Source organism: Prionailurus viverrinus, chromosome B1 (genome assembly GCF_022837055.1).
Source record: "Prionailurus viverrinus isolate Anna chromosome B1, UM_Priviv_1.0, whole genome shotgun sequence".
NCBI classification, from domain to species: Eukaryota; Metazoa; Chordata; class Mammalia; order Carnivora; family Felidae; genus Prionailurus; species Prionailurus viverrinus.
The window spans coordinates 187,277,212-187,421,390 of NC_062564.1; the positions used below are offsets into that span (position 1 = coordinate 187,277,212).

A 144,179-nucleotide genomic window follows, 5' to 3' on the forward strand; every position below is an offset into this window, starting at 1 on the left:
CCTGTGGCTTTGTTTTTCATGCTTCCCCCACGGGCACCATCATCTTAAAACACGGTTTGATACTTTGTGGTTCTTCTTACATTTGCAAGCTCATGGTATCTTGTCAGTTTCCACGCAACCTATGGGATGTCTTGTTTCTTAACAGAGAAAGTCTTTGCAGACTTTTGGCTTAAGTGACTTTTGTGGCCAGCACAATGGAAACAAAAACTGTTTTCGGCACTTAGTGCTTCTGGTCTCTTTCGAGGTAGAGCCAGGTCAGGACCAGTATGAGGCTGGTTTTACTTTTCTTCAGGTAAACAGAGAAGCCAACAGACACGTGGCGTCCCTGCAGCTTAGACGATGATTCTGTGTGTGCTCTCATAGAAAGTCGGCTTAATGTTAAGACTTCAAAAGAAAGTGCTCTGCTTTGTTTCTAGATTTTTTTTTTTAAGATGAGGAAGCCAGGCAAAGTGCAAACTTACACATCTACTATAATGTTGTTTGATGTTAAATTGAGTGTGAAGTATTTGTATGTGAATATAAAGTATCATCATTGAGTACTTTATATGTCAAGCACTGGGCTCATATACACCTCATTCAACCCTAACAGCAACCATCAAAAATGGGCATTTAGGCTGCCATTTTCATTGTTTAGAATGTGAGGTCAGATAGTTTAGGTACCTCACTTGGGGTCACCCAGATAGATAGATTCTAAGTGACAGATCTGCACTGACTGACCCCCAAGATCATGTTCTCAGAGAATGGGATCACGTTTCCAAACCAAATCAGTGACAACATTCAATAATGAAGTTTGAACCATCGGCAAAATACTACAGATTTAGAGTTGGAAGTTTCCTTCACTCAATTTATTTAAGAAATACATTCAGAGGGGCACCTGGGTGGCTCGGTCAGTTTAGTGTCTGACTTCAGCTCAGGTCATGATCTCACGGCTAATGAGTTCGAGCCCCGTGTTGGGCTTGGCACTGGCAGCTCAGAGCCTGGATCCTGCTTCGGATTTTGTGTCTCCCTCTTTGTTTCTCTCTGTCCCTCCCCTGCTTGTGTGTGCACTCTCTCTAAAATAAATAAACTAAAAAAAAAAAAACAAAAAACAAAAAAAAAACTAAAAAAAGAAAAGAAATATATTCAGAGAATACCTAATCCTATCCTATCTTTTGATAGAAAATATACCTAGGAAGTTGAAGGGGCTTTGTCCACGGGCAAACAAACACACTTAGACATCAGGTTGCTCCACACGTACTCCCCAGTGGTTTGTCTGTGTGGTTAATGGTTCTTTTGAGAAGATAAGTTAAACATGCAGGATTTTTTTTTTAACAGAAGTGTAGTAATCTTTGAAACGTTGTAATATTATAGGAAGATTCTTTTCTCTTTCTCCTTCTATGCATTTTAGACTTTTTTATTGAAGTATAATGCGAATACTGAAAAGTGTGTACATCGTAGGTGTTCAGCTCTACAAATGTTCGCTAACTGAACATACCCACATAAACAGCACTGACAGCAAGAAATAAACCATGGCCAGCTTTCTGGAGCCCCTCCCCACAGCCCACGTCCCCAGCTCCCCACCACTGCCAAAGGCAACCTCTGTCCAGACTTCCAAGTGCGTAAATTAGGCTTATCTCTTTCTGTACTTATTTCTATAAAGAATAGAATAAGGTATGCGCTTTTTTGGTGTGTCCAACCCCTTTTGCTTCACGTGATGTTTCTGGGATTTATGTACATTTTGATGTGTCACAGAAGTTCATTCTTTTTCATCGATGTGCTTGACTATACTCTTGAAGCGTAAGAGTCCCAACAACCTTAATATTGTAAGTGGAATTAAGAAGTTTATGGAACATTAATATCATTTCAATGGCTTTCCCCCCCCAGAACATTATCATCCCTCGTTCCATTTGGTTCAATCTAAAACACAGGAACAATACAATCTAAATACATCAACAGACAAAGGGAAAGTAGTAAATAAATCTAAATAATAAACCTAAAACACAATGACAGAGCGGTCACCTTAGCGGTGGTGATGCAAGGTACATCCCAGCAACCCACTCTCGTCCTGCGTTTTTATGCGATAGTCAACCTCAGGTAATATAATAGAGAGGACAAAGAACACCGTCTGAAAATACCCACAGGAGAGCACCGAGTTGTAGTTCCCACTTAGTAGCTTTGTATAGCTGTGCAAAAGGTTAGACGTGGCCTATTTTTAGGTGCCCTACGTGGAAGTGGGTCCACTAAGATAGATGGTGGAAAGTTAACACCTTAGGAGCTGTCAGAGATTTTTGCTTTGAAAAGAGGTAGCAAAAGAATCCTTTCTGATCATCTGCTCGGGGCAAAGGACAACCCAGTCTCCTTAAAGCGCAAGGAAGCTTTTGGCTTGTTTAAAAGGCAAACTCTTGCAAACTGCCTTTTGGAGATTAATCCATAGGCATGCAAATGAAGCTTTCCTATGTTAGCTTTCTTATGGTTTCTTTGCTCTTGGTGCAGGAAAATGGGACCGTTAAGTATGTCGTGCTAGTGAGTACTCTTTGGACATCCAGCATTGTATGAAAATAGCTGGTGGTTTATCAAGGCTTTGTCCTCACCGAGGTTTATCATTTACCTGGTCTTACTTTGCTTACTCCATTGTCACTAGGGCTCTCTCTCCAAATTTCCTATTAGGGAATTTAGTGTGCCTGTGGATGCTCACTCAGCCCTAAAGGAGGATCTCTGGCTGGGTGGCATCAGATGACTCTGAAGCATAGATCTTCCTCCTCCTGTTAAACTGGGTTGTACGTACAAAGAAAACAGCTGACTGGGAGACATTATTAACTCCCAAGGATACATCAACCAACCTGTGATACAGCCTTGGTTTAGTACATTTGCTAATAATGCCATAATAGAACATTTTAGGCGCACGGCCTCTTCTCTTTCCAAACCCTGCCGTAATATCTCAGGTAATTTCCCTCAAATTAAAAAGGGGTAAGGTCTCCTTTGACCAAATATAATGAATCCTTCATTTAAGCTGGGCAAGGGGGAGTGCAGTGGTGGGGGAGCATTCCAGGATTAGGAGGCAAGAGGGTTACTCTAAGTTTTTATTTCCCTGGACGCTGTAGACCTTATTCCTCTTTACAAAACCCTAAGTTCGGGATCCTTCCTCTTTTCCAAATCCTCTCTCTCCTGGTAATGTCTTTTAATCCCTGTTGTAAAACCAAATTGCATGTTAGTATGTCAAATGGCATCTCTATGCGGGCATAGTCAATAGTCGCTATCACGCGAGGTGTGTGGTTTTCATTTTTATTGTGCGAGTAGGAACTTGGTCTCACACACGACTTAGGCCACTTAATAGCATTAATGACAAACAAGATGAAAACTTGCCGTTTCTCTGGGGCAACTGCTGGGCTTTGTAAGAAACTCAGGCCTGTAGAAGCCAGATTTCGCATAGTCAGTATGTGTGAAAGTAGTATATTCCTTTTCTAGAATGGTTAGGAAGTTAAATACCTATATTGCAAGGGAAGCGATGAAGCTGTGCTCTTTCAACAAAGTTGAAAACCAGCTTCCTACTCTACTTTGCACACGCTTTCTGAATTCTTGCCTTTGTGCAGTGAAACATTTGGATTTACTCTGTGCGAAGAGGTCTTTCCAGGTTGCCTGTCTCTGCCTCTGTCAAGGCAGGCGTATCCTTGCGTCTGAGAGGTGGCAGGGATCTGAGATGTGTTTGAATCTGGCCATCTCCTTTGAGCGAGGCTCAGAGACATTAAGTGAACTGCCCAAAGCTGAACTGTGGGCTAGTGACACAGCTGAGTGAGGACCCATGTTCTTCCATCATCCCTTTCCTTCCATCTTGGACTGAATCAAGATCCACAAAGTTCCTCTACCTCTACTTCTCGGATAGACTTGAGCCAAATGTAATCCCTTTAAAAAAAAAAAAAAATATATATATATATATATATATTAATTTGAGTATAGTTGACACACAATGTTACATTAGTTTCACGTGTGCAACACAGTGATTCGACAAGTTTAAATATTATGCTATGCTCATCACAAGCGTAGCTACCATCTGTCACCATCCAAGGCTACTATAATACCATCGACTATATTCCTTTTGCTGTGCCTTTTATTCCCGTGACTACAAATCTCATGAACTTGGCCTTGGTTCCAGCCTCATTACCCCTTTTCCCACGAAAATTCTTAATAGTCAAAATAATGATCACCCAAGTGTGGGAAGAGTGATTTGCAGGAAAGGCCCATGAAACTGTGAAAACACTAACTCCAAGGGGCTAATAGTAAGAGCCTTCATTCCTGTGAGGATAGTGAGCCTTCCTGGGGAAAGAGAATGGGTCAACCTCTCCTCCGGGATACTTGGAGGGTCCAGAAGGAGCTTCCTGCCCAAGAAAAGCGCTGCACCACATGAGAGCCTGCACAGTGGCGACACATTTGGGAACAGGTGGCGTCCCAGAAGTTCACTTGCAAGTCACTGGTTTGAAACTTGGACGGCATTTTCCTCATCCTGTCCACTTCAGTTGTCTTGGGAAGAAGTCACGTCTACATCAACTCTTCCCAAACCTGCCAGGACGGCCCCTTCCTGTTCCCAGGTGCTAAAATCTCTTCCTGAGAAATCTTCTTAATAGTTTATAGTCACACCATTCTGAAGACATTTACTAGTCTTTTTCTTGGTATGTGCTTCTGAACTCTGTTAGATGCTAGAAAGGAAGGAAAAATATGGCTAACAAATAGATGCTTTTGTATAAGTAACTGAAATCTCCTTTACCCTACCAAGAATAATTACAGTTTTGAACGGAGAGTTTGTTAAACTGAACTGATGAAATTTCAAATCGAGAAACAAAGTGAAAATGCCAGGGGGATCTTGGGGCCAGGGGTTTGGGCCCACCTCTGAGGCAAGCTACTAAGACTTGATAGCTTTCCTCAACCTATAGCTCAGGGCTCAGAGGGTTTCTCAGAATGCTGAGGAGTAACTGCTCCCAGTTACTCAGGAGGCTTTCTTCTGAGTGGAGTGTGGGCTACACTCGGTACGATAGACAGAAATGGCTTCCTTGTAAACAGGTGATGAATATTTGAGACTTCCGTTGGATGCCAGGGGCCATTTCTGTTTGCTGCATTCCCTGTACGTTAAGAGGGCACAGCTATATGCCTGAACCTCTAGATTTCCTTGAAAAAGGAATACTTTCTATTTTGAATACAAAAGTTATACATGTTCATCACAGAAAATTTAAAAATTACAGAAAAACATACACACACGGAAAGAAAATTAAAAAGGACTTATAATATCATCAGCCACTATTAACACCTTGCCATATGTTCTCCCAGTCCTTTCTTCTTTTCTTTGAGTAGATACATTGGCATGTAAATTTGTTTTGACTATAGTCTTTTCAAACGTAATTTTAAACCTTAGTGTATTTTGAACATTTTCTTACTTGCCATTAAATGTATTTTGCAATAGATTTTAATGTTAGCGTTGAATATACATATATAATGAATATATAAACATATGAATATATATATGAATATATATGTGTATATACACAGACACACACACATATAAAATGCTTTATAATTTATTTAACTAGACTATTACTATCACTCATTTACCTAGCCTTCAAGTTTTCAAGTATTTTATTTGTGTATATTCATATACAAATAATATAGTATTGGGTCTCCTCACACCAAAAATCTTTGCACACATCCCCTTGTTGTGCCCTTAAGATGAATTCCTTAAGATGAATTTCCAGAAGTAGAATTTCTGGGTTTATGGGGATGCCTGTTTTTAACACTTTTGATACGTATTGCCTACTTGTCCTCTAGAAACACTTGTACCCATTTGTAATCCTACCAGTAGTATTTGACATCTATTTTTGATTGAGCTGCTAAATGCAGAGGTCAATCTTAGTGAAGTGTTCTTCTTGGTTAAGAAAGTTTTCTCAAAAATCCTGTGTCTGTTGGGGCTAGCAAATATAAGGTAAGATTTTATTTAAGTCATCATAAAATTCAGCTTAGACCTGAAGCTAATTGCTTCTTAAGATAGGAATTTATTCCCTTTCTGCCTTCCCACATTTTCAGGATAGATATTAGCTCTGCTGGAATTAAATTCAAATATCAAAGCACTGGAAAAATCTACAACAGAAACAAAAGCAAAATCACCAAACCTTCCTGAGACTTAGTGATGGGAGTTAAAGAAAGAGAGAGAGAGAAAGGAAGGAAGGAAGGAAAATAAAGGAGGGAGGGAGGAAAGAGAAAGAAGGAAAGAAAGAAGGAAAGAAAGAAAACTCTTCACCTATTTCATGCTTCCATTTTGAGACTAATTGAAAAATACAATTTACTTTACTAAAGTCAAGAAAAGTTAAGCTCATTAGGACCCAAGCTCTAGAAAAAAGTACCAGGCAGAACTATTCGACGAAGAGTTTTTTTTTTTCAATTTAGTAATTTGTGTACCTCAGTTTTCTCAGGCCCTTCACTAAGTTCCTTAGGGAATAAAAATATCTTCTTCAGTGAACTATTACATTACTGAGGTTTAGTGGCTCTTTATATTTTTCAATAGTGCCAAATTTAATAAAATACAATGTGCTTTATTTTCAATTTCAGTAAAAAAAAATATTGCTAAATAATCCTATGGAGCATTTCTTATTTATATAACCAATAACTCCCTGCATTATAGATGCATTAACTTGAAATAATTAAGGTAAATGAAAATGTCTGTAGATGCACAAATACGGCAGAATTAAATATCAGACAAAAGCAGATTTTAACCATCCTTTTATTATTTCTTATCTTCACACCTAATAAGCATACTTTTTACTTTATGTTTAGCTTAGTCCAACTGACTGACTGCAGCCCAAATTAATTTTCACTTTTTTTTTTTTTTTTTGGCTTTAATGTGAAAAACGGCAGGAGCAGATTCTGAGGTCTGTGTTAAAATACAGGCTGACTCAGTTGCACAGAACTGTTCTGCAGAAGGTTTTATTGGGGATAAAAGTTGTGTTGCCAAGGTTGTCTATTGCCTTCAGTTTATTTTAAAAAATAAACAAATGAATTCAAGGAAGCATTAAAGCCATGCAGTGACTTTTCTTCTGTTTGTTTCCCCCAAGGTGCTTTGTTCACACTGACATCATCATGGCAGAACAAAGTAAGATTTGATTTGAGAGTGTTTGTGGGCTAGAGGTGTTTGATATACCCTGCTCTGCCACCAACTTTGGTGCCCTGCGTGGCCCCAGCTTCAAACATGTCCCAGAGGCTCAGAGCATGTGCTCAGAAACTGACATGGGGTATCAGAATCAATCAGCCCCTCTAGGAATTAAAAGCAAGCAATTGAATGCCTGTTAGCAATGATTAACTTTAAAAACATTAGCAATTCTGGGCAGATCCCTTTCCTTTTCTGGAAGAATGCTCTAGGCAGGCAGCATTCCCAGGAATGTTAGTTTCCAGCTATGTAGACACTCTCTCGGATATAAAGTTACCTCCGGGGTCTTTGCTGGTGTTTTAACTTGGGAATGAATATTATTCTTATGTATGAAACTTCAGTCCTTCCTAGAAGGGTTTTCAGAGATCTATATGCCATTTTCAGCTGCTCTCTAAACCCTTGCTTTTTTTCTTTTTATATTTTTTCTCAGTTATAAAATGAGTACAAGATAATCTTTATTGAGTAGCTTTGAGGACCAAAATTGATTGAAATATGCTATATAAAATGCTGATCTTAATGTCAAGCTCATGTCAGCCCTGCTATATATATTTTCTTTTCCAGGTTTCTTTTTAAGTTTCAGCCTTTAATTTGTCCTCACATCTCTATTTAAGTTTATAAAAAAACAATGGGACAAAGATATTTTATACTAGTAGCTCTTTACTTCTGAGTTCTCACCTATTTGCAATAATGATGTTAAAACAAATTGTCTTTGCTGCTGTCTACTTGGGTGTTTGAGTTTGATTGTGTTTATTTAGTTTTGAAGTGATAATTGTCTGAAGCGGAGAGGGTGGGAAAAGCCTATAGTTTGGGGCAGTGGTGGGGAAATGTTACATGCTTTGTGTAATATTTTTGTTACGGAATGGAATTATCTCGAAGGTTTATTTTCTCTCTTGTTATCAACTGAGGCTAGATCTCTTGCCTTCGCTAATGTTGGAGTCTTGGGAAACGTTAACAGAGCTAGTGAGGGGAGAAATTCCACTGGGGTGGAATCTAGGTTCTGTGAAGATATGGAACATTATGGGCTCTCAACAGATGTTAATAAATACCTCTTTCTATTGTTGGGACAAAGTGGGGTTGATTTGGGTGTGAATTGTAATGGTTAGTGGAAGGACCTTGTACCTAAAAAGGGTGTGTTTTGAGGAGAAGAGGAATCCTGGTATTGGGCAAAGTTGCATTGTTTTTTTTTTTTCATAACAAATTATTTTTCATTTTTAAGGGCTGTCATCCCCCTAAAATTGTCACCTCCCTTGTGTCCATGTCCTCTGCCTTCTTGGTAGTCCTTACAATACGTTGCTGTGGACACAGTCAGATTTCAATAGATCCTTGCTGATTGAAAACAAACATTTGGAAATCTTAGAGGCAGAGCTGATGGAGAGGTATGAGGGCCGCAGGGAGAGAGGAAGAGAAAAACAGTCAAGACAGAGAAAGAATTAAATATAGACACTGCCTGGGAAGCCAGAAAAGAGCTAAGTTGGTGAGGAACTAACAGTTTATGTTCTCCTGAGAAAAGAAAAAAACTGGACAGAAGAGAATTTTTAAAATCTGCAGAGCTAATTAACCAAATTATAAGACCTCTCAAATATCCCTCTCGTTCGAGTTGTAACTTTGAGGTTAAAAAAAAATAATAATAGTGAAAGTTACTCTAATTTGTCCCAAGAATCAATTTAAGTTTGGAATTGTCCCGTCATAGAAACTTGAGGGGAAATATGCCCTGTGCTGTAGCTTATAAATCACGTCAGTGTTTTGACTCTTAACTCCCCCTCATTGTGATGGTGAAGGGAGAAGAAAATGTATATAAAAACCACTGTAGTTTTAGTGAGTGTGCTGATTGGATTAAGAAAAAGTAGAATTAGGTGGTAAGAAAACAAGTAAGAAAACCCCAATACCACACTGTGGGCAGGTCACAATATCAAAAACAATCATACAAAATGTTCCAGTGCAGAGAACTTCTTTAAAATGTGTGAACAGAATTTAAAAAAATATATGTATACACATTTATATGCTTATAAAGATATGCATGATGGATGCCTAACCTTTGATAAAGACAGTTAAGAGTATCAGAAAAAAATCACCACGGGGATCACCTGATAATAATTAATAAACATCAACTCTTATTGGTCAACTGACCACTCTTATTTCACAGTTGGCTGTGTTGAGGGTAGAGCCAATGACCTTTGCCCTGAATTTTAATAATTTACTGCAGTTTTACATTAAATCAGAATATAATTGGGAAGAAAATTAGTGTTTCTTTGTGGGGAGTGCAGAGTAATGCCACTAATTGCATGTATAAAAGCCTTCCCGAGGTTGTATTTTCCTGTTCTTTCTTGATTTAGGAAATTAAAACTACAGTAATTTTCCGCTATTTGTAAGAGGGAAAATGTGCCGGTGAAATGTACTCAGCTAACTTAAAATGTCAAAGCTCTGGGCCATCTTTTTATGTCCAGTAATGACAAACTGTCAATTTCATCACATTTTTCAGGAATTTACTGGCAACTTGTTGCAGATATCAGAGTAGAAAAATACCTTATAACATGTGTGGTCTGAAAGAAGAGACAGTTTGATTTTTGTTTGTTTGATTTGTCTTCCTTTCACCTTTAATATCGGTGCCACTTTACAGTTAAAATGTGTCAGGGAGAATCACCATTTTTTTTTTCTTTAGAAAGAGATGGACAAGAGAGAACCCATTAAATTAACCTTAGTGGAACAGGAGATTAAATTAATAGTGCTTTAAAATTATTTTTAGATACCTGGGGGATTTTTTTTTCCAGAGAAGTTATTATCAAGTAAAAGAATTGAACTGATTTTAAAGTATATTGGGTTGAAAATTTTATTAAAAACATATGTATTCACAAATTTAGATACACATGTACATTTCCCTGGAACTTGGAAGGGTTAAATCAGACCACTGTAGTGTTATGGGAAGTGTTTCTTGGCGATCCCCAGTGACTTGAGTTTGTTATGTATTCAATATGTATGTCATCATAAAACAGTGCACCTGCATTAGCCTTCATTGTCTCAGGGTAGAGGCTGGAAAAAAAAAATTAAAAAGCTCAAGAAATGAATATTTCTGCTAATAGCGTGTCAGTATTTTTCCCTTACTCCACGGACATTCTTGGTCTCAAATGCAAACTGCACAGCTCAGGCACTTGGGTTGGAATCCAGTGTTTATTCAAAAAGGCACCCTAAGGCGGCTGGGGTGGAAATGGTACACGTATGAAAAAAAAGGCAGCCGGGAAACTCAGCTGATCTGAGCACAGCGGCAGCAACTGTATTTACTAACACTTGTTTTGTGGGAGCCTATGAGAGAAATGGAAATAATTAGAAAGGACCTGAAAGGGTGGTATTTTGTTCGTTGTTCTCCTTATAAGGAGCAAAGCAAATTGCAGTAACACTTTGTGAGCTGGTGTTCCCTACCGCCACGGGGACAGCAGATTCCTGGGTAGAGGAGTTTGTTTATACCTTAACAAATACAGACTATTTTGTTGATTAAACAAGCAAAAAAAAAAAAAATGCCTGCCCCATTCTCTGCTTTCAAACACTTCCCCCAATTAGAAAATGTCTCATAAAAATGCATCATGTGATAAGCTCTTGCTTTAGTCCCAAACCGAGCTGGAGTCCACTGGAGGTCTTAGTATTTGAATCCTTGGGGAGTGCACATTTTAGCTAAGAGTATAGTTACTCTGTGATGAAACAGGGAGCTTTGCCACTTGCTTGTTTTGGAAGGAAAATAAATTAAAAAAAGATTGCAGGGGATTTTAGTTATTATATGGCCAGGACTCCGTTTAGAGTCTGTGGCATTCAAAGCTGGCTTTAATCACAGCATGATGCTTGAAGCCTCCAAAAGTCCAAGTGTTTCCTTTCTTTCTTTCTTCTTTCCGTTTTTTTTTTTTTTTTTTAAGCGTTACTTCACTGAGGCAGAAGGCTGCCTTTGAGTGACGTCACGAGTTTGAGCAGCAAGCTGCACAGGAGAAGGGAGGCTGGGTGAGTGACAGCCCAGCCTACTTTTTAATAGCTTTGTCATGTGACTGGGGACTGTAGTAAGACAGGTGCCTTCAGTTCACTCTCAGTAAGGGGCTGGTTGCCTGCATGAGTGTGTGCTCTGTGTCACTGTGGATTGGAGTTGAAAAAGCTTGACTGGCGTCATTCAGGAGCTGGATGGCGTGGGACATGTGCAACCAGGACTCTGTATGGAGTGACATCGAGGTGAGCTGGGGCTGGGCTCGGCACTGCAGCCAGGACTGAAGCTTCCCTCCCGATGCAATTATTCCTGTAACGGGGGGGGGGGGGGGGGGGGGGGGAGGGCTTGGACAAGGAGAGGAGGCAGGAAAGTATCCCGGGCAGGAGCTTTTGGAAGGGAATCTCAATCTTATCTTAACTCCAATAACTTTGCTATTTTAAGGTGGCTCTGAGATGCCTTGAGCAAATCAAAGCTTAGCTGCTGTCACCCATATCTGTTGCAGTTGGAAACTCTTTCCATGTGCCTTTGGCTCTGTTTCTACTCATATGCAATATTTATGCTCTAAGATATTGATATGAATCAGAAGCTGAAGTCTTTCCAGTGGTGTTTAGTGGCCCGGTTGGAAAAATGCCATTTCTATTTATAATAAGATGAAGATAAAAATATTAAAATGGATGTGCTCAAATATAGTCAGTTTTGACTCTAGTCCGGATTTTTTTTTTCTCTTTTTCCCCTCTCTCTCTGTTCATCAGACAGAGAACTCACAAAATCCTAAATAATCCTGCTAGGCTATTTTAGATTGCTTTCCCCACAGCACCACAAAACAAGGGAGCTGATCCCTTTAAAACAGCTATATGTGGTTGAAAGATCTGGTCAGCAAATAAAAAACTATGTACATACGCCTTACGATGCAAGGTTTTGCATTAGCGTCGGTGGCAGGGAAGCCAATGGTTAAATCTCTCTGTACCACGGAGAGCTGCCTGAAGCCGGAGAGAGGAGTTTATGCAGGGCTGTGTGTGGGGCTGCTCGCTGCTTGTGTAAAAATAGACGGCAATACATCAATTCCACAGTCTCTCCTGGCCACAATTCATACAGGGGGAGAAAAGCAAGCCGTTTCCTCATAATCTCTGGAGCCTACAGTGACTAGCGGGGGGAAGGAGGGCCGCGGCATGTTTGCATTCAACACAATGGAATGTTCTCGGAAAGTTTGGGCAACTTGGGAAAGAAGCGAAACTTTCTGCGGACTGCAGCGAGATGTAGCCCAATTGCATTGCACGGGGGACCGGAGCAGCTAACAATGACTCCGGCAGAGGACTGCTAGGGCTCCCTCTGGGCAGCCGAGGGCACGTAGGGTGAGGGGGAGGATCGAGAGCCACACGTGATTTGATTAAATAAGATGTCCATGTGGTGTGGCGATACACATCTAAAGTGAAAATAATTTGGCCGGGCTGTCCGCGAATGCATTTCTCCTATCTAGCGAGGCATGCCCTGGCTGCTTAACTCTTTACCGGGTTTGCACATGTTGGCTCGGGTTGCCCTCTCCTGCCTTGGCAGCTGGTACTTGCCGATCCTGACTGTCCTTATCTTGTTGTGATTTCTCGGTAAGGTGGACTGGATAGGGCTAATTCATACGTGCTGTCGCTATTAGGAGTCAGGGTTCTAAGTGGCTTCAAAGTCCCAAGTGTCTTGGAGCAGCCGGAGCGTCCTGTGGCTGGCTGGCTGGCTGGCTGGCTGGCTGGCAGTGTGGGTCTCTCAGCTGCTGTAGTTTCATTTTTCCATCACGCATTATTCTGGATGCTGTTGGGAGTTGATCTGGAAATATGGAGGATTTCTTTTCATCACTGGAATTCCTGGAGTCGTTTTCAAGTCAGCGTCCGGACCGTTTAGAACAGTGGCCCTTTTATGTTCTTCTGAAGGAGGTGAGTTCCCGGGCTCAGCGTCCAGCCGTGGATTGAGTTGTCGGCGGAGACTGGCCAGTCGCCTCTCTGTTGCACTGGAGGCAGCGAGCTTCGAGAAGCCGTGCCTTGGCGGCCGCAGCTCTGGGAACCACCTCGGCCAGCCTAACGTGTTACGAGCAGCAGGTAGCATAGGCAGTTTTCATTTTTGGAATCATTAATGTTTGCTGTCATCCTAAAACGTATTATGCCCTTTTGCACGTAATGACAGGACAGCACAGTGGTTCATAAAGGCCTATATCGCTGTAGCTACTCAGAGTCCCCAGTGTTTTACAGTTTAATGAAGGTGATGTACAATAAGGTTACCAAGATTGATAGAGACAGTTCACATGACATACCCTCCACTAAGACTGTCATTCTTTACTGCCTGCCCCCCCTCCCCCCGCCCGCCCTACTCCCTTTTCCCTGTCCTCACTAATTTTTTTCTAAGAAGTAAGAATTCTTTTTTCCTTAATATAATTAATGTGGCCAAGTCCACTCTTTCTTTTCTCTCTCTTTAAAATTTACCATCAATGGCACAAAAACCTCCAAAAGGTTAATGGAGAATTATACTTAATTATGATGATTCATTATCATCAGTGCAGTTAAGCTAATTTATTGTCTGCTCCTTAACTAAGGGAAAAGTCTGTTGGGGTGAAAAAACGTACAATAATTAGCCTTTTGTGTTTAGTGACTGCTTTATCCTCTTAAATCTTATTATAAAATTAAGGCTACGGTTGTGAAATAGCTGTCATAGTTGCAAAGAGGCAGGAGAGTGTGTCTCTGTAACTGCAAGAAAGACACCTGTTACAGATGTATAGGGAAGCAGTAAATATCAGCATGTCAGATGAGGACAGTTACAGGGCTCGGACTGTTAAGTCTGGCAGCATCCAAAGGCCAAATACAAGTTAATAACAGGGACACCTGCTATCACTAATGTGTTTTAGATTATCGGGATAACGCCCCATTCAGAAACACTGATTTTGCTAGCATGTCCACATTGGCCAGAGCACACGCACATTTCCGACCACAACGTAAGAGCAAAAATGGGACGGAAAGAGAAAAGGGAGGAAAGGAATGCGTGAATGACAGCGTAGTAAAATGCCAGAAACCGATCTGGTCTTTTTAATGGTTTTTCAGAAGGCACTTAAAAATGCACGTACCTGCAAGGGTGAAGGGTGTTGAGCCAGCCATGCTTAGAGAAGGCAGTTGAGGGGAGAGACAGCAAGAAGTTGTTCGCCAGTCGATGGGACACGCCGGCATTCCGAAGCTTGGCTTCTACGTTATGTTCTCCACGACAGGAACTTAAGCCAGATGGACACCTCCTGTGTTTTCCACCTTCATTTTATTTTTTGTTGCTGTTTCTGTTGTTCATGCTGCTTCTTTCTTGTTTAAGGACTGTCCCTCAATGAAGCCCTGGTGGGTTTTGCACCATTGAAAAAGTTACCCTTGTCTCTGAATCGATCATGTTGGGGAAGAGTTAACACTGTGTGTTTGTACCTGGAGGATAAGCAGCGTGGGCCAGTATGGAGACTGGGAAGTGTTACGCCCATAACAGAACGCGAACATTGTACCAGCACAAAATCTCCGCGGCCCAGCCTCCGCCTGCTTATAAACCTAGTCAAGTATACCGATCTGCAACTTTGGGCTAACTCGGATAATAAAAAATGGAACGACCGATAAAATGATAAGGAAAGAGTTCAGGTGGAGAGGATTGCCCTTTCTTTTCGCGTTACCGTCGTGGCTGCAGTCTGGGATCTGACTGGGGCCTGGTGGTCTTAGGGAAGAATCACAGTCATCTTCAGGCTGCCCCCGGCCTCCCCTTACCAACTGCTGACTCCATTACCCAGTACCTTCTTCTCAGCGTGGTGCTTACGATCGTGCTGCTGCATATGACCCGTGTAATGTAGCCTGCCAGGGATGACAGGGGTGCTCGAGGAAAAAAAAAAAAAAAATCTGCATAAAACTTCTTTGATTCAAAACCTAAATGTCAGGCAGAATCTTGAGCTTCAGGCCCAACCGCTGCCTGGATGTGAACAACTCCACGGCATCTCTCCTGACCTTGGAAGGCAGGGCCGTGAGGGTGCCACTTCAGCCTGCGCACCTGCTCTGATTTAGACACCTTGGCTTGCAGGTGGATAAAGTCCTTCTGGCTCTGGTATCACCGGAGCCCTGCAGTAGGAAACTTCTGCAGGGTTCTGCACAGTATGCCGTGAGGAAATCAGCAGTCAGATTGCCGATTGGAGGTGAGAAGACCACCTCTCTGATAACGGGGGGGCCACTTCCTTCAAAAAGCCACAGTGTGGGACAATGAAAAGACCACCTACTCCGTGCAAGGAAGTGAATGACTCTTCCAGTCTGACATAGCCTTGCTGACAGGCAGCCCAGCCACAGTATGGGCTATTTTCAACCTCTCGCTGTGTTGAAGTCGTTGCAAAACTCCGAAGGAAAATAGTTTCTTTTGAATTCACTCAGAGAGTAGGTGAGGAATACATAAATGATGAGAAAAAATACGGTTGTGGGGCACTATAGGGGTTTTTCCTTCGTAGATGTCAAGCGATCCCACTCACATGCACTCCCTCCACACTTGACTTGCAAGTTAAACGTTGTAAAAGATGCAAAGATCATACAGAAAAACTAGGACTTTTGTCGTTATCTCAAGGAACTTGCTTTTGACCTGTTCAAGATGAAGTGCTGTGGCTCATGAAGAGTCAAGTTGCGAGATTTAAATAATAATTCAAGAGAACCATAGACAAGTTAGAGGACTTGCATCATTAGTTGCTAAATGAATTATGTGGATTATAATGGTCAAAGGGAACGTGAATGGAGAAAGTTTTCCTAGTAGAGCTCTTATGCTGCTAGTTTTCATTCAACAATTGTTTATTTTGTTTTTATTACGTGTGATGGCGATTCCAAGGTAAAATCAAATTTGTATCCTTCCCTCAAAGAGATTATACTCTCAGGGTAGAGTAGACTTTTGCGTAGAGGTAACTCTATGCAACTGAAAAAGTTGAAACTCGTTCAGTGCTAACCATCAAAAAAGTCCAAATCCAGTTGATTTCTTTTCTTTTTTAACTTGATTTCTAACTGGAAGAATCAGAGAGGGCTTCACGGAAACATGGCATTTACCATGAATTTGGAGGTAGAATCTTGGGTGGAATGGATCAGGCAAAGTATCCATTGAGAGCAAAGTCAGGAAAAGAATTTAGGATGTTTTTTCCCTGGTGGCTAAAACCCTGGAAACCAGCTTTGGTGGTGTGGTTGAATTAACCAGGCTTAATTCCTATCACATGCTATTGCAGTTTAATAAATTCCTGCAGTTAATGAAAGCTTTTTTTCCCCCCTGCCTCCTGCAGTGTGCTGCTCTGGTTGGTGAAGACCAGCCTCTTTGCCCAGATCTTCCTGAACTTGACCTTTCTGAACTAGACGTGAACGACTTGGATACAGACAGCTTTCTGGGTGGACTCAAGTGGTGCAGTGACCAATCAGAAATAATATCCAATCAGTACAACAATGAGCCTTCAAACATATTTGAGGTAAGGGCATCATCCCTTGGCGAAAATTAATTTCTCATTGAACGTGGCTTGGGCCATCATATCATTACTGGCCTGAAAGCGTATCGGCTTCTCACTTTGCTGTCATCAAAAGGCTTCTTATCACAGGTAGGCCCTTCCTCTTTCGTGGAAGAACAGTGTTTGGCAAATGAGTGGACTCGCTGTTGTTGTTTTGAGATCTGGGGGGGCTAAGGGCCCCTAACAGAGCGCATTACTCTGTGTCGAAATACTAAGGGGTTGTGAAAGCTTTCCGGACAAAGAAGAACAAGAGTCTAAACCTGTTTGTTCCTGTCTATTTCCCACAGAAAAGTGCCTAATGTAAATTAATGCGAAATGTAAAAGAATGCATTTTTTTTTTTTATCCAGGAGATTAGACGTCTGCCTTTATTTGTCTCACAAAGTTAGTGGGTAGTTATTATTATTGTCATTTTTTTAAAATTTTTTTTTCAACGTTTTTATTTATTTTTGGGACAGAGAGAGACAGAGCATGAACGGGGGAGGGGCAGAGAGAGAGGGAGACACAGAATCGGAAACAGGCTCCAGGCTCCAAGCCATCAGCCCAGAGCCCGACGCGGGGCTCGAACTCACGGACCGCGAGATGGTGACCTGGCTGAAGTCGGACGCTTAACCGACTGCGCCACCCAGGCGCCCCAGTTATTGTCATTTTTTTGATCAGACCTCTGATTTCTCTACAGTATAGAAATGTCTAAGCCCAGCTATTCTAATATTTACTTACAAATTAGTAAAAATTCGCTTACCTTTCAATAGGGAAAATTACCTCCTAGGCTCCAGACTCTTATTATAAGCCTACCCTGTAATAAGGAATGTTAATCTACTCCTATTAAAGTGTTACTTTGAAAAAAGAAGTTCTTTCTTACAAGATCAGCACTCATTTACTTAAGAAGAAATGGTTTCTTAGAGGGACAAACATTGAGCAGTCTGGCAAATGAACTGAATAAAGGTTGTTGAGTCAACTAGTTTTCAATATCACCACTACCAGCACCCCCATCATTGTCTAACATCTTCTCCCTGATATGTGCCAGGCCCCATGCGAAGCACTTTAAATGTCTTTTGTATCCCACCAGCAGAACCATTCCTTAAACTTCAGGGTATTTGGTTGAGATCTCAAGTCATTAAGAAAGCCAATTTTACAATATTTATTGAGTTTTTCCAGCACCCAGCGCATAAAAAGCGCCGAATAAATGTTTATTGAGTCATTAAGAAAACCAATTTTACAATATTTACTGAGTTTTTTTTTTCCAGCACCCCAGCACACAGAAGGTGTTGAATAAATGTGGGTCGACTGATAAATGACCGGTGACTATAGTAATGTTAATAACAGTAATAGCGATAACAGCAATGGCCAAGCTTTTGAGACACCTGTGCTATGTATGTGTCATCTCGCATATCCCTAAAACAACGTATTTTTTAGGTACCATGAGTACCGTTCCCATTTTCCGTCGAGTCTCAGAGAGGTGAAGTGAGTCTCAGACTCCGAGTCTCAGAGAGGTGAAGTGATTTTCCCCAAATCACACAGTTGAGAAATAAAGACCAGGGATCTGAACCCCAAATTGATGTGATGTCCAAGGCCATATCAGTGATAAAAATAGAGTACCAGTGAGGTGGGGTGACAACCATCCTTCACAAAGACATATCAAGCTGCTGCTTTGCTGAATATATTTAAAAATAGAACAGACTCGTTCCTTTCAGTGTTGGTTGACATGGGAGCAGGAATAGTTGGGGAGCCAAAGTGGCTGTAGGTTCCGTCCATGGCTAAGAGTTTCTAATATGTCTGAACAGAGTCTTGGATGAGAACTTAAGATGGGGGAGTCCGGGCTGGGGAGAAGAGGCACTGAAGGTCTGCGGTTAGTTCTATTTCCCAGGCTTCTCAGCCGGGTCTTTGAAAGTTCATGTGAGGACTTGGCTAGTTAGAACTGGTAAATTGAACATTCCTCATTCAGTACACTTGTCAGGCGACAGGCCCGTTTTAAGTCATGCTGCATTAAATAAACAGTACTTTAAAAAATGTCCATCTCTATAGACCTCTTATCTAAAAATCGGTATTCCATTTTGGGTGATTGCCATGCATTTTGTAGGTGATGGCCAGGGAATAACTAAAAGGTGGGGGTGGGGGGCATGGCGTGGGAGTCAGTGCCTCCCCGGTGAGCTAGTTTCAAAAAAAATCCCTTCCCCATGACCTTGTGTCCCCATATTTCATGTTGTGGCACCTGCACGAGGCATTTCTCATCGGTACCTTGAGGAGACTTGGTTCAGCAACTGGTTATATATAGGTGCTTTAATCTACACGAAGACACCTCTTTTGGTTCTGTGTATAACTTTCTACCACTGATAGAATTGTTTTCAATGCTCTAAAACACAGGGTTCATTTAATTTAATTTCTCATTAGCTCATTTTAAACCAGTGACTCTCAACCGAAAGCAATTTTGCCCCCCAAGGGACGTTTAGCAGTGTCTGGAGATGTGTTTGATTTTTTTTTTTTTTAGGACCGAAGGCAGGAGGACGCTCCTGGCGTTTCGTGGGTAGAGACCACACACAGGACAGCTTCCCACAATAAGGAGCTGTTTGGCCCCAGAGGATAATAGTGCTGAGGTTGAGAAACCCTAAAAAAAAAAAAAAAAAAAAGTCACTGAAATTCCCTTTTGTAAAACACTAAAGATGAACTGGTCAGGTTTCAGAGAGACTACATAGTTAAGACACAGGATATGAAGGATCAGAAGCTGGGGCGCCAGGGTGGCTCAGTCCGTTAAGTGTCCAACTTCAGCTCAGGTCGCCACCTCGCGGTTTATGGGTTCGAGCCCTGCATCGGGCTCTGTGCTGACAGTGCAGGGCCTGGAGCTTGCTTCAGATTTTGGGTCTCCCTCTCTGCACCTCCCCCACGCGTGCTCTCTCTCTCTCTCTCCACCCCCCCCCCCCCCGTCTCTCTCTCTCTCAAAACTAAAATAAACATTCAAAAAAATATGTAAAAACAATCAGAAGCCATATAAAATTGTGGAGATGCCCAGGGCCTCGGGACTGAGATGTCAGGAATTCTGTCAGTGACAGCAGAAGTGACCATTTAGATAACTGTAACCGTTTTCTCTGATGTCACAAAACTCATTCTTCTCTGTCTGTGCAAAGGGTAAGGCCGTATGTGGCAATACTGTGACCCAGGGCCGCGGCTTCCTGAGCATTTGCATACAGCCAGCATGCCTCTACTCTTTGCCCTCTAGTGTTAAACTCAGACATCTTTTCTATAACAGGGGGAGGAAAAAGTGTGTGCGGAGTACAGGTGGAATTCAAAAATTGTGTCTTCCCCTGGGCGGTTGGTCCATGCACAACACGGTAACCCTTGAACGGCCACGGCTTTGTGTAGCTTCCTGCGGCTCCCCGAAGCCCTTCCCGGAGCCTGTGCCTTTAAGCCTCTCCCCGCGGACTTTACCCCGGGCTCACTTTCTTCCAGTTCTCAAAGCCCTGCCTCATCACATTTGTGAAGTCCTTGTACTTGAGCAAGCCAAACAGTCACGGTTTCCGCCACCTCTGATGTACCAATACGAAGCATTATCTACCTCAGATTCCCAGAATAAAATAAGGCACCAGGAGTGAAACACTTTCCCTGGCTCAAGCAGCACGTGGAAACTGACCACAGGGTTTCTGAATTCTAATCAAAGCAGAAAGCAAGGGGTGTTTAGCGATACGGATGGGATCCGGGTGGCTTGCAGATCGTGTAGCAGAATGTTAAAACCCCACGAGTGCGTAGAAATTCCTTCCTTTGGCCTCTTCCGTGCGTTCGGATCTAAGTTTAATTTTTATCGGACTTTAGAAGAAGAGAAGAATGGCATTGAATGTCACGGTTTGGGGAGGAGTGAATTCCTCCGTGAGAGCCGGCGGGGGGGGGGGGGGGGGGGGGGGGAGGGGCAACGCGCAGTTGTCCATGTCGATTGAGAAATTGGACACACAAACAGCCGTCTCTGCTTGCACAACCTCTGTCGGAGGTGTAAATGCAGGTGACCAGGTATTATTCAGAGGCCACTTAGAAGAAAACAGGACACAGGCGTTTGTAGGTGCGGCCTCCTGTGAATCTAATCCATGTGTCAGGAAAACAGGATGCTGTCTCTGGACCGGTTGGTAGCAAGATTTATGTTTCAGAACATTGCAACATAACTTCCTTCCCTCTCTTGCCTTTGTGCATTGTTTGGAGGAGGCGAATAAAGGAGTACTTTTACAGCATGGCATGGTGTAAGGATGGGTGGCACAGGATTAGTTTAAACAGCGCATTGGCCCTTCTGGGTCACCGTGGGCCACCTTGTCCCTGCTTTATTTGAATATCTGCTTTCAGTGCCTCCTTGATACAACTGAATGAGCATCTTTCATTCATTAGTCTCTTACTTCTGAATGCAGCTACTTGGAGTTCTTTACAACACGGCAAGGGAGAATGTAGTTGTCTCTAGGTCATTACTCATAATATGTTCTGAGGCCTGCCTTTGCGAATGGGCAGAGAAGGGCTCACAGCTGCACCCAGCATTCATGTCAGGTGATTACGGGGACTCCGCGTAAGGTCTGACACTGTGGACTTTTGTGGGAGTCAAACTGGGGGTAGTTTCCTGCTATCTGTTCCTAAGGTATCCTATCATGCTAACAAGGGAATTATGATTGGAGGCTTTGGAGGATGCTTAATTATTCTGGTGAGGATGTAAATGATTTTATATTTCTTCTTGTGACTTTCAATTGTATTCTTTTTGTCTCTAAAATGGGCACATACTATGTACTTACGAAAGAGTTAAAAAATAAAAAGCAATCAAAATTTGGCTCTTCAAGTGATCGTGAGCATTTTAGAAGCAGGGGACTTGCTTGTCTTGTTCCCTGAAGCTTTTCTAGATGTTTTGTTAGCAAACATCAGAAAGTAAGTACTGAAAATATTTTACAAGATAATGAATGAACGGACCATCATACATTTATTGATGGCGTGAACTGCCTTAGGTCATGTGAAGATTACATACAAAGCAGAAAGGATCTGTTTTCCTAAAGGACCTCAAGCCTGATTTGGGATGTCAAGTGAAGAAATGCGGAGCAATTAGCAAACAATGAAAGACTGCATACACATATGTATGTATGTATGTATGTATATGTTTAAGTTTAGCAATTAGATAACGTAAGACTGTATATTCATGTATATGTGTGCATGTATATTTAAGTACATGGGGTTACATATTAATATTATATTATATATTCTATATATGTGTGTGTGCATATATACGTGCTGTGTGTGTGTGTGTGTGTGTGTGTGTGTGTGTGTATCCATCCTAGCTGAGGAGGGAAGCAGAAAGAATAACTTCACCATGGCTAATCAGAGAATAAGAGTGAAGTGTTTTCGTACAGGGGGTATGACAGTGAGGAGTGTGATTCCCCCAAAGTAAAAATATATACTGATAGGAACGTAGGAGGAGGAGGAGTAGGTTTGGATTTAGGGTGGGTACAAAATTATGACCGTCCACGGGACCCCGGTTGGGAATGTTTAGGGTTTACATAGTAGGGATTGGGGTGCCATGAAGATTTCTAGCGGGAGAGCCCTATAATGGAGATGGGATTTAAGCGTGTTCATTCTGATAATCGTAAGAGCTGTGGACGAGCAGAAAGTAGAAGAAATTGGACCGCAGGGCTTGCTGCATTTCCGACACCATGCAATGCAGGTGCAGCGAAGGGACAAGGTGACAGCAGAGGGGATGGTGTCCAGGGAACAAAGACTTGAAGCACCTTGAAGGAAAATTCCATCAGCCCTGATGAATATGAGTTAGGTTAGAGAGGGAAGTGGCAAAGAATGCTAACTCAAAAATACTCCAAAGGGAACCAGAACTCCACGGAGAGCTTCCTGGTTACGTTTCTACTCACCTTTAGGAGCCGAAGTACCTTCTTCGGACTTGTGAGTCATTTTACAAAGGGGTTCCCCATCTCTCTGCTGCCTCAGGGGCAGAACATATTTAACCCTATCCACAAATTTATGTGGTGTCTGCTTTTTTTCACTTGTCTCCTTGGAGGAAATTCTGCAGCCTTCCATGGTAATGAATTCCTGCTCCTGACTGTGCCTGTGGTCAGACAGACTTTTCTATGAATGGCAAACCTCTTGGAATTTTAACACAACGACAGAGAAAAAATATGAAAAAATATGCGTCAGAGCACCCTCACCTTAATTTAATCATCAGGAGAATAAATTTCCCTTTGTTATTTGGAGACGCTAAATTAGTTTACAATAATCACTTCTTTGAGATTTCTGGGATTTCCATTTGCAATCAATAAATGTTTGTCATTTGAATGAAATTTACAGCCCCCAACCAGATTTTTGCCACACTTGGCAATGACACTTAACGGAGAACATCAACTTCAAGGAAGAAAAATAATAGCCGTTTAAGTGGGGAGATAATTGGCTGTAACATAAGAACATTGAAAAATGTTGAAACTCATGGAGACTTATGGAGTATTTTAAAAATTTATGTTGTACTTATCTTTGCCTTTGTAATCTACCACAAAAATTCCAAATTCTGGGTATAAATCAGTTAGATGTTCATCTTGGAGAGTCACAAATCAGGAAGCAACAATCTGACCCAGCCTGTGTGCTGCTTTGTTTTCAACCTCTACTGTCGGCTTATCTTGAGGGAGACTAAAGAGTGTTGTTGTTGTGTGTGTGTGTGTGTGTGTGGTCATCTACCCACCTCAGTTAGAGACTATTTTAGACTTCTTTGCCTTGATAACATCTGCCTTATCTTGGGAACATCTGGTTTATCACCGTATTTCCTCCCTGCCATTATGCTGACCGCTGGAAAAATAGGGCTCAGGAGTCCTGACCCACACGGTGATGTCTAACTGGCATCACCCCCCACTAGTAAATGGCAAGTCGCTTGCAGGTGCTGGTTACATGACCATCTTTCACCATCACTAACTCTCCTGGTGCCTGCTTTTGCTAATGTAAGTTGTGGTTACAGGAGACGAGGTCGGCGGCTGTTTTTCATGGAAGTCGATCCAGTCCTTAGCCATTTGCAACTTGGAAAGTGAGAATCTATATGTTTAATTAGGCACAATGATTGCAGAATGTACCATTTTGTGTTTTTTTGAGTAGAGACCAATTATTTCATGCCGGATACTCTAGGTGTTCTCAGATGTGGGTGAGCCATTTTATGGGCATAGCTTAGGTTTCCCCCATCTTTTGGATTCATTTAAGTGGATAATTTAACTAAAAATGACTCTGCCCAGATTTCTTTGGGGCCAGAAAAGTGGAGACCCACATTCACAAGGAGGTAAACCTAGAGAGGAATCAGGAAAAAGTGGCTCATGGCCTCTTAGATTTACTTGAAGGATATTAGTGTTGGTTAAAGTAATCAAGATTCGGGGTGCTGGATTGGACAAACTGGCTATTTGTGTAGCCACGGTGTGTGCTTGTATAGTAACCTTACCCATATGTTGTGTCTATTTGTCCATGTCCCCCTGTCTGTATGTGATATCGTGGAGACACAGCCCAGCAGATGGCTCACCTCTGAATGAGATCAACACACAAAGCAGATAAAAAGATGAACTTTAAAGCTCATGTTGTTAAACAGAGAGCCAAATTGTTCTTCTACTGTTCCCTACCCTAGACTTCACGTTTTTAACAAGGTTAATTTGTCCCTATGATTACATGCCTATTCTTTTAGCAGTGAAAACTTTTATTGTGGGTTTTATAAAGTGAATTACCTGTAATGTAAAACAATTTTGTAAGGACCATTTTTTTCTTTCCCTTTCTTTTCTTTCTTTTCTTTCTTTCTTTCTTTCTTTCTTTCTTTCTTTCTCTCTTTCTTTCTCTCTCTTTCTTTTTCTTTTCTTTTTTCTTTCTTTCTTTCTTTCTTTCTTTCTTTTTCTTTTCTTTCTTTCTTTCTTTCTCTATTTCTTTCTCTCTCTCTTTCTTTTTCTTTTCTTTTTTCTTTCTTTCTTTCTTTCTTTCTTTCTTTCTTTCTTTCTTTTTCTTTTCTTTCTTTCTTTCTTTCTTTCTCTATTTCTTTCTTTCTCTCTCTCTTTCTTTTTCTTTTCTTTTTTCTTTCTTTCTTTCTTTCTTTTTCTTTTCTTTCTTTCTTTCTTTCTTTCTCTTTTCTCTTTCTCTCTCTCTCTCTCTCTCTCTCTCTTTCTTTCTCTCTCTCTCTCTTCCCACCTGTGAGGCTACTTCCAAGATTGTGTGCTCTGAAGTATAGTTTTGAAAGCAGAGCAGGATACCAAATTTTCCTGTAGCCTGCCACAGATGCTGGCTTACAAGTAGCTAGGATGAGAGGTAGGGAAGGGGGAAGAGAGATACACAATGAAATACACGCTCTTATTCTTGGCAAGGGCAAAATTTTATGAAGATAAATGGCTTCTTATCCGTTAGGCCGTTTGTCCCAAAACAATGATGGGAGATACTTTTGTGCCTTTTCTGTTCCAAAGTGATAGAATAATTTGCATAGTCTGAGATTCTAAACACCATTACCTTGTAGACCTGCCCATCTCTATTACTACTGCGAGTTATTCATTCAGGGTTTGCAGCCAAATGGGTTAATGAGTTACCAGATCTTGCGTAAAATGACTTGGCCTGACTTTGAAGCAACTACTTTTTGCTTTCTTTTTTTTTTTTTTTGGCCAGTCTTGTGATTGGTGTTAATTCGCTCTAGAGACCAAGCCTCCTATAGAATCTTTCTTGTCCCCCCCACCCCCCAGAAGTATCTTCCTTAAATACTCTCCCTGTAACCATTTTCATTCTTTCCCAAACATGTGCTTGAAGGCAGTCAGTGCAAGGGGCTGCAAGCAGGCTGATAGGGCAGGGAGGAGGGAGGAAACTCGGTAGCCAAATCCTTGGTGGCTGATGCCTTTCCTTGTGCCAAATCAGCACCATTTCTCGGAGCCCTGTCTGCAGCACAACTGAGTTTAGAGTGAGTTCCTTGGTGTTCCTCACGCAAAATGCAGAGCTGGAGCTCTGAACTTTGAAGGAAAGCCTCAGAGCTATTTGCAAAGTGCTGGTGCTTAGTGAATACTAAATTACATTTAGGAAATCGTCTACTGCTACCCGTTATACTTCATTTTTATTCTTGACACAGACACCTAAATCAGAGAACAGTAACATTTCAGAGATTATGGAAGCAGTTTGGGTATGTTCCAACACTATAATAGGATCAGAATTTTAAGGCCTTTTGTATTATTACCAATAGTCACTTAGTTTCTGCTGCAGTGTACTTTGTGGGGAATTACAGCTTTTACTAAAAAGATTAAAATGCTATTATGCAAATGATTGCAGTATGTTATTATGTTTACAAATTAACATCCATGGCTCAACACACAAATTAACTAACTATTCTATCTATGTTATTAAGGATTTAATAAAGTAACTGTTAATAAAAATGGGTAGCTTGGAACACTTAATAGGAAACAATCGTGATTTAACACAGAACTCGAGCGTGGTGTTTAATGTTCTAGGTGATATAATGGTAAAATAAAGTTGAGCAAAGCACACAGAAGAACCAGGACCGTGTGAAACGCAGAGCTCCTTGTCTGAGATGCTGACGACCATGAACTAAGTAGCTGCAGGCTACAACGTACAGTGGGCAGCATATCAATAAATCTAAGCAAAGCACACAAGGCATCTTCTATTAATAAATAGTTCATTGAAATGATAATTGCCCTCCATTACATGTGTGATATGTTCCGTACACGCAGAGAATACTTACATTATTCTAAGATGGAGCTCAGAGCAAATGTTGATGTGGCGAGTGGGATTTCGCTGCAGAATATCACCGTGTGATAAAAGAGGAGAAGGCCAGGTTCAGACCAAGATGGCTTTACAAACAGGCTGCAAATTGCTATTCCTGGCTGTTCATAAGAGATCATAAAAGCAAGGAGATAAGAACCGCCAAGGTCCCTGAGAAATGAACGTATGTGATTATGTTATCTTGTGGGTTGGCTTTCCTAGACAGACCGACACCACCACTTTCGTCCAACGGGAAAAGGAGAGAGAGAGAGAGAGAGAGAGAGAGAGAGAGAGAGAGAGAGAGAGAGATGCCGATTCTGGATGGCAAACTTTGTTAGATTGGGGAAGTTCCAAAGCACTGTAATTAAAATGTTTCCAAAGAGACCCAGGATTCCCATCACCGAATCCTTTGCTGGATCTCAAAACAAGAGCGAGAAGTGTTACCCAACACTAAGCAAACAAACAAACAACGAGGACACAAAAGAGTCACTAGACAATCCTGGAACAACTTGCTTTCGATCTCAAATGTTGGGGACTTACTTTTCTTAGCAGCGAGATAAAAATGTTGAAGACTCCTACGTAAACAGCAGCCTTTTTAGGCCAACCTGAAAATATATAATTATGTAACAAATCAACAATTACCTTTCCAAGTCTACCTACCGAGGGCAACTAACCTGAGCTTCTGAGCGGGAATATCTGGGTATACTTAAGAAACACGAGCAGATGGGGCGCCTGGGTGGCTCAGTCGGTTAAGCGGCCGACTTCGGCCCAGGTCATGATCTCACGTCCGTGAGTTCGAGCCCCGCGTCGGGCTCTGTGCTGACAGCTCGGAGCCTGGAGCCTGTTTCAGATTCTGTGTCTCCCTCTCTCTCTGACCCTCCCGCATTCATGCTCTGTCTCTCTCTGTCTCAAAAATAAATAAATGTTAAAAAAAAAATTAAAAAAAAAAAAAAAGAAACACGAGCAGGGAAAGCAACCACAAACTTGGTCAAGGTTTGGTGTCCTTGCGTGCAATACAAGCAATTTGTTTTGTTCTGAGTCCCACCTCTGTTGGAAAAACTCCTTATGCAAATGTTTGATATCTAGCTCCAGCAAGGCGCCTGGTTCCTTCATTTCCTTCCACATTCGGATAAATTGTGTTGTTCTTCACTCTTCCAAATTTGTCCTTATGGAAGCAAACGCTTGCAAATTGGTTGAAGCTCGCCGAGGGGAAAGAGAGGGAGGGAGGGGAGCGGGAGGAAGAGGGAAAAACCTGACCCCAAACAGTTGCCGGGGACAGCTTCTGGTTTGATGGTTTGTGGCCTTGTCCGGTTCCCAGGCACCTGATCGGGAAAGTGGTACAGTCCTGTTATGCAGGCATTCTGGAACGCCTGCCAACATTCACCTGACATGACCAAGGTTTAAAGTACTTGCTGCAACTTGAGGGAGCGTAGTGGAAACGTGTGCCTGTGTGTGTGCATACACATTTACATTTCTCTTCTTTTCTTTTTTAGAGGAAAACACAAAGCGATAACTCGCCATAGAAGGGTGGTAAAATAATTAGTCCAGCAGACAAATGCCTTGGCCCATGTTTAAACAGAGCTTTAAGGACACAGTGTTCTCAACAGTCACATATCTAAATACAAACCAGTGTCAGCTGCCATGCAGACCAGAATGTAATAGCCCGTTCTCACATAGGTCATCGCCAATCCATTTTGGTCGCAGTCACACTGCACATCTGTTTCTGCATGCTGCAGCTTCTTAAGGCAGCATTTAGACTTCGTAAGGACACAAACAACCAAGCTATAAATTCCCACTGCTGGAGTTATTTTGAATAAGTGTATACTGTTTCATATTTATAATGGTGAGGCTTCCTAATATTCACAGTGAATATATAACACCGATCAGTTCAACAAGCATGAAATTGTATGTTGTCAACTTGTCACATAAATAGAGTCCTATTCAGGCTTGCGATAATGTTGAACTAACATTTTTTTCCCCCGCGATCGTCGAGAGGGTCACAAAAAAGTAGGGAGGTAGCACTTCCTTTGGGTAGATAAACAGTCAGGGCCATTGTAAAGTTGATATTCACGATGATGGGTCCCTTTTCTTCCCTCCCTCCAAAGCACTTGTTTTTCTTGGGTGAATGCTAATTGGCTAATCTGGTGTGTTTCTTCTGCCATCCAATGGTATCATTTGCAGCCAGTGCTAGAAAGCTTTTTTTGGGTTGTGTATGTGTGAGTAGCTTTTTTTGTGCTCCTTTAAAACAATTTTTTTTTTCCTATTCTTGGAGCGCAAATCAGCGCTAATTGTCATGAAATTCTCTAGCTCTACTCTGGCAAGCTTTCTTGTTGTCTCTGCACCTCTGTTAACTCTTAATTCAGTACCAGATCCCTGGTGAAAGCTGGGCATTTGGGGTGAACTCTCCTGGTCTGGAGGATTTAGAGAGATGGAGAAAAGAAATTACTGAATCCAAATTGCAACTTACTGAAAGGAGAGGAGGAGGCAGATGAAGTGTCCTCACCAGGAGCTAGGGAGAAATGGCAGGTGCCACTTTCCACAGCGACTGGTATTTCTGCACCAGAGGCGAGAGTAGAAACTGACGTCGAGTACTTTCTCACTTTTGAGAAATTCTTAGGCGTGTTCCGTCCTCCTCGTCTTCCTCAAACGGCCCGAAGACAGCAAGTGTCACAGTGTGTCTCTGCAGGTGTGGTGGTTTATCCCATCAATTGCTAACTCAACACCTCAGGGCAGTGCATTAGAAGACAGCTGTTAGGGAGGATTGTTATCCCCACCGGTCTTTTCATCCCGTATCGCTTGTGATACAGGTGGTCACATTTTCTCAGATGGTTTCCAGCTTTTGCGTATTGTCGCATTGCTTCGTGCTTCTCGATTTTAAAAGTTCTCCTAGGGGCGCCTGGGTGGCGCAGTCGGTTAAGCGTCCGACTTCAGCCAGGTCACGATCTCGCGGTCCGGGAGTTCGAGCCCCGCGTCAGGCTCTGGGCTGATGGCTCAGAGCCTGGAGCCTGTTTCTGATTCTGTGTCTCCCTCTCTCTACCCCTCCCCCATTCATGCTCTGTCTCTCTCTGTCCCAAAAATAAATAAACGTTGAAAAAAAGAATTAAAAAAAAAAAGTTATTCTATTACTTGTTTACCCATCCATATCCAAAAATAATTATCGTCGCCCACCATCATCGCCAATTTCTGGAAAGGCAGTGGTTTAGAGTCAACACAGTCCGTGGCCTCAGGAAGCTCACGGTTAGTGATAAAGACAAGTTGTTCAAATCAAGTGAGATAAGCTGTGTGATAGAGACAGCAAAGCAGGAACTTTCTCTGCCTGCTTATTACCCTGGTCATCGCTAATACATCAGTTCTACCCTTCTCTGAATTGGCACACTTACCATTTTCAGAAAGGCCTTCACCTTGAAGCGGGATTTTTCTGGAGAGCAGCTCTCCTAGTCACTGGGGCCATCCATTCCAAACCGAGAGCCTGGGCATAGGGTCCAACAAGTGCAGGGCAGTGGAACAGAATATTTGAAAATGGGAGACCTGAGCTTTCTGGTTTTCTACACATAGCGTATCAAGGAAAACAGCAGTTTGCTCCTTGGAATTGCTGAGGGAGGACAAGAGGAAGCCAACCTCAGGGAGGAACGCAGAGCTGCCAGCAGAAAGTTCTTTAACCCAAGTGCAAGGCTGACGTGATTAGAATGTTGTGCCCCTGGCAAAGTATATGGGGCTCCTTTGGAGGAAAACCATTTTGCACCATTTTAGGCCTAGTGACCTTTCTCTCTGAGAATGATATTTCTGTCCAGCCAGAAGGGCTGGCACGCTTTTGCCTATATGTGACACCCTGCATATGTGACTTTTCTGTCTCTTGGAGCCCTCTTCTCATTGACTCATGGGATAATCCTACACGGGGACTGTCTTGTTGCACACGAAGAATGTAGACCTACCCTCTTCTTCTTCTCTGTTGAGGTACCAAGCATTGTACCTCTACTGAGCTATGCTCAATATTTCCTGTAATACCTCAGTTTAAATCTCTTCTCCCCAGTCTTTTCTCAGAGGCTTATTTCTGCTTTGGAATAGTGCTTACGTAGGGAGAATTAGGTGCCTCTATTATAGGAACGCCCTTGGTTTTTCCACAGGCTCTTGGCCTAAGGACGTTAGCTTCCCTGGGTGCCATTTCATTTGTTCAGATGTGAAGTTGGAGTGTCTCATTTCCAGCCACAGTTCTCCTGGCTGCCCAGGGATTCCGGCCAACTCAGATTCTGTCCAGAAATGTTCTCATGTCAGGATCCTCTCGTGTCTTGCCAACACATGCTTAGCGGGGACACCCTGCTCTCCTCTGAGCTGCATCTATCAGCCTGGTTTTTTTGTTTTTGGTTTTGGTTTTTGTTTTGTGTTTTTCAGGTAGTGCTGCCTGATGGGCGGGCTCACCTCCTGTTCCTGCCGGAGAGGAGTCTAGGCGAATGCCTGAGCATTTGAGTGCAGTGATGCTGCATGGGATGAGTGACTTCTCTCTCCTGCTGGTCCCCAATTCCAGGGCTCTGCGTGCAGCAGATTTGAGAGTTACATTAGGTCACAGTGCCACTTTCTAGCTCCTTTAATCCTGTCACCCGGCAATCCCACCGACGTGGCCGAGGTGGCTGTCCCTGTCCTAAAGGAATGTATGTCAGTTTCTCCTGGGACAAATCTAGTCTTGCTGCTTTGCAATATTTGTTCCAACAAATATTTTGACAAAGTTTTGTCCAAGTTTGTCAAAGTTTTGACAATGTTTTGACAAAGACATTCTGTCTGCACAGAACCAAAGAATTCTCTGTGTTTAGATGCATTTGGAGGTAACTGTTCTTGGCAGATAACTGAGTCTGGTCACCCACATCGCGTGGTCCATGTCCCATCTAATTTGTCTTCGAATGGCAAAAGGTTTCTTCTCTGAGTCAGCCAAAGGCATGATACCCTCCGACAGTCCTGGGTGACCTCCCTGCTGCTTTTGTGACACAACACAACAAAACAAAACAAAACAAAACAAAACAAAACACTGATCCCACTTTTTCCCTCTCATTGCTGGTTCATTTTTATTTCCAGCTCCATGTTTCATAGCTGGAAGGGAAGATATATGTTCCACAGATAGGATGCATTTTTACTTAATCATGGTGGTTATTTTTATAATTCATATTAGGAGACCTCATTTCTTCGGCCGTTATTAACTTAGTATTATTAATTGTCCGAAACATAGCTGAGAAGCACACCATTTGTAAAACTGTCTCGGAGAAGCCAAACTGGAGGCAGAAAAATCATACCCTCACACTGAATGCATTTTCTTCCCGGATAAGCTTCTCCAGCCCTCCCTTACCACTTGCTTCCTTTTGTTTTACTTACAATTTAAACCAATCTGGTTATCTGTTTTCCAAGCGCATGGGAGATTAGAAGAAATGATTTAGAAGGTTAATGAGCTGGTAGAGGCAAGGAGATCATAGCAGGAAGTGGGCCCTGACCAAAAGAGATGAGACAAAAAATTACCAAAAAAGGAGCCACGCACTCAAAATAGGACTGGGTTTGGGGGCACGTAGCCCCGTTTTTCTTGGGGCTGTATTTCCAAAGAGCTCCCTGTGGACCTTTAGCAGTATCACCCAATGCTACAAAAATCAAATCTCGCAATTTTTAAGATGGGAGAAGTCCGAAAACGATTTTGAGCTCTTTCCGTTCAATGCTTTAAGAACAAGTTGGGTGCTTAAGTAAGTCAGCCTCTCGTTTCATCTGCACAAGTGTCTGTGTGGATTAATGCCTGACGAGGAGGATAAATGAGGCGTATATACAAACACACATGCACATTTTTGGATCTGAAAGATTTTCATGGAGTTTTGACGTCATTCTGTAAGACTTTCCCATGTAACAGCACTAAATGAGACAATGCTCCATGAAATGCTGAACTTCATTGTATGATCTGTCAGATCACTTCCTCCCTTAAAAAATGCAGCTGTTAAAATTTCCTCTGATAAAGAGGCTGCTGACTTTTTTTCTTCTCTTGTCAATACTAAAGCTCTTTGGCTACGGGGCCATTAGTCAAGACAAATACAGCTCAGCAGAGTTATTCTTAAATCAGTAATTCCCCACCTTACTTTAGAATGAAATTACCTATACTTTTCCCCTTTCTGGCTCTCTTCCCCAGTCCCCAAATAAGCCAGCGCCACAATAATGCATAATTCACGCGTGTATATTCATTTGGGGCACACTAAATTGTAATATCAGTGCTCTAAGTCATTCCCCCTTCTTTCTCATTTTGTCCGGAGACCCTTATAAATAAACCACCCACCTCAGGGCTTGCAGAATAATCACTAAAATGTGCTATTTGGTTTTGGAGAAAGGATTTCCGCTAAGGTTCGGGACTGAGTTCCCTAGATCTAATTTCTGTCTAGAAACCCAAGAAATGCTCTGACTGTGACTTCTTTATCCAAACTCTCTGGCCCAGAGAGGGCCACCTCTCACCTGAAGGGAGAGAATGGACAGCTTGGATTTCGCCACATGGGCCCTGAGCTTTGGTTAGGCCGCGACCCCTCATTACTATTCAAACTTTGGCAATTTCAAAGGCTGCTGTCCCCCCTGACTTCTGTAAGCAGCCGGGCTCCCCTGGTACTTTTTCATGCCTTAGCCTTTAGACGAAGGCATTTGTGTCTCCCTTCATGTCCCTTTCAGGAGTAATTCTTCCCGTGTTCAATTTTTCCCTTTCTCCTTATGGCTGTCGTAATAGCCCCTGATACAGTCAGGCAGCAATGACCCTGTCCATCATTCACCTGCAAGCTATTCTTGAACTAGCGGATGGTCCCTGAGTGACCAGATTACTTGTGCCAGTGGTGGGTCTTTCCACCCGACCTTTCATCCGGTGGCATAAGAGCCGGCTCCAGGCCGTGCGCAAGGCTGGCCGCCCCGCCATGTCAGTGCCCTCCGTGGAGGGAGCGGTGGGAAGGAGAGCGTCAATGCAAATTAATCGCGGAGGCAGGGATAGAGCACGGTGTGTAGCTGGGGTTACCAGAAATGACATCTGTCCTCCTCGGAGTGACAGTGGAAATACGTCTCAAGGAGTGAGCGGCCAAAGGAGATTTTCCATAGACACAATTGGCATAAACTGCCTTAGAACAAAGCGCTATTCAAAAGGCTGTGTGTTTGCCTTGGTCTGTGTTCAACCGGAGCCTTTACCGGGCAAAGGATAAACTATTAAGTCCCTACATTTAGGAAGGGGATTCGTGGCCCTTCTTGGGCACCGAGTGAGTTTTCACTGCCACACGTGCAAAGGCGCGTCTTTTCCTTTCGTGCGGGCCTTCGAATGTTGTGGCTGCGGCCGTTTAGATGTCAGCTTCCTGGCGGCATCCCTCAAGCTCTATGATGCACTTCACGAGGCAAAGGATGTGCCTCAAGTCGGCGCCTCATCGCCTTGCCAGGGCCCGGCACCAAGCCAGGCACGTAAGGGACTCGATCTCCGATGTCTGTCGATGGTTGGATTTACAGTGGCTCTACCCAAATCAGGGAGCGAGGGAGAGAATAAAACGACCTTCCCAGCCATTCAGAGCAGTCATGCTAAAAATAAGACGTGCCAAAGATCTGAGAGCGTGTTCTCTAAGAGGTGGTTTGTAAGCAGAGCCAACAGCGACAACAGTATGTTGCGTGCCTGCCCGAGAGGCTGCGAACTTACCTTCTAATTCGCTTGCTGCCCCGATGAAGACATCTGGGTGGTTTTAATGGCAGTCGGGGAGACACGTGGCTGCCTTAAGCCGGTGCACGTTGGCACATGAAGGCGCCCTTACACGTTTTACGATGGGTGTTGAGTGTTCACTCCTCTCGCCTACAGGACAGGGAGTATTTCTCATACTCCATGAAGAGCTACAGAACTGGTAGCTTTTCGAGGATCCAGAGCATCGGGGTAATTCTGCTACCCTACAAGGACCCGAATGTTACCTGGGAGCTCCCTTAGGTACGCGGCAGCCGGTTCCCAGCACGCTGTTCCCATCACTGTGCCCCTATTTCCTGGTCTGTTCTAACTCTCTTAAGAGATCCGGGCATCAGATTTCCGCAAATATTTTGTTGTTGCTGTAGTGTCCTTGTCAAAAATCACAACGGAAGGAAGGCCCCTCTCTCGGAAAAGTGATTGCGTGATTGTACAGGTTGATCGTGCCGTATCTGCCTGGCAGTTACCTGACTTCTTGGAAGAATCAAACACAAAGGCTAGAAAGAAAGGGCGGGATGGGGAAGGATGACCGATTGCCGCAGGCTTTTGGGCTTTTCAGAAGGCATGAATGTTTTTGGCCCCGCTTTCGCTTATGGGCTGGGATCATTGAAGCCAGGGTGCAAAAATAGCAAAGAGGATCCGCTAACCTGAATTTCTTAGTAGATTTTGTAGAGCAGTTGAATTCATGGTCATTTTTGCTAGTTTAGCAAAGACCTTGGCGAGTTGTCTTTGTTCGAAGGGGATGGTTTGATCAGTCCGGGACTTTAGGCTGATTCATGTGTTATAATTCAGTATGCTATTATACAGGACACTCCCATCCAGGGAATGATTTTATTCGTTCTTAAATCGATCCGTTTATCAACTGTTTAAAGAGCACCAACGATGCACCAGATTTGCAGTCAGGTACTCAAAATACAAAGACGTATGTACCGTGTACATAATCCTTCAGATGTAGGAGTTGGTGGACCGGAGAAGAAGACAGACTTAACTAATTAGAAGATAGCGGGGTGAATTCTGTGGTCAAGTTGTGGCAATGAAGTGCCACAAATACACAAAGAGAGCGTAAAAATGTCTGCTAAAACAGAGAGGAGAATTGATAAGGGTTGGTAGATTATAGGGTCGTGAGACTTGATTACATCAGACATTAAACATTCCTGTTGATTTATAAAATGTAGTAAATTGCATTTCTCCTCAGGGGGAAACCAGAACGGTCAGGAAAAAGGAGGCGCACAGTAGGCTTTTCCTGACCTTTCCAGTAAGGCCAGTCTACATGGTGCTTGGCAGTCCGACAGCTCGTTAGATTTTAACAAAAGCAACAGAACTAAGTAAGAATTCCTCAGTCAAGCACCCCGGGTACTATCTCTGAGAGCAAATGTGACATAGAGAATGAGAAATGAATTAAATAGTCAGCTACAGCAAGCCAAACTTAAAAAAAGCCCTGAAATGACCAAAAATGGAAACATATTACAGTTATCTGCATTCACAGTACAGAACAAGTTTGGTCGTATTTAAGATAATTCTCTAGTGCCTGCTATTTTTAGCCCAAGGGTAAGCTCCTCTAAGAGTCTTTCAGAATTGCATCCCTTTAACCTGGCCTAACAAACTAAGCCAATAAGCTGTCTGATTTTCCTCGTCCATCCGGGAGGAAGAGAGATAGCTAAAACAAACCATTTGCGGGGAAAATGTTTGGCCTATCTTGTATTAAGAGCTTTTTTTCATATAGATTTTTAAAACATCCCAATATTAAGTGTTGCCTGTCAGAGACCAAAATGTCAAGCTTTGCTGTTTTGAAATTGTAGGCTCATGGTTATAAAAAGAGGATTTTATAGGCCTAGTCTAATGGAAATAAACATTACTCCATTACCTTCGGTAAAACCAAATCTTTACAGTTCAAGCTATCATTATTAGTGTCTACGAGAAGAAAGAAACGTTTCCAGGGGGTTTATTTATTTTTTTTAGGCAAAGGAAGACCGGCGAGCTGTACCACAGCAAATGAAAGTTTTCTTAAAGCTTTCCCCTCAGTGACTTTGCAGTGTGTAATTTAAAAGCAGAGAGCAAAGAAAATGCAGTTTTAAAACACTAGGCTGGCTATTCCTGGCATCTTTCTTTCCTACATATTAAGAGCCCTTTGTAAAACCATTGCTCTTGTCTGTTCTTGTCCGTCTGTCTCTATACAGTATACGTAAACGGCTTTATCAGCTCTTGATTGTGCACACTTTCTCCTTAGTGCGTGCTTCTGCGTGTGTGTGTGTGTGTGTGTGTGTGTGTGTGTGTGTGTTTGTGTGTGAGCTGTCCCTGTTTCAATCGTATGACCATATTAGGCGGACGCTTGAAATGTCTTCTTTTCTACTTGGTTCACCAGAAACAATGCTGCTAATCCTCAAAGTTTACAATTGTTCCAAGGTTAACCAGTTTCCTGAAATTCAGAAGACTGAATCTGTCAGTTCAGTATGGAGTAGATTTTAGCCACAGACGCTCCCTGTCAAGCAGTCAATTGCCAGATATTTATTGTGCTCATATATTATATACGGTGTTACGCCAGGTATGATGGGGAATAGAAGGGGCTTTAGAGCAGGACCTCAGTCCTCCAGGAGACTTGTCACCAACTTGCAGAAATAAGATAGCCATGCCCACAGAGTGGCAGTCAGAAAAGTTTAGGACATTTAGAGATATCCCACCATGTCCCAGACACATGCCTAGGCTCCTCTCTGACGCATGATTCTACCTTCCTTACCAGCCTGTTGGTTAGCATTTCATTGGGCCCCCGGTAAGTTCCCCAATCACTACCTTTGGTTATGCCTGGATTCTGTCTTCCTGCAGATTAGGAATTTAGGAGTTAGTATTTAACCAGAACTCAGATTTCCTGGTTCCCATCACATCTCTTGCGGGGGGGGGGGGGGGGGTGGTGGTGGGTGGGAAGCGTCAGGAGGATGGAATTGCTCTCTTCTGTGAGCGAGCCTCGGAAACACTGGCCACTTGCACGGGCATCTCCCAGAATATGTGTGCTTTATCCAAATGCCCTATTGACTGTTAAATGATCAGAGGGTGCCAATTTCTGCAGAGGAGCGGGTGGGATATGGGCATCCATCGCCCCACAGCGGAGTCTGCTGCCAGTGAGGTGTTTTGTGCTTTGCAAGCTTGTTCCTGATCTTTACTCCCCTTTAAGACCGGCTGTTAATCTTTAGCACAGGCTGACTCTGCAACACGGTGCACACCAGGTTGCTTAACTTCTTGTTTGTGTGCTCCCAGGGATCAGAAACCAGTCTGCTGTTTTTTCCCCCAGACCACATAGGGTCACTGCCTCTGTCTCTCTGTCCTTTGTTCTCCATGTTTGGTCGGTTGCTGAAGACTTCCTCCTGGGTCTTAGGTGAATGTTCACCATCTTCCTCCATCAATTCTTTTTATCTTTCACTAACTCATACTTAAGCGAGCTCAGCCTCCTTTACTGCCTCCCTCTTCCCTCGGTCATCCTGAACATATCATACTCCACACACACCATACTTAATTATGAAAGGGACCATTATTTTTCAGCCTCTGCTGTGTGCCTAGGCTTTGCCAAAAACTATAGTACTTGTAAAAGGGGTTTGGGGATCATCGTTGGGGATGCACGACTTCATGAGGAGATAAAGCCCACGCATGTGACACAATCAGACAGTGGGTGAAAGGTGGATTGTCACTCAACAAATCTCTATTCCAGGCACCGTGTGGCACAGAAGAGTCAGCGATTTTGCTCCTGCCTTCAGTTTCCATTAAAAAGTAACTGTCCCATGAGGAGATGTGATCATTGGCATGATATTGGCAAACTACACTAAGAGTTTTAGAGGTGGGAAGAGATCCATAAGACCAGTGGGGCAAGTGGGAAGTCGGGCTGGTGGAAAAATAGATCTTCAAGATGGAGAGAGATTTCTGTCGGCAAAGAGGAAAGGAAAAGACAGTTGACCCTGAGCAACATGGGTTTGAGCTGCATGGATCCACTTACACGTGGATTTTTTCAATAAATGTCTACATAATACTGTAAACATATTTTCTCTTCTTTATGATTTTCTTAATCACATTTTCTTTAATTTACCTTATTGTAAGAGTACAGTGACTACATTTTACATGCAAAATATGTGCCCATCGACCGTTTATGTTATCGGTTAGGCTTCTGGCCAGCAGGAAGGAATTAGTAGTTAAGTTTGGAGCAGGGCAAAAGTTATACCCAGGGTTTTGATGGCGGGGGGCATCATTGCCCCTAACTCCACATTGTTTAAGGGTCAAAGGTCATCTCATTACTTACATAATACTTATTCGGCACCTGCTACGGGCCAGGATTCATGTTAGGTGTTGGCATAACTGGATAGGGTAGAGATGATGTTATGAGCAAAGTCAGTAGTGAGAAGAACCCCAAAGGTGATCGGGAAATAAGGACCCATCTAACTGGGCAGAAGAGAAAGTGATACAAGTGAATGGAATCTTAGAATTATACTCAATGAATATGAGACAGTTTTAGTCTAGCCCTAGGGACACTGAGGCCCAGGCATGTTAAGTAGGTTGCATAACGGACCTCAGCCTGACGTCAGGACGAGCAGGGAGAAGACAGACTATAGGGTTTGTTGTCACGGAAGAAGGGTTATCTTGGACGGAGATTGCAGGCAGGAGCCCAGTGAGCAGGCTGTTGTGGTTTTCGAGCTTGAAGCAATAGGACTGAATTAGGGGGTGACGGTGGGGTGAGCGGAAGGGCTGGATGTGGGCGACGTTGTGAAGAAGAATCGATACAGATCTTTATCACATGAAGTGATAGGTTCAATGTTGCGGTGAGAGAAAAGGAAGCGAAAATGACTGGTTTCGAGCCTGTGTGATTTAGAGGATGTGGGGTCAGTTAAGGAAAATAAGAGAATCAGAGGAGGATCCGGTTGAGGGAAGGAGCTAAGAGGAAAGATCTGGAATGCGATGTGCGTAGATTGTAAATGGGGTAGCTGCTGTTGGGGGTCTATGAACGAAATATAGTGACTGAGCTGGAGAGCAGTCACGGAAGTCTTTCAGAGGGGAGCTGTCTTGAAGAAAATGTTCGTTTGGCAGACACAGTGGATGGGGGAGTTGAGGGTTCCCCTCTGTCGGATGTATTACGCATTCTTCACTTTCACTCTGAGGTCGATAATTTGCCAGACTTCTTGCCAATAGTAATAGTAACTTTGGGTGTCTTTGTGTGCCAGACCCTGGGACTAAACAGTTTTCCACGGCGTTTTAATGTGAAAAACCTTAGTTTTCTAAAGTTTAATGTAATAAATTAAAAATAAATGATCTCACCTGATTTTCTTAATCACCATGTTGGGTTGGAGGGTGTACCTCATTTTACGGGTCCGAAAGTAAGGCTCAGAGAAGTAACTTGCCTAGGGCCACGTTACAAAAAGGAACCAGGAGGACTGGGATTGCCCAACTCCAAAACTTAAAATTTGAACCACTCGCTTACACTGCCTCTGACTTAATACCTCTATCGCCAGGCACTAAGCTTCTCATCCCCTCCCACTCCCAAGCCTTTTTCAAATTTTCCAAATGCCTGGAATTATTTCTGTCCTCTTGTTTTCAATCCTGCTGAATTTTAAAATCGCAGGAACCTCTCAAATTCAGGAAGTGTTCCCTGATTAATTCCACCTCTACCTAAACAGCTAACAGAGCCCAGACCTGATCTTGCTGGAGCAGATTTCATGTTATTTAGCCGAGAGATCAGCATGAAGCCATGCTGCCACAGACTGGTCAGCAGATCGCAGTTCGTGCCCTGCTGCCCATGGATCCGTAGATGTTTCCATTTGCAGAGAATTGCTCTTGAAAGCACATATTAAAATCGTAAGGCCAGTAACTATTTGTGATGTTCTTTGCTCCCAGCGTGCATGCTTTTGATACTTGTTGACTGATTAACCATGATTTTTTTGGCATTTGATTGAGAAGGAAGGCAATTCTGAAGTATTGATAATGCATCCTAACCTTGGCCTTAAAGTCCTTTATTGAACTCTTGGGCATGTCTTCGTAAAGTAGATTTGGTAGAATATACCTGCAAGATAAGTCTCCCGAAAGACAAGTTTCGTGGAGAATATAACTCTTTTAAAATGCAACTGAAACTAGGCATATTCCCCCAAATAAACCATTTCTTACAAATTGCACTTAGCTCTGATCATTCTCCTTCCCTTAGCAGGCACCAAATCATCTTGCAATTGTGGCTGTGTAGTTTTTTTTCTTAACATTTTGGCTTTCTGTTGCTCTTGGCTTAAGGTGTGAAACCACACCTTATTCATCTTTTTCTTAAATGCAACACCTCGCACATACGTAATAGAAACCAACAAATACATGCCGTGGGGTTACGTGTTATTACTGAGGTACGTATTATTACCTCAGTTAAGTTATAAGTAGGGATGATGATTTTTTAATTCCTTTTGGTTCCTGTGTTCTGCTAGCCATTCTTTAGTACCTAGTTCAAAATTCTGGACACAAAGGGTACTCCATATCGAATGAATGAATGAATGAGTGAATGAGTGGCATTTAACTCGTGATCTCCTAAACCATCCTGGAAATGTTTTTAGGAGACTGGGAAGATTACCTGCGTAATAAGATCCTCTAAGCAGTTGCCGGGCTGGGTCTGGTGAGTGTATCAAAATTTTGGTTAGGCCAACGAGTCCATTTCAGCTTGTTTTATTCACTGTTTCGAATAATACAAGTTTTTGTGCATTGATGTTTAAGATAAAGCGGTGCCCATTGTGCATTTCTGGTTATGTTTACAAAACAGTGTTTTATTGCCATCTAAACAGGAGAGGGCCCGCAACCAGCCCCATTGCAGCACCCTGAGGAAACACTGTTACATGTACTTGCCCTTCGTTTGAAATATGTTGTATTTAAAGGTCATGGTGTTCTGGGCTGGTGGCAAATTATTGATTGGGGTATCATGGTAACAGCTCTACCGCTGTTGGATGGAGATAAATCTCCAAGAGCACAACTGGTTTCACCAGTCGCATTATTGTTTTTCCCGGGAGCCTGGTCATCCCGTGGAGGCGAAGAATGGTCAGCAGGTGAGTATTACCAGGCAGAGTACGAACCAGTGGTACCCAGTGCCCTCCAAGCATCACCGTTTGTGTTCTGCCCTTTCTCTTGTCCTGCATCAATCTTTTTTTTTTTACCCCCTTTTTAGAATCCCTTAGCTTTTTAGAATTTTTCTGTTGCCCTGCTCACTTTTTTTTCTTCTTTAAGTCATACTTTCATCTACTTTTGGAAGGAATATGAGGACACAATACCATTCCATCTAATCCCCCCTCCATCTTGAGTTTAATGGTGCTTCCTCTGATACTATCCAAAGATTCTTAATTGTCTAATAGAAAGCCTTTTATCAGGTGCCCATTCTTCTGGAATTTTCTGTGCTATTTGAATACCCCCCATTGACCAGGATGTAGTGAAGCTCTTTGCTCCCCTTGGTATTTTATTTTAGATGATTTAAATGTTTTAAATATTTTAAGTGTTTTAGTTCTTTTAATGTTCTTCCTCATTTTCTGAACACATCTTTTCTCTTTCCTTTGTTGGAAGATCTTAAGGGTGCCTCTTCCTTACCCTTTCGGAATGCCAGCAGACTAGAGCTAACTGGACAAGCCAAAGATCACATCTGAAATAGCCCACCAGTGACTCCGTGTTGATTGTGTTGGCATCATCTCTGCCCTGAGCGTTGTCTTGGTCTGACTTTGGGACGGGCATTTGAAGCAATATCACTCTTCCCTAATTAAGAGGCAACCCAAGGAAGAATGGATTATGGAACGATGCTTGAGCAGGCTCCTAATATAACTTTATTCCCTGGGAAGTCTAGGAAATCCAGGAGAGTGGATAATTCATGAATACTTGGAGTGGGCTGGCATTAAAAGTCGTTACGGTCATACTTTAATTTATATTTATAACTATGTTTATTTATATCATATAAATCTACACTTTTATGTTACCTTAATTTATATTTATAATTATCTTATGAAGCATAGGTATACATTTATACGTTAAGTCTATATATAATTTATGTTTATATAATTATTTATTTAAATGCCTTAACTTAATGTTTATAATTCAACTCACGGAGTCAGCCCACGTGCGCGCAGTAATTCTCCCTGCCTTTCACAAAGACTACAAGGCAGGTGTTTTGAGGTGTGGCACTCACTCTCAGGATTAAGAGGTTTGACAACCCACAAGCTAGCAATGGCCAAGGTGAGAGTTGACTCTTCCGGGCTCTTTTGATTTTAACGTATTATCACTCCATGGCATCCTCCATGTGTGCAAAAAGAGTGACACGAACTTACAAAAGCCAAATGAGAGTCGTATCCCCACGTCACAGTGAAGACAAGAAATCAGAGGGCCTTGCCTAAGCTCCTGGACATAGGCAATCCAAGAGAACATAAAGGCACAGCAAGATGTTTTAAGAGGTGGAGGGGTACCTGGGTGGCTCAGCCGGTTAAGCGTCCAACTTCAGCTCACGTCATGATCTCGCAGTTCATGGGTTCGAGCCCCACGTCGGGCTCTGTGCCGGATTCTCCAGATTCTGGAGCTCCGGATTCTCCAGCTCCTCCAGATTCTGTGTCTCCCTCTCTCTCTGCACCTCCCCCTTCTCTCTCAGAAATGAATAAACATTTTTAAAAGGTCTTTAAAAACAGATGTTTAGGAGGCGGAGCCCTGGAGTTAGACAGGCCTGGGTTTTATATTTAGCTTCACCGCTTACTTGCAGTGGGGCCATGGAAATGTTTACTCGACTTCTCTGAGTCTCAGTTTCTTCTTTCACATAACAGTGTCTGCCTCATAGGGTTATTCATTCATTTAGCAAAGATTTACGGATCACTTACATGTGAAAAATCTGATAGACACTGGGGATTCAGTAGTGAATGAAGGGGTAAAAGAAATCCTGCCTTCCTAGAAATCCTGCTAGTGGGTTGTTGTTAGAATTAAATGAGATAATACATTGAAAGTGATTTGCACGGTGCCTGGAACATGGTGGGTATGCAATAAATGTTTTTTTGGAAATAAGAATAAAAGGTCTATAAACAGCTGTAGATGATGATACTTGCCTTTATCCATAAGTATATCTATAAAGATAAAAAAAATGTAATATTAATAAGACCTTTTCTTTTCTAAGAATCAGTCTATTCCCAGGGAAACCATTCTAAACAATATATTTAACTATAGTAGTTGGGATTTATAATTTAAAGTGCTTTGGTTGCAAACAACAGAATTCAAACCAACCAACCAAACAAACAAAAAGGGATCAAGTCTGTTTTCCTTACATAGAAAAGCAGAAGAATATCCATGGAGGCCAAGCGAGGGTATTGAACTAGGAGCAGCACTACAAGAAGGTTCCAGTCACAATTCAGATTTCAGTAGGTTTCTCCTGGGTTCTGTGCCAGCCCCTGGGTAGGGAGCAGAGAGTGGGGCTTTTGCTTTCTGGCTCTTTTAAGTTGGTTTTGTGTGTTTGTTTGTTTATCTTATCTACTTATGCATTTATTTAGAGGAGGAGGGGCAGAGAAAGAGGGAGAGAGAATCCCAAGCAGGTTCCACGGTGTCCTCCTGGAGCCTGACAGGAGGGCTTGAACCCATGAACCGTGAGATCATAATCATAGCCAAAACCAAGTGGCTTAACCGACTGAGCCACCCAGGTGTCTCCCCCCTCCCTGCTTTTTTTTTTTTTTTTTCAAGTTTGCTTTCTGGCTCTTGGCTTGTACCTAACGGTGGAGGGATAATGTGTAAAGGAAATGTTCGTGCTGTTACAAGCAGTCAAGAAACAACACATGAAAGCTATAGGGTCTTCATAGTAGTTAGAGGATCTTATCATCAGCATGTTTTTGACATTTAGAAAACAAATGGGGCTCTTGTTCCCCAATAAGCAGTGGGAGTTCCACCACCCTTGGTGTCCTCTGGGATTCCAGTCATTGAAAATAATGCTGATCTTTTCATTATTAGTGCCTTTAAAATTTAAATGTAGATAAACACACACTAAATTGCTTTTATGAAACCTTACCTCTGACATTATTTACCAAAGGTGAGCTCTCCCTCTTATGGTCTGTGCATCGCGTTGACATTTGGAACCGTGCACTCATTGCCTTTTCTGGTGATTGAACAATTCTAGAAACAGGTATGGAGCATCACTGATCAGCATCTTCTATGAGTCTAGCGGTATGCTGGCTCTGGGAACGTGGGAGGATGTGTTACACTGCACTTTGTAATTGCATATATTTGCTATCCCTGAGAATTCACTGGTATGTCTCTGCCAAGAAACGTGAGTCTTTCCATTAAGAAAAATTCCAAATAATATATGGAGAAATAATGTCAGGGAAGGGCACAGTTCAACGCTTCTACATAATCGGTAGTCAATAAGTGGCAATTTGTAGGAGCATTCAATACCCCAGACTTCCTGGATAGCTCTGTAAAACCAAAAGTGTCCTTGGGCACAAAACTGTAAGAGAATTCTAGGCAAGATTCAGATTTCGGGAGGGTGTGTCCAACAGCATTCCCCTGGGCTCTGTGCCAGCCCCTCGGCGATGTAGGGCAAGTGGGGCTTCGGAAGTGGCTTCTTCGTGTGTATCCAGTGGGTACCTTGAATCCAGTGTCAAGGCCGTGAGGGAGGGGCCATGTTTCTTCTTATTCACCATGGTACCCTTCACTGAGCACGGTTCCTAGCACATGGTATGCACCTAAGAAATATTTGTTGAAGAAATGACCAAATTGGGAAGCTCTAGACAGAGGCCAAAGGGAAATGAGTAAGCTCCTTGCTTGAGTGGCTATCATTAGTGCATAATTTTCAAAAGCAATCCTAGAACGGGCAAGATGTTTAATCTCTGTCATGAAATGTAACCTTTGGAGGGAAGACAAGCATCCACAGTGTGACTCCTCAGAGTGCCCTGCAGCTTTGAGCACGGCCCGGACCTCTCTCTCATGTGGCTGATGAGAGCCAACACGCAAAGGCATTTTGTATGTTAAAGTGAACCACATTTAGTCAATGATGTTTGCGATGACTAATGAGTCCTGGCTAAGCAGAAGCCGGGAAGCAGAGGCCTACACTACAGAAAATATCAACACAGAGGATCCTTGCTCAGAATACCGGTTGCAAAAGTTCAGCGCGTAGCATTTTCAACAAACCGCTCTGTGATTTTCTTTACAGTTGTCATGGCGAATTCTAGAAAGGCGGCAAGCTTTATTATGCATTGTGTGAGCCATTTGGGCGGAGGGGAGGAGGGGTCAGGGGCTATACATTTTTGTTGTTGTTTTGTATTATAACTCTGGCAACAAGTTTGCATATCTTGTGCTTTATTTTGGTGCAGGGCGGGAGAACCTGGTGTTAGTTATGTATGAGATGGTTTCCCTGACATGATGCTGGGGTAATCCCTGCTTATGACTGTTGAATATCTGCTACAATATGTCAGGTCTGGAGACACTCTGGGTTTTTCTGTGTGTAAGTTATATTGTTTTGTTTCGATGCAACGCATCTCCTTATCCACCTCTTTGCTTGCCTAATCCCATATTATCATCTGAGTGTTCCCTTCTCTATCACTTCTCTTAGAATCTCTCTCTCTGGTGTCCCGAGGGATCTAGGTGTCTACACTAAGTGCCCTGTAGCAACTGTACTTTCCCCACCGATTTCTCAGTCTATCTGTTTCTAATCTATTCTGCCTCTCCCTCTGGACAGGAATCTCGTTGACGGTCTGGGCTGTGACTTCCACTAACACAGTCCCATTATTTAGTGCGGTGTCTGATATACAGTAAATCCTTAGTAAGTATATGTTGAATGGATAAGGAGTTAAATAAATCTGAAATTATTTTTGGAGTACATTATACCAAGGAATAATGCTAGGTACTTGGAGAGCCATCAAGCATAAGTAGGTCCTTGCCTGTCCTAAAGGAGCTTCCAGTGAATTCAACCAATCTTGTATATTGGACAAATGCTCTTTGAATGCCTCCTATTTTCCAGGTCAGCATCTATGTGAAAGTAAAGATGGGTATTTTAAAGGGTAACTAATATTGAGTGTTCTCTGTCTTGAGTGCTGAGTGGCAGGTTCAAATAAGACAATGATAAGTGAAGTGTGGCATACGGAAAGAGATTATGAAGCTGGTAAAATATTTGAACTTATTTTATTCTGAAATAAGGCCTTTCTTTCTCTTCCTTCCCTGTTTTTCATCATAGCCATTCATTCATTCATTCATTCATCTGGGACTTACTCAGTGTATGCTGTGTTAGATACTCAGAATATAAAAATAAATGGCATATCTGTCCCCAGGAAACACACACAGGTAAACATTTTTTGAAGACGAGCCCTGCCTTTGAACCAAACATTTTAGTACAGTGCATCTTAATAGTATTAAGACACGTCTTTATTACTGACATTCAGAAAATGAACTAAAACGTATAAATGATGGCAAACGTGTATTGCCATTTTTATACTGATGGTAAATGCCAATATGTGAGGCTTTCTATATGGCATTGATAAACTTCTATTATATAGCTACCATCAAAGAAATCATGCTTCCCTCCCCCCCATTGTGGCTTCCTATTTTAATTTTAGATCATTCCTAACTTGTAAATAAAATAAAACTCCTGCATTTGAATTAAAGATAAGTAGACTGATAAAAATAACTGAATACAAATAAGCTCATCTTTGTGGGACAAGGGCATCTTGGTTTGAGTTTTTATTTCTTCTTTCAAGTTATGTTCCTATGCTAAACCTGTGGGATTATTTGACTCTAAGACCTCTCTGTCAGGCCGGGTGAGCTGAGAGGCCTTCAGAAATGTGTTTGTGCTGCCAGTAATTGGATAGGTCCATAATCAGTTTTTGTGTGAAGTCTAGATGTGCCCGTGATACGCCTTCATTGTCCAGGTCAGAGGGGAAAGCCTGGATGTGTTCATACGCCAGAATGTTAGGAGAGGTCTGTTTTATAATGGTCGTCGAAGGGATTTCCATGACCAAAATAATGTATGCTGTGGTAACCTTTTGCTAAAAATTCTGTGCCTTGATAAGCAATCCCTTGCCTAGATTCCTGGCGACATGAGTTAAAACTAAAAATGATTCTCCCTTCTCAGAACTAACCCCGAGTATCCAAATGGCTTATCTGACACTTCTCATACATACAAGCCTTGGGAGATAGTGCTTTTTTCCTTGTCCTATCTCACTTCCTCGACTAGATTATAAACTCACGGAGGAGGGCAAAAATAACATTTAACAATAATTACTATCTATCAGAAGCCTCAATGGGCCAGGTAGCATTCTGTGTGCTTTACGTGTGTTAATCCATTTCATCTTGACACCAACCTCGGGGCAGGTGTTTTATAATTGTCTTCATTACCCATGGGGAACTGAGTCCCAGCGTTCAGTAGCTTGCCACGGATCCTCAACCCTAGCGAGTGGCAGGGCCAGGATCCCCGCCCACGCAGAGTGATCCTGGACCCTCGTCCACGTCACCGCACGGCTTTGCGAGACGTCTCTTGCCTTACTGAACGATGACTCAGGTATGGAAGGGGCTCCGCAAATATGGAATGATCGATTTACCAAATAGTTTCCCAAGTGTGTTCATTATTCTAATAATCCTGTGACCCATTGTAAGAGAGCACATCAAATATCACTATCACTACCCTAGTGTAAATCTTGCTTTTGTGCAGAATCTTCTGTGCCACCTCTGTTTCTTACGTGTCTCCCACTCGAAGAGATGTTTCAGAGAGTGCCTTCCACTAAACTTCTGGACTTAACGTTTAATCAACCTGTCAAGTTTTCAGTAGTTAGAAGTTTTGATTATGGCTTTGCTTTCTATGGCCAAAACGTTCTTCTAATGTAGAAAACCAATACCCTACGTGCTGAATGCTTAAACGAAAAGTTCTTTTCTCTAAATTTTTTTTAAATTTATTTATTTTGAGAGAGAGAGAGAAAGAGAGAGAGAGTGCCCAAGACGGGGAGGGGCAGAGGGAAAGGGGGAGAGAGAGAGAGAGAGAGAGAGAGAGAGAGATTCCCAAGCAGGCTCCAATGCAGGGCTCGAACTGGCAAACCAGGAGATCATGATCTGAGTTGAGGTCGGATGTTTAACTGACTGAGCCACCCAGGCAGCCCTCCCCCCCAAAAACTTCTTCACAGATAGGTGCCTTGTACAAAAAGGAAAACCTGTGAAAATAGGTTTATCATAGCTCCATCATACAATCAGAAATAACTTTTCCTGTAATTACTTCATGGAGATCATCCTGTTAACCTGCAAACACCGCAACGCACTGTAAATTCCCCGAGGACAGTGACAATGTAGTTGAAAGTTGAAAGTTGAAGTAATTGGTCCACAAATGGCTCATGGGCAATGCATACACACTTGCATATCTCCGTCATAGATCTTGTACGTCTCTACTTCACTTCATCAGATAAAGGCCGACGAAAATGTGCTTATGAAAAGATGAAAACTGGGCTTTATATGATAAGCATAAAATGTGGTATGATGTGCTAAGACACTTTAAAAGAGTTAATTTAGTGTGCTTACAGAATATTTAACGGGACAGGAAAAGTCAAACGGGATCTTAAGCCCCACTTAGGATTTTTTTGAGGAAATGAAATGGGAAAAGCATTTTATATCAGAGATAACTTAATGAGGAGGTGCAAAAACGGAGGAAAAAACAAATCAGAGGAGAGAGTGAATCCAATGCCAACGGGAAATACCGTAAGGATGACCGCGGGAAGTCAAAGTCAGGGCTGTAAGGAGAGCGGGAGGGGGTTCTGATCACATCTCCTCATCTTCTGGGTTCCTTCGAAAAGACAGAAACTTTAGACGAAATCTCCAGTATAGTAAATCTTGTTAACTAACATAATAATGTTTAAAACCTTTTAGAGGCATGCTATTTAAATTTTTTTTTTCAACGTTTATTTATTTTTGAGACAGAGAGAGACAGAGCATGAACAGGGGAGGGTCAGAGAAAGAGGGAGACACAGAATCGGAAACAGGCTCCAGGCTCCGAGCCATCAGCCCAGAGCCCGACGCAGGGCTCAAACTCACAGACCGCGAGATCGTGACCTGGCTGAAGTCGGACGCTTAACCGACTACGCCACCCAGGCGCCCCTAGAGGCATGCTATTTAAACAAAACCTATGTCTGGACTAGTTCTGGCCTGAGGACCTCCAGTTTGCAACCTGAGCTAGAAGGAGTGAAATGACAGAAGGATGTAAGTCTTGATTCAAAACGTGATGGCATGCCTTTCCAGTGGGGACTAGTTGTCATTAAACAGATCTTCCCCCCTGCCTCGTACAAGATGAGGGCCAGTAATAAAGAAAATGTGCTGAGTTGAAGAAAACTGGAGTCTTGGTACTCAAACTGTGGTCGTGGACCAGCGGCGTGAACATCATCTGGGAGGTTGTTAGACACTGAGAGTCTCAGGCTCTGTGAATCAGACTCTGCATTTTACCGACATCTTCCGGTGATTCGTACGCACATTATTGTCTGAGAAGCACCAGATATCGGACTTAATGGTAGCTCCTGTAAGACAGATCATACCCCAAGAGTCTGAGCAGAGAGCCAAATTTCCCAGAACCTTTAGAGTTACTAGTGGAACATGGAACCGAAAAAGTTCACTCTTACTAAAGCTTGAATGGAGCAGTTAATATGGTAATGCTGACATAGTTAGTAATGCTTTCAAAGCGTTAAGTTCTGTACGAGCATTTGGCGAGCCAATACAGGTCTCGACACAGGTAGTGCATTTATTTGGTAACCAGTAAATTACCTTCCATCGTCAGTAAATGTTGAATCTTGGACAGCTGATAGGACCCTTTGCTGTCACGTGTGTTTTCAATATTGTGCTCGGCTTCAAGTATGAATTGAATAGAGTGACCTTTTGATACTGTATGAAATTGACTGCATTTCCTAAGATTCTGTGGTTTCAGTCACCATGAATTTTTTATCTTGGGCCGTTGCATGGGCCCCAGCTTAACGACCTCTCGTTATTGGTTCTGATAATGCAGTCGGCACCTGTACAGCCCGTTGTTACTAGTCTGTGTGAGAGCACGTGTGCGTGTGCGTTCCCAGTCAGAACTTCATGTCAAGTGTAGGGACAATATGTGGTTTTCCCAAATCAAATCTAATCACTCCGTGGACTGCAAAATGTGAACGATTTTGGGTCCGGTGATGGAAATTGTGTTCTAGGGTGCTAGCTGGGTCCTGAATTTGCGAGATGGATAAGTCAATTAGTGGTTCCTCAGTTTATTAGCAACTTAATTGTCAGAATGTAATGGAAACTTCTGAACTGCAACAACTCATTAGAGGCAGTGAAACATGTGACTTTCTTTTTCTAGAAGACTATTCAGTGAAGTGTGTTTTTTTTTCCCCAAAGAGATCTTGAAAATAAAATTAACAATTAAGTTTAAATGTACACCTGTGAAGGTATGAAGCGTTTTGAATTCTGCTACTGGAAAAACGCTCTGGAAAAGTTATGGGTACTGAAGAGAGGGAAATCTGGCTTCAAATTTCCAGTCTGTTTGGTATAGAATCTTAGGTGAGTTTCTTTTCTTTCTTTAAACAAATTTTTTTTTCCTCCAAATTTTTATTTAAATTCTAGGTTTAGGTGAGTTTCTTAACTTCCTTAATCCTCAGCCTCTCTATCTGCATAAAGGTGACATTGTAGATATTTCAAAGGAGTGTAATGCAGATAAAAGGAAGGAGGACGTGCAAAGTGTTTAAAAACACCCTAGCCCACAGCAAGAACTCAAAGACGACTATTTTTTTGTCAACCTAAATATTTTTCTTCACTTGCCCTTTATCCCCAAATCAGTTGGATTTTAGAGCAGCCTTCTTCTTTCAAGATTAAAGATGTAATCATTAAAAAGCACATAGCCATTGTATTATCTATCAGAAAGAAAGCTGTATCTCCCTGTCATGCTTAATACTTGAGAGAAATTGACAGTTTCTGCCAAAAAAAAAAGAGTTTACTTTTTAGTTCCCTGGTAGATTATGGTTTGATTTTATTTGGCCTTTATGGCAATAATACTCTCACGATCAGTGTCACAGAAGCTCAAAGAAAAATCTTGCTTCTCCTCTAATGTCTCATTATAGCTGTAGCCCCCAACGATCTTGGCAACGTTTAAGAATAAAGAGGAGTTGAAGAGTTGCGTGTGGTGATAAAAACGTTAGTTCACATTACAAAGAGAGTAATTATTTTCTGGAGCCCGCAGCCCCAATGAGGAATAGAACATGAGAAGAGTATTTTGTTTGTAACTCTAAGTGATGATGCAATTATGGATTATTCCACTCTTTTTCTAATTCCCATTTCTTTGGTGTTCATGCTTCTTTTCCATCTGTATTTTTATTTTTTAGTCTATTTTTCCTTCATTCAGCATTGAAATAATTATGTTGTGTTATCTACCAGTCACTGCTGGGCAGCTAGGATGCCGTAAGCATCATGAGGACAGGGACTGCGTCAGTTAGAACCACTTTGTGTTCCTGAAACACCTGAGAGCCAAAAACCTATCTTGGAAATCTACAAATGAATAAAAGAAGAAAAGAATGAATAAAGCCAAATAAAACATGGCCATTGACTTGAAACAGCTTAGATATGTATTGAGGCCTTCTTTCCTTTTTTTTTTTTTTTTAAGATATTATAAGGAATTTAAGTAAAATGTCTGCTGCATTTACTGAGGACTCTATTTTGCCTAATCATATTTTTAAGTAAAATGAATTGTTCTTCTGCCTTGTCATCTCCAAACAGATAAACTGTGCTTTTTCATATATATCTTCTGTTGATATTTCCTATGACTCAGTGGCATTTGTTTTTGTGTGTTTGTTTCTTGTTTTGTTTTGTCTTGTTTTAACGATATTTTTGTCCTAGGTCAGCTCTTCCGACTGAAGGCAATACGTGTAGGGTTTTATAAGTTACTAAACCCAACTTGTTAGGTAAGGAGGAAGGCTATTTAATCAGGAGTAAACGTTGTAAATGGCTTATCTTAGGTAATAAATTCTTATTATATAAGGTTTCTTTGGATTTCCTTGTTGGTTTTGCTCTTTTATTCAGGATAGCATTTTGAAAATGATTCTTGAAAAGGAACATCATTGGGGAGTCTGGGTGGCTCAGTTGGTTAAGCATCCAAATCTTGATTTTGGCTCGGGTCGTGATCTCACTAACCATGATATCAAGCTCTGCATCGGGCTCTGCACTGACAGCACAGAGCCCGCTTGGGATTCTCTCTCTCCCTCTGTTTCTACCCCTCCCTTGATCGTGTGCATGCGCTCTCTCAAAATAAATAAATAAATAAATAAATAAATAAATAAATAAATAAAAGGAAAATCGTTAGAAAAATATCAGGAAATACTTATGTAGTATTTCATGGTGCCCATCACGCCCAGTACGTTACTTCTTACCACACTGTTGTAGGGCAGCTATCTTTGCTGTCCGGTTGATGGCACTGGGGACACAAAGCCCAAATGCCTCTCTAAGAATATAGGTTAGTAAGGGGCAGGTTTAGAACGTGAATCTGGTCTTGGGAGACCACAGCTCTTAAGATTTTGACTACTACTTTGGAAACTGTCACAGGGGACATGCCATCAATAGCAACAGCAGCAACTTGAGAGGCCTTGGATTCATGTTTCAGAAATATTGAACTACCGAATGCTCTTTCAGGGGCAGACTGAACAGCAATTAATGCTGTAATGGCACAGAACTATTTCTCTGTCAGTTGCTAAAGCCTGGTGTTTTCCTCTTATGCCTGGAGGTGAAAGGATCTACTTCAGGGCCGCCCTTAGCTGCTACCATCAGATCTTTACCTCCGAACAGATTGCAGTTGGCTGACTTCATCCCGACAAACAGACCTGGAAAGTTTGTTTACAACCATTGATGTCACCTGGGGCAGAGAGGACTCCCTGAGGGGAGCATCCCTGTGGTTCCTCCTTTCCTTCCACACGTTGCTGTGGAGTCTCAGGCAAACTGTCATCGTTCTTATATAGGATGTTATCGTCTGTTTGATCTTGTGGGGTGATTTGAGGGAGAAATACATCCAAGTGAAGGATTCAACCATAAAAGGGTAGTACAGATTCAGTAAATATTGTTTGATTGACTTAATCTGACATGCATGTATCTTTAGCATTACATTTTTATCTAATGCTTCCTCAAAGCACATAGGTATTATGCTATGTTTACTTCTGGTAACCTTAGGGGATAGATAGCCATGGCAGATTTCATGGCTGCCAGTTTACAGATGAGGAAATTAAGGCCTAATAAAACCAGATTCTAAGCCAGGGCCCCAAAGTTGAGTAGACCTGGACTGACCTTGGTTAATTACATAGTCACACGTGAGCTTCTTCTCTTGTCCCTTTTATCACACACCATACACGTTTTACAGTTTTATATTTGTATGTTACAGATACAAAAATGCTCATTGTAAAAAGATTAGGAAAAAATTCAATTAAGGTCATCTCAAGTCACAGTTCCTTATAATACTTTGGAGTTTATTCTTTCAAATGGCTTCCAGTATGCATGCCTAGGTCATGGGCTGAACAAGTGCTCCTGGCTAACTTTCTTGATTGATTTAATGCTATTTAATGGGTATGTTTCACTTTTATGACATACATCTATGCCATCATTTTCATGGATGTAGAGTGTCATGGTGTGGCTTCTACTGGACGTCTTCTTCCTTTAAGCTCAAGCTTTCGTAGCCTGACTAGCCTATGGTCATAGTAGGTAGGGTCTTGGTTGGTAGGTGTCCCTGCCATCTGCCAAAGAGATCTGTTTGAGGGACTTATAAGTACTGAAGGAAGCATTGGAGAAAGATACTGATAGGCACAAATGGAGGGGTTCAAAGGTCGAAGCTCCCGGCTACAAGAGGGTAATTGAGGCAAGAATTGGGGCCCAGGAAAGAAAGCCTTCATAGTAAAGAGGACTGCCTTGATATGTACCAGCTGAAGATGGAACATACAGAGTCTAACATTTTATGATAGAAGACACGGGTTTCAGGTGTCTCAATGTGAGACAGCTGGTCTACCCTGATGGGAAAGCTGTCTCAGCTTTAGCCCATAAGATAGATCATGGCAAATATAGTCACCTTCCCTCAAAGACTCTACCATTCACTCTTTTATAGGAGTAATTCTCAGTCCTTGTTGCCATTAGAGTCCCACCAGGGGAGCTTCTAAAAATACTAAGTCCGTCCTCCAAAGAGACTGATTTAATTGCTCTGGGCTAGGGGTGGGAGTGGAGGGCAAGCAGAAATAAATTTTTTGAATGCTCACCTAAGTTTAATATGTAGCCAAAACTGAGACTCGTGGCTTTATAGGCATCTTCCGCTTGGTATAAAAGATGGTCAGCAGGAAACTTTTCTTTGCGTGAAGTTTTTGTACTAAGAAACTATATTTTCAACAATTTAGGGATTTAAGTGTTTCTAAGTTATTCCACCCCTTTTCTAAGAAAAATATCTGTGCTCTGCTTCCCTAAATAAATCAGATTTTTAAAAAATATTTGACTTTCCATAAATAAAAGTGGACTTTGTATTGTTTTATCCGTTTATTTCTTCCTCACAGTTGTTTATTTTGTTTACAGTAATTTATTTTGTCAATCATCTGCCTTTCCTGTTAGAATAAAGCTCTGTGAGGGCAGGAAGTTTTAGCTGTTTTGTTCATTGCTAGATCAGTGTCATGAATGCCTAGTGCACAGTAGGTACTCAACAAACATTGAATGTTTTTTGATAACAGTTTGATGTGCAAATCATGATTCCTTTTTTTTTTAAGTTTATTTATTTTGAGAGAGAAATGGATCGCACAAGCTGGGGAGAGGCAGAGAGAGAGGGAGAGAGAGAGAATCCCAAGCAGGCTCCGTGCTGTCAGTGCAGAGCCTGATGTGGGGCTTGAACTCATGAACTGTAAGATCATGACCTGAGCCAAAGTCAAGAGCCACACGCTTAACTGACTGAGCCACCCAGGTGCCCCTCATGCTTCCTATTTTCAAGAAGGTTATGCACAAACACACAAGAAGGTTAGGCACAAATGCACATGATTCCTATTTTCAAGAACGTTACACACAAACATGGAACTTTGTTACAGTCCAGGATTTCTAGAGAGGTCTGCACTGGGAACTTCCCATGTGCAATATTCTAAACAGCGTAGAGGCCTAAAGAAGAAAAATGTCAACTGTAAGAGAAAGATTCTTTGCTAGTATTTCCTCTTATTCTCCAGGGAAGCAACATGGCATAGTAGAAAGACTAGGGAGCCCATAGGCCCCAAACAAATGCAGATTTAGATCAGTTCCGAATTGACCTTGAGAAAGTCTGTTTAACACTTTATTTATCTGTCTTCTCATCTCCAAAAAATCATACAGTTGGATGAGTTGACTTTTTGGCTCTCCCTCTTCAGTATTTCAGTGACTACATCCTATCATTATGTGAGCCTATTGTTAAATGACTTTTTTCTCCTTTTATTGTCCTGTAACTCTTGAATTTTTATCCAGTTTGGTTTGTACTTCCTTTGTCATTTTCGCGTTGTTACAGGCACCTGTGCTTCCTTAATCCAGTGATCAAGGTCACTTTAATAAATGTCCCCTTGTGTGTTATTAGCCACTTAGTCTAACTGGGTGTCATTATGCTACCCTACTGTGTGTGTTCACCACATATGCATGCAAATCGCTGAGAATCATGAGTGATTCTGCATCAAGAACTGACTCAGTATAAAGTATTTAAAGATTCCTCACGAAGGGTATACTCATTCTGGTATTAAGAGAAGCTCAGTTTCTAAATCCTAGGAGATTGCAGCCTTACTCAGATGCTTTGGAAACCTAGACCCGTGTGGAATACTTAGATACAAAGTCCTTGAGACTGCTCATATTGTATTCGTTTGGCAAGTATTTACTGACAACCCACTATTCTGTTCAGAACACTTTAGTAGGAAATGGAAGTTGCTCAAGGAGTCGAAGACCCAATCCCGGGCTCCAAATGGCTCCTATTCTCTTGGGGGAAGGGCCCTGCACGGCACAGAGGATTACCAGGAAGCACACTGATTTCCTTCACCCTAGATGTCCCCACAGAGAGGACAGCCTTGCCTCTGAATAGCTCCTAACCACCTTGAGACAATTTTCTCTCATTTTAATGCCATTGCCAGATTATTGCAAGTAATCAGATCATTTGATGTCGCCTGAATCTTGGCGTCCCCAACCTTAATGTACCATGTACGTCCAGGTGCCAGGGATCTGCAGCTGCGTGGTTTGCACCCATCTTGGGGTGCTAAGCCTTCATGAGCCAATAGCATTGGCCTGTGTAATAATACCTTCTAAGCACTTCTCTGGGACAGGAAATACACTATCGTATAGAGAATTTATTGGTTGTAATGGGAAATTCTTACAAAATGTCTTACAGAGTCAGCCTAAAAAACATGCTTATGCCCAGGGTTAATATAATCTGCTAATTTGCCACAATAAAATTTTATGTGTCGTTTATAGGATAGGCCTTCTTCTGACATCCTGGTGCCGCTGTTCTGATTGATCAGTGCTCGTGTGTAATGTTTGTTAAATATTTTCAAGATCACTTCCCTCCCACTTATACCAATATGTAAACTCTGAAAATGTTAATGTCTTCCTCACTGCAAGGTCTCAGCTCAGGACTTTTATACTTTTCCTTTCTCTGCCTAGAACATTCTATTACGGCTTGCTACTTCAAATGCTATCATCTTGTCTGTCTCTGTGTATATATCAGTATATATATATAAACATTATTGGATGTATATATTTTGCTATCAAGTACGCATACACACATATTCTATTCTTATGTTATGTTTTGTGTATATATATGCAAAATGTATTATTATGTTATATAATAACATAATAATTGTATGAAATTATATATTATTATATGTACTCTGTATGTTATAGAGTACATATATTATATACCCTCTATGTTATAGAGTACTATATTATATACTCTATATTATTTCTCTCTATATGTGTATGTATACATTGCCTATCTATTTATCTATCTTTGGACAGGGCTCATTTGTTTATTATCTGCCTTCCTGCCTCCACCAAAGTAAAACGTAGGTTCCTAGAAAACAGATTATAGCATATAGTAGGCACTCAATAAATAGGTATAAGTAATCAAAATATATGTACATAAATATAATATAGGTCTGCATGTGTGTACGTGAATGGTGGATGCATCCAATGAGGATATCATGGTTCAGCCTGGTATGGATTTCAGGTGATCAGTCCATGTGATATACACGCAAACAGCCAGTGATTATGTCAAACTGCATCTGTTAACTCCAACATATCAGCCTTAACAAGTGACTGGTAGACAGTGACCTTTACACCAGTTGTAAGGATTTTTGAGCATTCTGAGCATTCTGAGGCCACGCTTAAAACCTCTATATTGTGTAGGCTTATTGTGTAGAATGGTCTTCCCTTTTCCCTTCATTTGTTCGTATCCTGTGCCAACTCAGTCCACTTTCAATGTTCTCTCCCTTATAGTATTTTCCCAGTAAATCCATTTTTGTGTATCACTTATTTTGAACTCAACCTAGTGTATAAGGACTATAATAATGACAATGATAGTCCTTGCTATCTACCAGGCACTGTGCTACATGATTTTCATGGATTGGTTCAAAATAAGCCCTCAACTGAGGTCTTATTATTATAACGCCCTTCTCCGACATGAAATCTGAGACACAGAGACGTTAAGTAACTTACTGAAGGTTACGCACCTTGTAAGTGATGAACTCAGGATCCAAACATAAGCAGTCTAACTTCAGAGTCTATATTTTGCCTCACCGCCTCTGTCATAATAACATAAAACTTGTATAAGGCTTTTATGCACTTCTTGAGCTGTAAAAAATCTTAAGAAGTCTAGAAGTGTTTCAGAACTCTGTGAAACTATATAGAAGAAAACCCTCAAGAACCAGTTAGCATGTAGTCTATGTAATCAAAGAGACTACAAAACCAAAATGAACTTTATGATAATGATGATGGTAAGAATATGTTGAAGAAAGAGGAGAATGATTGGCAATAAAAAGAGTGAAATGCCATCGGACTAATCAAAAAGAAATTCCGGGAGTAAATAACCAGTAAGTTATAATCAACAAGGAAGCATTGACTATAAAACATCTGGGCACATAATGTAAGATATTGGAGATAAGAATTCACATAGAGTAAATAAAACTATGTTATTAATGACTATTAAGAGCTGCTAGAGTTGCCTGTGTTAGTAGGGATAAGTCTAGCGCACATGGAGTCATAAATTCCAGTCATAAATTGATCTATACACTACTCAACGGCCACAAAACAGAAAATTACCCAGATCTGCATGATTCGGAAACTCTTGGGGTGCTTATCAAAACTGCAGAATCCTGGACTGTTCCTCCGGGATAACGTTCTCAACTGGGGGCAGTTTTGCCTCCTGGCAAATGTTTGACAATATCTGGAGACGTTTTTGATTATTTTGATAATTAGAGAGATGCTACTGGCATCTAATAGGTAGAGGACAGGGCTGCGGTGAAACATCCTGAAATGCACAGGACAGCCTGTAACAATAAATCATCTGGCTCATAATGTCAAGAGTGTCAACGTCGAGAAATCCTGATCTAGAGGTTTTGATGTAGTGGTTTGTGATGAGACCTAGGAATCTGTATGTCTATCTGGGGATCCGTGTTATTCTTACAAAGGCTTTAGGAGCTTGAAGATAGATAGGCTTTGAGGTAGGGATAGGATATGAAGAAATGAAGGGAAATGGAAAGAACATTTTAATAGAAGGATGGATCCCACCCAGTAGGACTGAAGATATAAGCTCCATGGAACACTGGGCCAGCAATAAATACTGAGAAGCAATCTCAAAGCCAGATCCTCTTTCTACATGGAAGGCCGTCAGGGGATGTAATTGCGGTTCCCCACCTTAGTTCTTATCTGTTGATAATTAACTCATTTTGTATCCTCTAATATGAATGTAGATTAGACTAGCGCATGCCCACTCTCATTTTTGTTCCATCAATTCAGTCATAAAATTCCAACATATAAAGAAAGGGAGTGAGAACAAGGTTTTATCAGATATACCTAGTTTGATAGCCAACCCTACCTCTTATCAGCTGCATGAATTTAGGGCCACCAATAGGGTCGATGGGGGGTTTAAATGAAATAGTATGTACGGGGAAATTAACTCCGCACTGGGCACATAGGAAGCACTCAGCAAAAGTCAGTTGCCACTCATAGTATTTTTTTTTATTAAAATAAAATGTAATGGTAGTAGTATTTATGAAACTATTTAAATGAACAGAAAAAAATGTGAAGTTGAGGCTTAAGATGATGACCGGTATCTTATATCAATCTTAGCAACTGATTATTTTGTACTCTGTTTTGATCTAAGAGGATTGAGAAAATCCTGCTTCATAGAAACGAGTATTTGTAAATGGCTCCAGGTTTTAAGCTGCTCACCCTCACTTCTCAAGGTATTTTTTTTTTTAAATCCTGAGACCAACATAAAGTGATTCAGCATGGCAAGTTAATGCAGTGGTGGTCTCCGCTGTGTTTATGATAGGAGAAATAACACATTTGAGTGTGCATGTCGCTTTCTAAAAACTAATTATATTGCTATATGAGCTCAATTATATAAATACATAAATATAGCATATAGTACAGCGTTTATTATCAGTCCTTATAGCACTTGCACTAACATCCACAGCTCCATGGACTACAGTTCCAAAAAGCCTCTGGCCACTATATATTCCCACTTTGTCGATGAGTGTGTTATACAGTAAGGAATAAAGAAGCTCTCCCTAGTCCAGATAGATTCCATCCATTGTTTTCTCTTGATTAGTGAGCCTGATGCTTCTGCATGGACAGATAGTAAGTTGGTCTGGCATGATTTTCTCTTCACAAACCATCTTGGCTCTTTGGAAATTTTGCAAATTAATTCCTTGATGATCCGTTCCAGGATCCTCCCAAACACCAGAGTTGGGGTGAATTAATCTCTCTGTTTACAAGACCTATCCCCACCTCTTCCTTTACAAAAAGTGTCCATTATTTTGACTCATACAATTTCAGTACTTTGGGGCTTAATTCAGAATCCGCCCCTCTGTAGTTCTGTTCAAATTTCCTTATCTCCCACTAAGAAAATATTGGCTGTTTGGCCTATCAGTTGATGTGTGAGAATGAATGCAAGCTAATTTTAAATTATAGCCAAAGATGAACACCGTTTAATTAGATGGAGGTGGGAAAAGGTGGGAATTATGAACAACAATGACAACAACAACAACAAGAAAATGAAAAGTCACATTATATTTTTAGGATTGGTTCAACATTTTCTTTGTGATGCTTATTCATTTTCAATAAGCATCTACTATATGCCAAGTGCCTTAGTAGTGATCAGACAGGTCTCACGGTGCTTCTACTTTAGATAGACTAGGAACACGGTAAGTCAGTAAAATATATTGAGTTGAGTTATAGAAGAAAGTGTCAAAAGGAAAAATAAATTAAGGTAATGGATAGAACGTGCTCGGAGTAGTTGGAAAGGTCCAACTGAGAAAGTGACTTTTGGGTAAATGAAGGGATGAAGGGGCAAGTCTGTGGCCATCTGGTAGAAGAGCCTTCTAGTAAGAGGAAATGGCAGGGGCAGAGGCCTTGGAGCAGGAGAATGCCTGGCATTTCTGTAGAGTAGTACTAAGATCAGAGTCGTTGGAGAGGATTGAGACAGATAAATGGGGGCATTGACAGGGTCAGATGATGTAGGTCTAATATAGGGCAATCAACCATACATCTCAGACTCTGATAGTCTGGGTTAATACCCCAGTGATTGAGTATTTACATGCTCAAGAGTGTTCTGGCTTGGGTGCTCAATTACGTGGTGATCCTAGGCTACTAGGTCACTCTTAGGATTTTAACTTTTAGAGACAAAGAGAAGCCTTGGAGGGCCACATCCAAAGGGGGGCAGGCATGACTTAGATTTTATCAGGATCACTTCATCTTCTGGGGCTCCAGGGCGGCTCAGTTAAGCAGTGACTCTTGATTTCAGCTCAGGTCATGATCTCACGATTGGTGAGATCAAGCATCGTGTCAGGCTCTGTGCTGTCAGTGAATTGGGAATCTCTCTCTCTCTTTCTCTCTCTGCCCCTCCCCCTCTTGCACATTCACAGGTGCACAGGCTCTCTCTCTCCCTCTCTCTCTCAAAATAAATAAATCAATATTTTTTTAGAAAAGGGATCCCTTTGTCTTCTGTGCTGATAATGGGCTATTGGGATGGGGAGGCAAGAGGCAAGGGTGAAAACAGCGGAGCCAGTTGGGAACCTACCAGATTATTGTTTGGGCATGTGCACCGCAGCCAGAATTGAGTCATTTCACTTGAGGCTGTGTAACTAGTTAGTGGTGCAGAAGGGACTTGGGTCAATTGTCTTGACTTTCACTCCGGTGCCCTTTACACAGAGCCCTGTTTCTTCAACCTGAGAACAAATTGAGTGCCGGACTAGATCTTTACAGGCCCGTTAAGCCTCCTGTGTGGTAGTACCACGTGGTTGCTTCCTCTTCATGTGGTGAGAAATGGACATGAAACATCTTCCTTCCCCCCTTCCAAATGATAGCTCATTTTGAAGCCTCAACCAAGATTTTCTTAAGCCTTTCTCTTGAACATCTGTATTTCCACCTTGGGCTCATGTAACCTCTTCAGAATAATGAATTCCACATGTTGGGGGCATGCTTATTAACTCATGGATGTGTGCTAAAAGCTGATAGGTTGGATGGAGCCTAATACCGATGTGAACACACATTATTTGGCTGCTTAAATAGGATCATAAATGTTAACAAAAACGAACTAGACTCCCACAGGTGTAAACATATCTATGGAGGGAAATCTTCAGTTTTGCTTATATTTATTTTCATTTGGTTCTCGTTTTATTTTTACAGGAACTGTCTTCAGTTTTTGATCATTGCTTCCCTCAGTTATAGTGGATAACCGGGAGGAAGAGTACATGTGCTGATTACACACATATGTAGTCAACTGCAATGGAATATAGGAGAATACACTTAAGAGATTGAAATGCACATCTACATGGATTCTGTTTTAAATATGTGTACTTGAGATGCAAACTTTTGTGTGTTTGTGTTGGGGGCATGGTATCTATAGGCACATTTACATACATGGTATTCTTTTTTAAATTATTTTCTTAATGTTTATTTATTTTTGGGAGACAGAGACAGAGTACAAGCAGGGGAGGGGCAGAGAGAGAAGGAGACACAGAATCCGAAGCAGGCTCCAGGCTCGGAGCTGTCAGCACAGAGCCTGACGCGGGGCTCGAACCCACGAAGTGCATGATCAATGACCTGGTCTGAAGTCGGACGCTTCACCAACTGAGCCACCCAGGCGCCCCTACATACATGATATTTTAAGTAGCCTATATGTCCATGGAGAGTTACCCAAACAGTGAAATTAAAATTTGTGTTCTTTCTATTAACCATTGTATCAGTACAACTTTAAATTCCAGCAACTTTGGCATCCAACAGAGCAAATACAGTGTCACATAATGTGCTTATCTTATCTCTTATGGGAATAAAATAGGGGAATAAGCAAATTCTCAGGGAGTATGTTAGAAATGAATAGATACAAAAGTATAAAAGAGAAAGAGTTGTTTGAGAGTGACTATTCAAAATATTAACCTCTCCAGCAGAGGCTCAGACCCCTCAGAGCGGATGCATACAACAAACCATCAGTGACGTGGATCTGTCCTGATTAAAATGCTTTAAAGGAAAAAAAAAGCCAATAACCTCAAAGTCTAATTCAGTAGTCTAAGTCTGAATTGTTATTTTTTATTTCATTTCAAAAAAGAAGAAATTATTTTTAAAATTTTAGTTCAGCTTCTTGCAAATCTTGAATCAAACTTTATACATTGAAACCAAAAATTATACATGTAAAAGGTTTTTTTTTTTGTCTTTTTGTGCCTGAAACAGAAGTACAGAACTTTATGTATGAAGATCCAGGAAAGGGACTCCTATGATCAATTGTATTTCTTATTTGAACCCCTGAATCTATCCTAAAAGTCACTTTTTCATTTATTTACTTCAACTCCCAGTTGGGGTCTAGTGGGACAAATAATCCAAGATAGTGGATAATCCAAAAATGTCATTTATATTTGGCCTCAGAATGCATTACCAGATGTTACTCTAGCAGATTTCCCTTCCTAATTAGGCCTCACTTAAAGGAGGAGTTAATTTTGTCTTCATTAGCTGCTTCCAAATCAGCGGGATGGGGCAAGGAGGAAGCCCAAGGCATGCTGGGTATTTGGGAGGAAGCTGGCCCAGTGCTAAAAGTCGGTGGTAGATCGTGCTCAAAGAATGAAATTCAAATATGGGCAATCAAGACGATGGGCATATACACTGGAGATGTTTGTTGAGCACCTTCTTGAAGAATTCTCAGGCTTTTATCAATTCTTTTTGTCTCCCTATTAACCATGAGTGCGGAAAAAATTCTGTAATAGGAATTAGGCAGATAATGACCTAAAATTTTATATAGAAAAAAAAAAAATAGAGGCTCAGAGAGGTTAAGTGACCCCTCACATAGATTGATCTCGGAGTAAACAGTACCTAAGATACTGAAACTGATTAATGAATGATAAGGAGACCCCACTGTTTCCTTCTTATTGATGATTTGAATAATGAGGAGGCAAGAATTCTCCTGGCCTAATTCGCATTAAGAGAGCTAAGATAATGAAGCTGTGATTAAATGGCTATTAAACTATTTTTATCAAACAGAGATCAAGCGAGTGTGAGAATCTGGGGACGCAGAGTATAATTGCAATTCTACAAGATGTGGAAAAAATTACTATCATAAGCAGGGCATGGTCCTTCCATAATAGCCTGCATTTAAAAATCTTTGGGATACCACATGCAGTTTTCGCTTCGCAGTTCTCCCTTCAGGTGTCGGTGAGCATCTCAGAGTCCCTCATTTCCTCCTTCATTTAGTAGATTTAGTCACTCTCTCCGCACCCGGGCAAGCTGAATGCATGTCTGCCCCACCATGTGTAATCAGTTGGAAGATCCTTTTGCCAACTGCTCACAAGGGAAGCAGGCCCAGATATGACGTACTGGATCCCAAACTGCAGTCTCGAGGTGACTTTGAGCACTTGAAGGAGCAGGATCGACCTTCCTTTAACTGTACCCTTTGAACGAGTTCACACTTAGTGCGGGTCAAATGGGGACCCAGCAGTCCCAACCAGCGATCGTAATGAAACTTCTGGTTTGATGGAGTGTGTTGAACTGTCATTTGTTGGTGACGAACGCTTCGGAATTGTTGAACATTCTAAATGTTGGGTTGTTAGTATATGTGTACGCCTGTCATCTGTCACTGGAAATTCTTTACAACTTGAGTGAGTTTTTGTTGATGAGGCATCTTTACTCCTGGAGCTCCCTTAGAGAGTGAGTGTCACAGTCACACAGACCTTTGTTCAGGCCGGAAGAATAGCACCAGACTTGCGGAAGGAGAGCCCAAGGGTGCCACCCACCATGGGAAGAGCTGCCTGATAGGTACAGAGCCCCCCTGCGGAAATGCCCATCGGCCTGGGCTCTTTCCTTCCTTTCTCTATCTCTCTGCTACCACCTGCAAGACGGAGCTCAGCTGTGTAGTTGTAGATCGCTACGGAACTGGTGACCCACTCTCTGCTTTTCTTTTCTTAACTTATATGGAGCTCATAAGTGTATTTTTGTAGGAATGGTAATTTCAAGCGATTAGAAAGCAGTAGCAGAGCAGAGTCTTTGAAGGGATATCTTGTAAAGTCACTTTACAACCTGATGTATTTCCATGCCCCGTCACCTGTGAACAGGCATGTGTTAGGAGGCCAGTGTGCTTCATCTGCAATGACTTTGATTTATTTGCTCTGTAAATTGGGACCGAAGCGATAATGGGAAGTGACATTAATTGTTTACCAGAATCCTTTTTGTCACATCCATTGCCTTCTCTGGAGTGTGTGACTGTTGAAACTCATGCTAAACTAATTGATATTGCCACAGTGAGGAGCAATGTCCACTCACCTTTATATACAGGAGTATGTGTTGAGCTTCAAAACGAAAATGTCATCAATAAATATTTTAATTTTCCCCCCGGTCTTCTATGATTAGACAAAACATGGAGAATTTGAAATAATAACATTTTCTTCTTCCATAATTCAAGAACAACTTGATTAAATGGTCTCCGAGCACCTGTCTGAGTCACCCACATTCAGGGATGGTAATAAAGAGGTTTAATAATCATTTCTGATGAACACGGATTAAATAACGATTACAGTCCATACTGGTTGACTACCAGCCTGCCCTAGCTACCTACCCCAACACGCGCACACACACACACACACACACACACACTGCCAATCTTCCGTCCCACAACCCTCCCTCCCATTGTGGTTCCAGTAGAGAGAATTTAAATGGCTGTGGTTTAATCAGATCTTGTAAATTAATTATGACATTATCAGGCTCCACTATTTCTGCCATTGTTTTTGATGTACATTCACCCGGGCTTTATTAAAGAAATTGGAGAAAACTAGTTAATTTAAGTGTTCTTTGTCATTCTGACTTGATTGGAATTATTGTAGTTTGTTTACACGAGGGATGGAACTAAGGCGCTATTGTATTATGTGATTGAAAGCAAATAGAGGCTTGTAGTGTTGCTGGAAAGCCAAACACAAAATTTAAATCGGGGTAAACAAAATTACTCACTTATTGGTAAACATTCTTAACTCTTTTTCTTGAGCTATTTTTGAACGCCATTGAAATAAGCCTTTCTGAAAATTGGGATACCTGGAAAAGAAGCCCAGTTCACTGAGTTGCGTGTGTGTGTGTGTGCTTGAGATATCTTCAAAGATTGTTTTTATTAGATAATATGCATACATTTACATTAATGTAAGTCTCGTGATTTTAGATGATTTAAAATAATATATATTTCATTTAAATATGACTTCTATTTAGGACAGATTAATAACCCGAATTTGGTTTTTTGTATGTGGGGGAATCTAAATTAAAAGAGGAGAGATTGGAATCTTTGGACACTAGGTTATGACCCTGGACAGAAAATAAGTGACAATCATTTCAGTATCTTTATTATTCAGATTACATGGACAGATCCAGAAGAATGGAGGCTGGGGGATATGCTCACTGATGTTTTGTTATTAAATCAAGCAATTTGTTTTTGAAGAATCGGTCAGTTTTGGAAGAAGTGGTGCCATTTTGGAGTTAACATTTTACCCCTCTGATTAGGATTTACCTCCTGCATTGGAGTCTTCAAACTCAGAGACTTGTCATTCTACCCCGTGTGCCCAAAACCACTTGACTCATAGCGTTAAGTCCAGGAGCATTCGAGAGATACATTATGCAAATGTAAGAAATGCTAGTGAAATCCACCGTGAGGACAAATGGCTCTTTTTGGGCCCTGGAATCCAAAAGAGAAAGAAGTCTGTAGTTTTATTCCTGGATGGGGGACTCCTCAGTAATGAAGGAAAACAATTTTTATGTGAAAATAGAATGTATACGTGATAAAGGCCTGCCTAATTTCTCTAGTAATACAATTTGATTTTCTGATTAGCTATCTTATTCTGTGATTCTTGTAATTTTGTCAGGTCAATTAACTGGAGTTGAGTGCTCGAGAGAAAGGACGTGTGGGCACTGCTGGCTTCATTAGATGTCAGTAGCTTAGGTGCCTTTTGTAATAGAATCTGTGTGGGATAATTTAGCCGATATTGTTAATGTCATAGCATACAGAACTTAAAAAAAAAAAGATTTATGAAGCAGGTCAAATTGGACAAACAATGTGATGTGCTATCAGAAGGGGGAAAAAGTGGGGCGCCTGGGTGGCTCAGTCGGTTGAGCGTCCGACTTCAGCTCAGGTCACGATCTCGCGGTCCGTGAGTTCGAGCCCCGCGTCGGGCTCTGGGCTGATGGCTCGGAGCCTGGAGCCTGCTTCCGATTCTGTGTCTCCCTCTCTCTCTGCCCCTCCCCCGTTCATGCTCTGTCTCTCTCTGTCTCCAAAATAAATAAACGTTAAAAAAAAATTAAAAAAAAAAAAAAGAAGGGGGGAAAAGTGATCTACACAACATACATTCTAGGTACTAAATGCAGATCAAGGAATTATTCAGCAAGGAAGCAATGACGATACCGTGTGCCAGCACTGGCCCTGGTTGCCCAGGCGCATGGGGTATAACACATTTTCCTCTAAACAAGGTGTATAAGCCCCAACTTGGGAGATCTTGAAAGTTTTTGTGCAGAGTCCTGAAATAAATATCATCTTTTATAATGCATTATTTACACATTCTTCCCTTGCACTGGAAGGTTTATGAGGGCAAAGGTTGGTCTTTCTCTTTTTACCTCTAACACCAGGCATGGCCCTGGTATTGTAGGTGTGCAGATGTTTATGGAATGAATACCTGAAGCTTAACTCTCCAAGGGTGTGTCGATGGGCATGATTGTGGGAGTTGGAGAAACGAGTTAGGATATGTTTTCAGGAGCCCCCATTCAGAGTAATGTTGCACTAGACTAGTACCCCAGCCGCAAGAAATGAATGCATTTGAGAGACGTTACAAAGCAAGACTCTACTTAATGACTGACCAGATAAAGAAGACTCGGGGTAGTTTGAGTCTGCAGAACTGTTACCCAAACTCAGGAAGTCAAGGGAAACAGCAGTTTGGTTGTGAAAGGGCCTGAGTTTGGGTTTTGAAGGATGAGGGAGCCATTATCAGGTAGAAATGTCCAGCGGGCAGTGGTAGATTTATGACTAATGTTGGGAGAGATGTCAGGGAGGGAAATAAATGGCTGTGGAGTGTTCAGTGATGAGATTATAATTGAAACCATGAAAGTGTATAGTTCCTCTTGGTATCGTTTCAGTTTCTGGTGCTGTTCAAACTGAGGGTTATCTAAACATTTTGCCTGTACAGGAGATTGAAACACTGCATCCGCAGATGAAATAGATGATGGTTAAAATGCTCTCAAGTTCTAGAGATTCTCTAGACCTTCTCCTTTGGTTAGGGAAACAAGACATAAACATGGGGAAAGTGCGAGCAAGACGGAGTCATACCCAGTCGTGATAAGCACTGATGCTATAAATTGCTAAATTGGACAGCTCAACAATCAAAGACTGGCACCGAGAGGTATCAGTTAATTGTCGGATTCAGACCCAAAGTGAATTTGGAGTTTGAGGAAGACAGGATCTTTTGTATTCCGGCATGAGCCTTCAAAATTTCACGAATAGTTTCCTCATTTGGATAAACATGATCCGCCTATGCTGATTGATGGCGTTACCTATCGCCCAACGTCAGCTCATCACGACGTCTGTTTTTCCGTTTTTGCAGAAGATAGATGAAGAGAACGAGGCGAACTTGCTAGCAGTCCTCACAGAGACACTGGACAGTCTCCCTGTGGATGAAGACGGATTGCCCTCATTTGATGCGCTGACAGATGGAGATGTGACCACTGAGAATGAGGCTAGTCCTTCCTCCATGCCTGACGGCACCCCTCCGCCTCAGGAGGCAGAAGAGACGTCTCTAGTAAGAACCCTTCCTAGTGTTTAACGGGAATTGGAGTTGCCTCTGGCTACCCGCTGCGTGGGTATGACGTAGTACCAATAAGGTTTGGGTTTTTAATTTAGACTGATGCCAAAATAATTCCCGAGCACACTCGGAGCTGCAAATTCTTGTGATTTTGTGTTTAAGAATGTTGGTCGTTAACAGTCTTCGCATAGGCTTACGGAAGTTTGTTTTTAACTGTCTATGGCTGTGGATGTGTGTGTGTATTGTTATTTCTTAGCAATTTATGTTCGTGGTAGAAACTTAGAAGACGTAGACGACCCGAAATGAATGCACCAAAAATTCACCCTGTGATTTCAAATAATCTCTAATATGAAAAAGGTTGAAATCTCCTCTTGTTTTAAGATCTGTCATCATATTTATGAATTTTAGATATGCATAACTGTTAGTGTTATACATGACTTTACTGTTTGGAGATGTTCTAATTCATTAAGAGATTTCTTATGGTTGGATATTTGGTCTTTGTCCTGTTTTTTCACCATCATAAATTATGTAATAATCGACATATCTGTAGTTTTATTCTTATGCCTGTGATTCTAGAAATAAAAGGTAGAAAAAGGGATATGCAATATTTTAAGGTTTTAGATCCATAATTCTTATGAAGATTGAAAAATAATAGCACATTTGCAACCTAAGTTCCCTAAATTTATGGTAGGCAATGAAGAGTGAATTTGTTGGCAATGAAGAGTAAATTTTCTTTTCGATGCAGTGCTTGACCAGAATTTTATTAGTTCTAAGACACAGTTTACCTTCTCATCTATGGTAGCCATTTGTCATTTGCCATAAATCTGATGTAAGACCACACTATGTAAATTATGGAATGCTGTTCTCCAAACTTTAATAATGTTCCTTGGCATGCCATTTAGAGGTTGTTTCTCTCCCATCTCTAAGTTTTTTAAATGTGGAAAGCACTCCATGTAAACATATGGAGACTCTATTCGTATGCCTGTGCATTTTGAGTTTTCTGGTTTAGAAGAAACTGTCTCATAAGTAATTGTTACCTGGCCCCCAACACACACACACACACACACACACACACACACACACACACCCCGTTTCTCCATTTCTCTGATTGCTTTACATTGATATCAGATGATTTGCATCCGCATAACTGATTCGACTAGGAGGAGTTGTTGATTCAGGGTCATCCTGCCTGTCCAAGCAGGGAGGTCCCAGCAAGCCAGCAAGTCAAATGAAGAAACAGGGGTCAAGAAAGAGTAAATGACAGGGCGACTGGGTGGCTCAGTCGGTTTAAGCATCTGACTCCATTTCAGCTCAGGTCATGGTCTCATGGCTTTGTGAGATCGAGCCCCGTGTTGGGCTCTGCGCTGATAATGCGGAGACTGCTTGAGATTCTCTCTCTTCCTCTCTCTCTGTCCCTCCCCTGCTGATGTACACGTGTGCACACACAATCTCTCTAACAATGAATAAATAAACTCCAGAAAAAAAGAGAGAGTAAATGCTTTGCGTGAACCAGAATCACATCTCCCGACTCTATCTACTTACAAATCTTTTTCAGTGATAGCCACACTTTCATCACAAATATTTGAATCAGTAAAGTTAAAATGGATTGTGAAATATCCTTCAAAGCGTTGCGGAATATTGTATATATTTTTTCACTTGATGCATTTGGGTTATTGAGGGGACAGAATACATAGATTCTGTCCCCAGTCCCCAGTCCCCTGTTCCTCATTTAGCAAGGCAGCATTTCTCATCTAGTAGGTATTTAGAAACCCTTTCAGGAAGATCCTTTTGCCTGATTTTATCTTTAAAAAAAAGTCAAAGTAGACAACACTTAGTCTCAAATGTAGGGAAAGGACATACTTTCACAGTTGGTAGTGTAATGCCAAATTTTTCTTTTTCGAAATATGTTTCCTTTAGCACTATTGTGCCGAGGTGTGAATATAATTAGAGAGTGATGGAATTAATGTTTATAATTAAAATTAATTAATTTTAAGTTTAAAATTTCAGTAGCTTATTCAGATGCTTAAAAGATGCATAACTTCTCTTGCTTTTCCCCTTGATATGTTTCTAGCTTAAGAAGCTCTTACTGGCACCAGCCAATACTCAGCTAAGTTATAATGAATGCAGTGGTCTCAGTACCCAGAACCATGCAAACCATAATCACAGGATCAGAACAAACCCTGCAGTCGTTAAGGTACGATGTGAACTTTGTAATATAGGAGGGAAACTAACAAAGGATTTTGCTTGAAGCTGTAAAACAAAGGATAGGTTTATTTCTACGTATTCAGTTGGGATCCCGCAGTTGCTTTCTAACTGTGAAACTATACGAAATGGGTTTCCAAAAGCAGCGCTCCAGCTACTTTAAACTAGAAAGAGTTCATTTATGCTTTGTCTTCGGATGATTGGAATGGAAGTTCCACCGTCTGTTACTCCTTGCCCACTGTATTAATACGTGCGGCAATGTGGGTTACAATAAAATTTGCTGATAGGCTGGTATTATCTAGGAGTGACTTTAAGATGCAGGACTGCCGTTTTGCCAGCTGTCTAACCTGAGAAAGACTGTTCTGGAATCACCGCAAAAGATCTGTCTCTGCCATTAATTGGATAGAAGGCTGGCAATGACATAATTCGGTTAGCGGGCTGTATTAAACAATGTTTGTCTTGCCATTCACTGTGAGTGAAAACGGAGCGTTAAGGGGTACTTAAGAGAATTGTGAATACGGGGCTCCAGCAATCAGTGGCAAATTAAGGTTTAAACCAGCTTATTTTTTTTTATTCACAGTAAAGGCGCTATAGGGTCTTGTTAGTTACATGTTGCTGAGTAGGAACATTGAAATGTAGGAGAAATGAAATAAAAAGCTGCCTAAATGTCATTTAGGAATTTTAAATGTAATTTTCTTTCCTTGTTCTGCAAACAATTATTCACAGCTCATAGATCTAGTACACTTAGACTGAACACTTCATTGAAAATCTCATCTCTTCAGAAAACCTATATCCATTCTGATAAGGTTCAGTTCACTAATTTTAGCTTTTTCTTTATGCCTCGTTTTTAAGACCGAGAATTCATGGAGCAATAAAGCGAGGAGCATTTGTCAACAGCAAAAGCCACAAAGACGTCCCTGCTCGGAGCTGCTCAAGTATCTGACCACAAATGATGACCCACCTCATATCAAACCCACAGAGAACAGGAACAGTAGCAGAGACAAATGCACCTCCAAAAAGAAGTCCCACACACAGTCGCAGTCTCAACATTTACAAGGTAGGCTGGGGACCCAAACACAGGCTGCCAGGGAGGGAGCCGAAGGCAAACCCGGCCTGCACCGGGCTGCGATGCCCCCACTTTGGGCTTTCGCTCCGCGGCCGTCTCTCTGGAAAGAGGATTCAGCACTTGGGGAGAGATTAAGCAAAATAAAAAAAATCTTTCCTTGGACACAGGTTGAACATGTCCTCTTTGGCTGATATGCGGCCGAATTCATAATCACCAAAAGGCACCTGAAATGTGAACTGGACGGGGAGGGGGGGGGGCGGGCGTGTAAAGGGAATAGCTACCTCGGACAAGGTTTATGTGAAATCTGAATTGCTGAGATAATTGAAATTCTGAGCAAGCTGGGCTAGCCAATATTAAAAAGATTTTATTTTTTCCCCCTTCTAATAATGGCAAAAATGAGGCATTGTTGATTTGCTGTATATACCTTAAGAAATAATACATAATAATGTATGCAGCCTCTCCTGATTATTAAGTGTATTCTTTCCTTTCTTTCTTTTTTTTTTTTTTTAAGACCACATGTTACACTCATAGATTTTATTTTGTAAATAATGATTTGGAAATTCCTGGAATTTATTTTCATTTGCTTTCTATTAAAAAATATGGCCGAGAGCAAACTAAGCATCTGGGGTGATTTTTATTATTCCCATACATTGCTGGAAGGCCGATGCTTCTGAGGCAGATCAGGGTGATTTGGGGAAAACCTGCCTTGGCCGAGATATAATTTTCTTTCTTTTTGGCTCTTCCCTCACAAAAGTCCTGTCTGAGAAGCTTATGAAAGTTGCTGTTGCTTTAAAATATCCCAGCTTCCACATTTGCCCTACCTTTAACCTTATAGTGGAAGCAGGCATATTGTAAAATAGCCATTACAAACACCCACTTCTTTTTTTCCCCTTTTGTTTCCTCAACTTCCCCTTCCAGCTGCAGAGTGGTAGTCCCTGATCCCTGTTTTGAACCATGATTATTTCATACAGGTATGCCGTTGCTGCTGCTTTTAATAAGTATTTTCTTTCCAGTGTTTTGAATTTCCCTCTCTCATCCCTACGTCCCCATAAACCTTCTCTTTCAGAGTTTGAAATTGGCTTTCAATGAGGTTTTCCCTGGTGGTTATCTCAAAATCACTTGGCCATCCTTTTCTGTCGGTTCAGGGAAAGAGATTTCTTGAAATGGGCCAAGCTGTTTTGCAGCTCACCTTGCCCTGATTGGCCCCTCACACGCATGCGCGGGAACAGTTTCGCTACGAGCAGAACCCGCGGCGCTTTGGGACGCAGTGGTGTGGAGAGAGCCTCAGGGGAAGGGGGCGCAGCTGGGCTTGCTCTAGTGAGGGGATGAAAAATTCACTGGGCTGCTCTCCCCCTGGTCCTAGTGTGTCCTAGTCATGAGTTCAGCGTTTTTGGAGCTGAATTTAGAGTCCTAAGCCGGCTGAAACCCTGTAGTGCGTGAAGCCAGACAAGCAGCACATGTTCTAAACATGGTTTTGTGTTTTTTTTGTTTTGTTTTTTGTTTTGTTTTAGTTCGTTAATTTATTTTGAGAGAAACAGAGACAGCGCCAGTGCAGGAGGGACAGAGAGAGAGAGAGGGAGAGAGGGAGAATCCCAAGCAGACTCTGCACTGTCAGCACAGAGCCCCCGGCGGGGCTTGAACCACCAACCATGAGCCTGACCTGAGCTGAAACCAAGAGTTCAGTGCTTAACCGACTGAGCCACCCAGCCATCCCTAAACATCTTTTTAATTTTTACATTCTTAAGACTTTATTTGGCTCTTTTGGATTTTGAGAGTTTGGGGGTTCTTGGTTTGTTTGTTTTTTAAATCCATTTACTACTAATATTACTGTAACCTCTTACAAAACCATGACAGTGAGGCGTTAACGTGGCCTGTGGAGGATATATTCCTTAGAGACCTGCTTTGTATGGGTATTTATTTATTTAGTTATTTAGTTATTTATTTTTATTTATTTATTAAAAAATTTTTTTTAAACATTTATTTATTTATTTATTTATTTAAAAAATTTTTTTTCAATGTTTATTTATTTTTGGGACAGAGAGAGACAGAGCATGAACGGGGGAGGGGCAGAGAGAGAGGGAGACACAGAATCAGAAACAGGCTCCAGGCTCTGAGCCATCAGCCCAGAGCCCGACGCGGGGCTCGAACTCACGGACCGCGAGATCGTGACCTGGCTGAAGTCGGATGCTTAACCAACTGCACCACCCAGGCGCCCCTAAACATTTATTTATTTTTGCGACAGAGAGAGACAAAGCATGAATGGGGGAGGGTCAGAGAGAGAGGGAGACACAGAATCTGAAACAGGCTCCAGGCTCTGAGCTGTCAGCACAGAGCCCGATGCGGGGCTCGAACTCACAGACTGTGAGATCATGACCTGAGCTGAAGTCGGCCGCTTAACTGACTGAGCCACCCAGGTGCCCCTGTATGGGTTTTTAAAAAAGATATTTTGTCTGTGGCAAAGCATAAAATGTTTATCCCAGAACAAGGCCTGTTAACAAAACACAAAAAACAAAAACGAGTGACCAAAAAACCCGCAAAATTCCTGAAGTTATCAAAAGCCTAAAACAAAAAATAAAATGGTTGGCTGTGGATAACCAACAGGAAATAAATGCTCAGCTTCAGGACTTACTTAAATTATTATTCAAACCGAAAAAAAGTATATTCACAATTAGAGACAATAACCAAGGGTCTACGTGGTCCAAAATACCATGATCTGAAGGAAAAAGATGCATTCTTGCCCTCAAGGATCTTAGAGGCCCTGGTCTATCAGTCATTGGAATGGTGTGGATTAAACTCCCAGGAAACCATATCAATACTCCCCTAGTGGTAGTTTTTGTGACCGTGGGCATATTCAGGAATCATGGTATCATGATCACCTATACCCAACTATCAGAATGTTAGGAATCTTCCTTTGAGCATTTCAGGTAGCCTACCCTACACTTTGAAAACTGGAATTTCAAAGACCAATTTTCAATGTCTATTTATTGTGTGACCTATAGCACACAGTTCCTATCTGGTGACATTTTCCATGGAACCTGTATGCGTGATCCTAATTATTAGTTGAACACTGAAAAAGTTGGTAAATTTCTTTCACGAGTGTGCTCTTTTGGAAAGGCTCGTTATATCAGACATACTAAAACAATTAATGTAAAACCCAGTTCATTTATCTGTATATATAAAAGCCGATCAATCAATGTACCTAATTTGTAGAAGGCAGCATGAACTTCATATTTCTGGATGCACACTGGATAGATGATAAACCATTCAATTGTTTAAAAACCAAATCTAAATCGACAAATTAAATATGTAAATACTATTTATCCAAGTAAAGTATGTAATTTCAGCCTAATTTGGACATAAATAATATTTTCACATTTCAAAGGACCTTAATTACTGGGGTTGATTAATTTACTTTAATATCTATCGAATGCAATTCCTTTCGGTAATAGGAAAAAGGAAACATATTCTGGGCTGACTCTGCCAGGAACTAGTTTTATGGCCCTTCGAAATATCATTTCATATCGTTAGACCTCAGGTTTTTCATCTCTAAAATAAGAGTTTGTTCTAGAGACCTTTTTATTTTCAAGTCTAGGATTTTCATTATGTAAATGACTACCTCTTGACCTTTTGAAAGTAGTTATGTTAATGAGAAGAAATTGACATAAACTTACTTACATATAAATATATCTTTATAGATAAGCACATATATGCATAATATGTGGATGTATATCCCAAGTGCGTTTCTCATCATGTTTTCCCCTCCTTCTGTTCAAAATACAAGACTGCCAAGGAGAAGCAATTGAAATTTTGGAGTGAGAATATTCTTACTCCACCCCTCCTAATTAGGAAATGCCACCTGTAGGAGGTAAGATTTAGGAAGCATAAAAGGAAGTAAATGAGCTCTCTCTTTGCAAGTCTGTTGATCTCTCCACTGATAAATGCAGTATTTTACTTCCGTAGTCTGTAAGATTTGGGGATCTAAACCTCTTTTAAACCATCTGGGTCAATGTCCACAATTTGTCATAATCTCTCAATTAATTTTCAGTAAATGGAACGGTTATTGCTTGAGCTTTGGCCTCATAGATATAACCTATTCTCAGGGCTAGATATAAAATTATACATTTTAGGAGAAAAATCAACTGAATATTCATAACGTTCTGTTGTCTGATAGTTATTCTGCTGTTTTCTTGTCTAAACAAACCGTGTACTGTATTCCAAATTAAAATAGAAAACATTATTTCTCTCTGATGGTATGATGCAAAATTTGTATCCTTAACTGAGATGCTACATTTTGGGGAAAATTCTGGTTTTTGTATGTGGTTTTGAATGATAGTTTACTGATGCAAATGTTGTTTGGAATTTGTTTTAGCATAATGGACTGTTGTCTGACTTTGATCCAATATTCAGGGATTTCCGTACTTTAGTTTTCCAGTTTCCAGTTTCCAACCTGATTGTAGTAAAAAAAAAAATCTAAAAAAACCCCTCAATATTTCATAATTAGTTTCCTTTTCTTTCCTTTAGCCAAACCAACAACTTTATCTCTTCCTCTGACCCCAGAGTCACCAAAGTAAGTATTAAGAAATGTAACCATTTTCAGAAAGGGAAGGGGGTTCTAATACATTTGGCTACAGCAACTCCATTTCAGTTTGTTTTTATAAATGTGCCATATCTTCCAGTGACCCCAAGGGTTCCCCATTTGAGAACAAGACTATTGAACGAACCTTAAGTGTGGAACTCTCTGGAACTGCAGGTGAGCCTTATATATCACTTGGAACCGTGTGTAGTTATGTGTGTGTGTGTGTATGAAATATGTGTTAAATGATAGCGTGTATTCTCTATGTGATTAATGAAATTAACAAATAGTACAAACAACATTGGATAAGAAGTTACCTATAAATATTTTCATTTCTTCTTCTTTTTTTTTAAAGAAGACATTTTTTGTGTGTGTCAGACTGGGGCCAGATCCTCTGATGTGTATTATTGCTTTGGATCCTTGAATAACCCTATTTCAGATTGAGACCCCAAAACTTGAACAGGAGGAATTAAAAAAAAAATCTAATGTTTTATTTATTTTTGAGAAAGAGAGAGAGAGAGAGAGAGAGTGTGTGTGTGTGAGGGGGGGAGGGGCAGATAAAGGGATACACAAAATGGGAAGAAGGCTCCAGGCTCTGAGCTCAGTACAGAGCCCGACGCAGGGCTCGAACTCGGAACTGCGAGATCGTGACCTGAGCCGAAGTCCAACGCTTAACCGACTGAACCACCCAGGCGCCCCAAACATGAGGAATTTTTGACTGGTTTCACAACAACCTCATGAAGATAGTGGTAGTTTTCCCATCTTTAAGATGAGGAAATAAGGTTCAGAAATGTTAAGTAACTTGCCCAAGATCACAGAGCTAGAAAACAGGGAGCAAAGTTCTGAACCCAAGGAGCAAAGTGATCATATCGATGTTTTAATTGAAATATTTTCTCACTCGCCATTGTACTTAACAATATGATCTCTCCTATATATGTTACCATCTTTATATCTTTTCAGCAAAGGAGAAAAATAAAAATCTGCCCATTCACCAAAACGAAATGTATTCCCATATCCTCAAACAAGAGTGATTTTCTTTACCGTTTGGACTTCTGGACTCATTTAGTGAGTCTTACTTTATATACTGAAGAGGAAGGAGCCTTAAAAACTTGGAGTAACCCCTAAGTAACTTAATCATCCAGGGACTTCCTAGGAAGACTTCTAAGTTGGTTACAAAAAGTGCCTTTGCGGGGCGCCTGGGTGGCGCAGTCGGTTAAGTGTCTGACTTCAGCCAGGTCACGATCTCGTGGTCCGTGAGTTCGAGCCCCGTGTCGGGCTCTGGGCTGATGGCTCAGAGCCTGGAGCCTGTTTCCGATTCTGTGTCTCCCTCTCTCTCTGCCCCTCCCCCGTTCATGCTCTGTCTCTCTCTGTCCCAAGGATAAATAAACGTTGAAAAAAAAAATTAAAAAAAAAAAAAGTGCCTTTGCACTGAGTGCTTTATGTGGAGGTACTTAAATTACACCAGAGGGTGAATCTTAGGCTTGTCTGAGTAAGAAGTTCCTTGGCTCTGGCCCTTGCTGATAAGGGTAAAGGAACAGTAACTTAAACAAGATTCCTTTAACCAGGCACTATAGTTAGTGCCTATATGCACCATGGTCATTGTTGCTAAGTTTAATTTTGCACTTTGAGTTTGCTAAATTACCTCCTTACGAAAAAGGTCTTTCGCATGATCGCATGATTTGGTCAAGCAGTAGATTAGTTGAATTCATGGTATTTCTATATATTTTATGTGTGTATGTGTGTGTATACAGACATATACATATGCAAATGTAAACATATCTTTATATGCCTACATACATATACGCGCACAGAGATTTGCTTAAAAGCATATGCTTTACATCATTCCTTAAATAAATTATAATTACTCCTATAAGTAGCTTTTATGTGTGTGTATCATACGCAGCAGAGACCTTCTTATCTGACCATTTAGAATGAGTATTTGGTGGGTCTGTTGAAAAAGTTGATTAAAGTATACAGCTTTGTCATTTTACTTTTGCCTAAATCATATAAAGAAACATTCAAGTATCAAATTTTCTGTATAAGAAACAGAAACCTTTGCTTTCAACTTTAATGTCCTAACTGTCAATCCATTCATCTTTCTGGCACAAACTGCACTAATAATGTATCATAGATGGTATATACTGTTCATTTCTTGATTTTTAAAGGAAAAGAATTAAAGATATTTGTGTTGTAGCCTGAGAGCAAAATCATCCTAGATTTTTATGATTTTCACATAATTAAATAATAATAATCATTTCCCATGTTTTCCCAGTATTTTCAATACCACCTGTCTACAACTTATTTGACAACTCTTCTTTTAGTGGGATACCTTTATTGGTTCTTCTGATGGAAACTATTTTTCGTATATGTCATTCAATTTTGTAATATTTTATTATCTTACATAATTCCAGTTACCACTATAATAGACATCACCTTGTTTGGGAAATACTACTGTGGATCATGATAAGAACTCAGTTGAATCTGTTAAATATGAGTGTGCAGAATGTTGTAAAAGGCAGTTACTTTGTTCCAAAGAGGATTCAGAAAGCTTCCACCGTGTATACCCGCACCCAGGTTTCTGTTAAAACATTTTTATTGTATTATGTATTATATTATGAATAATTTAATCTTCTTGTAAAAATGTCAAAAATATAAACTAGTAGAAAAGTTAGTTGTAATTCTAAGATGTACAGTTATCCATAGTATTTTTTCCCTATGGATAATTTTATACATTGTATTTATACCATAGTCATTTTGTATATATAATTTTGCATCCTGACTTTTCAGTTAGCATTTTAATAGGAAATTTTCATATCTTCACCGGCCTTTTACTATCAGGCTTTTAATGGGTTGTATGACATTAGTTTTAGTAAGTACGTCAAAATTTGTTTCATCATACTCCTATTATAAATTTTGGTTGTTTTAAAGTGTTACTGTTTTGAAATGGCACTGCATTAGAAATGTTTGCTCATAATTTATTTTTTTTTTTACTGAAGTATAGTTGACATGTAATGTTATACTAGTTTCAGGTATATAACATAGTAATTCAACACTTCTATATATTATGCAGTGCTCACCGGGATAAGTGTAGTTACTGTTTGTGAACATACAAGTTTATTGCAATATTATTGATTAATTCCCTATGCTGTACTTTTCATCCCCATGACATATTTATAACTGGAAGTTTGTACCTCTTAATCCCCTTCACCTATTTTGCCCATCCCCGCCCCCCCCCCCCCCCCCGCCTTCTCTCCCCTCTGGTAACCACCAGTTTGTTCTCTGTATTTGTGAATCTGTTTCTGGCTTTTGTTTGTTCGTTTTTTGTTTTGTTTTGTTTTTTAGATCCCACATATAAGTGAAATCATATGGGATTTGTCTTTCTCTGTCTGACTTATTTCGCTTAGCATAAGACTCTAGATCCATCCATGCTTTCAGAAATGGCAAGACTGTATTCTTTTTTATAGCTGAGTAATATTCCATTTTATATGTATACTATATCTTCTTTATTCATCTATTGCTTTTATATCTTGGCTACTATAAATAATGCTGTAATAAATGTAGGGATGCATATATCTTTTCTGATTAGTGTTTTCATTTTTGTTGAGTAAATACCCAACAGTGGAATTACTGGGTTAGATGGTATTTCTATTTTTAATTTTTTGAGAAACCCCCATATCATTTTCTATACTGGCTGCACCAACTTACATTCCCACCAGAAGTTACGAGTGTTCCTTTCTTTCAGCATTCTTACCAACTCTTGTTATTTCTTGTCTTTTGATACAAGTCGTTCTGACAGGTATAAGGTGATATCTCACCATGGTTTTAATGTTCATTTTCCTGATGATTTAGTGATGTTACGCATCTTTTCATGTTTCCGTTGGCCATCTGTATGTCTTCTTTGGTAAAATGTCTGTTCAGGTCTTCTGCCCATTTTAATTGGATTATTTGTGGGCTTTGTTGGTTCTGTTCATAAATTTAATCTTATTGTCTCAAAACAAATTCTTAGTAGTTTTTAATAATGAATATAAAGATATAATATCTTAGGGCCTTCTTGTATAGATTGCCACACTGCTTTCCAAAAGAAGTGCTTTCATTTATCACCCTATGGATATCCTTCCATGGATATACTTGCTTTATTACATCCTTCCTGGCATTGGGTATCTTTTTTTTTTTTAATTTTTTAAATGTTTATTTATTTTTGAGACAGAGAGAGACAGAGCATGAACAGGGGAGGGTCAGAGAGAGAGGGACACACAGAATCCGAAGCAGGCTCCAGGCTCTGAGCTGTCAGCGCAGAGCCCGAGGCGGGGCTCAAACTCATGGACTGTGAGATCATGACCTGAGCTGAAGTCGGAGGCTTAACCGACTGAGCCACCCAGGTGCCCCTAGGTATCTTTGTCTTTGAAGTGTTTTGCTCGCGTGTGTATATGAGAATATCACTTTCATTGCATTCCTTCTATTAGTGAGATTATGGTGTTACAAAAAAAAAGCACTTCTTTTTTCTTCTTGCAAAAGTTTTAGCATTTTTCTTCTTGAGAGGAACCTAACTTTAAATAATTTAATTATCATTATGAAAGTTTAGTAGCCCACGCTATTGAGAGAAAAGTAGCGATTTATAGAAGATACATTTTTTTTTTTTTTACATATTTAGAATCCTTAAAAATATACACAGTGGATTTATTTCTGTCAGTGAATCAGAATTTGTCTGACTGGTTTAAATCCTTTCTTCTTGGTGCTTTGAAAGATTATTGGGTACAATGAAAATCAGTTTACCACCATTTTTAATACCTGCTCAATGCTTGCAATATGATAGGTCTTAGTGGATGTACAGCAAATATAAAGCCTAGAGACTGATCCCTACAAAGCATGAAGCATTGTACTTGGCCTGCTCAATAGTCTTGTGTTTAAGATGTGAGCTTATCCTTCGGATTCCGTGTCTCCCTCTCTGTCTGCCCCTCCCCCGCTCATGCTCTGTCTCTGTGTCTCAAAAATAAATAAACATTAAAAAAAAAAAAAGATATGGGCTTATAGTCTGTTGGGGAAATAACACACATGGGACAAGCAGGATGAAGGCGAAATATTTATTACCTCTCATGTTTTGTTATCTTCTAAGAAAGGTGGGCCCAGGGGGTGGTTTTTAGTTTCTTGAGCATGGTAGTTTTAAGTGTAAAGATGCAAATTAGAGAAAGTGAGGTGGGGTCAAATTGCATTACATACTAGAAAGAATTTACAGCTCCAGGAAAACAAGGGACTGAGGAGAAACTTGCAGCAGTCAGAAGGAGGTTAGGAAGAGAAGTTTGGAACTTGACCGGAGAAGGATGTGAGGAAGTTTTTTTGTTTTTTTTTTTTGGATAGAGATATTGTGGGTTTGAAGCGCTCTGCCGTATGTGATGGTTATGATCTCCATCTCCTGAAACAATCTCTAGTAAAACTTCTTGCATAGTAGTGTTTGGAGGATGTGATACACACTGATTGCAGCTCAGGAGAATCACCAAAGGGAGAAAAGAAGTTATCAAGTCACTTTGCTTCAAGTTAAATACAATGACTGCGCAGAGGATTGAAAAGGATTACAAAGACGGTTCAAGGACCAAAGGAAGCATTGAGGTGATATCATTAGCCAAGGACCCAGGCGATCCATGGAAAGGAGTGTGGAAGGAACCCTGCTCTCTGTAGGCAAAACTGACTGGGGGAGCCTTAGGGAGAGGAATATTTGTATCAGACTTGAACTGCCCAGGGGACTAAGGGGAGAAGATATTGACGGAGCAGAAGCAAGAAGGCAGGAAATCAAAGAGATGTTTTAGTAACACTGAACTTGGCATGGGCAGTGACATCAGTAAGGAACTGCAAGACAGGCCATGCGCTTTTCCCCCTTCGTCTTTTAATTGCTAAAACGCTTTTCTCTCTCCTTAATCTTTTCTGGGTCTGAGTTTCCTTAATGTTAAAATCATACTTATAATCCCCCAATCGAATTACTGTCTGACTTAAAGGACTAAAATATAGGTTGGAAAAATAAAATTGCCAGCATTCAACCATTTTTGACATCCTAAAATGGCAATTTTGTGTGCGTCCAACCAGAATTTTAAAACTTTATAAGCAGCAAAGCTCCAAATAAAAGTAGTCTACTATGATTTTCTGAAAACAGGCAGCATAGCTTAGTGAAGTTATGCAAAACCTTGGCTCTGACATTGGATAAACCCAAGTTCAAATTCTGGATCTACCATCTAGCAATATGGCCTTTGGTCATTTTAATTAACTTCTGTAAGGCTCAGGATCCTAATGCACCAAAGGAAGATAATGACAGCACCAGTATCTCATTGGGTCTCTCTGAGGATTGAGATAAAATGTGAAAAAAGGTTTACTCCAGTGCCAGCATATATAAGTATTCAATAAATATAAGGTATTTAATTACTGATTCTGCCTTAATTTTATCTGCCGAGGTGTCTGTACCCTGTCGCTCATCTTTTCAACTTGTGATATCTTCACCTGTTCCCTTTCATTGGCCTTCATGTTGTTTTCTCCTTGGCACACTCATATGAAGTTACATATTCTCTTTGTGGCAAAATCCCTCTAATTCTCTAATATGAAATTCAGCATATGCCATTTTTGGTATGGGTATGGATTTACCAAGTCAAGGAAGAACAATCTCCTCCCTGATACTCTGTCAATAATAGCTACTTCTATTATTCCTACACATTCTGGAGATTAGCCACTCCCTAGTAAGCATGTGCTATATACTATCTTTTTGATTCTCTGGCCATTTCATGGTTGAGGAAAAACCTATATGTTGACACTGGCTTCGTGGTGGACCCTGGGTTCAAAGCATGTCTGTCCAACTAGAGATGATGTCTCCTTCCTGAAGCGTGAATTTTAAAGATAGTAGTCAACATGTGTTATGTTAAATAGGTTTCATTTCACTTGCCAAGTGTCATTGATTGGTATTGGCTGCCAGGAGCATTGTGTTGAGGAGGATTCCAAGGCCAAGTCTGTATTCAGTGAAAATGTCATGACCAATTAGTGATGTCTGCCGTTGGTGCAGCAAGGGGGTGGACAGGGTGGAAACATTCATGTTGTTGATTTGTTGATCTTTGGTCTACAGGCTTAATCCATTTCGTTATGGCCAAGGAAATGGATCAAGCTGTTGCCCAGGACCTTCTGGTGTCTCCTTTTTCTTTACTTTCTCAAATTTTAGGGACATGTTCCAAACATTTACGTGCAGATGTAAAGAGTCAACAAAATTCTGAGACCTCCAGAAAAATCCCTCTGCCCCATCTGCAGAGTCTTTGGGAAACAGGAGGGATGAGACAGGAAGTTTGCTTTATTAGGTATTGCCAGCTGGTCTGACTTTGTGATTGTCCTAAACTAGCTCATTTTGGCTGATAAAAAAAAAAAAAACCGCTTCTTTTTTACAGGTGTAAAAACTAATTTGATTTCAAAATAGCTGTTAGTAAAACAAGATGAGAGGAGAGAATGCTCTTTTGGCAGAAGGCATTTAAATCTATTGCATATGGAGATTTTCAGAGTGCTAGACTTTTTGTTTCTGAAATGGAAATGGCAAGGCAATGTCAGCTCAACTGGATGATGGCTTCAGCCAGAAGACATAAAAGGAATTTGGTTAGGGACCAAAGTGGCTGACCCCCAGGTTTCACATGTATGTATGTGTACATGTACACGTGAACTGGTTTTAAAATTATTTCTGTGGAAGTAATAAAAAGCAAGATGGCTATTTTATAACTAATTAGGGGGAAGGGGAAGAAGAAAATAATCAGCAGTTTCATCACCCTAACGCACTAGGTCTTAGCAATATTTTCCTCCATTGGTATTGCAGTTTCCTCGTGGTTTTGATGATAGAGGACAAGTGTTTGGTGTCATTTGTTTTTCACTGTATGTTTTCCCTTGGCTTAAATTGGCCAACATCCAAACTGAACTTTGGTGGACTTGTTCTTAAAAGAACCCACTCATTAACCTATCAGTTTGTCATTTCTTATTCTTTTATGTAGTTTTATTTTTTTTTTAATTTTTATTTATTTTTTGAGAACAGAGAGAGACAGAGTGTGAGTGGGGGAGGGGCAGAGAGAGAGAGGGGGGACACAGGATCCGAAGCAGGTTCCAGGCTCCGAGCTGTCAGCACAGAGCCCGATGTGGGGCTTGAACTCACGAACCGCGAGATCATGACCTGAGCCGAAGTCGGAGGCTTAACTGACTGAGCCACCCAGGTGCCCCTAGGTAGAGTTTTATATTGCCATTTTTGGACTTCCCATTTAAAAATCTGTTTTGCTGGACAGAATATTGACAGAGAGCATAGATTTGCTGTACGCTTTTGGTATATACTTCTTTTGTATGTGACTTATCTTTGGGGAAATGAACCAAAGCCAAATATGAGCAGTAGTTGGTAGTTTTCAAAGGAAAACCATAGCATGAGAGAACTGGAAAGTGATTTTGACAGGTCATATAATCCTTTACTGAGCCTGAAGACTCCAAGAAAGAGAGACCCCACAAATTCTCTTTACAGCCCATTCCAGTGTTTGGCACCTCTTACTGTCAGGGGTTTCCTCCATATTTCAACCCCATTCTTCATTTTCTTTTTTTGATCTCATTCTTCTTGACCCAACATCTGGAATGATCATTCCTTTGTTATCTTTTCAGGAAATAATACTATCCAAATTTCTTTTAAGCCAAGAATAACACAGTGATTTCCTCTCCCACATCAGCTTGTGGGGGGAGTTGGTGATCGACGTTCCCAGAAACGTCACCCCCTCACCCCCACCCTCATCCCTACTCCTGCCCCAGCTCTGTGGGAAAGTGCAAGGGGAACCAATTAGTATCTCCATCTTCCATGAGCAAGAGTTGGGGAGTTAGGCACATGTCCTAGGAATGTTCTGAAGGCTTTCCGTGAGGCCGGTTTGTTCTCCGGGAATCAGGGGTGATGTAGGAAATACTGAAAAAGCAGCAAAGTCAGGAGCACTGGCCCTCAGACCAGCCGGGGTTGATGGCAGCCAGAGTACTGGGCAGAGTACTGCACAGGGGATGTTCCCCTGTGCAAGCATTAACACTTCCGTGGCTGGCTCCTCTGGGGCTCCGGTGAGTTCCGGGAAGTTGGGGGTGGGTGAGACCACAGGAGCAACTCCTTTAACGAAATATTCTCACTGGCAGAGCAGTCGCAGTTCATATTGAGTGTCAGCCCTTCCTATAATCTCCAGATTCTTGAGGCATAGATTGTATGGGTAGGAGGAGCCACACGCCTCTCTGCCCAGTCCTTCTTTTTTTCCGGGAAGGCTTGAAGCAAATGAGAACCTCACCTTCCCACTGTTTGTCCTTAAGAAATATCCGAATCGACATGTGGCCTAAGGGAAATCCCACCGTCAAAGAAACTGCGAGGCAAGGCACAGATACAGCGTTAGGTTCTGCAAAATACTGTAAACTATTCAAAAACAAAAAACAAGAAGCAAAACCCTGCTGAAGTCACTGCGTAGACAGTGGAACAACGCAAAACACAGAGGAGTCACCGTTTATCAGAGTCATGCAATTAAACAAACAAACCCAAGAGAGAACTCCTCAAAGAAAATCGTTTTATAGCCCATAATGAAAAACGAAACAAAACTTGTCTCTGACTTTTTTTTTTTTTTTAAATAAAAGGGCTGTTTAAAAAGATGACTGTGGAGTGTGCACCACTTTTCCCAGACTTGCTTTGCAGAAGTGCCTAAGTGTGAGTGATGCAGAGGTACTTGTTTATTATAGAACACATTTCAATGCAGTAATCATAAATATTGCTAAGGTTGTGCTCTGTTGAAATATGACCTACATACTCTTGATTGTTTGTGTTACGTGATTTGTCTGACACCCATTACATTCCGGGTAATAGCAGCCATTTGTTGCTCTGCACAGCAGGCTCTTTTGACAAAAGAAAATAGGCAGTAATAAAAAAGCTATAGTCTGAATTACATTCTGCACAGTGCTGCACTGCTGAGAGTTTGTGCAAGTGTGTTAGCAATGCTCTGAACTGCCTCTTGTCAGCCTTCAGCCTGTAATGGCCATCTGTCCTCACATAAATCTGTCAAAACCTGCTAAGTTCAAGAGAGAGCATGGAATATACCTTGTACTGTCAACACCGAAATGTACACATTCCCCGGAAAATCAACACACAGGAAATAATCCGGAGGTTATGGGAGGCATTAGCCCTGTTGATTTAAGCTTGTGGGGTGAAATTGAGAGTCTGGCCATTAGAGGGAAGATGAGCAAAGGTAGTGGCATTAAGGAATTGAGTATTGACTGCACTCCTCCCGCAGGGGACAGAGTTCTGGGTGGGGAAATGGGAGAAATCCAATTAGTTCAGGTGCGGCAAGGGGTCTCTGTCCTATCAGCGGCTCTTGAAAGTTTGACACTATTTTATATATATAAGTATATACAGTGCTTCTCACGCTTCTGTTTTGCTTTGTTTTGCTTTAGGTCTCAACTATATCTGGAAATAGATTTTCACTTAGGCACTGGTGGTTGCATCCTTGAGATTTCCCAGTCTTGCTTGGAGGTATTCTCTGAATAAAGATATTTCAGTAAACAGTACAAAAGTTTAGGGAATTATCTGAGTTGTTTTCCCTTACCCACCTACTCACTAATCCTGAAATAACTTCCATCCATGAAGCAGGTATTACTTTTTTTTTTTTTTTTTTAACAAGCAGTGCCCACAGAAATTTCCACCCCTCATATTCTCCCTCGTGGGGTCTGTTTGGTTATCTCGGAGTGTTTCCGGAAATCTTACGCACATATGCAAGAACATACACTTACTTCAAGTTTTAGGGAATTGCCCGTTTATTAAAAGGAACCGTGAAGTCCCTAAAATGCCAGCATCCTGGTGTCTTACCCAGCACAGAGTACAAGCCCAGTGAATGTCTGCTCCACCCCCATAGGCCCTCCAAAATGTGCAGAAGGGAAAAGACTATGTTTTTAACTCAAAAAACAAACAAAAACAAAAACAAAAAAACTCAAGCAAACAAACAAACTACCATCAGGGTGTCGCCACTCCCCAGAGCAACTTGAGAATCAGTTATTTAAGTGATAATGAGCTTAGGTACTAGGACAAGGGTTTCGAATGTTCAAGACTAAAAAGAATTTCTATATTTAAAATCCCTAGATAGCTGAGCTATTTTTAGAACTAGTCTCTCTTTAATAGTGGCCTAATTTGGTGTTTCTGAAGTTTAGGGTTTCTTTTTATAAGTCTAGAATGTCAGTCAAAATACATACACCTGAGAACAAGGCAATGTGCTACTTAGACATGACAGGACAGAGGCTCTCCATTTGCGGCCCATGAACCACCTCATTAAAAATGTTTGACCAGCTTCCCAAGGTATTCTTGAGCCACTGAAATATAAGACCCGCGACTAAAGGAGAATCTAGAAAAATTTTTCTAAAAAAAGTACAAGAATTTTTGCACAAATAAGCCCAAGCAACATTCTACTGAGAGCATATAATCTATTTGGAAAGACAAGATAAACTATACATTCAAAAAAGAGATGAGCAAGAATATAGAGCATTATCTGATAAGTATCAAACGAGTGATCCTGGCAATAAATTATTAGGAATGTAACAACTACTCTAATTTGGGAACCACGAGAAGATTTATGGAATTGGATTTTAGGATGTCGAAAGTCATTTCCCCTATTCAAAGGCTATGTCATTTGCAATATTTGACTTTTATTGGCTGAGCAAAGAGAGATTACTCATCATTATTTCTTTGGGCATCTTAGCCTCCTGTGAGAAGTATCTGAGAATTTATCGTTTCTTTGGAGGAGCATTAGTATCTTTAAATTTGTTGTAATGGTAACTGAAGATAGCACGTGGTAGAAATGAGTGTTAGAAACGGGGCAGTGCGAAAGGTAAAGGAAACAAGGGGGAAAAAGAGAGAGAAAGATTGAATACATAGGAATCTCTTAGAGCGAGTAAGAGGCATACCTGTCCATGAAAGAGGGGACAAAAGGAGAGTGTGCCTCAGTGACATGGAGGTTTCATTGTATAATATGCCGCCTCCCTATTACCTTCAAATGAAGAGTACGGAAGGCATGTGGGGGTGCCTGCTAATCAAGGGAGCTTTTCTGGGACTCTGCTGGGTCCCTTCTCTGTGTTTGTATTCCCCTGTCTTTCTGAATTTCTCTGGGATGGATTTCCAAAGTCACATTACTTTGCATTTTTGTAGCCTTTCTCCCCTCATTTAGAAAGCTTTAGCCGTACAGAATAAAAATTGCCAAATAGTGGTGTCAAATATTTTATTATACAGGAAATATTAATTTCTTCCAGATTTTTATTGCAAAGTAGGAAAAAGAGGCAGTATCTTCCTGTTCATACCAAAATTGCATGTGGCTTTCTGTGACCTACTTGGTCGTGTGTGTGTGTGTGTGTGTGTGTGTGTATTTTTTTCCCTTTTCTCCAGCCAAGTCAGGTTTTTCTGCCATTTCCTTGAAATGTGCAGTTGCCTTAAGTCTAACCCCAGACTTGTTAGCAGACTTGAACTCTGCTGAACAGCGTTCACCCATCCTCCCGAATAGAAAATGGATTGTAAACTCAAATGTTCCCTTGTAAGCGTAAAGTCATTTGAACCCTAGCGTGCCCTTCTTCAAAGTTCCTTGGACTCTGGAGCCATTTCCCAATTATCCTTCCTCGGTGTGAAGGGATGAGTAGAACTTTCTCGGGGGTGAAACATAGTGGAGGCAACTACAGCTCACAGACTCTCCCACCATGGCCATCTGATGGCATTTTCTGCTCTTCTGTAGAAAAGGACGAAAGACACCAACCGATGGGGTGTCTCTGGTCTCCCTTTATTTTATTATTATTTTTTTTAATTAGTTGGTTGCCGGAGTTTGGGTCCGTTTCAGTCCTTCAGCCTCCTAACCCGCCCCAATGTTGTGCTCTAAATAAAATGGTCCACTAGCACTGCAATATTTAGTGTTCCTGTTCATTTAGGTTTCTGTTGCAGAACCATATTTTAGACAGAATGTATTAGTTATGCTTACAAGAAAGTATTATACCTACATTAGCCATGGTTTACTAAGTTAATGAACTGTGGAGACAAAAGAATCATTGCCGTCAAGTTGCACAGTTGTCTGGTTCCCTGCTTTCGTCTGTCGTGTTTTACTGGACTTCCTTTGAAGTTGTCTGTGTTCTTCCCACCCTGCCCCACATTTGCTGTCATCCCATCTTTTTTTTTTTTTTTTTTAAGTTGCCGAGTTCTGGGGCTCCTTGGGTAGTGATCCTCGATTAGGGAAATTTTTCTGAGCCACTTGTGTGCTCCTCAGAATTCCTTGCAGACAAAGGCTACCAAAGCTATTCTGTGATCCCCCTGGGCCGTGCTGTGTTAATGTTCCATAAGGCAGACGCACGGTGCCCTTGGAAATGCGAGCTTGGGTAATGCCTGGTGCCCGTGGAGGCCGGTAGGGAGGCGTTCGAGTTTTCTGGGAAGCCAGGTCTGTTAGCATTGGCATTTAAAACACAAAATATCACAGATTTCACTGCCGCCTGCCAGTAGTGAAATCTGTCTTTTCTTGGTGACAGGGGCTTACAGGGAGAGAGGTACTTTTTCAGGTCTTGCATGAATTTCGTGTACCTTCTTTCTCGCCATTGTCTGAAGCCCTGGAGAAGTTAGGAACACTTGTCCTGGCATTTAACCACATGATCTCCATCTCTTGTCTCTCTCCCCACCCCCCTCCTTCTTTTTCCCATAGGCCTAACTCCGCCCACTACTCCTCCTCACAAAGCCAACCAAGATAACCCTTTCAGGACTTCTCCAAAGCTGAAGTCCTCTTGCAAGACTGTGGGACCTCCTCCATCAAAGAAGCCCAGGTACAGTGAGCCTCCTGGCACCCAAGGCAATAACTCCACCAAGAAGGGGCCCGAGCAGTCTGAGTTGTACGCACAACTCAGCAAGACCTCCGTGCTCACCAGTGGACACGAGGAAAGGAAGGCCAAGCGGCCCAGCCTACGGCTGTTTGGTGACCATGACTATTGTCAGTCGATTAATTCCAAAACGGAAATACTCATTAATATATCACAGGAGCTCCAAGACTCTAGACAACTAGAATATAAAGATGCCCCCTCCGATTGGCAGGGGCAGATTTGTTCTTCCACAGATTCAGACCAGTGCTACCTGAGAGAGACTCCGGGGGCGGGCAAGCAGGTCTCTCCTTGCAGCACCAGAAAACAGCTCCAAGACCAGGAAATCCGAGCCGAGCTGAACAAGCACTTCGGTCATCCCAGTCAAGCTGTTTTTGACGACGAAGCAGACAAGACCAGTGAACTGAGGGACAGTGATTTCAGTAATGAACAATTCTCCAAACTACCTATGTTTATAAATTCAGGACTAGCCATGGATGGCCTGTTTGATGACAGTGAAGATGAAAGTGATAAACTGAACTACCCTTGGGATGGCACACAATCCTATTCGTTGTTCGATGTGTCGCCTTCTTGCTCCTCTTTTAACTCTCCGTGTAGAGATTCCGTGTCACCACCCAAATCCTTATTTTCTCAAAGACCCCAAAGGATGCGCTCTCGTTCAAGGTCCTTTTCTCGACACAGGTCGTGTTCCCGATCACCATATTCCAGGTCAAGATCAAGGTCCCCAGGCAGTAGATCCTCTTCAAGGTAACCTTGTCATCACCCACCCCAGAGCGTCAGGTCCAAAAAACAGACAAACCAACCAACCAACCAAAAAAAAAACCAAAAAAAACCAAAAAACAAAAACCAAAACACGCACTCGCAACCCACAGGCAGCCGGGCCCCTCAACACCGCATCCCCAGTGCCTCTGGAACTAACGAGGATGTTGTCACACAGACAGTCCTCCTCATCTTAAATCTGTCAGCCTTGAGCACAGTGGCTTGAGCCAGTCGGATCACAGAGAGCAATTTGTAAGAAACCTACTTGCTCCCCTAACTTTTTCCATTACCTGGAGGGTTGCCCTGTGCCAGTACAGTTGAGATCCACGCGAGATAAAGCTGACATTGTACCAGACTGGCGCTCGGCGTTAGCATCAATAAGAGAGGCTGGGAAAGCACACATCACTCCCCAGACCTCTAAGCTGACTACACCATCACAAACCGCCACCGGGAAATCTCACCAGTAGCTAGGAAGAAAAAGCCGCTCTCTGTCACACGGTGTTGCGGGGGCTATTCTGTCGTGCCAGTAAACCGGGGTGAAGCGGCGGTTGCAAATGCCCTCTCTGTTTTTCCTCTCGCTCCCAGATCTTGCTACTACTATGAGTCGAGCCACTGCAGACACCGCGCGCACCGAAATTCTCCTCTGTGCGCAAGATCACGTTCCGGGTCGCCCTACAGCCGGAGGCCCAGGTGAGGGTGCCTGTCATTTTCCTTCTGCTCCTCTCACCCCCTCCTCTAGATGACGCGCTGTTAGCTCGAACCCTGCCCCCTCCCCCGATCATGATTCGTTTTGCTTGGGTAAATGGAGGCGGTTGATGGTTGACTTAATGATGAAGTTATGTTTCTCAGGTATGACAGCTACGAGGAATATCAGCACGAAAGGCTGAAGAGGGAAGAATACCGCAAAGAGTATGAGAAGCGGGAGTCTGAAAGGGCCAAACAAAGGGAGAGGCAGAGGCAGAAGGCAATTGTAAGCAGCTGGGAGCTCGCTTTCATTTTAAGGGAGGGTTTCTCTTCCCTTCCCTTCCCTTCCCTTCCACCTGTTTTTGTTTGTTTGTTTGTTTGTTTTTTTGTAGACTAGAAAATAAACTAAAGCGAAGGCTTTGTTAGAATATGCAACATTCAGCCTGTTGACTTTGAAACAGCGGTGGGTCCCCCATCCAATCCCTCTTGACGCAGATTATTGGGAAGCAACATGGTAAATGAGCGTAGGTTCCTATTCAGACTTCACGTTCCTCATTCATCTTGAAGCTCGTTGCTGTTCTCTACTTTTGTTTTCCAAAATGGAGGGGGCAGGGATTTATTCAGTCAAAGACTGGTTCCATCGGGTCAGAAGATGGGTTTTTCTTACCGTCCTCTGCGGCTTTTGTGAGTGGAAGATGAGGCAGTGCCCGTGTTTGGTTTTTTAGTTTTTGTCTTTTCTGCATACGTTAGAATTGGATCGTGTGGGAAGGGACCGGGTTCAAGTTAGATTTAAAGGAGGTGGTAGATGAAGATTTGCTAAAAAGTCATCATTTCTTACTTGTGCTGGGTCAGCATCTAACCGGGTAGTTGACCCATCCACATTTCTTATGAGCTACTTTGCAGTAACCCATTATGTATTTCGTCACCACGTACTGCAAGGCATCGCATCTCCTTGACATACAGACATCACTGACACTTCGATGTAAAGATCTAGGCTATGTTGAACTTGTTGGTTCTCTGCAGGTCACTACTTCTCAGCACCTGCTCGCAAGTAGGTAGATTTTACCCCAGCTCCCTCCTATTGCTTTTCAACCCAGAACTTAGAAGGCGAAAGCCAGTGGCCCCAGTTGTCAGTCTTGCCCATGGCAGACATTCCTAATCAATTATGGAACTCTTCCCACTGAGCCCGCGGGGAAACTTTGGGTCTCTCCCAACTCAGGGCTTCAGGGAGCCTTGAGTAATCAATCAGAAGTGGCATTGCTTTCGTCCGCCGTGGCTGCCTGTCTGTGCTTCGTTGTTCCTGAGAGTCATTTCAGTTAGATCAGCTGTCCCAGGTCTTGCATATAAGGGAACCAAGGTTTAGGGAAATGACTTTCAACTGTAAAGGTGAGATTTATATTGTACCTTTAAGAAAACCTACAACCATCAACAAAATCTTGAAAAAACTACCTAAAAGAACTGACGAATGGGGTCAAAATCAAGCACTGGCCAACAGTTATCAACCAGAGGGAAAAGGTTAACTGAGAGGCTTGTTAATAGCAGGCACTCGAGGAAAAAGAAGGGAGAAGTAATTGAATACTTAGGCTAAAGGTCTAGAGTGTTTGCTGTCATTTAACGTTGAAGCTACCTAAGACTGAATCAAAAGTCTTGTGCAAATTACAACACCTTTGCTCATTTTTCTCAACTTTCAAATGAGCTGTGATATTAAGAGCTGCCAGAGTGTCATTCGCTAACACTTAAAGAAGACTAATGAAAATTAAAAATTCAATTTTTCTAATTTTGCTGTATTTAATTAATAGCCTGTTCAATAATTATAATAACTCACATTTATATAATGCCATAGAGTTTACAAAGCCTTTTGGTATGGCACATTACAGTGAATCTTTACAAAAGAGAATCATGTTGAGCAAGCGTGTAGGAAAAGAGTTATTTCAGTGTTTGCAAATCCATATTTTGTAAAATCCTTCATGTTTCTTCCCAAAAGTATCACAGCGAAGAGAACGATTAACTGTTTCATCGTGCGTTTGTGCAAAATACACCACTATGACCAAAGCTGTGCAGATAAATGTGGCTAAATGGCATGTGTTTCTTTTTTTCCTTCCGAAGATAATTTAGTGCCAGATACTTAATGAGAGTGCATAAAGGAGAGAGGGGTCTTTTCATTAGTTTGGCTCTTTCCAAAATATCAATTGGTGTGGCTGGTCTACATTCCACAGTTACGCCTGTGCCAAAAGCAACCTTGAGGTCACTAGCCCCAGACTGAAAGCAGATACCCTCTGCCTTCTCTTTGTGTCCCCAATGTTGACCAGTTCTTTAGTTAATTCTTTGAGTAAGACAGTCTTTATCAGTTATCTCTGAAAGATGGCTTATATAGTAAAAATATCAAGTTGGCTTACACTGAGTCATTATAAATTAACTAGACATCTGGCTTTGAGATTTTTTTTTGTTTTTGTTTTGGAAAAGGAGATTGGAAAAAAAAACTAGGACATAGGGATTATTTACTCTGTAATCAGCGAACTATAGATAATGAGAGCTGAATATAAAGATTTGGGACTAACTCGTAAATTCACCCCCTCTTGGACAATGACATGCTGTTTCTGCTTCACATAAGCGAGAACTCGTGATCCTTTATGTGATAAACATTTGCTAGTTGCTTAGGATATAGAATCAGGTAAGACCTGGTCCACACATCCAGAGAGCTTCAAGTCTCCCGGCAGATAAAGATATGCAAACGAGCAATAAGGTATGTTCAGTGCTATGGCAGAAGGTAACCTAAGGTACTGGTGGCAAATGGGTGGACACCTAGACCTGAGAATGAGGGAGGGCATTCCTGGAGAGGGTGAGATTGATCTGAAATCGAAAGAGAAGGAAGGCAAAGGTTTTCTACACCTGTGCTTTCCAATATGGCAGCCACTCGCCACACTGAATTAAGATGCACTATAAATGTGATTGGCTGTTGAAGATTTAGTTCAAAAGAAGAGGGTAAAATGCCTGATTAATACTTTTCATATCAATGGCAAATTGAAATGATAATGTTTTGGACATATTGAGCTAAACAAAATACATTATTAAAACTAAATTTTCTGTTTCTTTTTGCTTTTTAACATGTGCCTCCTAGAAAATTTAAGCTTGCATAAGCTGCATTATGTTTTTAGTGGGCACTGCTGTTCTAGGCAGAAGCTATAGGTCACAGTAAGTCCCTAGACAAGAGCAAGGTATGCTGAGAAACTGCTAGTCATTTAACCAGAACACTGGGGAACAGAATCGGTACTGGAGGGCTCGATGGAAGCGAGATCCTTAAAGTGTCCTGTAAGACATGACAAAGATTGTGAAGGCTATCTTGAAGGCATAGTGGAATTTCTTAATGAGTTTACCATAGGAAGATTTTCTGATTGCTTTCCTTCATCAAGATGATTTACTTTCTTGTGCCACAGTGCATTTGCAAAATGTATTTTAATGGACTTGGGCACAGAGATACATGTGATGAGCTTTGACTCATTTGACTGGATCAGCTTGAGAGTTCATTCGTGAAACAGCTAAAGGAACTAGGGCAGTCCTCTTAACTTGGTTGGGTAGGTGATTTCCATTCATATTTTTGAGAAACCCTTGACGTAATGAATAAGTAGTAAATTTTGTTTAGAATATCTAGGGCGCAATGTTGGGTTATCTATTAATTCAGATCAATCATATAATTAGAGGACTAGCAAAGCAGAGGCCCAGAAAGGAAATGAAAAAAATGTTAAATCATCGAATGACTGATATTTTACAAAATTAAAGCGGTCTTTGCCGCCTTTGGCTTGCTGTCTATATTGCTTTTATTTTGAGTTCCGTAAGGAGACGGTTTAGGAGGTCTGTATAAACTTTTGTCATTGCTTATGCATCTAAAAGTCTTTATCCAGACCAACCTGGATGCAGCAAATCAGAGAGTTAAGAGAAGTCTAATAGTCAGTAGTTACTAACACAGAATCTTATATTGGGGTTGACCATTGCCACCTTTCTGATTGTTCCTTTCCTCCACTTTCCACCTAAATTCTTTCTCAAGAACCACGTCACCCTGTCTTTCTCAGCCTTGCAGTAATTTAGGTTAATCGGAACTTTGCAAGCCAGAGTTTGGCACTTAATGTCTAAACTGTCACTGCCCTAATTTCTCGTAGAGTTCTAAGTCCCACTCATTTGCAGTCAGTAAAATTTTCTGCCAGAAAACATGATAATGGGATGTTCATTTAAAGGGTAAATGTACACATTATGATACGGCTCAGTGCTTGAAACCCAAACCAGATGTGCCTGGGCAATGACTAAGCCATTTCATTTCTCCCTTCCATTCGTCAGTATGCAGCCCAGGAGTCAGGAACAGTGCTTCATCATGGATAATTATCAGCTTCTTCCAAATGGGAAAAAAAAAAATTGTGTGTGTGTGTAATTTCTCATAGTTAGAATTTTTGGAGAAAATAGTTTTCTATCCAAGCCTTTTTCAAGAGATACTTCATGTAGGTTAGAATACATGTTCTATTGTGAGTTGAACCTCACTATTTAGAAATTATCAGTTTTACTGAAAGCTGTCCTCCATCCTCTCAGTTTCCATGCTGTCTGCCTTATCCGTGTGTTTACTTGCATACTGGCGCTTACGTAGACTATCCTGGATTTATTCACCCTGATCCAAATTTAGGCTTAGAAGAATATTCCTGGGTAGTACTTAACTGCAAGTAACTTTGGAAAACTGAGTACTGTAGTTTTGTTTCTTCCCTAAGAGTATTATTATAATCAATATGAAGGGAAAGAGAGGGAAAAAACACAATTTGACTTTTGTCAAGGTTTGGCATTTCTTTCTGTCCATATGTGCCTTTTCACAGCCATCCACCCCCTCACCTTGTCTTTTAGATGGAGGACCTCACTGTACCATTCAGCCTAGAGGGCATAGATTTTATCCATACACCTCACATACAGTATTTGTAATATCTTTGAAATTTCTGAGGAAGTCAGGTTGGTAGCTAATCTGGAAATGAACATGAGTCTTTTGTGGCTGAAGTTGACATGCAGCTTCCTTAACATAGGAAAAAGAATTTTTATATTATCCTGACTTGGAAATGTAGGCTAAGAGTTCTGAGAATCAAAATCTAAATTCTGTCAGGCTGTTCCTTGTTGTTACCTGGTGTTGCAAAGCATTTTAGGGAGATAACCCATAAAGAAGCATCAAGCACAGTGCTTGGCATATATTAGAATTCAATAAATGTTAACCTCCCTGCTAAATTCCCTTTCTCTTAGTCAAACCCCTTTTACCAAAACTAGCTTATTATTTGACTGCAGCCATTGTATGTTTCCCCAGCTACCCGAGAGGCTCTATTCTCTTTTTGATAAAGATTTTGATCATGCAAAGTCAGTTAATTTCAGTCAGTTTTTTCCCCTGTATTCCCCCCCCCCCTGCATTTTGATATAATGATGATTTACTATCCCTGTTAATGCAATATAAATCTTCAATTTTGTTATCCACACCATCAGCAAACTAGCTTTTGTGAAAATTGAAGCTAAAAGATATTTGATAAATGTTCCATCCTCCTCAATAGTGAAAACTGGTCCGAAAATCATTTTTCAAGGAGCTTTTTCCAAAGGTTTAGAGTTCCTCCAAGCCTTTAAGAAGTTGAAAATGTTATTAAGCATTTTGATTTCTTTTCCTTTCATCTCCTGTTTAGAAATTAATGTCTTGAAAAATTGGCTGCAAATGTTAAGGTTTTTTAAAGATATGGAATCTATTCATCTGCCTAATAAAACTGCAACATGTTAAAAATAATCGGTTCTTTGCTAGACATTTTGGCCAATCTTGGAAAGATTTTTGTCTTTGCTTTTAGACCTTCAGATGCCTTTTAGTTTCATTTTTAGCACTAGGAAAACCAAGCACTCTAATCATTTTCTAAAATGAGAATTTCAGCATGTATTCAATCTCTGATCTTTGTAAGGAAGCAAGACGTGGTTCCATTCCTGTGTTTCATAAAAGGAGATGATAGACAAATAGGTAATTTAAGTGATTGTGCACCAGCCCTTTGGGTTTCTGTTTTTTCCCATCTAGATTGTGTCTTCTTTTTACTGCAGAATGTATCAGTATCCAAAAAGGTCCTCTGGTTTATCTTCTTTGTGGGATCGTTGTTGCATACAGTTTTGTATAAAGAAGCAATTCAGAGACTGTCCCAATATGTTTGCATATGGACGTGCATATGGTCGATTTTAGCTTTAACTTCAAATTTCCTTGAATACGTAGGCTGTGTGTATTCCCATAATGGTAGTTGAGCAATTTCTTTGTGATGGTTCAATTTCTTTCTCTCTCTTCTGCCTTTCCCCCTCCTTTTTCTTTATACAGTAGTAACCTTCCTAAAAAAGGCCTATTAAAAAAAAAAAAGTAACACCCATGCAAGCAGGCGCCAGAAAGTTTAGATAACAGTCCCATCACATTTGGCTGTTTGGCTAGAGCTGGCTGTAAATAGAATGGAATGTGGTGTTATGAGTCCCTTACTCCAGTGTACAACACTGCCCCAGGATGAGTCTCACCATCCATTTATATTTATTGATTTCCAGGATGTGCTGGGTGGTCTGGAACAACACAATTACAGCCTTCAGTTGAGACATACAATCTACATGGAAGTGAATCAGGCACTCCATTCTGTTTGTGGGACTTCACCCGGTCAATCATTTAGGCCTGATAGCTGTTGTCAAGGGAATTGTGTTTTACTGAGTGTTTCAGTGGAGGCCCACCTCGGATTTTCAGAAGTGATTTTTAGGAGTGAGAGCTCTGCAAACATGTAGTTACTCCACACTTCTTCCACTTAAACCTGTAAAAACAAATCATGGAAACCTTTGTCAATTCACTCAGCTTAACTACCTTGGCAAGGTCTTTCCTATGACTAGGCATCAAACCTGGCTTTCATTCTCCATTTTCTTAGAGAGTCTCAGGGAGTAAGGATTACCCTTCAGCCTCTTTGATGCAATGAAGGGTGTAAGGGTAAGTGTTGAAATTGATTAACTGACTGGTGATTGATTGATTTTTCAACAAATATTCATTTAGACTCTGTGAGGTTTCAAGTACCCTTAACATACAGTTGTCAATCGGACAGATGCAGATTGTAGGGGGAAACAGACATGAAACAACGAGTTAATTATTAATTATTTAATTGCAATTGGTCATCAAACTCTGAAAGAGAAATAGTGTACTATAAGAACAAATGATAGGAAACCTGACCTCATCTCAAGTCTCAGAAAGGAAATGATTGTTGAGTTCGGTGTAATTTTAGACAGTATGTGTATATCGGAGAAGAGGAGGAGGAGACAGTGTGGGGAGGCTATTATAAGGAGCAAGGGAACAGCTTGTGCAAAGGCCTTGGGGAAGGAAAGGAGCACAGTATATACTAGGGACAGAGTAGCTCAAGGTGGCTGGAAAATAAAGGGATGAGTGGGAAGTAGGAGGGAAAACCCACGAGGGAGACGAGTCTAGACCACGCAAGGCCTCGTGGGTCCTGTTAATGATTTAGGTCTTTCCTTAAAAGTTATGTGAGGCCATTGAAATGTTTTAGACAGTAATTGACATGATCAGATTCCTGTTCCCTTAGCAAAGATTATTCCGATTGAAGTGAAAGAATAGATTGGAGGAGAATAAATATAGACCCAGGATCCAAGTTAAGAGACTGTTATGCTAGTCCACAAAGAGATGCTGGCACCTCGGTTTAGAGGAGATTGAGTAAGAGAGACAGACCAGACAGGTATTTAGGAGGTAAAATCAACAGAGCCAATGAATGATTGGATGTATAGAGGGGACTAAAAGGGAAGAATCGAGGAAGGCGCTCAGGTTTTTGTCCTGAATCTTGGCTAGATGACATTAACTGCACTGACATTAAGACCATTGGAGAGAGACCTACTGGGGGGAGGGTGGAACTGGAGCACTGGGTTTGGGTAATGGTCTAGTTTGAAGTGCTCAGGGGACATCCAGCTCGAGATGTCGGATAGACAGTTGGCTATTTGCATCTGAGTCTCCGAGGAACTTCTCTTATCAAAACAGAAATATGAGTGTTGCCTGTGGTAAAAGAAGATGATGAACGGATGATCGGATCACCTAGGAGACTCTAGTCTGTAAATTGCTCAGTTACGTTTCACAAGCGCTTACTGAGTTTTCACTCTTTGCCAGGCCCTTTGCTAAATACTGGGCATATGAAAAGGAAAGACATGCAGGGAATAACATAGAGTATCTCTTTGCCATAAGCGCAGATTACTTTGTACCTCATCCGAGACAGGACACCCTCAGTACATCTGGAGGAAACTCTTCGGCAAGCTGAATCCATGCCTTAGTCCTGTGTGTTTCCTAATCTTGGCTCCCATCTAACTTAAAGCTTGCAACCTATAAGTTCACTTCATTCTTGTTTGTTCTCAGTAGGCATATAGACGAGTTCGTAAGCACATTCTTTCCATTGACGCCCTATGTTCTCGAAAAACCTTGCCTTGGTTTTGAGGGACATCATCACCTTTGGCCTTGTCTTCTTGGAACGACAAATACAGGATTGCTTCTTACACTGAGAAGTGTTTTTTAGTGTTTCCTGAAAAAGGAGTCCATCCCTGGGCTGTAAGATATTATTCCCATATTTTGTAGGCTATAAATTGCTGATGACTTTCAGATTATGATGATATTGACTCCACTTCTGAAAATTAGGCCACACCCTTCTAGTCTGTTCCTAAAATAAGATTCATTGCTAAAGTGAAATTTATAGCTTCTTTTATAGCTCTTATTCTGCAGAGACCCATGGCTTAAAATAGCCTACATTTTAAGACTGTATTTTCATATTATTGTCTTTGGACCACCTGCATCAGAATCACTGGGGTGTGCTTATTAAAAATGAAGATTGTTGAATCGTACTTTCTAATTTTTTTAATATAGCCAGGATAAACCCCAATAATTTGCATTTTTAATAAGCATCCCAGGTAATTTTTATTTATACTGGAGTTTAAGAATCGTTGTTTCGAGGGATGTCTAAATTTGTACATCTCATTATTCGAATCCTGAGTTAAATGAGAAATTAAACAGTTTTGCAAGCCAGGTCAGTTTCTTACCAATTTGGAAGATGAATAATCACGTCACAGGTGTTAAAATATTTAACCGGTATCTTCCAGCTGTCCAGAGATAAAAAGATTGCATTGCCCGTATTTCTTTTGTAATACATAGACGCTCACTTGAGAGAAGAACAGAGCTGGAGAGCAAAAGCAGAAGAGTGAGATCCAGGGTAGGGTGCGCGGGAGAAAGAGCAGTACTGGAGAAATGGACACGAAAACTGGGGTCACGTGTTGTCTCTCATTCAGTTTTAGTGTATGTTTTGCTTTCTCTGGCATGCTCCGTGGGTTCTTGGTGCGCATGAGCATACATGTATGAATGTTTCTAGAGATGTAACTTCCTTCCTATCTCCAGAACTGGCAAAAGTCTCTCCTTACTCCCCCCCACCCCTTCCCCAGGAAGAACGCCGTGTGATTTACGTTGGTAAAATCAGACCTGACACAACACGGACGGAACTGAGGGACCGTTTTGAAGTTTTTGGTGAAATTGAGGAGTGCACAGTAAATCTGCGGGATGATGGGTAAGAATCTTCAAGATTATTTCTTGTTTAGAGGCTGACATATGTAAAAAATTATGGCCGTAAGATTACTAGGATGGGAATGCTTTGACAGATGACATGTTGAGTTCAGAACCTTATTTATTTTCTTTTATCCCTATTTATTAATCTTTCTAGTTGAGATTTCCTGTCCCAGAAATAAGTATTTAGCTGCTTGACAGGACAATCACACTGATAAATGGATGCAGCGGTTGAGACGTTGGCACCAGCGAAGTCTCCCGAAGTAAGGAAGGGTTACAGGCATATATGTTAATCCTTCCTCACCAGCTTTGATCCTCTCTTCTTTGTCTGTTCCAGAGACAGCTATGGTTTCATTACCTACCGTTATACCTGTGATGCTTTTGCTGCTCTTGAAAATGGATACACTTTGCGCAGGTCGAATGAAACTGACTTCGAGCTGTACTTTTGTGGACGCAAGCAATTTTTCAAGTCTAACTATGCAGACCTAGGTATGGATTTTATTGTACATGGAATGAGGAATCCATAATGTAAGGCTCAAAAATGGAAGCAGATGTAAACCATAGGCATATTGGGTTGGGCCATCATTTTATTTTGCTAGGGGGGATATTTGAATACATATTTTATCTTATTTCTAATTTTTTATCATCTGGGCCATTCTCAGAAGCAAGGGGCTTAGGTTTTGGAAACAAAGGGCAGAAGTGAGTTCTTTGGAGTATCTTCTCAAATGCTGAAAGTCTGGGCTATTTGCGTATGTGTATGTTAGCAAGCGCTTATGTTGTGTGTGTGTGTGTGTGTGTGTGTGTGTGTGTGTGTGTCTTTATTGTGTAGGTTTGCAGTGCGACTCCTTTTGTATAAACCTTAGCATTATCATCATTGGCTCATGGAACAGAATATGCAAAAGTCTGGTTCTTTTTTCCTTATTGTCCTACAAACTCTTAAAAATGTTAAGACATATTCTACAAATTACACCTTGAGAAGAGAAAATATAATTTCATATGCTAAATCACACTATACTTTCTTTAAAACAAAAGGAGAGGGGAAAAAAACAACAACCCTGTTCTGTTTTTAGTGTTTCCAGATGCTAGGCACTGTGCCCGGGGCTCTGCAAGCATTTTCTTATTTAATTACTACAGAACAATCTTAGAAGGTGGCTATTGTTACTGTCATCTCCCTTTGACAGATAAGGAAACTGAAGCATTTCTAAGTATTCATTTTTCCTGTTACAAAAGTTATACAGACTCAAGGGGTAACATTTGGGAAATATAAAAAAGTACTAAGAAAAATAGTCCTATCACCTATCAGCACATCACCTAAAGGTCTGCTGTGTGATTTGCAGTCCAGTGTTTTGTCTCAGAATGTCTAATTTCTTACAGTTGAGGTCACATCATATAGATTTATAAAGCTTTAAATTCTACTTTTCTCAGTTAATACTATAGAAGTTCATTTTCCACTGTGATTCATGGGATTCAAAATAATTTATCAACTTATTTGAATGGTTGCACTGTATTGTGTTAGGTGAGTACCATTATATTTAATCATTCCATTACAGCTAAACATTCATTTAATTGTCAATTTTTTGGCATTATAAATAATGCCAAAATGGACATCTTAATTTTCTTCTCCATTTTAATTTGGTGCCTTTGCATGTCGGTCCCTATTTAATGTGTGTATTGTAAGCCTTTAAATTCTTAGATGAAGGAATGAAGGAAGGAAAATGGCAAATGTCTTGTGCATATGACATAATTATTTAAATCAATTTGTAACAATAATCATAAAATTAACATAGAAACCTCTTCCGAAGCATTACCCTGTATCTGTCTGCACTTGCTTTGGCTTGGTATAAAGAAAGAAATGAATACCAAATACGGGGATTTTTTTTCTCCCTTCCACCGAAGTGATGTCTTCCTAAAGTAATTGATATAGGTGGTGTGCATTGTTCGGGGGGGAAAATGCTATAATTCACTTCACAGGCTAAATAGATAGTATGAAGCAGGGGAGAGGCAGCTGACTGTCAGAGAGATAGAGGCCTAGGGATGAAAATATAAAAGGTGGCAAGTCATTTGTTCAAATGTTGGCTGATAAAAACAGTCAAGACGGATTGAAGTCTTAAGTTGATCTGACTTATTTTCTTCAGTGATGAAGGCCAGGGTGTTTCCAGTCTTTCAAAACATCTAGAGTTTAAAATAAGCTACCTAGAGGGGCCTTTAAATCACGATTCATCACTGGTAGAGGGAGGATTGGATGGTATTTCCAAATTGAACCGGAGCCTCCCTGAAATATTTCTAAGAAGAATGTTTCCCCTCTTGTTATCTCTCTGTCTAGCCAGCAGCAATAGAAACTTTGCCGTCGCTAAGCTGGCTCTGTATTCTGTGAAAAGTAGGTTTGATGTGTATTGTAGCAGCATGGCTTTTTCCAATTCCCTCAAGCCCTACAATTTCACGAAGGGTAGTCGATTGGAGCGTAGTTGCTCTGTAGTGGAAAGACCCCTGGCTTTGGAATCTTACAGACCTGGTTTTGAAACCTGACTTAAATTCTGACCTTGAACAAACAATTACACTTCCTCTGCTTCCAGTCCTTCATTTGTAAACCACTCCATAATGTTGTTGCAGAGATTAAATAAATGTTTGTGAAGCTGTTAGCACAGTGTCTGTGTGAAGCTGTTAGCACGATGTCTGGCAGAAAGTAGGTGCTCAATAAATAGAAGCTATGATTGTGATTATAAATGATGGTCATGAGAAGTTAGAAATACCAGTTATTTTATTTTTTTAATGTTTATTTTTGAAAGAGAGAGAGAGAGAGAGAGACAGACAGAGACAGAGACAGAGACAGAGTGTGAGTGGGGGAGGGGCATAGAGGGAGACACAGAATCTGAACCAGGCTCCAGGCTGCAAGCTGTCAGCGCAGAGCCTGACTCGGGGCTCAAACCCACTGACCGCGAGATCATGACCTGAGCTGAAGTGGGTCGTTTAGCCGAATGAGCCACCCAGGCGCCTCTGTAATTTCAAGTTATTTTAAAATGAAAGCGTCAGCGTCAGGGATCAGCTTCGGAACTGAATGACATTCATATGTGTCTTGTTTTTGTCCCCTGAAGATGTTCGGTGCAATGCTTCAGGGAACGTCCGGTGAATTTGGTGAACATGAGACCAGACTGGACACTTGGAGGGATCAGGAGCTCATATGTGTGTCCAGAGTTAGTGAAAATGATGTGATATAGATTAATTTTACCAGGAGTAAAGTGACCTATCATTTTAGGTAGATTTAACCAGTTTTTTTTTCTGTTTTTATTTGCTCCCCAAGCCAAGTTAGCTCACACATCCTATCCCTCTGCTATGGAGGCCACCTAGTGATTACCACAATGCTATTAGTGCACAGTGTAATGATTCCAAGTTAATATCATGAGCCACTTTTATAAGTGAGACTCAAGAGTTTAAAGGGACAATCAAAGTTACCGAGGTCAAGCCAGGATTTAGGCCTGGTTTCCATGAATCTGTAATCTGTGAGTCTGTCTGTTTACTGTCTTGTAAACAGATGGATCTTTCTGAAAGACCTCGATGAAAACTCTTGAAGAGGAAAGATAGAAATTAAATTAGGACTGTAAGACCAGAAGAGAAGGATGGGTCAGTATTAAGAATATAATAATTTGGGGTGCCCGGGTGGCTCAGTTGGTTGAGCACCTGACTACGGCTCAGGTCCCTAGCTCCCTGTTCGTGAGTTCGAGCTCTGCATCGGGCTCTGTGTTGACAGCTCGGAGCCTGCTTCAGATTCTGTGTCTCCCTCCCTTTCTGCCCCTGCCCTGCTCGCACTCTGTCTCTGTCTCTCTCAAGAATAAACATTAAAAAAAAGGTATAAAAAGGAATATAATAATTTGCTCATCAGGAATTAGTTATCGCATAAAACTTATACTAAGAAAAATAAAATAAATAACGTATCCATCACAAATTATTAACTCAAAAAATGTATTACATTATCAGCATCTTGAATATATCCATAACTTTATATATACCCTTGGCATTAATTGGTAAATCATCCCAAGATCTCAACACAAATATTTTCAACCACTTTTTTTTTTTTTTAGTATGCTGGCATTCAAGATTAATACATTCATTCAAAAAATATTCATTTTAGTACCTCCTTTGTGCCAAAAGTTTTCTAGGCGGTAGGAATACCGTTGTAACATGATGTGTTTCTATTTATACGGTATCATTATTTGTAACAACTTATTCATTTTTAATAACTAGAGTGGCTTTGGGGTTATTCCCGTAAAACTTTTATTATGTCTTAGTTGTGTTGCGACATCCTTCTTTAGTGGCAAGAAAGAGGTGTTGTCGATGTTATTTTCTCAGGAATTGTACCTAACCACGTTCTGTATTCATGCGACGACAAAGAGTTTGCGGATGCCCGTAGTGTGACATAGTATGCCCGTATAAGTGATTCCATCTATGTGAATACCAGCCAGCATGTTTCATAGTGAAGAAACTCTTGAGAGCCACGGTTTCGAAGCATCTTTTGCTAACGAAAATATGGAAACCCTGAAACTCTGGGTTTGATGTAGAGTGACCCAAAGTTAAGATATCTTAAGTCTTCTCAGAATTTCCTTCAGGAAAGATATGTATGTGTGCTCTTGATGTTTCAGTGATGACCTTAATGCCACCGAGTCCGGCCATCAGGGAGCTCGTCTAACTTTATTTGTAATGCAAGTGGAATTCTGATTTCAAGTTAATGTCAAGCCACGAGCAGGACTTCATGTGTGTGTGTGTGTGTGTGTGTGTGTGTGTGTTTCTACAAGAAAGACTTTGATTGGAACAACCGCTGGTCGTGAGGCTTTAGTGATACGAGCCAACTGCTCATCAGGCTATGAAGAGAAGGGTGGGAGCCAGTGTGATTTAAGAATTGACTCCTGGAGATTTTAGTGGGGAGCGATTGGCTGTTTTTTCCCCTTTCTTTTATGTCCGAGGCTGACTGCAATTGCTGTTCTTACCTGGAAAAACTGGATTGACAAAACGTCAGTAAATACAAGGGATGGTAAGAATGAAAGGAAAAACAAAAGTGAAGGAATCTCCTTGCCTTTAAGTCTGAGATGGTTAAAGGAGCTCGAAGCGAGGAGGGGAAATCAGCCTGGTACTGGAGAGCTTGAGGGATTGCAACCTTTTCAGCAGAACAGCTTGTGAGGTCAATGAGTATGCCTCCACATTATCTACTCTTACACTCTCTGTCACTTCGGACATTTCTATTTTGTAACTTATTCTGGATAAAACATACAAGGGTTCATATTTTAGTAGGATTGTTAATGTTTCCCAGAGAGGTCTTGTTTTCCCTGCAAATAAGTGCTTTCAAATGAATGAGTTCATTTGCAAGAGGCTTCCTATTCTGTCTCCAAGATACCTTTTCCTCGTTTGCAAGACCGGCAAGAAATATCTGACTTTTTTATAAATGTCAGTGGAGGAAAATCAGAAATATTTAGAATCAGAATTTCATTTCACACCCATTGCTGCTGGAACATGACAGTTTTGTTAAGGGCTATGTGAAGTATGTGGAACTCTTCACAAAAGCGGACTTGGACTAGTGTAGGAATTCAAAGAAGGCCGTGGTTTTATTCTTACCTGTGAATTTTTCCTCTCGTATTCTTGGGTAAAGAGGTTGACTTTACCTTCTCTGGACCTGAAGTGTTTCCCTGAACCTTCTCATGTGGGCATAATTTGTGCCACTATTGCTGGGGTTTCCCCAAGGTACTGGAATAGATCAATGGATCATATGTCCCTCCTGCCTCAAAGGGGAGCAGTCAGGTGGCGAATGGGTGAAATTCTAATGATTCTCCCTCCTGCCCACTCTCCTGGCTTTTATGCTCTGTGAAATCCATCCTGTTGGATAGGGAAATTAATTCCAGCTTCTACTCTTACCTGTCCACCTAAGTTGTCGAGGAACCTTGGGTAAGTCATTTAACATGCCAGAAAGGGGGCAGGACATGGTTTTTCTTAAAGTATATTGATTGAATGTGTTGCTATTGAATAGAAATACTAAGTTTGTTCTGGTTATCTCCTAGGATTGTTTAAGACTAAAATGAGTCAATAAATGAGTGTTTTGAATGCTTCCCACCCCTTACCCTCTGCAAATATATGTGTATTTTAAATACTTATTTTTATGTATTATATATAATTATATATATATAAATTCATAAGTATACTGATATATTATTCATAAATTATTATGTGAATTATATATATGTATCAATAGCATGCCAATAAAGTATAAGTATACTGATATATTATTCATAAATTATTATGTAAATTATATATATGTATCAATAGTATGCCAATAAAATATTGGGTGTATATACCCTCTGCAAATATGTACTTATATAAATTTACATCAATATTGATGTTGATGTCAATTATATTTATATCAATTAATATCAATATTGATATTTATGGCAATATATCTATATAGATATAGATATAGATATAGATATAGATATAGATATAGATATACCGACAAAAGTTGGGTATATTTTTTTTAACTGGACAAGTTGTGTTTGAATCAGGTAATCTTGAATTGGATGATTGAGTTAATGACACTTGGCAAAGGGTGTCTCTAACCTAGCTTGGGTTTCTTGCAGATTCAAACTCAGATGACTTTGACCCTGCTTCCACCAAGAGCAAGTATGACTCTCTGGATTTTGATAGTTTACTGAAAGAAGCTCAGAGAAGCTTGCGCAGGTAACATGTTCCCTGGCTGAAGATGACAGAGGGACGGTGAATACCTCACGGGACAGCGCGTCCTTCCCTAACTGACTATTGCAAGTCATACTTAGGAATTTCTCCTACTTTACACTCTCTGTATAAAAACAAAACAAAACAACAACAATACAACAAGAACAACAACAACAATGGTTTACATGAACACAGCTGCTGAAGAGGCAAGAGACAGGAAGGATATCCAGTAAGCACGTTTATTCATGGGTGTCAACTTTGCTTTCCCTGGAGTCTCTTGGTGACGGAGTGTGTGTGTGTGTGTGTGTGTGTGTGTGTGTGTGTGTGTTTGCGCGCGCGGGTGTGTGCGTGGGTGCGGGTGTATGGGCGTGGGTGTGCGCGCATGCGCACGGCTGGTGTGGGGGAAGTCTGTGTGTACAGGTGGGGACTGGGGGCACGTGACCAGAGTGTGCCCGGGCGAATCGCTTCAAATGGCAGCAGTTCCATGAAGACGCACGTAAAACCTAGAACTTCAAAATGTTCATACTCTATTCAAAAAGAAAAAAAAAATGCATAAATTCAAAAGGAAAGCAAACTAACCAACCGACCACAAACCACCCTAAAATGACAGCCACCGATGTCTGGGCATCAACCTCCGTACTCTGTTTTTTAAGAAAGTGCAAAATCAACTTGAAGCAAGCTTTCTCTCGTAATGTAATGGTTATCTGACAATCCCGAAGAAACCACAGTTTCGGTAGAACTAATATCCTTTCTCTCTCTCTCTTTCTCTCTCTCTCTCCCCGTCCCCTCCCCGTCTCTCCTCTCTCCCTCCTCCTTTCTCCCTCTCTTTCTTTTTCTTCTCTTTTTCCTTTTGCCATGGAGTCTGGGTGGGAGAGGATACTGCGGGCGCCAGAATGCTAAACTTTCCTAACATTTTGAAGTTTCTGTAGTTCATCCTCTATCCTGACACCCATGTAAATGTCCCACATGTTGATCTTCCACTGCAAATCTCAAAAGCCTTGTAAATGGTCGAGCGCGCGGCTTATTCAGTGGTTCTTTCTGAGGAGCGGGCACGGTGTTACATTACTGAGGAGAGTTGGGTAGAACTCTCTGGTATGTGTTCAGATAGTGTCATTGCTACATTCTCTGATGTAGTGAAGTATTTACAGATGTTAAATGGAGTATTTTTATTTTGTGTGCATACTATACAACGATGTTCTTTTTTGTTACAGCTATGCACTGTAAATGCAGCCTTCTTTTCAAAACTGCTAAATTTTTCTTAATCAAGAATATTCAAATGTAATTATGAGGTGATACAATTATTGTACACTAACATATTTAGAAGCTGAACTTACTGCTTATATATATTTGATTGTAAAAAACAAAAAAGACAGTGTGTGTGTCCGTCAAGTGCAACAACAAAATGATGCTTTACTCACATCCATCCCTTCTTACGTGAGCGTCAATCTGAGCATCTTGTCAAGAAATACCCCAGCCCCCCCCCCCCAAAGGTATTAACCACTTACGCGATATTTTTCCACATTTTCTTGTTGCTTGTTTTCCTTTGAAGTTTTATACACTGGATTTGTTAGGGGAATGAAATTTTCTCATCTAAAATTTTTCTAGGAGATATCATGATTTTATGTAAAGTCTCTCAATGGGTAACCATTAAGAAATGTTTTTATTTTCTCTATCAACAGTAGTTTTGAAACTAGAGGTCAGAAATCTTTTTAAAATGCTGTTTCGTTTTAATTTTTGTGATTTTAATTTGATACAAAATGCTGAGGTAATAATTACAGTATGATTTTTACAATAATTAATGTGTGTCTGAAGACTATTCTTGAAGCCAGTATCTCTTTCCCTTGGCAGAGTATGATGATGGTATTTATCTGTATTTTTTACAGTTACGCATCCTGTATAAATACTGATGTTTCATTCCTTTGTTTACTAAAGAGACATATTTATCAGTTGCAGATAGCCTATTTATTATAAATTATGAGGGGATGAAAATAATAAAGCCAGTGGAAATTTTCTACCTAGGATGCATGGCGACTGTCAGGTTGCAGTTGAAATGTTTCATTTGGAAAATTCAGCTTTTGCAGAAGCGGTGTTTCTACTTGCACTAGCTTGGCCTCTCACGTGACCATGATGTTGTTCTTGATGACATTGCTTCTGCTAAATTCAATAAAAACTTCAGAAAAACCTCCATTTTGAGCATCAGGATTTCATCTGAGTGCGGAGCCCCTGGAAAGGAAGTCAGGAAAGTTTGGAGTGTGTATTCAAGTTTCTAAATTGAGATTCGATTACAGTTTGGCCGACATGACTTTTCTGGAAGATGTGATACACCTACTACTTAATCGTTCTTTTCCTTTCTCTCGCCCAACACAATCTTAGAGAACGGATTTCACCCCCAGGCCAATGCAGCTAATTTTGATAGCTGTATTCATTTATCACCAGCATATTGTGTTCTGAGTGAATCCACTGTCTGTCCTGTCGGATGCTTGCTTGATTTTTTGGCTTCTTATTTCTAAGTAGATAGAAAGCAATAAAAAAAAAATATGAAATCAAAGAACTTGTTCACAGGTTCTGCGTTACGGCAGTAACACATCTTTAATCCGCCTAATTCTTGTTGTTCTGTAGGTTAAATGCAGATATTTTAACTCTGTGTGAACGCCAAACTAAAGTTTACAGTCTTTCTTTCGGAATTTTGAGTATCTTCTGTTGTAGAATAATAATAATAAAAAAAAGACTATTAAGAGCAATAAATTATTTTTAAGAAATCAATATTTAGTAAATCATATTATGTGTTCAAGGACCAGATGCGTTCTCTATTTTGCCTTTAAATTTTTGTGATCCAATTTTAAATACATTCTCCTTTTTGCCCTGGATTGTTGACATGAGTCAAATATTTGGTTTCTTTTCTTACTTTTCAAAAAGACAACACTACAGATTTCACGTTGAGGCTTAATTTATCCCCACTCTGGCCTGACAAATATTGTCACCATGAAGATAGTTTTCCTCCACGGACTTCAAATTACATCTAAAATTAGTGCAAAAAAGAGAATCACTAAACCGTCCGAGTAGAGCTTTTTGTATCTTATGCAGACCCTGTGGGTAGGCCATCAAAACGTAAACTGTGTTCCTCTTACTTTTATTTGTAATTTTTTTTGGAGAGAATCTTTCCAATGAACACATGCACACCATCATCACTGGAGGCAAATTTCAGCATAGATCTGTAGGATTTTTAGATGACCGCGGGCCATTGCCTTCTTGCTGTGGTAAGTACCACATCTACAGTTTTGGGAACCGAACCGGTGCTTTAGAGATGTGGGCTTTTTTTTTTCTTCCTTTTTGTTTTTAAAGAGATGTAGCAGAATAATTCTTCCAGTGCAACCAAATCAATTTTTGCTAAACGACTCCGAGAACAACGCGGTTGGGCTGTCAACATTCAAAGCAGCAGAGAGGGAACTTTGCACTATTGGGGTGTGTGGTTGGGTCAGTTGAAAAAAGGAAACCTTTTCATGCCTTTAGATGTGAGCTTACAGTAGGTAATGATTATGTGTCCTTTTTCGATGGCTGTAACGAGAACTTCAATCACTGTAGTCTCAGACCTGATCTATAGATGACCTAGAATAGCCATGTAATATAATGTGATGATTCTAAATTTGTACCTATGTGACAGACATTTTCAATAATGTGAACTGCTGATTTGATGGAGCTACTTTAAGATTTGTAGGTGAAAGTGTAACACTGTTGGTTGAACTATGCTGAAGAGGGTAAGTGAGCGATTAGTTCAGCCCTTGCCGGGCTTTTTTTTTTTTTCTTTTTCTTTTTTTTTTTTTTTTCCTTTTTCCACCTGCCGATTCTACATGTATTGTTGTGGTTTTATTCATTGTATGAAAATTCCTGTGATTTTTTTTAAATGTGCAGTACACATCAGCCTCACTGAGCTAATAAAGGGAAACGAATGTTTCAAATCTACTTCTGCTTTTCTTATTTATTGTAACCAAACTCCTGGCATGTTTCTCAGATCGGTACCCATTACTCGCTTATTATTATTCTATTTCCTCTCTGGACCTCCCTCCCTTTCTCCCCGCTTTTCCGTATTCATGGATGGATTTCAGCTGTAAGGTAATGTAGACCTTCTGTGTTTTACCTTCTCTTCTTTCAAATGGCAGAGGCAGAAGTGCTTTCTATCACGAGAAGTGACGTGAGACTTTATGAAATGGATTGCCTCTGTTTTTGTACAGAAATTGTGTCTTCCTGAGTACAAGCCATTGCCCCTAGTGAGAAACCTGCTGAATATTCAGCTTAGGAAGCAATTCCGTGGACGGACTGAACACGTTTCGAAGACTTGTTAACAGGACGCAGCCCCCATCATATGTAAGTCATCAGGTTAAATATGGGACGAGCCGATAGCCGCTGACACAGCTTGCCGTCAGGATGTCTGTCCGCTGTGCCTCGCAGGTGACTGGTGGTCCTGATGATAGAGATGACAGAGGGCACACTTATTAGGGCTCTGTCCTCTCCTGATTTCAGATGGTCGTCCCCGGTCCCAGCCACCTGCACTGCAAGACCCACCCTAAACATTGGGGCACTAGGGGGAAGGTGGCTAAATGTATCCCAGCCCTCGCCTCCCTCCGTCTCCTAGAGCAAAAAAGTGTGTGCAATTCTTGGAAACAGTACATTGGAACCTGCCAAATAACACAAGAAGCGCTGCCCATTATTTCTATTTTATGCCACTCTAAGATTTGCCAGTCACGTTGGCAAAATAGAAAATAAAAATTGCCATTATCTAACCCAAATACCATCCTCATCGACAACCGTGGGCATGAAGCACTCCTGGAGATTCGGTAGATCACCCTCAGATTCTGACCCGTCTCGGTTGATGCTTAAATTGTATACGACATTTTCAATCTTCTGGCTGGACCCAGCAAGGACATTAGAATAATGCAAGTATTTCTCTTAAAGGGTTTAAAGGTTAACTTTTTACCCTTCAAAACCTTTGGAGAGTAAAGAGGGAATTTGCAGAAGCAGCAGTAGTAGCCGCTGGTCTGATACGAGGATGCTCTGCTTCAAAACAAAAGATTTCTTTTTCATGTTGTCCTCAAAACATTAAATCACTCCCATCCTTGATGACACGAATGGCAAAAACAATTATTGGGACCAAAATTAGGCTGATAAAAAGAAATGAGCGCTGAATATGAATGGTTTACTTAAGGGGAGCTTGTCTCAATGCAGAAGTCCTCTAAACGAAATCTGCCTAAACTGTACAATGTGATATTCAAAATTCTTTTTCAGCGTTGCCGGTTTTCTCTCCGTTGTAGGATTATTTAGCTAATCATTGGATATAATTTACAGCCCCAACATTAGTATACTCATTTGACACTAGTGTTACGAGCTACACAGTTGTAACTCAGCATTAATTATAGAATATTTTAACCAAAGCATCCTTTTCGCAATATTTACTTTGTATTAATCTCGTATTTTGCAATTCCTGTTGCCATTCCTTGTTTTCAAACACATTATACGCCATTATAAATCAATCTTCGTACTTTATCAAACAGCAGAGAGTAATAAAGAAGGTCACAACTCATAGAGGAGTTCCTTGGAGGTTTGTAACATCATGATTTAAATCTCAGAAAGATTTAATCAAAAGCTGAATTAATCCCTGGGGGAAAAGATGCTATATAGATTCTATTGATGGGCACAGAGCAGCCTATTTCTTTTCATTGGTCTCTGTTAACATGTTGGGGAGAAGAGACACAGTTTTTCGGCGAGAACGGAAACAGGATGTCTTGATGGGGGAAGGATAGTATGAGATGGCCTTTATGCCACGTTTCTTCCCTTTCAGAATGGTCTGTTTCATTCTACTTACAGAGGCATTATCTGTTCTAATGCACGGTTAAGTTCAATGTCCTCCACCTCCTCGTTCCCTTCAATATATCCCACGTGATTCTAGTAATTCTGCAAAGTCCCCAAAGCTCCACTCCAGTCAAGCGTGTGGAATGTGAGGGTCACATGAGCTGACTCTTCTGTTGTAATCAGGTGACTGCCCCTGGGCAAATTCTCAGTATTTGGGGGACACTGGAAACTTGCGGGAAGAAATGATCATAAAATGCGAGTATTTCTAGGATCAGGTTCCACTGAAAAGCTTATCATCATTCCATGACTGGGATGTATGCTAAAGAGGCCATCACCTTCCCATATGCCTCTTTTCTACCCATAATTCCCTAGAAATGTGGCCATATTCCTGTTAGCTCAAAAACCCTTACTTACCATCAGCTGACTACTAGCAGGGGCAAAGTGGAATTAATTAATTGAAAAAAGTGAGAGAACTTTTAGAGGAGAAAACCAAATGATCCTATAATATTTTCATGATTAAATTAAATGAGCATAATTATACATGCACATATGCACACCAAGGCATTATTATAATCAAGGAACCTTAGAATATTATATTGTTCCAAATTTATGCATATAGCACTTACTGAAGACAAGTAGCTGGTGTGATATTTGAGTCTGCATATTGACCATTTTCATATATTTTCATATATTAATTTCTAGGAGGAAGACGCTGAATTATTAGGAAAAATCCTGGGGTGATTTAGAAAAAATATTGTGCTTCCGCTCGTTTTTGAACATCAGGGGCACTTAGCAACATTATCTTTTCTCCCCACATAGTTGTCTGTGATGGATTTTCAACAAGATGACATCCAAGTGAAAGCCGAAATTAAATGGGAAGGAAAGAATGTTAAGTGGTAAAATCCTAAATAGCTTATTAGACTACTTAATTGGAGGGAATTTATTTTTGCTGCTGTTAGGAGCTCCATAGTCAAGCTTCTCTCTAACAATACTAATTGATGGGGGGAAAGAAGTAGCTATAGTAACATAGTTACCGCACAATACCCTCCAGCAGGTCATTTAAGGGAATTCACCGGTACTTTCCTTTGATTGACTTCTGTGTTGAAAATCATGTCCTGTCTTCATTCATACCATTGCTCTCTCACTTCACTTCCAACTAGGCCTCTTGCCTATTCTTACTGAGATTCTCAGTGCGCTGAAAGACTTGAAGGACAGTGAGACCATGCTTGTTCCTGGTTTAACCATTTAGACCATTTTCAGCTTGATTGCTATATCCTTTAATAAAGTGATTAGTGTTGCATAATGCATAGAGGTATTGCCCCGCCCATGAGCATTTTACTATTTGTTGGCAGGAATATGTGTACCCTATCAGGGAGTAAGGATCAATTACTTCCTAGAGCAGTTTAAGTTAGTAAACTGGCCACACAGTATGTGATGTCACCATATTACTTTCATGTCACGTAACTTAATGATCAAGTTCAACGCGTGGCCTAATTTTCCTCCAGTTATCTGGCTACATGGGAAAAACATCCTGATCCCTATTCAGTAAGGTACTTTCCCAGGGTCAGCAATCCAAACTGCCGTGCAGACCGTCCAACAGGAAAATAACTGGAGGAAACGTAAAAACTGACAGTCACTGCCCACTGTTTGCCTCAGTGTCTGAAGAAGTACTTGTGTATTGGAAAAGGACATTTTCCAATTTTTAATGGCAGGTTTGGTGGCCATACAAAGGAGTGCCAGTGAATGCACCTGATGAATGAAACAATTCATAGAGAGCCCATAAGAGTTTCTTTGTCACATGGTACGAGAGTCTCACTGAGCCACCTTCTGCCATGGCAAAGATGAAGACTAGAAAGGTCAGCTGGTGAAAAGACAAGAAATAAATAGAAGGTTAACCAAACACATTGGAACTTTGGGTACAAAACAAGGTTTGGGCAAAGATTCCTCATGGTTTCTTATTTGCTTTTCATGCCAACTCATTCCATGGGATTCTATAAACAAAAGAGGCAATTGTACAGCTGAGGCAGCAGAGTTGTGAAGAAGATAATGGACTTGACAATGCTTGTTCCATGTGTACGCGTGGCTGTGTGTCAGCTACACAGCAGTTGGCCTTCACTGACCTGATGTTGTTCTGAGGAGTTGATTGAAATCCTGCCTATTGCCTCAGCTACTGGATTGGTGGAAGGCTTTTAGGGATTTCCATAGCCAGGTTTTTGGATGGAAATTTTCACCTTTAATTTTGTGGAAGGATAAAAAGATGCCCCTATGTGCATGCAGTAAACAATGCTTTTCACATCCCAATAATTCATTGAGGAAGATCCCCTTTTTTCTTCTGATTTATTCAGTTTTACCCTCCCATAGCCATCTGAGACAAGGAACCTTCTCAGACTTTCAGCATTTTGAAGGTGAAAGTTGAACCCCTTCAAAAAGTCTTATCTGTTAGACACTGTGGAGACATTTAAACTCTGGCATTGGGGTGATTTACAAATATTATTTCATTTTTTTCACGCTCTCAAAAACTTAGCCTCATCAACTCCATTTGGAAACTGGATCAACCTGGAGACTTCCTTTCTTAGAATCGGCTCTCAGCAACGCATCTGCTTTCCTTGTTTCACAGTAATTCCACTTCGGCTGTGATGGTGGTACTTAATCTGGCCAGTTTCCCCTAACATCTTCATTTTAAATTAGACAAATCTTCCTGTTGCAATGAGAAGACCAATAGGAAAAGCCATCCTCCATTTGAAAGTCCAGTAGACTCAGGGGTGATTAAAGCACGAAGATGATGATGACCATAATATGATCAGCTAACATTTATTATAAGATTATTATCTCCTCGTCACTTTGCTTAGCTCTTTATGCGAATTTTCCTAATTGGTCCTCCACACTGAAGAATGAAGTAGATATACAACTGTTCCCATCACATACATGAGGAAAGGGCGATGTAAAGAAGTTAAGGGACTGCCAAGATCTGAGCGAAGTCCAGTTCACCCCAAAACTTACTTCATTGACCATCTCACTACATACAATGCCTCGACAAATAAAATCTAAATGCCCAGAAGAAAATATTTTGCATTGGAGGTCATTGAAAAGTTGGGGTAGGGTTGTTGTTACCATCTGGTTGAAGCCAAATTTAGCACATATTGCATCCATTCATCAAACTCTTCGAATTGGCCAGAATCCACATGAGGTTCTAAGAGCAAAAGGAGAATTAGATAGGGACCCTACCCTACATTCTAGCTGGAAATATAGTAAAAGAAAAATAAAATGTGTGTTTACTAATAGCAACAGCAGGACCCTCTTGCCAGGACCCTTTGTGTGTGTGTGTGTGTGTGTGTGTGTTTTCTGGAATATCTATGACTGTGTAACAAATTTCTGTGAAGGTTAAGGTCAGAGATCCTCATACTTAATGGACAAAACTAACACAGGGCTGTGACACCATAGTATACAACCTGATTTAAAAGGACTGGCAGCCAACTTAAAAGGAAAAAAAGTAGACTTCCTCCCTACATTAAAATGGATTTGGAGGTTTAAGTTGGCACACTATTACCACTTAGGCATTCAATAACAAAACCAATTATTTTAGAGCTCTTTATGATTTTACAAACACTATTTAAAAGTTTCTGGTTTAGGCTGGGATGTATAAGAAACAATAGGCATATTGACAAGTTACCCTGTAACCGGATGCTTCCTCATTCCTGTGGTCATGGTCATTGTTATCTTGACTATCAGCTGTTCGTGGCAGAGGGCCTCCTCAAAATTTCTCAGATATATTCATCTGGATTTGTCTCTACAGAGCTAACCTTTCTACAGTTGGGTCTGAGGATTACCATGGAAATCAATCACTAGACACTCACAGTCCCAGTTTATGGGTGGTCTTTTTGGGGTAGTGTTCTCGTTGCATCTAGCACCAATAGTGGAGAAGAGGGCTCGGTTTCCAATACGGCAATATCTGGGCTCCATCTCCAACTCAGTTGTCAAGCTCAACGAGGTCAGTTAAGATCATGTAATGGGAAAGAGGGTGGTTGATCAGTCTTTGGAATTCTATGAACCCTGAATAGTCCAGGGTTTGTGGTCTCCATGGTGAGGTACAAATGTTCGTGAAATGACTAACAATGGCTACAAAACAGGTGTTGTCAGTGACTCTTGTAAAAAATGGCTTTAATTATAAAATATTTCAAACAAGCATCAGGTCATAAAATAATGAAATAGAGCCCTGTATATCCACTTCCTTGATTTATAAGATCTTAACATGTTGCCTTGTATGCTTAAAATCTCTCTTCAAACAAATCACACACCCATCTCCTTCCCCTCTCAGTAGTGACCCATCTCTTGTGGTTGGTGTGTGTCATTCCCCATCCATTTCTTTCTCTTTTAACTGCATTTCCATATATCCAAAATTAAGATGCAGTATTATTGTGTGTCTTTTGAAAATTTACATAATGTTTTTCTACTGTACTGTATGTATCCTTTTTGCAATTTGCCAGTGGTGCCTTTTAATGCAAATGCAATTAGAACAATTCAGCCCTGGTGTAAGCCAGAAGGAAATCCTTCTTTCCAGGTGTTTGGAGTTGCCTTAGCAGCTGCTCCAACTGTCCCAGCTAATCATTCTTCACAGTGTTTCTGACATTCATCTTGGTTTCCTATTTATCACTTTGGCTCATGGTTAAGTGCATTTATGCAATATCTTTAAAAATCTTCGACCCTTGGTCCATACCCTCATCTTGCTTATTGAGTGGTTATAAACTTATTCCAGAGAAACAGGAGGTCATAAAATCACAGCAGAAGATGAAAACCCATACCTAGGTTTTTGTTCTGTTTTTTTTTTATAGGAGAATGGATTCTTTGATTTTTTTTTTCTTCTCTGCTAAGTCAGAGATTTTTGCCAGACTCCTAACCTTCCCATTCCCACATACCTGTGAATGGCCATGCCCTCTCAGAGAGGACATCGGGGAGCCCGGCACCGAAAAAATTATTTCTTGTAATAGTAACCGATTTAACTAGTTACCAGCTGGGGAGCATGTTTTAGCACTTAAGTTAATTGAACTGTTGCAAACTAAATATGATTCTAAATTGTTTCAGTATTCCAGAGTACTTCAGGCGTGCAGATAAAAATGAAAAAAAAAAAAACCAAATCGGTTTGAAATGTGCAAATCAGGCATACAGTGCTGACATTTAGATCTATGACTTGATAACTCTGCAGTAGGTACCTTGAAAAATTTTGTGGGCTTTTTTTTTTTTGGTCTCCTTTTGCTGAGCTCTCCTTTGAAACCCCTGACCCACTACTTGATGTAATATTCAATAAGGGGAAGTCAGACTGCAATCAGAAGGGGAACTGTCTGCATTAGGGTTTTCCTGCCATTTTGCCAAGAAAATAATCTCTTTGTGATTCATTTCATGAGCCAAGTAAGAAAGGAATTGTTGAAAAGAGGCTGTGATTTATAGAAGAAATGCAGAATTTTATTCTGGAAGAATCTGTCTAGAACTTGGTTCTAGACTCTGTTTGGAGGGCATGTTTCTCCCTGAGGTGACCTTTCTGTATTTAGGACTGCTATATACAACCAGTGGATGTTTAAATTCAAAAAGGAGGTAGTTCTGAAGTAAGTCTGGATGCAGAAGACACTACTCCCTGATCTGATCTGTCCCTGATCCTTCATGTCTCTCCCATCACCCAACAAATATATGGATGACATTCCAATTCCAGAGTTCTCTGTTGCTTTGCATTTTCCAACCCTCTGCATAGATCAAACCAATGGTTGGGATTGAATAGGTTGTTTTATAGGCATAGTTAGGCTGTGAACCTCTTGGCAGCTTAACGAATCATTGTTAATAGGTTATACAAGATCCGTGGCAATTTTTCCATCCTTCCGAGGTCACCCCTCTCCCTTCTAAAGGAAATCTACTTGTTAGAGTGAAATGCCATCCCTGTTGTCTTCATGGATTCTCACTGAGAAGATAAATAAAACTCAAAGGATTCTAGAACTAGCATGACAATGAGGATCTTCAAGGACACATACGAAGATGCTTGGGGTCACAGAAGCTAAGTTCCTGGCTTCAGGTCTTGCAACAGTAGAGCCTAAGTTAGAACAGGCTGCAGTTACATCACTTATGCTACCGGTTGCTGAGCGCCATACAATATCAGAACATGAACCAGCAATACAGTGACAATAACAAACTCTTACAGAAGAAATTGAGTCCACTAGGACAACAGGGATATTGACTGACCAGTCAGGTGTGGCCAGAACAGGAGACAGAATCAGTCTCATTAAAGATCAGGCAGCTGCACCCATAGTGGGAGTTGTGAGGTCTGTGTACAGGTTTCCTTCCCACAAAATATCTCTTCGATGGGTGACTTACACATAATTCTTACAAATAATCAACATTTGGTGATTCACATATTTTAAAAATTTAAAATAAAACTGAAAAGATAAAATGATAATAAATAACGAAAATGATGTAAGCCAATGAACCAGAGACATTACCAGTTCTAGCCCACTGTTGCTCAGATTATTTCAAGGTGTGTTAGAGCAAAAGTGAAACAAATCTGGGTACCCAAGCCCTCACTGACTGGAGAAAGGCAGGAAAGACAATGACACTGGGCGATCAGAAAAAGGACATATAGTGGGTGTGTCATTGACTTCACTATCACATTGAAGTTTGAGTGGGCTCCAAGAAGATGTAGTATTTATATTCTCAATACCTAAGAACTTTCTTTTTCACTTATTTTTTCATTCATTAAAGTTATTGAACATCTACTTTGAGTGTTGTACTAGACCTAAAAGGGATAAATCATATAGTTCCTATCTTTCAGAAATTCTTAATCAAGTGTGGAGACATGTACTGTATTGACAAATGCCAGCAAAATACCTGCTCTGTCCCAGACACTGTTTCAGTTACCAAAGTGGAAAAAAATGAGTTAATGAGAGACCCTGTCTTTGAGTAATTTGTAATCCAGTGGATTTATTACAATGTCATGAGCATATAACTAGGAAATGTCCCAAGATCTATGGAAACAAATCCACTAAGAAAAGGGGGCTGGACAGTGAAGTCTCTATGGGATCTTTACTTCCTGAGTTGACCTTGATATGTAGAACTGGGCAATGGCAGAAGTAGAAGTAGTACAACAACCTTTTCCCCAGGTCTCTCTAGAATGCTTTCAATTCTAGAAATTGAATTGAACTCTGCCTATGAACTCTTGACGTATTTCCTTGACTCAGTTCAAGTGTTGCCGTCTTGACAAAAACCCTTCTGACCTATCCCCACCTCCTACCCCAGATTTGTAGAACTGGCTCGTTTTTGTCTTCTACATCCACATCTATCACAGCCATGACAATATCATATTTTAATTTATTAATTTACCTTTGTTTTGCCCTTTGGGTTTATGAGGATACTGACTGGACGGAGGGGTGGGTGTGAATTGTCATGTTTAGCTAAACTAATCCCCAAATTCTGTGGCTATGGAAGCATTTCTGGAGTATCATTCTTCTGAGGCTCCTGTAAAAATGGCAATTTATGATTCTTGAGATGGGAAAATGATCCCTCAAGCCTTCTGTAGCAAATTGGGTGTAAGGAATACTCATATGGTGGCATTTGTCCTCTCATGGCTCAGAGAACCGCCTCCTGACACAACAGTTTTGCTAGGACAAAGATGTGATATCTTCATTTGAGGGTAGTTGGGATGAACTTGGTCCACTTGGTCCACGCAAAACAACCGTCTTTTCTCAGCACTTTAGGACATCTCCTCCCACGGGGTAGCTCTGGGGAAGCTGTCTGCTGCTTCTTGCTTCTAAACATCATTTGCTCTTCTTTTCTAGCTGCTTGGTTCTGATACTGGATTCCTTGCATTACATACTATGGAGGCCAGGCTTTTGGGTTCTTTACCCAAGAGCGAACTTGGGTCAGGCAAGGGGGCTGCTAATGCAAGGAATACAGGGCCTGTTTTCCTTTTTTTTTGTTAATTAACTACATTTTTTTAATATGAAATTTATTGTCACATTGGTTTCCATGCAACACCCAGTGCTCCTTCCAACAGGTGCCCTCCTCAGTCCCCAGAGCCAGTTTTCCAAGTATTTGGTCATTAACAGTCTGGTTACAGTTTTAGGGCAACCTTTCTAGGGGCCTAGCAATTTCTGCTGAATATGAGGACTCCGGGAAGCTCGAAACTTAGTGCAAAAGCCTCACCTGATCTGAAGGTGGATGAAGCCGAAAGAGATTTCCTCATGCCTTCCAAGTATCTGTCCCAAAAGTCTCATTTCTCCTATTTCCATGGCCAAATGAATTGTCACATTCGTGTGCATCCCTTCCCCAGCAATCTGTTTATCAAGAAAGAGAAGCCTGTTGTCTCCCAATTTCTGCTTTCCAGGTGACTGATATTAATTAGGTTGCAGCAGGCACAATTTATCTCTGGTAGAAACCAAAGCAGATGAAAATGCTGCCGTGCAGTAAGATTTCTTTTTCTTGAAAGGATGAATGGGATGAAGATACTTATCTTCGAGAACAGGTTTTAGGTGGAGCTTCCATCAGCAGTGCTTTGAAATGCATTGTTAGAGTATGGCTGATCCGGGTAAGAAATAAAAATAGCATGTCATATTTTGACTACATTAACTCATTTCCCACAGAAGAGGCTGAGGCCTCTGCACATTGATAGACTTGCTCTGAAGGAGCAAAGCACCAACTAATAACTCTGAAGTTGGTTCTCAGCTATTGGCATTTCTTGAAAGATATTGTTAATTTCCCCAAAGCTATGGCTCCACTGTAGAATTCATCTCAGTCCCCCAGTACAGAGAACAACAGTTTTAAATCAACCTAGCCTCCCCCTTTTATTATTATTGTGTGCCCCTCTAAAATTGTCCCTTCTGTCGAGTTTGAATATGGAGTCAGCTCTGATCAAGAAGTTGGCAAGTAATGAGAACAGTGGGACAGTGAAATAACTGTCTTCTTTCCCCACGTGATCCCAGGAAATTTATTTCTTTACATCTCTTAGCTTCAGTTTCCTCAATAAAAAGTGGGAAAATTAAGTCCATTTTGTGGGGTTGATATGATATTTCCTGATCTGTGTCAAAGAAACTGGCAGACAATGAGCACATTCACATCCCTTCTCAGTGACAATTGAGATGCCTTTCAAAACATGGAAATTTGTAATGAAATCTGAGTTCCAAAGAATACTTTTTCAATCAACATTTTTTAGTCCTCCTACACTATTCCAGATAGACTAAGGGAAACAAAAACAAAAACAAAGAAACCAAAACCCTGGCATCAGTTGGACTAGAATCTCTGGGTGTTAGTTCTGGCTTTAGTATTAGTCAGCTATACGCACCTTGCCAATACCCTTTATCTCTCCCAGCCCCACTGACCACATCTCAAAGCAAAGGGGGTAGATAGCTTCCAATTCTAAAATGGTATGCAAGTAGAAAAATATGCTCTCATCCTTCTCTTCTGGCTATCCTATCATATTCTCCTTTGTTAGTTTCTTTTCCTCGACTTAACTCTTTCATGTTGATATTCCCCTGGCTTTTTTCTTGAATCATCTTTCTGTTCTTGATGTGTGCCACTGTATCCTTGAGATGTATCACTGACTCCAATAACACTGACTTCCCAAAGGCCCTGGGAGATGACTTCTGTATCAATTTCACCAACCCAACCACTGCTCAGACTCATTGACCTACTGGACATGTCCTTTTGAGTTTCCCCTAACAATAAGATGATATGTTCCCAAGCCGAACATATCATCTTATTCCCTAAAAACTACTTACATTCCTCTTTTCAGAGATTGTCATCAACTCAACCTGCCCTGTACAAAAACCTAGGAGTCACTATAAATCCTTCCTCCTTTTCCTCACCACATCTAATTTCACCAAATCGAAGATCATCGCATTTTCTTTACTTCTTTCAAAGCTCTCAAATTGATCGTTTCTCATCGTCATTATTTCACATATAACCAATTCCACCATTTCTTCCATTTACTTCAAAATACTGTTTCTGGAACCCCAATTTTATCCTACCCTGCCCTTACTTAGAGTCCACTGATGTGCTCCCTGGAACCAAGTGCCAAGTCCTTGGCATTGAGTGTGAACTCATCTATGAACGGTCTCTCCCCTCACACAAACATTCTTTTTCCTCATGTTCCCAGCGCTATTGCCCCCGGCACGACAGCTTCACTCTTACTGCATCCTTTACAGCTTCCAGAATACAGTATGCTCTATTCTATCATGTTTCCGAAGCTTTGCAAAAGCCATCCCCTCTACTTGGAATGCCCTCCTTCACCTGCTCTATGAGAGAGCCCATCGGCCTTTTCCCCATGGTGATTAAGAGCCCATGCTTTGGGGTAAGACATACTGGATGTCAAATCCCAAATCTAGTACTTGTAAACTTTGTAAGCAGGCTGTTACTGCTCTCTAAATCCCAGTTATATCACCTTTAAGTGGAAATAGCAATATCTGCTATATAATGTCATTCTAAAGATTAAATATGATGTATCTAGCATGGCATCTGGCACATAGGAACATTCAATAGTTGTTAACTAACACGTGGCCTTTACAACGAGAATCTAAGCACCCCCCCATCCCCAACTCCATCTCTATATGTCCTGAGCTGGAATTTAAGCTCCATGATGTCAGCACAGAGTCTATTTTGTTGACATATATCTAGCACTTGTCACTCTGTCTGAGCCACAACAGGCCAACCATAAACAGTTTTTCATTTCCATTGAGATTTGACTCCAACACTGTTCCTTCTGGAAAGCTCTTATTAAATCCCTAATCTTCACTCAGCATTGGTTAAATACTCCTCTTAAGTAACAGGCTCTGCTTATATGCTATCGAAATGCTTTCACTTTCTCTTCTAGACTCTTGAGGTTCCGGAGGACAAAGGCCTCAGCCATGTGTCTCCTTGACTCCCCATCACCTTTCCCAGATCCATATGGTAGCACTCAGAAAAAGTTTTTTGAATTAATAGGTGAATGAATGGATTCTTTCACTCGTGTCGCCTTCTCTCTTTGATTTCCTCTCGCCAGGCTCCACTTACATTCTGCTTGTAAGAATCAAGCACGGAATGTGGAAACCAATGGATATCAGGCAGGTGAGACCACTCCTTCACCCTAGAGTAGACATCATAGCCTCGTGGCAATCTGCTAAAATAATCATATTGACAGTGACACCTGGGTGGGAAAGTTTCTTCCATCATAGGAGCTTTAGACAAGCTTTCCCTTGAGCAAGGGCATGAGAACAGAACAGACAAGCTGCTGGAGCCTGTGCAGACTTCCCTGAAGGAAGTCTGACAAGCTGGAGTGTAGGTAAGAGTCCACCGCGTGACTCTGCCTGTAGGGGTTTAAATAAGAACCTGGGAGGACTGTGCATTTCTAAATGGTTGGGTGAGAGTGGCTGAGAGATGGTTTGAAAAGGAAGAGGAACACTTCTCTAGCTGTTCCCTGGGCCATGGCCTCCAAACCACCTTGTAGGTAAGGCAGAAAGCCGGGCTGACCCTGATATGCATCGAAATGAAAGGGTTTGTGTGCAAATCAGGGAAAAATTCTTTCAGCACCTACAGGACTGATGCCAGGGAGTTAACATTTGGAAACCTCAGCTCGGTGCCAGGTCGTTGTTTGAAAAGCAGCAGATCTCGGAGCAAATGCCAGTGAGGTACAGAGGGGAAGGAGTGAGGACAAGGACTCCAGGAATTAGCTATTCAAGAATGTTCAAGAAACCTGATAGCTCTTTTCCTTGTCAAAAGAAAAAAGAGAGAGAGAGAGAGAGAAAGAGAAAAGGACATTCAAAGGAGCGTTCATCGAAGCCGGCTGCTCAGGGTTTTCAGGGAATTGGGAGGGCAGATGCTACAAGGTTATTGGAGTCAGTGTCAAATGCGCGAACAAAGTGGCAGTGACATGAGCTAAGAAATGACTAAGCACTCGCGGCCCGGAGTGGCTAATAGATGGATCCAAATGCCAAGTGAAGCAGTTGTCTCAGCTCATTTGAATACTTCTGAAGAGGTGATGAACAAATAGCAGGAGGGATGCAAACTCTTCTCTTCCAGAATTTCCCAAGATTATAAGCTCATACTGCCTGACTCTGTGACTCCGTGATTCTGATTGCTCAGCCGTCCTTCTTGGTCCCTTCCCCTGGAATGTTTGAACCAGTGCACACCAGGTTTCCATTTGCTACGGGGCTTGTGTTCTTAAGGGATCGCTTCCTTTTATTTTTAATGCTAATTTACTGTGGGAGAGAGAGAGAGAGAGAGTGAGCAGGGGAGGGGCAAAGAGAGAGAAGGGGAGAGAGAATCCCCAGCAGTCTCCGTGCTGCAGCACAGAGCCCAATGCAGGACTCGATCTCACCAACCAGGAAATCATGACTTGAGCGGAAATCAAGAGTTGGATGCTTACCCGACTGAGCCGCCCAGGCGCCCCTAAGGGATCACGTCTTATTCGCAGTGTGGGAATCTCCCTCTCCCCTATGAGGCTACTCAGAGTTTTGAGATAACTCAGAAAGTGTCCGGGTCTGACACTCCAGCAATTAAGCTTTCGGTTTATACAGAATTTTCTTCTTCTTCCTCCCACTCACGTTTCTCCTTTTCCATCAGTGTTTCTGTATTTTTGGGAGCCTGAAGAGTTGGGGTCTGTGGGATATGGTGATGTGAGGGGGGAGACAGAGAAGGCTAGATTCATATGACACATTTTGTTTTTCCTCAGGGTGTGTTCTTATGTGAAGGCACCTTGTAGATGCTTGATAAATATTCCTGTCCCTGCTCTTCCCTCTCCATATTTAGTTACCTCTTTCCCTTGACCCTCTTCATTTTTGCTTTAGTAACAAGGCTAAAGATTGCTTCGAAAAGAATTATTGATGATTACTGAGGGTGATAAAACTACCATTCACTGTCTGCACTGGACTCAATCTTAGGCATTTTCATGATCTCAATTATGCCTTATTTCGCCACCAAATCGGAGGGGCAACTATACCCATTTTACAGGTGAGGAAACTGAGTAAACACAAAGTAAGTCATAGGCCTGATAGCTAAAAAGGGATGAAGATGGAACTCCAATTTAGGTTTTTCGGACCCCCAAACCTATTATTATTATTATTATTATTATTCATGATGCTGCATTTCTCTCGTGAACAATGCAAACATGGCTTTCTTGCAGCAAACCCATGCCATTCATTTGGTGTCAGGGCCAAGCTAGTTATGTTGGTGAATTGGGTTTAGGTGGCCCTCCCTTTAGCATGCTCTCTTCAACTTCCTCTGCTCAAACAGCAACCAATCATGCCACCCTTTTGGTTGAGCACTTCTGATTACCTCCTGGAACTGGGACTCACCCACCCCATATCTTTGTCCTTCCAGGGCCCAAGGTCTTTATTAGCTAGTCAAATAAACTTATCTGGGCTAACAGCTCTGAATTCCAAAGTTAGTGCCCTTCCTTAGGGAAGGGATGGGAAATTCAGTTAGTAGAAGGGATGGGAAATTCAGTTAGTAGAAGGTTGCCGGAAGAGAGAGAGAGAAGAGAAATGTTTGAAGTAGACAAAAGTTCATTGCCTCCAGGTCCTCCACTCCACCTGCATGTTGGTAGTTTGTTTCTCACAAAAGCTCCACTGAAGAACTACTGAGTGTTGAGATTCTAGCCTCTAATTTTATGAATAATAAGCTCCAGTTAGGAATGACTTTTCCTGATTTGTTCCATATTTCTTGAGCGCCTACTATGTGCTAAACTCTTTGGTAGGTGGGTGATTCAGTGGGAGAATAAGTGACGTCTCTGGGGAGGTCCTACGCTCCTGGACATTTTCTCACCATCTTTGTCTGCCATTGACATCTTTATGGCCTGTTGAATGCTTAGGAAGACACCCTTGAAAGGACCAAGTGTCGAGTAGCTAGGGAGAAAAAAGATTAAAAAAAAAAGAGGGATATTAGTTTTAAACTGCTCATTTAGAATTACTAGTTTCAATCAATGACAATTTTAAGATATTAAATCCATTCTGGAGTAACTTGTCAAAAAAAAAAAAAGCAAGCGAGCAAGAAAGAAAAGGTGCCATTACTGATATTCTCCAAGGTTTTTCTAATAAGATCGGGGTCAGTGATGGGAAATAATCTGGAAGATGAATAAGATGTCAGAACGCAATTGAGTTCCAAGGAGTTAACGGCACTTCCCAGTAAATGCAGCTGGAGCAACTTTGTTCTGAGATGGAGGTGTTTGGCGAAGTTGTCCCAAGGACCCGCTGCTGATTTCTTACCGCATACACGGTGTTGGACCTTCCTTGTCTTTAACCCATTAAGAAGCATTTTTTTGGCCTTCTCCTCTGAGACAAGGAGAGAAAATGGCAGCTGTGTGAGTCTCTCTGTTCCTCTGATTCTACACCCATTTCTATTTTGTCCAGAAGCCTTGATGGATTCTTCACGTACACCCGGTGGAACCAAAACCTGGCTCCATCAATTACTAGGTGTGTGACTTTGGGCAAGCCTGGAACTCTTGTAAGCCTCAGCCTCTTTATATATAAAATGGGACTAATATTACCAGTGACTAATAATAACAGCAAATATTGATTATTTCTCTGTTCCAACATGGCAGGAGATTCATCCCCTCCCTGGGTGCTCACAGTCCCCAGGAGTTAAGTGTGATTACACCAGCCAACAGCTATTATGATCAAGAAGTTTGGTCAGTTCAGGAATCCCTAGAGGTGAAATATAAAAATATTCATGGTTACCTTTTTTAAAATTGCAAATGACTGCAACATCTGTGATAACCATGTCTGCCAGGGAAGAGTTTTCATTACTTAATAAATGGCATACTTCGGAACAGTTTCTGCAACTCAAGTACCTGGTGCTCCCTGCATGCTCCATAACCCCAGTTCAGTAGGATAGTAAGACATCTGAGTGACTGAAAATATATACTAGCTAGTAAACAAGCATGGGCAGGGCTTATGTGCAACAGGGATTTCTTGTCAAGTGCGGAAAGAGATGGAGAGAGAAGAAAGGAAAACGGGTGTGTGTGTGTGTGTGTGCGTGTGTGTTTACATGCATGAATCAGTGCCCTTGAAAGTGAAGCAGGAAATCAACGTCCTCTCCTGTGATCCTCATTCTGCGACCTGCTCTGTGATTTGGTCTGGAAATTCCCAACCTTGAAGAGCTCAGGAGATGCATGGATTTCATTTGCAGCGGGGCCCTGGCCCGGGCCTGAGCCTGGCAGAGAACACATTCTTCTTCTTCAGGAAAGAAGGGAAGAATCCCTTCAGCTCTGCCAGCTCTTCTCTCCATCCCTGCTGGCTTCTTGTCTTTTCTCTGTTCTACTCTTGTTATGAGATTTGTGAGAAAAGAAAAATCAATTCTCTAGTTAAGGTCAGCCAGTAAAATTTGCTCATAGGTCTCCTAACCACAGCCTGATGAATCCAGCCACATTTCTCCCGAGTTACGATTCAATAGAGCCTCCTAACAGCCTTTATCATGACTTCCCTTCACACCGGTCCCTCAGCAGCTACCTTACATGATCACTCTTAAACCTCCTTGTAGGGAGATGATTTTGTCTTTTAGTTTTTCTGGATCATTTGGAAAGGTGAACTGGGCTGAGGGGGTTCGGTGAGGGTGAGGGTGAGGGCTCAAAAAACACAGCCCTGGGTTTTCAGCTACATCTAGTTGTCCTAGTCAGTGCTCACCGCTAGTAAAGTAAGAAAGGGTAGCTTCAGAAAGTGCTCACTGGCAAAGGCTTAAGATAGCTTTTCCCTGGCTTCACCTGGTTCTTGAATCACCACGTGACACCTCTTCAAGCATTCGCTCATTTATGTTGGCCACGGGTGAGAAACATCTTATGAGCTGCTTCCATATGGGAGGTAAAGATGCGTCGGAGAAGAAAGAGTGCTGGTTGTTGCTCATATTCTAAGAGAGGGGACACAGAGAAGCAAACCAGTAACTCATAGAGGTTTTATTTGCTTTCCAATAGCAAGAGAAGCACCTGTTCTCCCCACAGGAGCAGAGGGCATCAGAGGAAACCTTTCTGAACATGGCTGCAATGCATTGAGTACTGAGAGTCAAAGATGAGTTAATTAGGGGACACCAAAAAGACCTACGCTAAAGTTGTATGTCCACCGCATACTATCAGTGTTACCTTAAGCAAATTACCTATCCTCTCAAAATGTAGGTTCCTGAACTCTAAAAAGATATATAGCCTGCTTTGCAGGGTTTGGGTGAAAATTAGTAAAATAGAAGCATAAGACTTATGTCTGGCACTGAGTAAATATTCAATACACGGAGACTCTATTTTTGTTATTATTATGTATAATAATTAGTTGTTTTATATTATGAATCCATCGAGGGTCAATTCAATAATTAATCAGAACTAGAGCATGATTCATCGAGGCAATGAGAGAATTTCAGTTTGGCAATAGTATGGAGGAGAGGAGCAGAAAGCCTGAGCAGATGGCATGTGTGACTAGTGAGGCCGGAGCCAGTTAATTAAGGGCCTGTAGCCTGCATTAAGGATTGGAGATTATTTTCTTGAAGGGAATGGGAGCCATTGAAGGTTAACTACTTTCTGAGAGAGGTTGTGTGGAAGCAACTAGACATCCCGCTGATGTGGCCCTTCTTGTCGTCAGCTGTCTGATCCCAACTCACAAAGCCTTGGTTCATTTACCAGCTAGCCATGGAAAATAAAAACTCAGGCACCACTTTGCCTCTGAAGAATTCTCAGCAATTTTTCAGAGTAAAACATTGCCTGTGAAATTCTTGAAGATTTCTCCCCCTCACTCTGAAATGCCCTGAATTTCAAGCAGCTATAATGTTGCTGACTCACTTCTAGTTTCATAAGGATCTGGGTTGAGTTGTCATATGTTATAAATCTCTAGTTTACGGAATCTCTCCTACTGCTCTTAGGTAGACCTAGAAGTGTGTCAAAGGAATTCAAGGTGGGCTAAACAGAAGTTAAGCTTCAAAAGTGCCCTGTGATTTTGCTCATTTTTCCCCAGTAAAAGGAGACCTTTAATGTTTTTACAGAGAGTCATTATTTAATTTTTGTCTTAAGGAAGAAATGTCAAGGAGTGGACTTCCAAGATATATGTCTATATAAGAGTGATTGTGTTCAACATAAATCTCTCAGGAATTGCTTTAATGCTTTATAGAATCTACATCATACAAAAGTATGTCAGATCTCTGACAGCAGGCAAATTTCTCTTTGTAGGATTTTGGCTTGACTTTGTCTATCACAAACACGGCTATCCAGCAACTTTGGGAAATTGGATACCAAAGCCCATGTGTTAAAAAAGAATTTAAAAAATGTAACAATGCACAGGACGAGAAGAAGAGACTGGGCTGGAGACAAATATGGCTGGTGTCACAAGTGCCACCCCCCTCCCCCGCATGAATCAACTCTGCTGACAAAGCCTACAACATAAACTCCATGGGATTTGAATATGATTTTGCAAGTCAACTTGTATCAGGGCACCTCTTTCCTAGTGAGGATAAAGTTGCCTGTGCCTCTGCATAGCTCCCTGCTCTTCCTAGAATACATGGGTGGATGGATGGACGGATGGACAGATGGACGGATGGATGGATGGATGGGTGGATGGACAGATGACCTAGAACAGCAGCCCCTGCCTGAAAACATACTTCTTAACCTATCCTTATACTAACTTTTTTACCTTTAAAGAAGATGTTATCTCTGAGTGCTTTGGCCTTGAGTATCTTTACTAATTTCTTTGAGATTTTTCTAGTGCTAAACATTGCTTGATTACCCCTTCTTTTGAAGGTTTAACCCTCCTTAACCTAAAGAGCAAGGCCAGGGGGAATAGCATATAAGACTGCCTAGTCCACTTTACATCTCCTGATCAAGAAATTGAGCTTCTAGCAAAGCATGGTTTCTTATAGGAAGGGATGCTGACTCATAAATAGGCAAGGCAATATGTATATGCAAATACATAATTTCTCTCTTACACTGACTTCATTAGACCATAGGTCAGTGGAATCTGAAAAGTTGTCAATACTTAGGCTTAATTTTACATGATTATATAATACAGTAGGGATATGATCTCTACAATTCCTTAGAGTGTATCACGTCTTTCCCTTGCTAGAAATGAGGGCAGGTATTTTGAGGCTTTTGCTAACTGACATACACTCATCACCCAGCACAGTGCCTAGCATTAGTAGAGATTCACTAAATATTTGAATAATTGAATGACTGAATACAAAGTCAAAATGCCCTTCTTCATTTGTTTACTGTCTTTGCCTCATGTGGTTTTTGTTTCCTCCCTTGGGGGAGGGCTCACAGCATCACCTACAATGAGAGAACTTACACTTATTTTTCCAGATCATGCCATTTTGTCATGGGGAGCTGGAATTTCCATGCCCATTCTTTCTTACTGACACCAGCTGATTTTATGTCAAACTTTCTCTATTTTTCAGATTTCTTATACTTCTAGGGTTGCTTTTAGCAGAAGTCCAATTTTCTTAGACCATTTTTTCATATATATATATATACACACATACATACATATATATGTATGTATACACACACACACACATATATATATGTATACACTCATTTCTAAAATGTTACTCAACTTAATTTTATGCTTTATTTCGTTCCCCGTGACCTATATTTTCTTTTCCTTGTATTTTATCCTTTGCTTTTCTCATATGTAATTCTTTCCTTTCAGGTCACCAAACAGCAATTGCCTGAGTTTCCCGATAGCATCTCTTTCTATTTTGGTATCTTCTGTAGTATCTTTTAGCACTCTTTCAATGCAGCCCAGATCAAAGAAGGACATTCCATGTACCTGGCAGGAAAGTGTTAAGCATTAACTCCTAATAGTTCTACTCCTTTGTATCTATCCTTTAAGTTGCCAGATAGATTTGAAGTAGAAAATGAAGTCTCTCAAGCCAGGATGTCTTTTCCTGTATAGGAGAGAGGCTGTCTTCCAAAAAGTCATATCTAGAAACAAATGTGTGTGCCCATTTGTCCAAAAGGGCAGATACACAATCTTTTGTAAAGAGGTAATAGAAAATCCTTTTTATACGTAAGACTAGTTTTGACCAAGTTTCAAATGCTCAGATGCAACGACAAAGGGATCGAGATATAATCAATCAATGATTAATACAAAGGGCGTAGACTGTTTACTAGCTATAGTGATGGGCACAAGGTCATAATAATGGGGCTTTTCAGAACTCAATGTGATTTTATATGTCTTCTTGACTAGGTAGTCATGAAGATGACAAGGTCAACTAGGACTTAAGAGAAATAAGAAGGGGTACAAAATGAAATTGAAACACTCAGTTGGTACCCTCCAAACTCCCTCCCCCAAAGATATTATCAATTTCTAGTGAACATGGATTTTTGTTCGGATTGTGACTATATATATAGCGTGACTATGCAGTTATTAGGAGATACAGTTAGGTTTCACATTATGTGCCAGCTCCAATTACTGGATAATGGTTGCCTAGAACCATTATGAAGTATTCTCAGGTATGAAGTGGTATCTCTGAAAAAAGATACTGTAATCATCAGCAATATCTATCATAGGCATGGTGCTTGGAAGTGCTAGCTTGAATTCTATGATTTTTTTTATTGTTGATTCATGCCTAATTGCTACTTCAATTATGTTTAGTTTTCTGATAATTTTGGGGGGTTCTAAATTTTTTATTATAAAATTTGCTTCTGGAAGGATTGATGTATCATAATAGCCATCTGGCCCTTGTATTGTTTGCCCAGTTGGGGTTGCTACAAAATTGTACCCTGACAGATTTCGTAGCAGAGAACAGACATCCCACATGGACTGTAAGAAAACAGAGATGTTGATCTAAGAAAATATAAAAAATGTGCAGTGCAAAATTCACCGTTGTTTTCACTTGGGTAATGATGTTAGAGACTTTAATTGCATCACAAAGGGCTCTGTTAGTAAGGATGTTTTCCGCGGCAAACACCAGCAAACTCAATCAGCAGTGGTGTAAAATAATATGAGTAACTGTTTTGCACTCAAGAGTCAGGAGGTTGATTATTGCTGACGTGTGTTCACTAGCATAGTAGTGTCAGGGCTTGCACCTCTTTAAATCTCTCGGTTGGTTTGTTCGTTTGTTGTTCATGGTTATCAGATGGATACCACATCACCAAATCTCATGTCTACTTAAAGTTAGGAAAAATGGGGTAAGGTAAATTATCAGTGATGTCTGTTCATTTCATCAGTAAAGTAAAAGCTTTCACACCTTACCTCTGACCTTCACATCTTTTTTGTTTAGAAGTATGTCATGTGGCTCACCCTGGTTGTAAGGGGAGCTGGGAAAACATGTATGTAGCTTCTCTGGCCTCTGCGGTGGATGGCGCACAGGAGAAGGAGGTTAGAGGTAAGTACTGAATTCAACAATGAACAGTCTCTGACATTCCTTAGACTAGTGGGCATCCGTGCATACCATTCTTCATGTACACATTTTAATAGAGTCTACTTAGCCCTTTTCTAGAGGAAGTAACCCCAAAGATCATTTATTTTAGGATCTAGCTTAAAGTGTATCATCTCTGAGTAATGTCCACTCCTCGCTATCAGATCCAGATGTGAATTTTCTAGTCTAGAGACTATTAGGAAAGATAAGTTGTCTATTCCCTTCATCCAGTATCCAGGGGTGGTGAAGGAACAGGGTAACTACAATAGAATCTTCATCTTAGAAAAGGAAGAATGGGAATTACATACAAATTACTGGTCTATAACATATGTCAAATAGCACGGAATTTCCCTGGCCCTGGAGTCCGCCTTTCTTTATTAGACAATCTACCTATTTTTCCTATGAGGATCCCTAGTATTCATCATAACTATATTTGAAGTTGACTTTGGAGAAGATACTTTTCCTGAGGAATGTACAAACTTCTAGTTTATTTCTTGTTCACGAAGTTTCGAGGGCTTATAGGGTTAAAAATAATAAATTTGAGGTTTCTTGAATAACATCATCCCCTCAAAAACCTAGTGATTTGGGGGATGATTTTGCTTCTAGCAATTTTCATACTGGACAACTAAAGCCAATATATGTGCATATGACATTTTTGTGAGCAATCCTGTCAATTAGTGCCTAAGTTTAGGGATTAGTCTAATGGGCAACGCATTATGGAGCATGAAAAAATAGGCTTGTATTAGAAAACACCAACCTAGATAAAATCTTGAGGTATACTCTAGTGGTTGCTAAAAATTAGACTGCTTGGTAAGCAGCTGTTTCCCCACATCCCCAGTCTGTAACCTTAGATACAGCTACTAACGAATCAGTGTTCGACATAGTATGGAGACCTTCCAGGATCCACCTCCAGTCCTCTTGCCATCATTCATTTTGATTCCTCATTGCCTCTGTTTTATCAGATATTAAATATTTTGCATATCACCTCTGGCTTATACCCACGTAGGGCAGTACAGAAGTATGCCCATTGGTAAGGGGGATCCTGGGACCAAGCCAAACATTTTCCGAGGAAACGTCACATTAGAAGAATGCTAATCAAAGCCTTAAAAAGGAACAACATCAGGTTGAAAGGGCAACTTGTAAGGAAGTAATAAAAATAAAAAGAAGGTCAAAACTAGGTTGGTCTGAGACAAAGTATGAATTGGTTGAAAGTAGATTCAGGAGATAATTATGCTAATGCAGACCAACCACTGTGGCATTCCTCTCCCGTGTGTCTTGGCACAGTGCACTGCACAGGGGCATGTCCTTAAAGCCACTGACCCACCCTGGACACAAGCCAAACAAGAAAGGGTCAGGAGCAGAGCCCAATTAATCAGGTACCACCAGTATAGACAGGCAAGGGACCAAAGACCAGAAGGTCAGGTAAGAGAGCAGGGAGCAAGAAGATGTCATAGATCTCAGAACACAGGCAGCATCCAGAGCCTAGGGGTGGGAATTTGACAAAAACAATTCTAGTAACAAGGGTTGAACTTGGATCCTAGGGCAGAAAATGTTTCATTGTACTCTATTATTGTATTGCTTGCTGAATGTGGGTGAGTTGTGACCACAGATGTTGGGCATTATCAGGAAATCTCAAATGCTTTTTTGTAATTAAGGGCTAGACAGAGATGCCGGAGAGAATGTATCTAGATTTTACTACTGAATAATCTTTTTAAACCCATTCATTTATTTGTCATATTTCTTGAGAATATACCATATTAATATTAATATTAATAATAGCTGACTTTTTTAACGTTTATTTATTTTTGGGACAGAGAGAGACAGAGCATGAACGGGGGAGGGGCAGAGAGAGAGGGAGACACAGAATCGGAAACAGGCTCCAGGCTCTGAGCCATCAGCCCAGAGCCTGACGTGGGGCTCGAACTCCCGGACCGCGAGATCGTGACCTGGCTGAAGTGGGACGCTTAACCGACTGCGCCACCCAGGCGCCCCACTAGCTGACTTTTTTAGAGGAGTGCTTATAACATGGCAGACACAGTCTCAAATACTTTACATATAATAAATACCTCATTTAATATTTATAGCCATGATATGAGGTTAGTATTTTTATTATCTCCTCTTTATAGAGGAGATACAAGCCTCCATCCGCTTTCTTTATCAAGCTCTCTACAAGCTCATCCTTATCCATCCATCCATCCATCTATCCATCCAACAAATTGATATGAATGCTGCACTAGGTGCTAGGAATACAGTGGTGAAGAAGATAAAAAATGATCACTTCTTTGCAAGTTTACAGTATGGCAGGAGAATAGGCAGTTAAATCATTACCTGTGATAAAATGTGATAAATACAACAATAAGATGTAAGATTTAATATGAGCTCATAAAAGGGGCATTTGATGTTGTTTACCAAAGGGTAGAAAGGCTTTGATGATGATATCTAAAAAGAAAAAAGTGGCCATGAAGAGTTCAGTGGGTAAGAGTAAAATTATGCTCAAGAACTAGAAAAGTACACATTTCTTGATTTGAACCTAAGGTAGGAAGGACAAGAGGGTGAGCTTAGGGAAGAAAGGCAGGATGCCAGGCCACAAAGGGCATTCTAAAGGGCTTGGACTTTATTGTAATAGCACTGGGAAACACTTGATGAGTGTTAAGTAAGGAAGCGACATGATTCATTCATTTTGCATTCTAGAAGTATCACTCCAGCTGCAGTGTGGAGGATGGATTGGATGGGGCAAGACTGTAGGCAGAGTCATTTGGGATGGATTCAATTATAGCCTCTGAGTGAGAGATAGTAGTGGCTTGAACTACTGGCCATTGGGATAGAGGAAAGTGAATGGGATGAAGAGATCATCTAAAAAGTTGAGCTAGGCAGAACTTGCCATAGTCCTTCGACATGGAATATGTAATATGATACATATTCTGGTATCCATCTGGAGTAAATATGACTTCATGCCATATTTTTAACATCTGATTGAGTGACTGGGAGCTTATGAGAAACCTATGCCCGCAAAATGTACACTTTTATAGTTGGTAATACAGGGGAGGAGAAACTCTCGTTTTCGTGAAACAGGCCCAATGTTTATGGCAAAGGATGGGTAGTATTAGAGCATCAAGGTGCTTTGTGTACACTTGAATGCTTTCCTGTAGTCATGAAGCCAAGTGGAAACTCCGCTGTGAGGTATTAATATATGGGCTCACTGGGGAAATCTGGGGGAGTTCTTCTTGACAGTAGCTGTTTATTTGCGAGAGGAGTATGGTAGAAAACATTTGGCCTCGCAGGCAGAGGTTCTACTGTCCCTTTCCAGGTGCCTTTTCCTTAGATGAAGAAGGACTTGAAGGCAGATTCTAAGAAAACAAAATGACTACAGCGATTTGGAAGAATCTGAACCCAGCGTGGATGCTATTGAAATGAACTTCTGTCCCATTGAAAAGACTCCTATTTTACGGGCCAGCTATCTCAGTGGTTATTCAGCTGCCCATCAAGATCTTCTCTTGCCCATGGAACATACTTTCACTGTTGCTGTTTAGTGCAATATTCTGTGGCCTCCTATTCTTTCTGGGGCGTGGCTGGCCAGGGCCTAATCATCAGCCTGTCACCATTTCTGAGCTTCAGCCCCTCACACCATGTTTTGTTCAGGTTTGCGTCATACATTTAAACTGGCAGCATTATCAACAGTAGCCAAATTATGGAAGCAGCCCAAGTTGCTTCATCGAGTGATGAATGAAGAAAGACGAAGGGGTACATATATACAATGGAATATTAGCCACCAAAAAGGAGGAAATCTTGCCATTTGCAACCATGGAGATGAGACGGAGAGAGTATTAAGCCAAGTGAAGTAAGTCAGAGAAAGACAAATACCATATGATTTCACTCGTGGGGAATTTAAGAAACAAAACAAACGAACAAAGGGGAGAAAAAGAGAGACAGAGAGACAAACCAAGAAACAAGACTCTTAACTATGGAGAACAGACTGATGGTGACAGAGGGGAGGTGGGTTAAATAGGTGATGGGGATTAAGGAGGGCACTTGTGATGAACACTGGGTGTCGTATAGAAGTGTTGAATCACTATATTGTACACGTGAGACTACTATTACACCGTATGTCAACTGGAATTTAAATAAAAACTTTAAATAAATGAATGAATGGATAAATAAATAAATAAATAAATAAGCATCCAAATGAAGTCAGATATAAGGGCTCCCCTTGCCTTCACGCTATAGCTTTCCTCTCATTTCCCAGTGAGGGAGGCAGGATGTTAGAGCTCCTTCAATGCACAGCAGCTTTCCTCAGTCCATGGTCACAGGGGCCAGTCTTAAAAAAATGTTGGAGGTGACAGAGTTCCTATACACTGCCACCACCGTCTCCTACTTACATGACCGCATGTAAGTCTTTATTCCTGCCTTCCTCCAAGCCAGCCTCCATTCTGCAGCCAGTGTGATCTTCTTAAACATAGCATGATATTTTCTGTCCCTTTTTTTAAATCCTGGGAGATATCAAAACCCTTCACAATCTCACCTCCCACCAACTCTTTCTGAATTACCGTGATCCATTCAGACCGATCTTTAAATTCTGTGGCTAGGGTGTGCTTTTCTTCCCACTCGGGACATTCACATGAAATTCCCACTGCCTGGAATAGCTGTCCCCTCCTCCTACCGATTCTCCAGGTCCCAGCTTAACTGTCATTTGCTCTGGAAATTTACTCTAATGATCCAGAAGTAGGTTTGATGTCCTCTGGCCCCGATTTCTCATAGTTTTCTTTATTTCCCTTATCATATCCCTTAATTCTCTTGTGTAGTTGCCTATTTTCATGTATGTCTTCCCCCATAGAATATAAGCCCTACTGAGAGTAGGGACTATATTTTTTGCCTTCAAACTAAAAGTGCTTGGCACAGTGACTATCCTAGAGTCAGAGCTTGGCAAATATTTGTTGATTCTTTAAGGTTGTAGGAAAGAAATATTCTCCATTTCACAAAGGAAATCTCCCTTATTAATCAATGGAAGTGCCTAATAGTAACTAATTAATTAATTAATGCTTACACAATAAATATTTTCAGCACCTATGAATATGCCAGCAACTATGTTGAGCACTGAGGATATGGAGATGAATAATACATTTTTTCTTTCCCCCAAGACATTCCAAGTCTGATTGGGGAAATAGACAGGTAAACAGGTATAATATAATGTGACATATGCTGTAACGAATATATGCATATGTTGCTGTGGACCATAGAGAACGTAGTGCTTAATCTACCTGAGCATTTGAAGATGTGCCACCTAAATGAGTCTTGATGAAGTACACTCACTCGTAAGTGAGTATCTGTCACACAAGAAGAAAGAAGAAAATCTTAGGAGGAATCAACATATACATATGCAAAGGATCAAAAGTTACAGAATACATTGTCAGTCAGTAAACTGACTGGTTAGTAGAGTGTCCAATGATAGTAACTCATTAAACCTGCAGGGTAGTGAGAAGCTAAATCATATGTCAGGATGCAATTTGAAAATTGGGGGTTATTGATTTATTTGGTTTGATTTTTTTTTATTTTATTAATTTTTTTAATTTACATCCAAGTTAGTCAGCATATAGTGCAACAATGATTTCAGGAGTAGATTCCTTAATGCCTCTTACCCGTTTAGCCCCTCCCCCCTCCCAAAACCCCTCTTGTAACCCTCTATTTGTTCTCCATATTTAAGAGTCTTTTATGTTTTTGTCTCCCTCCCTGTTTTTATATTATTTTTGCTTCCCTTCCCTTATGTTCATCTGTTTTGTATCTTAAAGTCCTCATGAGTGAAGTCATGATATTTGTCTTTCTCTGACTGACTAATTTCACTTAGCAGAATACCCTCCAGTTCCATCCATGTAGTTGTGAATGGCAAGATTTCACTCTTTTTGATTTCCAAGTAATACTCCATTGTATGTATATATATATATATATATATATATATATATATACCACATCTTCTTTCTCCATTCATCCATCGATGGACATTTGGGCTTTTTCCATACTTTGGCTATTGTTGATAGTACTGCTATAAACATGGGGGTGCGTGTGTCCCTTTGAAACAGCACACCTGTATCCCTTGGATAAATACCTAGTAGTGCAATTGCTGGGTCATAGAGTAGTTCTATTTTTAGTTTTTTGAGAGACCTCTATACTGTTTTCCAGAGTGGCTGCACCAGCTTGCATTCCCACCAGCAGTGCAAAAGAGATTCTCTTTCTCTGCATCCTCACCAACATCTGTTGTTGCCTGAGTTGTTAATGCTAGCCATTCTGACAGGTGTGAGGTGATATCTCATTGTGGTTTTGATTTGTATTTCCTTGATGATGTGTGATGTTGAGCATATTTTCGTGTGTCGTTTGGCCATCTGGATGTCTTCTTTGGAGAAGTGTCTATCCATGTCTTTTGCCCATTTCTTCACTGGATTGTTTTGTTTTTTGGGTGTTGAGTCTGATAAGTTCTTTATAGATTTTGGATAGTAACCCTTTATCTGATATGTCGTTTGAAAATATCTTCTCCCATTCCATCGGTTGCCTTTTAGTGTTGCTGATTGTTTCCTTCGCTGTGCAGAAGCTTTTCATTTTGATGAGATCCAAGTAGTTCATTTTTGCTTTTGTTTCCCTTGCCTCTGGAGACGTGTTGAGTAAGAAGTTGCTGTGGCCAAGGTCAAAGAGGTTTTTGCCTGCTTTGTCCTTGAGGATTTTGATGGCTTTCTGTCTTACATTTAGGTCTTTCATCCATCTTGAGTTTATTTTTGTGTATGGTGCAAGAAAGTGGTCCAGGGGTGCCTGGGTGGCTCAGTCGGTTAAGCATCCAACTTTGGCTCAGGTCATGATCTCACAGTTCGTGGGTTCGAGCCCCGCATCGGGCTCTGTGCTGACAGCTCAGAGCCTGGAGCCTGTTTCAGATTCTGTGTCTCCCTCTCTCTCTCTGCCCCTCCCCCACTCGTGCTCTGTGTCCCTCTGTCTCAAAAATAAATAAACATTAAAAAAAATTAAAAAAAAAAGTGGTCCAGGTTCATTTTTCTGCATGTCACTGTCCGGTTTTCCCACCACCACGTGCTGAAGAGACTGTCTTTATTCCATTGGATATTCTTTCTTGCTTTGTCAAAGATTCATTGGCCATACGTTTGTGGGTCCATTTCTGGGTTCTCTATTCTGTTCCATTGATCTGAGTGTTTGCTCTTGTGACAGTACCATACTGTCTTGATGATTACAGCTTTGGAATACAGCTTGAAGTCCATTTAAGTACTAGAGAGTTATGCTCAGAGAGGCACTTTAGAAAGATCTGTCCAGTAGCCATGTGGAAGATGGATTGGATGAAGGTAACACTAGCGGCCAATGAGAGCTAATGAAAAGGCCTTTTTAATTCTATTGGTGAAAAATATGGTGGCTGGCTGTTTGTAAGTTTCTAGCAGTGTATCTGGAGAGAAAGCCAAAGGGCTATGAATGATTTAGGAAGCAGAACCACTTTGTCAAACCTTGCCATAGGCTGCTCCTTCTTGGATTATTGTTCTCTTCTCTCCTTAGCTAATTACCATTGATCCTTTATCATTCAATGCAAGGATTGCCTCTGGCAAGTTCTCTTTGACACCTCCACCTCAGTCTGATTCAGAGAGCCCTTCCTTTAAACTCTCATTGAATATAGCCTGTAGCCTCTGCAACATTACAATGTAAGCAGTTTGAGAGCAAAGATAAGGTCTAATTCAACCTGGCAAAGGGTTAGCAGAAAGGGTTAGCTGAGTGGCTGGCACATGGTATATACACTCCATAATTATTTATTGCACATATAAGTGTATGATTGACTAGTCACCATTCAGAAATGAAATGAGTAATTTAGTGTGATTCTCAGGTTTCTGCTTGGGCAACAAGGGAAATGGTGGAGATAATCACTGAGATAGAAAAAAGAGAGGGGAATAAATTTGGAGAATGGTTTGGGGAGGGTAACAATGATGACATTTACTTGGGACTGGTTGTGTTCAAACAACGTAGGAGAAGACTGCCTCATTTTTTCTTTCTTTTTTTTTTGGAGAATTCCTAAAAGTGATCAAGAGTTTTGATTCATTGATTTATAGGTAGGTAGGCAATAGTCGAAAATATCATGCAGTTTGGTCATTCAGCAATTGAGTGAGAGTAAAAAGAAAAAAAAAGACTTAACAGAGAGACCCGAGGATCACTATCACAGTGGTACTTGTTAGAACAAGAGGTCGGAGACCCACAACATAGACACATAACAGAGAAGTTTGGAGAGAGTATTGCTACAGAAGACAAGAGAGAAATGAGTTTCAGGAAATAGTCAACAATAACAAATATTTCCCAGAGGACAGGTATAATCATTGAAAATAACCAATTCGGTTTTTTTCTTTGTAATTAGACCATTTGGAAAATTATTTATTGCTTGTAAAAAGCAATTTTAATGGAGTGTTGGGGATGCTAGAGAGTTTGTAGTGATGTGAGAAATGGAACCATTAGAGACAGCGAGTTTTTTGTCTCTGCTTGGCTGTGAAACAAAGGAAATGCATGGGGTAGAGTATGGGGAGGGGTGAGAAGTGGGCTCCACAGTTGAGGGAGCTTTTTTCTTTTTTCCAATGGGAAAAAAAAATGTTGAAATCTTGAGAACGAATAGCAATTTAAGGGGGAGACATGAATAATACAGGTAAAGGAGCTGTTTGCAAAAATGGGGTCTAGGATAGAGTAGCACCAGGAGCCCAAAAGGAAGGAATAACATTGGCTGCAAGAAAGTTACATCTCTTTCGGAGATTCAAAGGAAGAATGGAGGTGCATTCTTTAAATTATGTTTAAATTAAGTTTAGATTAAGTTTAAATTAAGTGGGGATACTTATTTATACCCGATTTCTTCTATTTTTCAGTGGAGTAGGTAGCAGGATGAAAGAGTGAAGGGGATACAGGTGATAAAGAACATTTGTCAACTGGCTTCTGTGGGCGTTAAAAATAGAACTAAAGAGACTAATAAAAAAAATATTGTGCAGCTGCACAGACCCTGCAAAAAAGGGATGAAAGCATATCTTTAGTGCATTAATTTGCACAGTTGCATGCCTTATCCTGCATCATTCAATAGCTTAAGTTCACCTAAGATAAAGAAGGAAGATAATTATACTGATCCAAGTTGACATTAACAGACTGCACACGTAAGTTTCTAGCCCGGGGTCCTGCTTTGTGGTCCACGCGCAACTTCAGGAGCAGGTATATTATGGACTCCAAAAAGGATATGCAAAAATTTGTATATATGCAGATTTTTACGGGAGACGGAGTGAGTAGTTAGTTTTCATACAACTTTTAAAGCAACGCATGATCAACATTTTAAGATTAAAAGATTGAGGAAGTGAAAGGGCGGGCCTACGACAGCAGACTCCATCTGGTTCTGTGTCCTTCACCTAGACCATGCCTCCTCCCCTTGAGTAACCTCCCGCTCACCCGTGCAAACTTCCTGATCAAAACATGCCCAACGACCTGCGTAACAGGACTTCGACCCTTCCCCAGCCAATCGGCTGAGGCCACGACCCTTTCCCAGCCAATTGGCTGAGGCCACAGCCATTACCTCACCAATTGCCCCTAGGACCCAATAAAACCTTTGTGCTTTTGAAACTCTGCTCTCTCTCCCTGGTATCTCACCGCTTCGTCCAGTGCAGGTAAGGGATTGAGCTCCAGCTAGCTCGAATAAAGGCTCTTTTGCTTTCGCATTGGACTCGGCTCCCTGGTGTGGTCTTTGGGGATCACGAATTCTGGGCATAACAGAAGAAGTATAATTGCTTGAAATGAATGATCCTCAGAAGGTGATAAAAGAGTTAGGAGGTGATTCTTTTCCTTGGGGTTGCAACGTTATGTAAAGGAATTATATGTGTGTGTGTGTGTGTGTGTACACATTTAATGTATATACTAAATGTATATATATAATAAATATATATATATTTTTAAAGGCAATAATTTGTAAAGAGGAGTAATCATACTATATAAAGAACTCTCAAAACTCAATAATAAGGAAAGAAACAACCCAATAAAAAATAAGCAAAATAGTTGAACTTACAGT

The 144,179-nt window shown here is 40.9% G+C and overlaps 1 protein-coding gene across 1 annotated transcript; it reads left to right on the forward strand.

The window, feature by feature from the left end:
- The first annotated feature begins 11,235 nt into the window (after positions 1–11,235).
- PPARGC1A (PPARG coactivator 1 alpha) lies at positions 11,236–108,262 on the forward strand. The gene is made up of 13 exons (XM_047854769.1): positions 11,236–11,365; positions 16,411–16,590; positions 68,297–68,491; positions 70,566–70,688; positions 71,549–71,753; positions 76,284–76,329; positions 76,439–76,512; positions 90,042–90,957; positions 91,555–91,659; positions 91,819–91,939; positions 101,131–101,252; positions 101,586–101,737; positions 107,863–108,262. The coding sequence occupies exons 1-13, from the start codon at positions 11,318–11,320 to the stop codon at positions 107,964–107,966; spliced, it is 2,391 nt and encodes a 796-aa protein (XP_047710725.1). The 5' UTR covers positions 11,236–11,317; the 3' UTR covers positions 107,967–108,262.
- The last annotated feature ends 35,917 nt before the right edge of the window (positions 108,263–144,179 follow it).

Bases quoted from the DNA above. Each gene is read 5' to 3' on its own strand.
- PPARGC1A (XM_047854769.1), top strand. From the start codon at position 11,318: ATGGCGTGGGACATGTGCAACCAGGACTCTGTATGGAGTGACATCGAG. The intron at 11,366-16,410 runs GTGAGCTGGGGC...TGCCTCCTGCAG, and splicing joins CTGTATGGAGTGACATCGAG to TGTGCTGCTCTGGTTGGTGA. The intron at 76,513-90,041 runs GTGAGCCTTATA...TTTTTCCCATAG, and splicing joins GGAACTCTCTGGAACTGCAG to GCCTAACTCCGCCCACTACT.